This window comes from Carex rostrata, chromosome 2 (genome assembly GCF_964058835.1).
Source record: "Carex rostrata chromosome 2, lpCarRost1.2, whole genome shotgun sequence".
Taxonomy (NCBI): Eukaryota; Viridiplantae; Streptophyta; class Magnoliopsida; order Poales; family Cyperaceae; genus Carex; species Carex rostrata.
Window position 1 is genome coordinate 5205305 of NC_135919.1, and position 119327 is coordinate 5324631.

General features: G+C 34.0%; 11 protein-coding genes, 2 long non-coding RNA genes and 3 pseudogenes across 18 annotated transcripts; 9 read left to right on the forward strand and 7 right to left on the reverse strand.

Moving 5' to 3' along the window:
* The first annotated feature begins 28794 nt into the window (after positions 1 to 28794).
* Positions 28795 to 34346, forward strand: LOC144570582 (pyruvate kinase, cytosolic isozyme). The gene is made up of 5 exons (XM_078320441.1): positions 28795 to 29176; positions 30245 to 30422; positions 31651 to 31937; positions 32862 to 33250; positions 33736 to 34346. Exons 1-5 carry the CDS (start codon positions 28916 to 28918, stop codon positions 34157 to 34159), a joined length of 1539 nt encoding a protein of 512 aa, XP_078176567.1. The 5' UTR covers positions 28795 to 28915; the 3' UTR covers positions 34160 to 34346.
* LOC144570598 (uncharacterized) lies at positions 30436 to 31079 on the reverse strand. Its single transcript, XR_013516863.1, has 3 exons — positions 30851 to 31079; positions 30648 to 30763; positions 30436 to 30606 (listed from the first exon to the last, which is right to left on the reverse strand). It is a non-coding gene; the product is annotated as an uncharacterized LOC144570598 (long non-coding RNA).
* A 1578-nt stretch (positions 34347 to 35924) lies between the features above and the next one.
* Positions 35925 to 39450, reverse strand: LOC144570289 (rust resistance kinase Lr10 pseudogene; annotated as a pseudogene). Its single transcript, XR_013516566.1, has 3 exons — positions 38744 to 39450; positions 37249 to 37440; positions 35925 to 37052 (listed from the first exon to the last, which is right to left on the reverse strand). The product of XR_013516566.1 is annotated as a rust resistance kinase Lr10 pseudogene (transcript).
* LOC144567410 (wall-associated receptor kinase carboxy-terminal protein) lies at positions 38740 to 39420 on the reverse strand. Its single transcript, XM_078317547.1, has one exon. The coding sequence runs from the start codon at positions 39418 to 39420 to the stop codon at positions 38740 to 38742; it is 681 nt and encodes a 226-aa protein (XP_078173673.1).
* A 1085-nt stretch (positions 39451 to 40535) lies between the features above and the next one.
* Positions 40536 to 43211, reverse strand: LOC144570609 (rust resistance kinase Lr10-like). Of its 2 annotated transcripts, XM_078320442.1 has the most exons (3): positions 42356 to 43211; positions 41811 to 41834; positions 40536 to 41715 (listed from the first exon to the last, which is right to left on the reverse strand). In XM_078320442.1, the coding sequence occupies exons 1-3, from the start codon at positions 43128 to 43130 to the stop codon at positions 40634 to 40636; spliced, it is 1881 nt and encodes a 626-aa protein (XP_078176568.1). In that variant the 5' UTR covers positions 43131 to 43211; the 3' UTR covers positions 40536 to 40633. The 2 variants fall into 2 exon arrangements, with proteins under 2 accessions (XP_078176568.1, XP_078176569.1); XM_078320443.1 differs by lacking the exon at positions 41811 to 41834.
* Positions 43212 to 47444: 4233 nt separating this feature from the next.
* On the reverse strand, positions 47445 to 51898 carry LOC144570305 (factor of DNA methylation 5-like). The gene is made up of 7 exons (XM_078320418.1): positions 51762 to 51898; positions 49996 to 50910; positions 49719 to 49900; positions 49386 to 49469; positions 48955 to 49242; positions 48432 to 48644; positions 47445 to 47790 (listed from the first exon to the last, which is right to left on the reverse strand). The coding sequence occupies exons 2-7, from the start codon at positions 50888 to 50890 to the stop codon at positions 47554 to 47556; spliced, it is 1899 nt and encodes a 632-aa protein (XP_078176544.1). The 5' UTR covers positions 50891 to 50910; positions 51762 to 51898; the 3' UTR covers positions 47445 to 47553.
* On the forward strand, positions 48502 to 49349 carry LOC144570321 (uncharacterized). Its single transcript, XR_013516597.1, has 2 exons — positions 48502 to 48637; positions 49018 to 49349. It is a non-coding gene; the product is annotated as an uncharacterized LOC144570321 (long non-coding RNA).
* Positions 51899 to 54006: 2108 nt separating the features above from the next.
* Positions 54007 to 55332, forward strand: LOC144549077 (putative pectate lyase 17). Of its 2 annotated transcripts, XM_078297831.1 has the most exons (4): positions 54007 to 54348; positions 54446 to 54801; positions 54883 to 55018; positions 55117 to 55332. In XM_078297831.1, the coding sequence occupies exons 1-4, from the start codon at positions 54007 to 54009 to the stop codon at positions 55327 to 55329; spliced, it is 1047 nt and encodes a 348-aa protein (XP_078153957.1). In that variant the 3' UTR covers positions 55330 to 55332. The 2 variants fall into 2 exon arrangements, 1 of the variants encoding a protein (XP_078153957.1); XR_013509567.1 differs by lacking the exons at positions 54007 to 54348; positions 55117 to 55332 and having other exon boundaries at positions 54663 to 54801; positions 54889 to 55028.
* Positions 55333 to 57853: 2521 nt separating this feature from the next.
* Positions 57854 to 63560, forward strand: LOC144549090 (uncharacterized). Its single transcript, XM_078297840.1, has 10 exons — positions 57854 to 58114; positions 58869 to 59103; positions 59294 to 59380; positions 59674 to 59843; positions 60416 to 60552; positions 60802 to 60982; positions 61303 to 61873; positions 62247 to 62359; positions 62522 to 62765; positions 63124 to 63560. The coding sequence occupies exons 1-10, from the start codon at positions 57984 to 57986 to the stop codon at positions 63343 to 63345; spliced, it is 2091 nt and encodes a 696-aa protein (XP_078153966.1). The 5' UTR covers positions 57854 to 57983; the 3' UTR covers positions 63346 to 63560.
* An 11123-nt stretch (positions 63561 to 74683) lies between these two features.
* LOC144567422 (NDR1/HIN1-like protein 6 pseudogene) lies at positions 74684 to 75439 on the forward strand (annotated as a pseudogene).
* A 1088-nt stretch (positions 75440 to 76527) lies between these two features.
* On the forward strand, positions 76528 to 80181 carry HMGB6 (high-mobility group box 6). Of its 2 annotated transcripts, none has more exons than XM_078320420.1 (8): positions 76528 to 76745; positions 76833 to 76915; positions 77017 to 77062; positions 77153 to 77263; positions 77343 to 77400; positions 77501 to 77545; positions 77642 to 77773; positions 77982 to 80181. In XM_078320420.1, exons 1-8 carry the CDS (start codon positions 76651 to 76653, stop codon positions 78066 to 78068), a joined length of 657 nt encoding a protein of 218 aa, XP_078176546.1. In that variant the 5' UTR covers positions 76528 to 76650; the 3' UTR covers positions 78069 to 80181. The 2 variants fall into 2 exon arrangements, with proteins under 2 accessions (XP_078176546.1, XP_078176547.1); XM_078320421.1 differs by having other exon boundaries at positions 77985 to 80181.
* LOC144570332 (uncharacterized) lies at positions 78408 to 80123 on the reverse strand. The gene has a single exon (XM_078320419.1). The coding sequence runs from the start codon at positions 80121 to 80123 to the stop codon at positions 78546 to 78548; it is 1578 nt and encodes a 525-aa protein (XP_078176545.1). The 3' UTR covers positions 78408 to 78545.
* An 8278-nt stretch (positions 80182 to 88459) lies between the features above and the next one.
* On the forward strand, positions 88460 to 91755 carry LOC144567440 (uncharacterized). Its single transcript, XM_078317579.1, has 12 exons — positions 88460 to 88601; positions 88717 to 88791; positions 88879 to 88958; positions 89148 to 89309; positions 89433 to 89648; positions 89749 to 89820; positions 89923 to 90087; positions 90509 to 90651; positions 90736 to 90887; positions 91056 to 91147; positions 91248 to 91384; positions 91647 to 91755. The coding sequence occupies exons 1-12, from the start codon at positions 88460 to 88462 to the stop codon at positions 91753 to 91755; spliced, it is 1545 nt and encodes a 514-aa protein (XP_078173705.1).
* Positions 91756 to 93125: 1370 nt separating this feature from the next.
* LOC144570635 (las1-like family protein) lies at positions 93126 to 98464 on the reverse strand. Of its 2 annotated transcripts, none has more exons than XM_078320445.1 (10): positions 98388 to 98464; positions 97960 to 98105; positions 97772 to 97863; positions 97610 to 97681; positions 97127 to 97233; positions 96985 to 97040; positions 96567 to 96717; positions 96073 to 96135; positions 95481 to 95783; positions 93126 to 94097 (listed from the first exon to the last, which is right to left on the reverse strand). In XM_078320445.1, the coding sequence occupies exons 2-10, from the start codon at positions 98098 to 98100 to the stop codon at positions 93244 to 93246; spliced, it is 1839 nt and encodes a 612-aa protein (XP_078176571.1). In that variant the 5' UTR covers positions 98101 to 98105; positions 98388 to 98464; the 3' UTR covers positions 93126 to 93243. The 2 variants fall into 2 exon arrangements, with proteins under 2 accessions (XP_078176571.1, XP_078176570.1); XM_078320444.1 differs by lacking the exon at positions 98388 to 98464 and adding an exon at positions 98244 to 98378.
* Positions 98465 to 105478: 7014 nt separating this feature from the next.
* Positions 105479 to 107093, forward strand: LOC144547236 (UDP-glycosyltransferase 76C2 pseudogene; annotated as a pseudogene).
* Positions 107094 to 116928: 9835 nt separating this feature from the next.
* LOC144570661 (protein ASPARTIC PROTEASE IN GUARD CELL 2-like) lies at positions 116929 to 118713 on the forward strand. Its single transcript, XM_078320446.1, has 2 exons — positions 116929 to 117622; positions 117712 to 118713. Exons 1-2 carry the CDS (start codon positions 117054 to 117056, stop codon positions 118514 to 118516), a joined length of 1374 nt encoding a protein of 457 aa, XP_078176572.1. The 5' UTR covers positions 116929 to 117053; the 3' UTR covers positions 118517 to 118713.
* Positions 118714 to 119327: the final 614 nt, after the last annotated feature.

The window sequence follows — 119327 nt, forward strand, 5'->3', positions numbered from 1 at the left end:
CGCCTAACTTGAGGGGGAGTGTTAAGAACTAATTAGGATTAGGGACTAATAATAGCCTCAGATTATACCATTACGGTATTTTATTCATCATAAGCTAGTATGAGCATTAAAGGGAGCAACTAAAGTCAATAAAGTTACTCAACCTTTATACCTCATTTTTTCCAAAAAGTTACCGTTATGTTCCAACCGCTCTTTGTACATCACAGCTATAAAAGCTCACTGTAAAAATCAACGACATACAGTTGTTCATTTCTCAATTCATTGTCTCATTTATTTCCATCATTGTTCCGCAAAACCAACATCATATTTTAATTATGACTGTCCAGATCTGAACAGATGAACCAATGGACTCAATGAACAAGATTTTTTTATCAACAGGTGGACAGGAGTTTCGGTTTCAATAAAATTAATGTGTCTAATTAATATCAAATGCTGTTGGACAAATTAATGTTTTTATCTAATTTTAATATCTCGAAGTCAGAAAGAGTAACGGAATTGAATAGTTAACGAATTAAATTTTTTAATATACCTGTCTAATTTGAAAATATTACAAATAAAGAATTTAGACAAATATGTTGAAATGAAAATTTTGAGTTTTCAAATCTAAGTTTCAACACAAGAATCCGTGAATATTTTTATTGGAGTTAAAAATTTCAGAAGATTACAAGAGTACGTAAATAAAAAAACAAAAATAATATAGACATGAAAATTCAATTTGAGCACAAGTTAGGGCCGCTAATGATTAAGATTCAGCTCAAACTCGGCTCAGCTCAAGGAGAGAAGTAAAATAATTCCGCTCTAACTCGACTCGCTTTTGAAAGAAAAAGCTCGATTCAACTTGTCGCAGGTGGTGGGGCCCACGCCCCTGCTTTGAATTAGATGTTCCTAAAGTAACTTTAAATTTTGTGTTTGGCTTCATACCGTCTGATCTGCTCTTACACAATTGTTATATAGACTCCGTGTATTTTACCTCGAACCGTATTAATTCGGATTCTGATCGGACGGTCCAGATCTAAACACAAAATTTGCTGTCCTCACGAAGAACAATAGCCACATCTGACGAATGGGATGAGTCGTCTGATCAGCTAATGAGCCACAATAGGCAACACAGCATGCCTTTTGTGCCATTCGATCTACCCAAATAAAAACTGGAAGGTAAAATAAATTGTTTGATCTGGTAATTTATTTCTGGATCATTTTTTTTTACTTTTTAAATTAATTCTGTTGCGAGAAACATAAGAAAATAAGTAAAAATAGTTAACAATCTGAACACAAAAATATGAACCTAGGAAAATAAACCAAGTAAAAATATGACTCGCGAGCTGAGCTTTTTTTTCCCCAAAATCGAGCCGAATCAAGTTTGGATCTTTTTTTTTTATTTTCGAGTCCGATTCGTTATAAAATATTGAGCTGCTCAATTCATTGATTCGCGACCCGGCTCGATTCATTAGCAGCCCTAGAACAAGTATAGAACTAGAAGGAGATCCCATTTCATGATTTCTTGATGATGCTTCATTTAATTTCTACAAAAAATATTTAGTAACATTTCTTATAAAGAAATCATCACCTCAAAATATATATATAAAGAAAAAAGAAACAATTCTCTTTTATTTTTAAAGATCGCTATACCTTGTAGTTCTCCAGAGCATAGTCACAAGATTCGCGAATAAAACTCGAATAATTTATTTTTTTGGTGATGCCGAACCGAACACTAAATTATTCGGTTGACCGAACTTTGACCGTATTAAACCCGAATAATTCGCTAATTTTACAAAAAATTTCCAAATTTTATGAATTATTCGCGAATTTTTCCCATAATATTTTTTTTTTGCTCTCTTGTGGGACTGAGATCTCTGGTCTGGATAACTCCTAATCATTCCTGAATTATATCCGAATTATTCTCAAATCACGAATTTTTGATTTTGTCGAACTGAAGCCGAATAATTCATTTGTCACTATGCTCCAGACCATTCCTATAGAACTCTTGAGCTGATGCTTTTATAGTCTCCTTTAGTATCTTTGTTGTTTCCTCTTCCAGTCCTTTGATTAATCTCCAATGAAAAAGAAAACAAAAAAAAAACAATAAAAAATTCAGCTCTTGACTGAAACAAAAAATCCCCATATTTGATCCTTTGATTAACTCTGACATAAAATCCTCAATTTTAACATTTTAACCCTAATTGAAATCAATGTAATCAGTAAACATAATTATTTTCGCTCATCAAGAAAATCTTAATGTCCAGCAACAATTTCATCTTTTATTATATTTGCGACAGCTAAATCAAAGAGAAAAAGAGAAATGAAAGAAAATAAACTTTTAGAGGGATGAAAAGATGAATTCACACGAATAGTTTTTCCAAAAATTTTGTTAATTTTATCAAAAAAATTTGAATCCATCATTGAACTATGGGTCAATTTGAAAACCCAACCGTGTTGTTTGGCAAGGGCCTCCTTAAGCCTCCTTAAGGTTAAAGGAGTCTCCTTTAACTTCCTTAGCTGTTTAATATTGCCACTGGTTCCTTGGCATGGATTGAGACAACATTATTTAGCCTCATTTTGCTCGAATCTAAATTATCCTCTGTCTCTTTTTTAAGGCACCCCCCATTCCTTTAGCTTCATTTAGCTATCTTAATTCCTTATTCCTTTCTTTAGCTTACTGAACAATCTCTCCTTAGTGCGGATTAATATTTAATCTCCATATGTCGCCGAACACCCCCTTGCAGCTAGAAAAAAATAGTACTAATAGATTAATGGATCTAGTCTAATTACGGGCCCAAACTTTTTCAGCCACTACATGATGGAGTCCCCATCGTCTGCATTAACTCAAAAGAGCATCTTTTGAGTTAACGCATCTCGACCGTCTCATTTTAAACAGAGTTAATCTGACTACAGATTATAATTCAAGGGTCCATTAATATTTGTGTGAATTTAGTCCGCACGGATCTTAAAGCGGATGACGGTTGTGATTCATTAACTCAAAATATTATCTTTTGAGTTAATGCAGAGGATATGAATTTCTACATGATGGGTCCGGTACACATTAACGGATATTTACTGGTACCGATGTAGGTAAAAGTACTTTCATTCTTATTCCATTTTAGGTCAATTTGTAATTTAGAAATATGTTGTTTACTCTTTAGTCTTTATTCTTTTAAATAATAAGATTTGTGGAATTTTTTTTTTAAATTTAAATTAAAATTACCACCAAAGAGATACTAGTGCTTTCACAATACATCAGGAAAGAAAAAACATATAACAAGATCCTATAACAAGATCCTTAAACATAAAATGGAATTCTTTATTCAAAAGTTCAAACCCACATATATACTATTACATTTTAACAAGCACCAATGCATAACTACAGCAATAACACTTATTTATTGTATCAAAAAATTACAAAGTTCAAATTTTAACATACGGTGCATTTGGAATTACCAGCAAATTCCAAACTTAGTAATGCCCGTTTCCACCCCCACTACCGGATCCTGAACCATATCCAGAGCCGGATCCGTATCCTGATCCGGATCCACTGCCACCACCTCCACCGCCACCGCCACCGCCACCACCGCCACTTCCATACCCACCACCATGAGCACCACCTTCGCCGTATCCAGACCCAGAACCATAACCGGATCCATACCCAGACCCATTACCAGAGCCTCCACCTCCACCACTCCCTCCACCACCACCTCCACCGGTTCCATAACCGCCACCATGTGCACCACCTACACCTCCACCATATCCTGATCCGGAACCAGAGCCATAACCAGACCCAGATCCTACACCAGTACCACCGCCTTCCCCACCGCCTCCTCCGCCACCACCACCCTGGCCATATCCCCCACCAACTCCGGAACCGGCACCCTCGCCGTAGCCAGACCCGTAACCAGAGCCAGAACCAGAGCCACCGTTAGAACCACCCCCGCCTCCACTGCCCCCACCTCCGCCGCCACCTGATCCAGCACCATATGCTGTGAGTGATCTGGCAGCGAATGATACATGGCTAATGCTGAGGAGCAGAAGGAAGGCAAGTGCAAATGTCTTAGTGCTAGTAGCCATAATGGCTAAGTGAGTGTGAGAAGAAAAGAGAATGTGATGAGATGGTCGTAGGAGAGAAGTGGCAAGGGGTATATATAGGGATTAGAGGTGCTTTGCATGGATAGCTAAATAGTAAACAGATGATTACACGTAGATTTTAATTAGTGGTGGCCTGGTGGGTTCTTATATGGTTCGATCCTATGTGACCATCTGGGTTGCTATTTAGTTGGTATGGATCTATTTCATTTTCAGCATAGAGTGAACAGCTAGTACCAATGATTGTGGTATACAAAATATCTCGGTCATTTTTATCCTTCTTGGTTATTATATATTGAATTTGGACCCAGATTATATATATAATGGGTCACTAGCATATCGTTGCATTTTTATAAGAAAATTACTCTCTTTTTTTTCAGGAGAAGAAAATTGCTCAATTAAAATATCTTTCTGCCATGTAAATTATTAATATAGTGTGATAGAATTATAAGGCATTTCTTCCATGTAAATATTTGTAAACACTTTTTTCATTATTAATGGAAATCGTAAGTGAGCCATCTCTATCTGGTCACTAACGTCCTTCAAAAAATGGTAATATATAAATATAGTAAACCGGAACATCAGTGGTGAGGTTGAATTATTTCATGATACGATAAAAGCAACTTGCAATTGAGAAGTCACTTTAATGCCACTAGAGGACCAAGTTAATTATATACCAAGCTCACACAGTCACAGTCTGTGTGTGAAATGGGAGAATTAAAATTAAGAGTGGAGACTGGAGACGGTTGTTTTTTTGACACTTGTTGCTCGGTGGAAGATGTCATTGGCTACCTTTTATTTCCTTTAATCTGCCTTTCATTTTTGAAGTAAAATATTCAACTCTATTTGCTTTGATAATGGATTCTGTCCATACCCAATTCTGGGGATCGATTATTCTTTTCAAGAAAATTGAGAAAAGGCTTTCAAACTCGCTAGCTATGAATTTTGACTAGTGTGTTCAAGTAAGAACTCTCTTTTGAAAATTTAGGTACTTGTCCACATTCAGATTCACGCCTAATTAGTGTACCAGATTAGCTGTTATGCATGGTTTGCTTTGTTTGGTGTGTCGATTGAGCAGCTGGTATACTATCATCTTCGGCTCATCTTCCGTTTTGTGCGTGTTAATTTTGTGTGCGCAATGGCTAATGCCTTGTTTGGTGAAATTGTTGATAATGCACAAAAAAGAAAAAGAAAAACATCTAGTTATACTGTGAAATAATTACAAAAATAGATAGCTACATCATTCTTTTTGGCCAAAATTTAGAATTGTTTTGTTTGGCCAATAAACACCGAGTAAATATAAAGAGTAAGCTGGGTTGGGTGCTATGAATAGCTTAATATTCTCTCAAATATTACCTTTATTGGCATCTAAATATTCCCTCAAATATTGACATCAAAATTAGAAGGTTAATAAATTAATTTTAATGCATTTATTTTTTGAATTTTTTTGACCGTTTGACTTTATACTAAATTAATTTAAATGTTTAAAAATTTTATATGTAGACACATCACTCGGTATTTTCAAAGTTTTCAAAGTCCAAACAGATCGTTGAATGCCTACCGTTGAAACGAAAACTTAAACTGAATTTTTGAGACACTAAACGAGGGTTCCAATACCTCATATTTTTTATACCTCATCATACGTCATATTTTATATCTTCATTTTCATATATATTATATTATATATACATATACATATATTATATTATATATACATATACATATATTATATTATATATACATATACATATACATATACATATACATATACATATACATATACATATACATATACATATACATATACATATACATATACATATACATATACATATACATATACATATACATATACATATACATATACATATACATATATTATATTATATTATTTTTTTTTACGGGCGTAAAAAATCCGGCATGAAAAATGTTGATCCGGATTATTTGTAGCAGTCTTTCGAATAAATCAAATTATATAGTATTCCATCTATTTTTTTAAAAATATATTAAATATTTGTAATACTTCAATACAAAAAATAAATAAATTATAAATAAAAACTGAAAAAAAAAATTTCGGGAAAAAACAATTCCTAAAAAAAAAATATATCCTAAGTCCGGAAAATTTTTTTCCGGATTTAGCAAAAAAAAAAAAGAAATCTTAAATCCGGAAAAAAAATTTCCGGAGTTAGAACCGAGTTTCCGGAAATTTTTTTCCGGATTTAGAGTTTAATTCCGGAAAAAAATTTTCCGGAATGGGTAGATTTCGAAAAAACCAACTGATTCGGATATTTTTTTAAATTTAATATAAAATTTGAATATTAATAAAAAATTCGGGTCTAATTTAGATAAGCTCAAATGAGCACAACCTTACACGTCCAATTGACTTAACAGCTTCTTCTGTTATCGGAACCCAACTTTGTACTCATCAAATTTAGATAAGCTCTTACGGATTTAATAGAGTACATCATGATTTTGTTAGTTAATAAAAAAATACTATTTTTTTCCTGATGGAAGCATGTGCTCTACTATTATAAATACCAAATTCCTCTATTTTTTTTCGTGGAAATCTGATGATATCAGACTATCAGTGCTTGCTGTTTTATGCATTCAACTTAAACCAAGAGTTCCTTTTTGTTTAAAATAATCAAATTACTAGTACACGGAAAGAGGATGCCGAGGAGCCAAAATGTTTCGATTGATTGCAACTTATTGACATTTGCAAGTCAAATTGTAGGTACACAATTAAAGCGTTGTTATCCGGCTTAGGAGAGATATTGGTATCCTCAAGTTCCCAGATTTCTATGATCTATCGATTTTGACTTTCTCAATACAATTTGGGTGGCCTTGTAACTATCACAGGCTAGTTGACTTGGAGAACATTTTTCAATATTTGTGATATACATTATTTATTAAGAAGATGTAAATTTCATGATACATTTTCTTCATTATCACCAACACTATTTTCTTATCGAAAATCTTGGTATTTATTGAAATCAACGCAAAGAATTGATAGTAAGAGAGTAACTTTTTGAAAAAAAAAATAAAAAAAAAATTGACAGTCACTGCCAATATCTGAAGAAAAAAAGAGAGTTTTTTTTTTATACTATATGTACTAAATGAACTCCAGATATTAGAATTTACTGATGCAGTTGTTTATGACATAAGAAAGTATTAGCAATTCGGTTCGGTTTAGGGGTGGCAACAAATCAAACCGAATCAAATTTATCTTAGTTTGAGTTTGAGTTTGAGTTTGATTAAGATTCGAATCGAACTGGGTTTGATTGTTTTGAATCGATCTAATTTCAAATCGAATTAATTGCGAACTACATATTTTTCGAATCGAAGTCAATCGAATTATGAACTACAAATTTCTTTGGCAGCCCTAGCTAGTTATACCGGTAGTTTATGCATTAGTTTTCTTCTCGCGAAACAAAATTAACACATTTTCCTTTTACCTTTTATGAATTCACACAAATGGATTATGGACCAGTTCAAGATTTTCTTACCTTTTATGCTGCTAGATTGATTAAATCACGGTATGGACCTAGTCAAATGGAACTTATTCCATTGTTAATTTGTTACGTTGCTGAAACATTTTCCTATAAGTTACGATTATATTAACAATTTTAAGCTATGATATAAGTTTGGTTCTTGCATTATTAAAGATTAATGGTTGAATCCATTAGTTGTAATATTTGAAATTCGAACCTAAATAGTTTGAGAATCAATTTCAAACCAATTATACCCAGTTTGAGTTTGATTTGAATAAGATTCGAACCGAACTAATTTCAAATGAAATAAACTCAAATCAAACTCAAATCGAATCACGAACTATGAATTTTTTTTACCACCTATCTAAAATTTCAAGCTAGATTTATAATTGCATCAAATAATATCACCATGATACAGCACTAAAACCATTATATTTAGATCCTTGTGAAATTAAATAGAACATCAAATTTATTCTATATATCACCTATTAGATCTGCACTCATGATAGAGTTAGACTTTCAAATTAATTTAGTATAAAGTCAAGTGGTCAAAAATTAGAAATTTTATAAATTAATTTTAATGTATTTATTTTTTGCACGTCTTTTGACCACTTCACTCTCTACAAAATTAATTTAAAATTTTAAAATTTTTGCCTATAGACGCATTACTCATAAAGTAGAAGAATTTCAATAGTTTGAATTCGTTATTTAAAATCAATACGATAGATTTTAAAGTTAAGTTTAAAAGAAACCTTGATAAACTTAGGAACACCTTAGTTCTACTCTTTGACTTTTTTATGTCCAAATAATATTGAAATACTTTTGGTGCTTATATCCTATTTACTAAATGATATTATTGTGGTACTTATGTGATCATCAGTTATTGTCTTAGATGGTCTACTGTTGTATTGCTTATAGCCAATCCACATTTTTCTACCTTTCGTTTGGTACCGGTTCTTATTTCTATAAGAGCAATTCCGAAAACAAAAAATCTGTTGCCCGAAATAAAAAAAATGGTGCAGTTATATATATATATAGTTGATATCATATTTCGAATTGATAGTTATTAATGTCTTGTAATTAATTAGACTATCTTGCACGTAAAATTACCTCTGCCTACATACACTTCATTCTTAACAGAAGTTAGGTAGTACGTAGATAGCCGTTTAAAAGCAGTCGCTTTTGAGCACAGCCTTACACGTCCAGTTGACTTAACACCTTCTTCTGTTATCCGGACCCAACTTGTACCCATCATACATGCATGATTCCGTGTAGTAATAATCAAATTATTAGTACACGGAAAGAGGAAGCTCATGATTCCGTGTAGTAAGAATCAAATATTTTGACTGATTACAACTTATTGTCATTTGCAAGTCAAATTGCAACTACCATTAAATCGTCTTTATCCAGCTTGGGAGAGATATCGTTATCCTCAAGTCCTCATATTTCTATGGTAGGTCCTCATATTTCTATGGTACGTCTATCGATTTTGACTTTCTTATAAATTGTCATTTTGACTTTCCATACCAATTAAACTTGTGAGTAGCACAAGCCAGCTGATTTGGGTGACTTTTTTTTTATCTTTGTGATTTATAATTTTACATATTTTGTTTAGAAGAGGGCTTGAATTAATTGCAAATTGCATGATATATTATGACAATAATATTTTTGTTTTGTGTCAAAAATTCAGATAATTTAAATTACGAACAGACTAAAACTTATATTTCAAATTATAGATTTAAAACTTTAAGGTTGTTCTATATCACCACCACTATATAAATTTGAGGAATGTGACTGAGAAGCGTATATATGAATATGCATTATTAATAATTTCAAGACTTTAAAGTTCCTTGGTTGCTTTAGCATGGCCGGTTTTTAGTCAAGGTGTTGGTGTAAACTTTCAGAAAATTTGAAGAGTTAAAAAAAATTAAAATAAACCAAGTTGAAACAATATTATTCGGATAGTGTGAATTGCATTATTTTTAAATATATTTTGTTTTCATTGTACAAGATTTGAAATCGTCGTCAATATAATATGAGATCTCACTCCTTAAAACAATACTAGTAATCGTGCCTGTGCACAGTAACGGAAGCAAATTATGTAGTAGAAAACATTAAGCTCCTCAATAAGGAGGAGAGATAATTTAAATCAAATTTGTAGAGAAAAATAGTTAAATACTATATTTATCTACAAGATAACACATGTGAACTCTAGTGTAGTGGTAAGAATTTTGGTACCAACAGAACCCAACTGGGTTCGAATCCCGCCTTCAGCAGAAAAAAAGAAAAAGGGTGCGCGGTGCACAGGCTCGGTCCGCAGGTGCCGTACGTGATTCAGAGGCGCGATACACGGGTGCGGCGCGCGGTCTACGGGCACTGGGATCATATGCGGTGCAGCACTGGAATCATATGCGGCGCGACCAATGTATACTTAAGTGTTGAAGCTCATAATTTGAAAAATTCATCTATGTGCGATCTGGGAATTCAACGGCTGAGCATCAATCCGAAAAAAAAAAACAGTAAATAAGGATCCTTGCAGGATCTAAACATTAAGCTCCTTAATAAGAAGGAGAGATATAAAAGTAACTCACGATAACTCTTTTAATATCCAGTAAAGTATCAATTAGAGGATTATTAAAAGATGGAAGAGAGAATGAAATCAAAGTATATATATTCTTTATTTTTCTCGTATGGTAAAATATGAGGGATTTATAGGAAATGTTTATTTCTTTTTTCAGATACAAAACTGAGATGTAGAAAAGGAAATGATGCGATGAGTTTTTTTATTTTCTGAAAAAAAAAAGAGTAATTATTACTCAATACTTCAATTTCTACAAGGAGGGATCCAGTTACACCCTCTTTTGATGACACCGAATTACACTCTACATTTTCAAAGTTTTCAAAGTCTAAATAGTTGATCCAAAATATTCAACATGATGTGATATCTCCATATTATATCTAAATTGCAGCCCTGATTTACACTAAAACCTGTGTTTTAAAGCCTATAAAAGTGGACTTTGTACTTGTATTTCGATGAAATGTGGTACTGTTTGGTATTTTGCAGGAAAAAGGGCGAAAAACTGGATCTGACAATTTTTCATACGGCCCGTATGATATTCCCTACGGGCCGTACAAGATCTGCCCAACCACACAGAAGGTTCCACAACAGAGGCACAAAGTCTCCAAGACAAAGCATAGGCATACGACCCGTACGGGGCCCCCTACGGCCCGTAGGGCGCTAATTCGGAAAATCCAGCTGGAATCTAAAATGAGCATAATTTAAGGAGGCCGAAAAGGAAGCCTCTGGGGGCGCGATCTGGGGCATTAAATGAGATATTTCCTCACCAAAAAGGGGGATTCACCACTGGAACTTGGACAAACTTTCTTGGAGCAAAAGACAAGAGGAGAAGAAGAGGAAGAGAAGTGAAAAACGCAAGTTTGCAACGGATCTTCGGATTTTCCACTGTTTTGGCATGAACTCTTTCATCTCTTGTTATTTGTGTTATCTTATGAACATGAGTAGCTAATTTACTTTGTTTCTAGGGTTAAGATGTAGTTTCTAGTTTGGTTTTGTTTGCATGCTACTTGGATTTTGTGGTGAATGCTTTGTTTTTGTTAGTTTGTAATAATCTAGAAGTCAATAATACGATAAGTTAATCATAAAGCTTTGTTCATGAATTGAATGTTTATTTATATATCATTTTGTTGCCTTGAGTATTATTGAAATTATGGATCATTTCGAGTTCATGACTGAAATTGTGAAACTCCATAATATAGATAATATATACTCTTAAAAGTCACTGACCAAGGTAATTAGCAGGAACACTAATTACCGCGATAAGGTTAGCATATGGATTAAAAGATGGTTAAGTTTTACAAACCACCTGACACGAGATGTCATTTTAATCACATGGATACATGTTCTAGGAACATGGTATTTGACAGACCCCGAATGAAACATTAAATAGAATTGTGTTCGTGTCATTTATGTTTTCATTCAGTGTCAAAGTTCTACAGTATGAGGTATTTATCGTTCCCACTAAGAAATATATATGAGTGAGTGTTATCTAACGCTGTCCGTAAAAAGCAGCCATAACGGTAGCATTTCCATATATATAACTTAGCTGAGGAAGTGATAGTCTGCCAAGAATACTATTTGTCCCTCGTATCTCTATACGAGCTATAGCATCACTGGGCCCCTTGATAGAGTTAGATTATCTGCATGCGGTATAATTACAAGAGTAATTATATTTGATAATCTACTCAAGATCAAGAAAAGATACAGTTAACAAGGATGACACATATCTACCTTAAAACTGATCTGATAGCTATGAGACAGAAGAACTGACACAAGTAAATTGTTTACTGGATCGTGATATTGTACAGTACAGCATCATCTGTGTAATTGGATGGTCATGATGTGTTGCCAGATGCCACCCATGACTAACAGAAGTTAAAACAGTTTTAACTCTGTTTACCAACATAACACAGATCCTATTGGGTCACACCATATAGGAGCTACTCGGAGAATCTTACTGATTAATTATAAATTTATTATAATTAATATTAAGATGGTTATAATTAATTATACGTGATATAATTAAATTATAAATGTCATTTAGAATGACAAGCAGAAACAACGGTTAATTTATAAACGTACACGTTACGTTGTATAAAAGTTACCGAACAATAACCGAAAAGAAATATAATTGTACATGACAATTATATATATATGATTTGGAATTTTAATTGTTAATTATGGATTTGAATTATGGGTTTAAAAGCCCAAAATAATCAAAGCCTTAATTAAAATTAAAGGCCCAAAGTCAAAGCCCAAAATCAAAGCCTTTTACTATTCATGCCTTAATGGGCCAAGGGCAAAATGGTCATTTCACACCTATGCCACCTTGCATGACACCTTAGGGGTGTAGAAACATGGAGAAGAGTGTGGAAGGGTGTGGAAGGGGTATTTTGGTCTTTTCACATATTAAAGGATGAGGTGTCAAGGGCTTTTGGTAAATAGATTTGTTTTGAGGGGTATTTTGGTCTTTTGCGAACCTCCTCAAAACACTATAAATAGAGGGGTGAGGGTAGAGAGAAAACTCACTAATTCACATGTTAATCTGATTACTTTGTTAATCGGTTTTTCTCTCTTCCTTGATTTCGGTTATTTCGAGATTAGGAAATAATATATTTTGTGTAATCCTGCGGTTTAGCTTTTAAGCAAAACCGAGTTACTTCGGGACACAAATATATTTATTTCATTATTTTCTCGGTGAATAGTGTTTCTGCAGAATTCCGCGGTTTACGGTATTTCTGGCAGAAGAAGTAAATCGCTCTCCGGTTAGTCCTGGTGGATAACCAATAGAGGTATCACACGTGTGATACTGCGAGTCGATTCCATCCCTGGTGAGGCTCTACTCGCTCGGTCTGCATTCCAACTGAGATTTGGAATCAAGGTATAAATTGTTATATTAATCTATTTAATTTGTAAATAGATTTAATGCTTTAGGAAATCAATTATGGAGTAGATCTGTAAATAGGATTAAACGAATCTTCTTGATTCATTTAATCCGTAGCTTAAGTTAGATGTAAAAATTTTTGTTTTACTCTTTCCGCAGCTTAAGCTAATTAAATGGGTTTGAACCGTTCACGAAAACCCAACAGTTTTTACCTTGTTGAGTAGTATTTTGATTGCTTTATTTGTGTTTGCTTGAATTGATTAGTCATCCCGTTAGATGAATGCGCACATCTAAGTGTTAGCAGCCAAGTCTATGACATTTAATCCAACCGAATAAAGTATATGAAGTAGGGTGAAACCAAGGAGTACCCGAAAGGTGAAACTTTCCTTGAGGCGAAAGTCCTTGGATACTTTTAGTAAACCAACAAGTAACTTAGATAAATTAGGCCAAAATGCGAAAGTTGAGGTTTAACGCATCTAAGAGGAAAGTATTTGAGTCCGGTAATCGGGTACTAGGCCAAAATGCGAAAGTTGAGGTTAGGTATCTAGATCTGGTCGATAGAAACCCTAAACATTAGCATCAGCGCAGAAAATAGTAGCTGCAGCATTAACTCGGGGTCCAATACAGGTCGTACGGGAATCCGTACGGGCCGTATGCCTCGGGGCTGAACAGAAATGAAGTATGAACCCTGGAAACGTCTTTCTATCAATTAAAAACAACTTTAATTTTCTTTTATTGTCTTTTAAACTTGTCATAAATCATTATAATTGTTAGAACCAAACCAAACCAATTTCTCTCACTTCTAGAATCTCAAGTAATTTTAAGACGAGTCCGGTTATTTTCTTCCGTCCCTGTGGATTGATACCTGAGCATACTCATCGATAGGATAGTACACTTGCTATCTGATTTGACAGAGTATAACAAAGGTTTAAAAGGTATAGCTTGCTATACTGAAACTTTGTAGCATATATTCTGTGCGAACATGATGCATATATTAAAATGTGCTTGCATATCAAATTTTACATTTTTATGATTTTTTTTTTACTATTTATTAAGTATTTTACAAAATCGTTATTTTCAGACCATTGAATTTTTGTACCCAACTTAATAAATAATAAAAAAATTCAAGAAAATGTAAAATTTTATCTGCAAGCACAATTTAATATATCCATTATATTGAACGGTTTGGATTGACTGTTTTGACTTTGAAAGTGTAATCAGTGTCACTAAAAAAGGTATAAGTGGATCCCTCTTCTATTTATATAAAACTAAATTTCTTTCTCATATATGGACAGAAAATTCTACTTACGAGTCCATCCATCCATCTGTTTAGATCTGAATAGTCATTATTAAAGTATAGAGAATATTTGAGTTTTGAAAATATACAATTAATTCATATTTTAATTATGATTTAATTGTCTAGGTCTGAACAGATGAACCAATGGACTCAATGGACAAGATTTTTTATCCACAGGTGCACAGGAGTTTCGGTTTCAATAAAATTAATGTGTCTAATTAATATCAAGTGCTGTTGGACAAATTAATGTTTTTATCTAATTTTAATATCTCGAAACCAGAAAGAGTAACGGAATTGAATAGTTAACGAATCTAAATCCTTTGTCCCTTTTTTAGGGCACTCCCAATTCCTTTAACTTCATTTAGCTATCTTAATCCTTTGTTCATTTCTTTCGCTTACCGAACAATCTCTCTTTAGCGCAGATTAATATTTAATCCCCATATGTTGCCGAATAACCCCTTGAAACTAGAAAAAAAATAGTCCTAATATATTAATGGATCTAGTCTAATTACGGGCCCAAATTTTTTTAGCCACTACATGATGGAGTCCCCATCGTCTGCATTAACTCAAAAGAGCATCTTTTGAGTTAACGCATCTCGGCCATCTGATTTTAAACGGAGTCAATCTAACTACAGATTATAATTCAGGGGTCCTTTGATATTTGTATAAATTTAGTCCGCACGGATCTTAAAGCGGATGACGGTCGTGATTCATTAACTCAAAATATTATATTTTGAGTTAATTCAGAGGATATGAATTTCTACATGATGGGTCCGGTACACATTAACGGATATTTACCGGTACCGATGTAGGTAAAAGTACTTGCATTTTTATTCGTTCACGCTTTCACTTACGTGTCTAAAAAGATTTGACTCATTTTTTTGTTTGAAAGAAAGAAAAATCATTATATACTTTATGACTTGAGTTAATTTTTAGGTCAATTTGTAATTTAGAAATATGCTGTTTACTCTTTAGTCTTTATTCTTTTAAATAATAAGATTTGTAGAATTTTTTTTTAAATTTAAATTACCACCAAAGAGATACTAGTGCTTTCACAATACACCAGAGAGAAAAAACAGATGACAAGATCCTTAAACATAACATGGAATTCTTTATTCAAAAGTTCAAACCCACATATATCCTATTACATTTTAACAAGCACCAATGCATAACTACAGCAATAACACTTATTTATTGTATCAAAAAATTACAAAGTTCAAATTTTAACATACGGTGCATTTGGAATTACCAGCAAATTCAAAACTTAGTAATGCCCGTTTCCACCCCCACTACCGGATCCTGAACCATATCCAGAGCCGGATCCGTATCCTGATCCGGATCCACTGCCACCACCTCCACCTCCACCGCCACCGCCACCACCGCCACTTCCATACCCACCACCATGAGCACCACCTTCGCCGTATCCAGACCCAGAACCATAACCGGATCCATACCCAGACCCATTACCAGAGCCTCCACCTCCACCACTCCCTCCACCACCACCTCCACCGGTTCCATAACCGCCACCATGTGCACCACCTACACCTCCACCATATCCTGATCCGGAACCAGAGCCATAACCAGACCCAGATCCTACACCAGTACCACCGCCTTCCCCACCGCCTCCTCCGCCACCACCACCCTGGCCATATCCCCCACCAACTCCGGAACCGGCACCCTCGCCGTAGCCAGACCCGTAACCAGAGCCAGAACCAGAGCCACCGTTAGAACCACCCCCGCCTCCACTGCCCCCACCTCCGCCACCACCTGATCCAGCACCATATGCTGTGAGTGATCTGGCAGCGAATGATACATGGCTAATGCTGAGGAGCAGAAGGAAGGCAAGTGCAAATGTCTTAGTGCTAGTAGCCATAATGGCTAAGTGAGTGTGAGAAGAAAAGAGAATGTGATGAGATGGTCGTAGGAGAGAAGTGGCAAGGGGTATATATAGGGATTAGAGGTGCTTTGCATGGATAGCTAAATAGTAAACAGATGATTACACGTAGATTTTAATTAGTGGTGGCCTGGTGGGTTCTTATATGGTTCGATCCTATGTGACCATCTGAGTTGCTATTTAGTTGGTATGGATCTATTTCATTTTCAGCATAGAGTGAACAGCTAGTACCAATGATTGTGGTATACAAAATATCTCGGTCATTTTTATCCTTCTTGGTTATTATATATTGAATTTGGACCCATATTATATAATGGGTCACTAGCATACATAGCAAGATTGAATATCGTTGCATTTTTATAAGAAAATTACTCTTTTTTTTTTTAGGAGAAGAAAATTGCTTAATTAAAATATCTTTCTGCCATGTAAATTATTAATATAGTGTGATAGAATTATAAGGCATTTCTTCCATGTAAATATTTGTAAACACTTTTTTCATTATTAATGGAAATCGTAAGTGAGCTATCTCTATCTGGTCACTAACGTCCTTCAAATAATGGTAATATATAAATATAGTAAACCGGAACATCAGTGGTGAGGTTGAATTATTTCATGCTACGATCAAAGCAACTTGCAATTGAGAAGTCACTTTAATGCCAAGTATGTCACTTTAAGTCACTTTAAGTCACTTTAATTATATACCAAGCTCACAGTCACAGTCTGTGTGTGAAATGGGAGAATTAAAATTAAGAGGAGTGGAGACTGGAAACGGTTGGTTTTTTGACACTTGTTGCTCGGTGGAAGATGCCATTGGCTACCTTTTTATTACCTTTAATCTGCCTTTCAGTTTTGAAGCAAAATATTCGCCTCTATTTGCTTTGATAATGGATTCTGTCCATAACCAATTGTGGGGATCGATTATTTTTATTAAGAAAATTGAGAAAAGCTTTTCAAACTCGCTAGCTAGCTATGAATTTTGACTAGCGTGTTCAAGTAAGAACTCTCTTTTTGAAAATTTAGGTACTTGTCCACATTCTGGTTCACGCCTAATTAGTGTACATGCTAGCTGTTTTGCACGGTTTGCTTTGTTTGGTGTGTCGATTGAGCAGCTGGTATAGTCTAATTTAGATAAGCTCAAATGAGCACAGCCTTACACGTCCAGTTGACTTAACAGCTTCTTCTGTTATCGGAACCCAAGTTGTACCCATCAAATTTAGATAAGCTCTTACGGATTGAATTAACAAAGTACATCATGATTTTGTTAGTTAATAGAAAAATACTATTTTTTCCTGGTGGAAGTAGGAGTTTCAATGGCACCCTTTTATCTGTTTACCCGATCCGTTTCGTATCCGAAAACACGGGTAAGGATAAGATTTTTTTTTTCCACTAGCTAATTGGATACGGGTAAATGTAATGATTTTTTCCGTTATCTTACCTGTTTTTGTATAAGATAATTTTTAAAAATAAAATTATATATATATATATATATATATATATATTTGTATGAAGATAATACATGATACAATAAAATTTTGTATTTTATTAAATTTTCATAATACAAATTAGTTGTATTCATTATTTTTTTTTTCTTATTTTGAAAAATATTTCATCGAAAGCACAAATCAAAATGTTAATGACATTTTTTATCCATTTACCCGACCCATACAGTGTTTGAAATTAAGGACGAATACGGATAAAGATTTTTTTTCGTTAGCATAACGGGTACGGGTATGAAAATATCTTCATCCGATCCATATCGTACCCGTTGACACCCCTAGGTGGAAGCATGTGCTCTACGATTATAAATATCAAATTTCTCTATTTTCTTCCTAGAAATCTGATGATATTAGACTGTCGGTGCTTCCTGTTTTAGTGTTGTTTTAGTGAGAGGCTAGTAGCTTAATTAAAGTCCACAATGTTATACAGTATTTTACATTATCTATATGCATTTAACTTCCACTTCGGAGTAGGTCCGATGCTCATTGGACCTACTTTGGTTCGATGGGTGATCTGGCCATTCAATTGCATCAAAAATTGTGCACTCTGTATTAAAATCCATATGAGTTTTTATCAATTTCTGTGCACACAGATCTTAATGCTAATCGTACGGTGATAGAGCTAATTGAACCTAAAAGTAGGTCCAATGCCCATCGGAACTACTCCTATCTCTTCAACATCAACTAAGAGTTTCTTTTTGTTTAAAATAATCAAATTATCAGTACATGGAAAGAGGAAGCTGAGGAGCCAAAAATATTTTGATTGATTGCAACTTATTGTCATTTGAAAATCAAATCAGGTACACATTAATTAAAGCATTGTTATCCAGCTTAGGAGAAATGTAGGTATCCTCAAGCCCCCAGATTTCTACGGTCTCTCGATTTTGACTTTCTCAATACAATTTGGGTGGCCTTGTAATAACTAGCACAAGCTAGTTGACTTGGAGGACATTTTTCAATATTTGTGATATATATTATTTTTTAAGAAAAGGTAAATTTCATGATACATTTTCTTAATTATTACCAACACTATTTTCTTATCGAAAATCTTGAAATTTATTTTGTTATGCAACGAAATCAACGCAAAGAATTGATAGTAATTAAGAGAGTAACTTTTTGAAAATAAAAAATAAAAAAAATTGACGTTCACTGCCAATATCTAAAAGAAAAAAAGAAAGTATTTTTTTTAGCTTTATACTATCTGTACTAAATGAACTCTAGATGTTAGAATTTATTGATGCAGTTGTTTATGACATAAGAAAGTATCAGAAATTTGGTTCGGTTATCTAGTATCAGAAATTTGGTTCGGTTATCTGGAATTTCAAGCTAGATTCATAATTGCAGATACAACATTAAAATAGTTATATTTAGATCCTTGTAAAATTAAATAGAGCATCAAATTTATTCTATATATCACTTATTCGATCTACTCTCATGATAGAGCTAGACTTTCAAACTATAGAGGTCAAACGCACATTAGAGGTCCAATAATATAAAATTTTCATAGAAATATGAAGATTAATTTTATAATATTTATAGCATTTTTTTAGGAATAGTATTTATAGAATTTTAAACTCTAAACTATATAGAAAATCATATATAAATAACGAAATTTTGAAAATAACTCCTAGCTAAACTTCTAGCCTCTGAACATTTTATCTCCTTCTTTCTTGTTTTATTTTTATTTTGTTTTATTAAATTTTAATTGTTTTTTAGTGGTTTTCAACTCTCATTCATAGAAATTTCTACAAATTTTGCACAAACGGCGACACCAAGCTCCATAATTTATGCACTAGTCTCATTCAGAAAAAAAAAAAAAAAAAAAAAAACAGACCTTCTTCTTTGCTTTCACATCAGATGATGGAGGAGGATATATGCAGTTGCTGTAGAATTTCCCTTCTCAATAAGTTCTGAGTTAAACATTAATGTCACTTGTTTCTTCTTCTCAACCATTGTATCAGTAGTCTAAAATTATGAAAAACAATTTACATTTTAAAATCATACCAGAAAACAGGGGCGGACCCACCTGGATTTTGAATTTTAGTAGTGATTTATTGGTACTGATCGACTTTGTCTGCTCTGAAAATATTTTTGCTCCTCTTCTAGAGGATTGATTTGTAATTCGGGTTAAATTAAGTGTTAAAATCAAAATAATTTTTTTGAATTGTAATTGGTAATTAGAATTATAAGTTAAAACATCAGAAATTACAAGTCAGAGCATTATAAAATATAAATCAAAATATTATTTTTTATCGAGTACTCAATTAGTTTTTTTTTTTTTTTTATATCTAGATAGAGACTATCCAGTGTACAAAAGGAGATTTGTTTACAACTTCAAAAAAACTAAATCCCCACACCCTCCCGCTATCAGCCACTCAAACCACAACAGATAGCATTCTTATTTTTACAACACTTAAGCCACATCTCCGTCTCCTCAATTAGTTAATGGGTTGAAATCTGATTCGATATTTTTTTTGTCCCCTGACGAAAATCCTGTGGATCCGCCCCTGCCGGAAAAACAATTTAACATTAATGCAACAATCCACAAGTTGTCACAAAAGCAAGTGCTAATCAAGTAAAACTCACAGTTTAGACTTTAGACAAGCACTAAGGCGAGTAAACAAGCAAAACACCATTTAATTAATATTCTAATAGCTATTAACAACAAAACGAGACAGAGAGAAAGGGGAAAAAGGATTACCACAGATAAACCGAGGTAGTGTCACCCCTAGCCACCACCTCCTCCGCCCAACCCTGCTCAGCCCGGCCCCCCACACACAAATATGTATTCGAACCGGAATAACTCAATTGACCCGGCCGATTATATCTAAAAAAAGGGACCAATATTTGATCATAAACCGGTTCATTAATGAATATACGTAATTAGTGACATTTCACACAAGTTATGGGTACCTCACTAATCAATCTCTTAGTTTAAATTCGTATTACTAGAGTTATCATCTTATTTCATGTTCGCTAAAAAAAACTATGGAATAATATTTTAATAATTCATAACTTAAATATTAATGAATCAAAGACTCACCTTACCGGATTGATGTGCGATTCTGATATTATTGATTCCGGCAATACTTGCACCAAATTTTTTATTAATATCCAAAAAACTTATTTAATTTCAAAATATACAATTTTGATGAGGAAATGTATCGGGAAGCTGACTTGCTTTCTGTAATGATAGGGAGCGGCAGGAATAGTAGTTTTGTTGGGTGCTTAATTTTAAAAACTACTCAAATCGGCAGCAACGAATTAAAGAGTGGGCAAGGGAGCAAACTGGGACAATCAAAACACAGATATCTACCTGTAGAGATTTTTTATCTTGGATAGACAAGGTCAAGGAATTGAGGACCACTACACAATTAGAGAGATGGTTAACAGCAGTAATAAAGCAAAGGCATACAAAACTGGCTGTACTAGAGGAAGATATGTGGAGGCAGCGTGCGAGAGCAAGATGGGAGATTCATGGAGATCGCAACACAAAATATTTTCATGCGCTCGCTTCTAACTCAAAGAGATCAAACACGATCACCCAAATCGAACAGAACGGTGTCTTGTTTTCAGATCAGACTACAAAATCAAAGGTCTTTTTTGACTTTTTTGTCAAACTAATGGGAACACCATCGCAGCCAATGCCAACAGTATACTGGCATAATCTATACCCAATGGAACAAAATCTCCAACAAATCTCAGTACCCATAACACCACATGAGATACATCAAGCAATAGCGCAATGGCCAAATAACAAGACTTCGGGGCCGGATGGCTTTTCAGGAGAGTTTTACAAATTTTTCGCATCAATGCTTGTGCCCGACCTTCATGAGGTATTTAAAAGGGTAATGGAAACAGGAGGCAGCCTCGAACCATTAAATTCCTCTTACATAGTGTTAATACCAAAAAAAGACTCACCAACCAAACCGTCAGACTTTCGGCCGATTAGCTTGCTTCACGGAGTTCAGAAAATTTTTTCAAAAATCCTTGCAAATCGACTTCAGCCGAAAATGGACCAGCTGATAATGGATGTACAAACCGGATTCCAAAAGGATCGTCAGATATCCGACAGTTACATATATGCGCAACACTTGCTTCACACTGCACGGAAGAATAATATGCAATTTGCAATGCTGAAGCTCGATATCAAAAAGGCTTTTGATACCATCAATTGGGATTTTGTTCTGAGAGTAATGGAGAAACTGGGGTTCCAACGTAATTGGATAGATTGGATCAAGAATGCAGTATTCCAGGGATCATCACAAGTGTTAATCAACGGTTTACTTGGGAAAAAAATTGTGCTCAAACGGGGGGTACGCCAAGGTGATCCGTTGTCACCTGCACTATTCATCATGGCCATGGATTTCTTTGCAAGATACTTGCAAAAGCTTACAGACCTAGGGGCAATTAGATTGCCATTCACGGGCATGAGGCCATGTTTGTTGTACGCAGATGATGCATTGCTATTCTTTAAACCAGACCCTAATCAGGCACAGGCCATCAGATTGACACTCTTAGTGTTTCGGCATGTCTCAGGACTAGCAACAAACTTGGAAAAATCAGAGCTATTAACCATGAACACTACTCAACAAAACAAAATAGCGACTGCAACAGTGCTAAATTGTAGGCTGACAGAACTGCCAGTGATATATTTAGGGATACCTTTGTCAGACAAAAGGTTGCCAAAATCAGCTTATGCGGACTTATTGCACAGACTGAGCAAAAGATTGGGGGGTTGGGCGGCAAGGTTCTTATCAATTGCAGGAAGGCTAACACTACTGAATTCAATCCTATCATCTCTGCCAATACACTTCATGTCAGTTCTCAAGTTGCCGGAGTGGGTACTACTTAAGATAGACAAAATTAGGCGCAAATTTCTATGGCATGGAGTCACAGATCAAAAGAAAGGGTTAAATTTAGTAAACTGGGAAGTGGTCTGCATGCCGAAAAAATTAGGGGGTTTAGGAGTATTGGACTTAAGAGCATTCAACAAAGCAATGTTACTGAAATGGTTTTGGTGGTGGTTCAAACCGGAACAAAAACTTTGGAAGCCGCTGCTAGCGGCCACAGCAGGCCGAGTAACCTTTTTACCAGAGGCAGCAGTATTTATACAGCTCAAAAGGGATATGGAAGATTTCTTTTATGTGCATACCAAATTTGAACCAGGAAAGGGAACAACAATTTCATTATGGGACCACGATTGGGGAAAAGGAATCCTTAAAGACCAATTACTGGCTCTGTACTCATTCTCCAAGACACCAGAAATTTCACTTCAACAAGGGGCCTTGTTGAGTCAGCAGTTGACTGATTCATTTCGCCCAAACCTATCTCAACAAGCGCATCAGGAGCTACATGAGCTAAGGAACCATTTAGAACAATTACACCTAAACTATTCCGAAGTGGATGACATTAGTTGGAAGCCAACTGGTACAGGGGCATTTTCGGTACAATCTGCTTACAAGGCAATAAAAGGGGGACCAATGTTGGCATCAGAACTTGGGCATATTTGGAAGTTAAAGGCACCACCAAGAATGATCATCTTTGGATGGTTGGCAATAAGAAATCGCATTTTAACGCATGATAATTTGAGAAAGAGAGGATGCATCATAATAACAAGGTGCCCAATGTGCAAGGCTGCTGCAGAATCGGTACGGCATTTATTTCATACTTGTGTGTACACTCAGGAAGTTTACAAAAGGCTAACCTTGGCAAAACCATCACTAAATTGGCCAGCAAGACCAATTCTAAATGTTACTGACAGTGAGCAGGTCGGCTCGCTGACCGCTGAACAAAGAGCATTACTATTGATCATGCATTTCATACTTTGGAGAGAGAGGTGTGCAAGGTCGTTTGGGGAATTACAAAAAGAGCCAGAGGAATTGATCGGTGAGATTAGTCGGCAAGCAGAGTTTTACCAGTAAAAGGAAAGGCATGGGCTGCTAGGGGAAGAAAAGAAAAGAGATAAAGCATCAAAAAGGGGAACACAGTGGGAGGTACAACAGAACTGGTACCGGTTTCAAGATGGAGGCTGGAAACAATGTTTAAATGTTACACTTTGATTTTATCTTCTTGTTCTATTGGTTTCTATTTGATAATTTTCTACTCTAGACTTTTCTTAAGCTCAACTGTTTTGAGCAATCGCTTTTTATTCTTATTTCTAAATTTCCTATGTAATATGTTACAAAACTTTTGTAACCATCTTAATGAAATCAAATGTGGACTTGATCCACGTTTTTTCTCAAAAAAAAAAACTACTCAAATCGGAAAAAAAGTTTCCGATTCTGGACCTTCTGTCCTGAAATTAATTGTCCGGTTTTGAAGATTAAGTTTTAGTTCAACCTTAGATTCTCTCACAAGCCTGACGTCTCCTAGAAGAATCATATCCGTTAATTTGCGATACAATGGGGGTAAGTATGAATCTTGATGTAATAGAATGGTGCAAATTTGTTAGAATGATAAAGTGTCTGGTAGGAAAATGATTGAAGTGGATAAGGACTCGCATTAGATTATATCAGATTGAAGTGGATATAAGGACCTCTGACAACGATTCTGACAAAGTTATTAAAATAATTTGAAGTTTGTATTCTTTTTTAAAATAGAAGAATCACGGTATTTTCTGTATTTACTTAGAAATAACTTTTAAATCAGAATTAATAACTCAAATTGAATATATTTTTATTTTTTTTATTAACACAAAAAAATATTTTAAATTTTTCTTATAGTCGTAAAAAATTCAGCCTGAAAAATATTGATCCATAATATTTGTCGCAGTCTTTTTAATAAATCAAATTATATAGTATTCCATCTATTTTCAATGAAATACATAAAATATTTATAATATTTTAATACAAAAATAAATAAATTATAATCTTTTTGTTGAAAAAAAAAGAAAAATAAACTTAGAACCGGCAACTAAAGTCTCGGTTTTGGAATTCTAAAACCAAAATTGCAAAAAAAAATTCTGATTTCAAAATTCCCAAACCAAAAAATAAATATACGGTTATTGGGTCTAAGATCAGAAAATAAATCTGCAGTTTGAGTAGTTTTCAAAATTTTGTCAAATAAGATGTAGATTTTGAAATTTAATATTTTTATTTGAATATTAATAAAAATTTCGGTAACTTCTTGTATGAGAAAGAAAACAATCGATAACATTTGATGCTTAGTTTGTCAAGTTCCTCGAGGATTGTATGGTTAAACTTTAAAGCGAACAAAACTTGTGTTATTATAGAAATCTGTTGTGAAGAGGTCTTTACTTTTTGGGCCGGGCAGGTGATGCTCACCTCAAAATGCAACTAGGCCCAATGGCCTCAAGGAATTAGTAACCCAAGTATAAATATTTACAAAGTTGTTTGCCAATACAATTAAGATTATATCTTAATTCACGTTAATTAAGAAGTTGATGTTCGATTGTTTTAATCTGTGGATAAAAACTAAAGAAGCTAAAGAAAGAGATAGAAACACCTCAAGTTACGGACATGGAATTAAAATAAAAGCAAAAGGAAGTCAAAGAAGGTGATCTTAATCCGCATTAAAGAATTATTATTTGATAGAATTAAGCTGTTAAAGAAAGTAAAGGAGGTTTAATCCTTCCTTGCCGAACAACATCAACGGCTTTCAGATTTTAGTTAAACAAAGCTAAGATATGTTGTACTCATAAAAAAAAAAAGATTTCATGAGCATAATTTCAAAATAGAAAAATTTCTGATGTACCCATCTAAGCTTTTGAAATAGCCAATTTACTCATGAAATCACCATAATGACCAATATCCCAATCAAAATTTATTTTTCTTTCTTCTATCCCCTTTTATTTATTTTACTTTTTATTTAATTATTTTAAATTTTATATTGACCATTATACCCCTTTATTTTTAAACAGAGATGTCCATTACTTTTTAAGTTTTAACTTTTTCTTCTAGTTACGTTCTTCGTACACCAGCGAGGCAGCGATGTCAGAATCTCAGTTTCACTCCCTACTGCAAATAACCAAAAGTTATGCCCGTTAGTTCACATAATCCCACTGAATGTGTGATTTGCGATTTAGGGAGTAAGATTGCAAGTAATTGAATAGATTTTGAGTTACGTTAAGGCCTAAACTTTATGTTTTCTTGTAATAGTATTTTTCTTTAGAGCTGGAACGTTGTACCAGTATTTTTTCTCTTCAATTGGAACTCTGTGATATTACTGATTAAGCTGGACAGGTTCTTCAAATGAATTAATATTGATAGCAATAAAAGATAACAAAAAAAGTAGCGCAGTGAATTATCTTGCTTCTCCTCATGGATATCTTTCTTGTCAGTGTGCAGTAAACTATTATCCTTCTCCTTTCGGTCCCTAAAATCAAATATCATGGACTGAGGAGCAGGGGTAGAACCAGCATTTAAATTTGGGGGGGCCGAGTCGCTGAAAAACGAAAAAACAACCTAGAATTTGAATTTGGGAGGTGCCAATCGGTATGCATCTGTAAAAAATCATATAAAAATGTGCGCTTAGACTATATATATAAGCAACATCCTGATTTTATTGGGGGTGCCTGACCCCCCTCTCACCCCCTTGGTTCCGCCCCTGCTGAGGAGTCCCTTCTCTTCACTTTCAAATTTATCCAGTTGTGGTATTTGAAGAAACTTGGGAGTCCCCTTCATGCTGATCTTGTCATTTGAAGCTTTCCTTCATGCCAGCAATGGAATTCATATTGGAATTATAAAATATACAGAGTGTGGACCTGGCCGATCTTGTCATTTCATATAGAGAAGGAACTTGGAGTCCCCTTCATGCCACAACTTGAAGTAATTATTTTCTTCTTTGGTCCGCTTGTACTCTCTGTGTGGTTTCCATGTGCCAATGGAAGCATGAATAAAGTTAAAGCATGTATAGATAAGTTTCACAGGAAAGAAAGAAGATTAGAAGTAAGGGCAGATTTGTCAATTTAATTTTTAAAATAATTAAATAAAAAGTTAAATAAATAAATGGGGATAGAGAAAAAAAATGTCCAATTTTAATAGAGATATTGAATATTATGTGATTTCTATGAGTAAATTGACTATTTCAAAAATTTATATGAGTACACTGGAAATTCTCTCTTTCAAAATTTATCATATTGATTTTAAACAAGACAAATTTAAATATTGAAATTGACTTACTTGATTATACATGTAAACTTTTAAAAAATTTAAATTCATTTATTTTAAAATCAAATAGTAAAAAAATATAATTCTGTACATGTAAAAAAAAATTACAAGTTATTTTAATATATTAATCTTCAGCTTTCTCTTTCTAAGCCGCTCAGAGAAAAAAAAAAAAAAAAAAGGAGTTGGGTTTCAATATGGTGATGATCATATGTGGCCAAACTGTATATAACCACATGAAAAGAAGTGGGTGTAAGTGTAACAAAATCAAACCCAGTGACAGTATACAAGATCACATCATCTGAGCCATATAAAATCAGAGACGTAAAGTACAAAATTAATAGATTATTTTCGCCTAGATAGACATATTTGTCAGTTCTCTTTCTTGACCAGCCCAGAAAGGAATTCGGATCATGTAAAGTAACTCAAATTTTGATTTTGAATCTGAACCGTTCGATCGGAATCTGCACGAATATTGAAACGACCCGTGATAGAAAACCAAATGCGCCAGGCTGCAAACCTACGCCGCCTACAGATTTGTCAGCATTCCACGTTTTCTACTTTTTTGAAGCACGTGTCTCGCACGATAAGATATCCCCTAGAATAATGCCGTTGTGACTTTTACTTCGAATTTCATTTTTTTTTTTTTTAAACGGGCTGATAACTGTCTCTCTCATAAATTCACTCTATAAATATATCTTGTGAATTCTCACTCACCTGAAAATATATTTGACTATTAAGTAATGTATATATATTTATCGTAATATACATCTCAATATTGCATATTGTATGCTTGCATTTTGTTTAAATACAATTGTTGATAACTCTCATGTGTTTTCATCAAAGTAAAAATGTGTTTTGATAGTTGTGGATATATATCTTGTACTTTGGAGAAATTAGTTGTTATTCTTTTGGAATAATAAGAACTTGTATTTTCTCATCCAACTGTTGATTTTAATTGAAATTTATGTATGAAAAAATTTGAACGGTTGAATGAGAAAAAATAAATTTCTATTATTCTAAAAGAATAGTAGCAGATTCGTACTCTTGTTCTGCACTTATTTTCTTAACATCATAAAATACACACTTAATTATTATAAGTACACATCTTAATCTTTGTTGAACACGCACTTACCGATTGTATAATGCATATAATTTATTGTTTAGAATTTTTATACTCATTTTTTTAAACCACCCATAAACTATATATTTGATGTACATAATACAAGCTTGATTATTTCTCAATGCACAATTGACTGTTTAATATTTTTTAAATATTTCTAGTATTTTTTTTTTAAAATACTCTCTAACCGTAGTGCTGGTTAAAAGAAATTCTATGCGTAGAAATCGTACTGAATAAATAGAGAATATCATTGACATCCTTAAGCCATAAAATTATTATTTTTAAATGAATATTGAAAATAAGCCAATTTAGTACAGACTAGAATTCTATAGATCAAGACAATACTTTCAAAAAATTTAACGTCTGAATAATTTGATGTTTCAGAAATCATTTCATTTTTACGCAATTCACTCCTAAAATATTTGTACAGCACTTATTACCTACCTCGCTCAAGGAGACGTCTTGTATTTCTCGACTCATTCCCAAGACCATTGGAATTTTGGTATTTTTAATTCCCCACCTCTATACAATCTCACCGTCCACGTGTCCCCTATTCTCCGCTTTGCCACGGACTTCATATCACCAAAGGTAACATAATATTTATGTTTTGATCTGGACCGTCAAATAAGAATCCGCACGAATATTAAAGGAACTCCGTGCATTCCACCCGGATTAGCCCGGATTCTAATTGGACCGTGAAGATTTAAACATAAATATTCTGTTCCCTCAGAGGATATGGACTCTTCTCACGCGCCCACCGAAACATACAAACAGCGGCAGCACAGTGCAGTAGTAACTTTTTTTTTTTTTGAGAAAAACCCGTAGGTAACTCACACACACTAAAAAGCAAGGCACAAAGCAAAAAAAATATAATTTACTCTTGGAAAGCACCTCTTCTCTCATCAGTCTTGTTCCAGGTTTTAGCTAGGGTTTCTGGCGAGGCATCTCCAATGGCAACAATCGACGTACAAGGAATCCTCGATGACATCCGACCGGAGGAGAAACAAGTACCAAAGACGAAAATCGTCTGCACACTGGGCCCCGCTTCTCGGTCGGTGGAGATGATTGAGAAATTGCTCAAGGCAGGGATGAATGTTGCAAGGTTCAATTTCTCGCATGGAAGCCACGAGTATCACCAGGAGACTTTGGATAATCTCAAAATTGCGATGCAAAATACTGGGATTCTGTGTGCTGTCATGCTTGATACTAAGGTCCTTTTGTGTGATTTTTACTCCCTTTTTGTGGTTTCTCTTGATAAATTAAGCTGACGGTCTATGCTGGTGCTAGATTTGTTAGCTGAGATGGAAATTTGAAAATTGAAATTACCAATTTAATATAATCCCAATTATTTTAAAATTGCTATTTTTAATTATTTAAAGGACATACAGTTACTGGCAAATGCTCTTTTAAAAAGGAAATGTAGTGCCAATCTGTTTCAGAATTTACTAAAAAAAACTTTCCACTAATTTGGTTAATTCACACGCCTTTCTACCAGTTTTGTCAATATTTATCCTCAAATTTTGGTGGAATACCAATTTTCTTTGATAACAGGATAATCTGGCAAAGTCGACCTTATCTTATCAATTTATCATTCTTTTGGATAGAAATAATTTTGAACCACAATAATTGAGAGAACATTTTTCTTTAAACTAGAAAGAGGTCTTTAAAGGGACCAGGGACCTTGCTTTGACCATAATTTTGGCATTTTGTATGTGGGTTTCCTATGTTATAATATATATTAGTTGATATTATGGGTCTATATTATTGTTGGTCATATGCACAATCCTTCTCTTAAATTTAACCTACCTATTATAATATTTTTCTCCATTTATTTCATCAGTGTAGCAGCCACTATTTTTATGATATTTACAATTAGCACCAGCATTTATCTTAGGCATGAATGTTTTAGTATTTACTTCTATCTTAACCTATATTATCATGAGCTTGTTATTCTAAAATGAACTGCTGATCTAACATGAGTGGTATGAGTTGTGGCACCTCCATTTATCCAGGGATAGGTTTTAGCCTGATCTGTCCGTTGAATACATCCTAACCTCCAATCAAATCAGATGGACCAAAGTAACCCACTATCTCATTGTTGATTGTATTGCAGTATAAACCAGCCATCACAGGAACTACTGACAGCATTTCTTGTAACTCTGATCAAAAGATTTTTACCAGTGAAAATCTTAGGTTTTGGTACTTTTTTTTTTTTAATCTGGTTTAGTAAGATATGTCAATGTATGCCTAATGAGAATTTGGTAACATCTTTGGTGCAGGGACCTGAGATCCGTACTGGCTTTCTGAAAGACAGCAAACCGATCAAGCTAACAAAGGGTCAAGAAATTACTGTTACCACTGATTACTCGATCAAGGGAGATGAGAATACCATTTCTATGAGTTACAAGAAGCTCCCAGTTGACCTCAAACCTGGCAATGTCATTCTCTGCTCTGATGGTAAGCACTAAAAGATTTTAAGTAGAGTGAGGCTATGGTACTATGCATAGCGCATAGTGGTCCATACTATGGATCGATATCTTAATTTTCAAAGTTCAACCCAATCAATCTGAACTGTTCAATATGATCTCAATTTAAAAATGTACATGTAGATCAAATTTTACATTTTTTTGGATTTTGTTTACTATTTTAAAGGCTTGGTTGTTGTTGTTGGATTTTGTTTACTATTTTATTTAAATAGATAAAAAATCACTTGATCTAAAAATTCTAGCCATTCAAAAGTATTGATTTTCTACTTATCTAAAAAAATAGTAAAAAATTTCAAAAAATTTAAATTTAGTCTGCAAGTACCATTTCATACGAAGATCACGTTGAATGGTTGAATGGTTCAGATCAACCATTTGGACTATGGGAATGAAAATGTTAACCCGTAGTACGGACCGATCTGTGCTATGCATAGTACCATAGCCTCACTCTTTTAAGTATGGTATCAAAGGCTATGGTGCTATGCATAGCACTCAACAACTGGTATTGCAGCCCCAACTCTTGATTTTTGAGTTCCAATTGGCTAATTCAAGCTGCTCAATGTGATGATCTACACACCACATCTCATGGCAAATCAATTTTTAATTTCTTTTTACTATTTTTTTTTCTTGGATAGCAGAAAATGGATTGATTTTGAAAATTTTACCATCCAAAGACACTGCATGCTTCTGATCTCTGAAGGACAGAATAAGAAATCTAAAAAATGTCAAAATGCACAATTCAATCGCATGAAGCAGCTTGGATTGGACTTTTGGATCTCAAAAATTGAATATAAAGTTGTAGCATCAGCTGTGCTGTTCTTATCATTCTTAAAACTCCGCTCCATTTAGTGTGTTTTGACTCAATTATCTAAAGCACTGGGTTAATCAACCAATTTATTATTGAGAAAAACCAACCAGTTTATCGAAAGCTTAAGTTGATTGGGAGTGTAGTCCGAGATCTCTTGATTGGGTTTTAAACCTGTGAGCTGGTATTTGCACAAAAATAGTTATTTAATCATACATAGAGCTTGTTATATGCTTCAGAAGCTTTCAATTCGCCTCTGACCATCAAATGAAATGTGAATAACCCATCCTCTCTTGGATAGAAAAATGAAGACTATTAGAAAAAATTCTAGTTACACTCAAAGAAAATACCGAAAGCATTTCTGATCTTATCCATTAATTCCCTTTACTCTGAACAGGGACCATATCTCTGACGGTTATGTCGTGCGACCCGGAGGCCGGGACAGTGAGATGCCGGTGTGAGAACAATGCAACATTGGGGGAAAGAAAGAATGTCAACTTGCCAGGGATAGTTGTTGATTTGCCGACGCTCACTGAGAAGGACAAAGAGGATATACTTGGGTGGGGCGTGCCGAATGATATCGATATGATTGCACTGTCATTTGTGCGCAAGGGTTCTGATCTTGTAAATGTTCGTCGGGTGCTTGGGCCCCACCATGCTAAGCGTATCAAGCTGATGTCAAAGGTATGCAAGCCCTGTCAGTTCAAATCCGTATCCTCCGAGGTACCTGACCGATTACAATTAGCTCAGATTAACTCCCAGCCGAGTGATTGGAATTCAGTGTCTATTTAGACATAGGGGGTCTGTTTTGAGATTCGTGCAAGTTAAAACTGACGACTCAGATCTAATTGTAGTCAGTCAGGTATTGCATTGGATATGAAGTCCATTAATTCTGTTTTTGCAGCCTTTATAGAGTGAGGCTATGGTACTATGCATAGCGCCTTTACTATGGATCAATATCTTTGTTTTCAAAGTCCAAACAGTCGATCCGAATCGTTCAACATGATCTCCATATGAAATGTACTTGCAGACTAAATTTTACATTTTTTTTAGAATTTTTTTATTATTTTTTAGATAGGTAGAAAATCACTACTTTTGAACTGTCTAGCATCTTTAGATCAAGTAAGCTTCTACCTATCTAAAAAAATTGTGAAAATATTCTAAACAATGCAAAATGTGATCTACAAACACATTTTTTATATGGAGATCATATTGAACTGTTCAGATTGACTGTTTGAACTTAAAAAAAGAAGATATTGATCCACAGTACGGACCAATCTGCGCTATGCATAGCACCATAGCCTCACTCGCCATTATTTGTTTGTGGTATTTTGAGATACAGAGAAGGGGTTTATTTGGGCATCATAATTCATTGGACCTTTATTTGGATTATGAAATGAATGCTTTCTGCTTAAGCCATATCTGTTAAGTTTGGTTTGCCAGTTTATTGAAGAAAGAAAAAGACCAAACGATAGGTTTTACTTGTTTATGTAGTACATATGATTATTATTATTTATCAGATTGCCTGAAATTTTAACTTTCTAGGACACTTTAATTTTTTTTTCTTCCTTACACTCAGATTATTCTTTGAATTTTTGTGTGCAAAAGGTTGAGAACCAAGAAGGAGTTATAAACTTTGACGACATTCTTCGCGAAACGGATGCCTTCATGGTTGCCCGAGGTGACCTTGGGATGGAGATTCCAGTTGAGAAAATCTTCTTGGCCCAAAAGATGATGATCTACAAGTGTAACCTGGTAGGCAAGCCAGTTGTAACTGCAACCCAGATGCTTGAGTCGATGATCAAGTCACCTCGGCCGACCCGTGCCGAGGCAACTGACGTGGCAAATGCAGTGCTGGATGGGACCGACTGTGTCATGCTCAGTGGAGAGAGTGCCGCAGGTGCTTACCCTGAGCTGGCGGTGAGAATCATGGCTAGGATTTGTATTGAGGCTGAGTCTTCTCTTGATTATGATGCAATTTTCAAGGCGATGATTAGGTATGTGTTTGATACTTGGTGTTTTTCTCTGTGTATGTTGCCTACTTAATTTGTTAATTAGATATTTAGAGCGAGGCTATGGTACTATGCATAGCGCATATTGGTCCGTACTTTGCATAAATATCTTCATGTTCAAAAACTAAACTGTCGATCTCAACTGTGATTTCCATATAAAATGTATTGACATACTAAATTTTACATTTTTTAGATGGTATAAAATCACTACTTTTGAATGGTCTAGAATCTTTAGCTCAAGTGATTTTCTATCTATCTAAAAAAGAGTAAAAAAATTAAAATAATATATAAATTTTGATATTCAACTACATTTTCACATGGAGAGCATGTTGAATGGTTCAGATCGACTCTTTGGACTTTAAAAATGGAGATATTGGTATGTGCTATGCATAGTACCATAGCCTCATTGGGTATTTATATAAGCACCTACTTTGCACATATATTTTTGTGACCTTTCCTCAATTTACCAGGTCTGCCCCTCTGCCCATGAGCCCTCTAGAGAGCCTTGCTTCGTCAGCAGTACGCACTGCCAATAAGGCGAAAGCCTCGCTAATTGTCGTGCTCACACGTGGCGGAACTACAGCACGTCTAGTTGCTAAGTACCGCCCCCGGGTCCCGATCATGTCAGTGGTGGTCCCACTTCTGTCAACTGATTCTTTTGACTGGACTATTAGTGATGAGACACCAGCACGGCACAGCCTGATTTACAGGGGTCTCATACCCATTCTGTCCGAGGGATCCGCTAAGGCAACTGACTCTGAGTCTACTGAAGTAATCTTAAATGCTGCTCTCAAAGCTGCGGTGAAGAAGCAGCTCTGTAAGCCTGGGGACGCAGTTGTAGCTATGCATCGTATTGGTATTGCCTCAGTTATTAAGATCTGCATGGTCAAGTAGTTGATATGTTTTTGCTTACTTGTTCACATGCTAATGATATGAGTAAGTACCATAATGCTACTTTGGGGTATAGCAAAACCCCCAGTTTATTACTTAGAACACCGTTTGTTGATGTTTCTGTGATTTTATAATTTAGTCTCAACTCATAATGCCTTAGGAGTTGCCTAATTAATAAATGCAGGACTGTGATGCACTGTTTTAAGATTTGCACAAGTGGCAAAAAGTTGCACAGTGAGAAAATAGTATAGTGGCCTAATTTTTTTTTTAAGGTGATTAAAGCGATAAAAAAATAAGCTCCCTGGCAAATGAGAAAAAAAATAAAAAGTAGGAGAGACGGTTGATAATAGGGTTGAGATGTCATTTTTTGTTGGCTCTCTGATTAAGAAATTTTTTTTTTCCTTGTCAACTATTTGATGTGAAGTGTATTTAACCACCGTACTAATTAACCATTGTTAAGGCATTGAAGTGTGATATAATTCGACTGGTTAGGGTTGCCGACTATAATTAGGTGTATCCGCACGTGTACCCTCATGTTACACTGGTAAATGAGAGAATCTGGGCACAATTAACCGTGTAGAATGAGATCTGAGACACCTTTGCACATCATCAATTGAGCGTCAGGGGTTCTTTGAAAAACCATGCGTGTTGATTGGCAAAAGGATCTCCAGTTATTCTTCTTCATTCTCCATTGGTGTTCAACCAAATGCTACAGTGCGTAAGTCTGGATTTTGTGACTACAACTCAACCTGAGATGCAATCTACGACAGTTTTATCTTTCTTAACTTTCATTTCTCTGTATATCTTATGTATATTGGGAGGATGTCATTTTTTTTTTTGAAAGAACTGATAGAGGCTGTCATTTTTGCAGGGCTCTTCCAGCTGTTTTCAAGAGAGATAGTTAACAGTGTGTTAAAGGGACACTTTAATTTTCTAATTAAGAGTTAACGATTAATTAAATAAAATAATTTCAGTTAAACTAAGAAGCGGGGAAATATGAAAGAATTTCAGATTTAGATGGGGAAATTGGAAATAAGAAAAGCTTTTATGGATACATGAGCAATTCACCCATCTTTATTTATCAAAAGTTCTTGCTTCCATTTCTCATTATGTCATTTCAAGAACAGAGCCAAAAATGAAGTTTCGAGGTGTCACTGTCATTATATTGATGTTCTTGTTTTTATTTTTAAAAAACCAAAGCAGGTGTGATAAAATATTCCATGCTATACAATGGAAAGAAAATTTTATAGTTGGAAATATTTTTTTTCAGCTCTTCATATTTTTAGCTACATGGGAACTAATTTTATAGTACAGTCTAAGCTACATAGGAAATAATTTTTTTCAGCATAAGCCCCTTATATTTTTAAATATATATACACTACCACAAAACATAGTATACACTATTAAAAGATGGGGTTATACACGGTTTTGCAACCATGTCCGTGGGCATTGTTTATGAAAGGATCAGTACATTGTTCTGAAACCATGTGCACTATTCCAAAAACATCGCCGACATTTTTTGCCAAAACACATCATGCATGGTTTTTTAGAGTAAACAATGTATGAAAACACCAATCATACATGGTTTTAATTAAAAAACCGTATATAATTTTTTTTTTTTAAATCCAATGAAACTCTATATCTAAATTCAAATTATACACTACATTATTTCTAATAAAGTACTCTTTAAGTCGGCAATCGTTAATCCAGTTACATTAGGTACACAGAAATTTGAGATACAACACATCATGTTCTTTTTTTGGGGGGGGGTTTAATCAGAGCAAACTAATTTCCTCAGAAATAGATGACAACTCTATGCTACATGAATCAATTTGAGATGAGCATCTCACAGGGACCTCGTCTGATGAACTTGTCGTGAAAGGTCTCGGCGGCATCTCCAAGCTATCTGCATCACTCTGCAGCATCTCTATCACTCTGCTCATGGAAGGGCGATTAGATGCCCTCATTTGAATGCACCGCAAGGCAACCTTATATAGAATTCCTTCTGTTTCTCCAAATTGTACAACACAATTGTTCGAGTTATAATTATGTGTCTCATCTGCAAGGACGAGGTTGTCATAGATCCATGACGGATAATAGACTTGGTTCGAGCTCTCTGCATGATTATCGACGTTTCTTCTTCCGCTCGCCATCTCCATTAAGAGCATCCCAAAACTATAAACATCTGCTTTGTATGATATCATACCAAAGGCCCTAGATATTAGCTCAGGAGCTATATATCCTATTGTACCCCGTGCCGTGTTGAGTGTCACCAAATTGTATTCTCTAGAGTATAATTTCGCAAGTCCAAAGTCGGAAATTTTCGGGGTTAAGTCATGATCCAATAGGATATTGTGAGGCTTTATGTCGAAGTGCAATATTTGCATCTGACACCCACGATGAAGGTAGTCTATACCTCGTGCAATGCCTAGGGCTATCTCTCTTTTTTTCTCTATGGAAAAAGAATTGTTTCTTGAAGAGAAGATATACTTGTCAAGTGAGCCCTTCGGCATATAAGGATAAACGAGTGCCCGCTTTGAGCCCTCTGAGCAAAACCCAATAAGACGCACTATGTTTGCATGGTGAATCCTACCGATCGTTGCCACTTCGCTCATGAAATCATCACCGTCACTCGATGAATTGGTTAATATTTTGACAGCAACCTGATAGCCACTAAAAAGTTTACCTTTGTAAACTGATCCAAAGCCACCTTGCCCAAGCTTTTCTTTGAAGTGGTTCGTCATTATAGCGATCTCTATGAAATCATACCGCCTAATAGCAAGCATCTCATGTTTTCGTAAAAACTTTTCGACATAGTTGATTGATAGAGAAACTTGATTGTACTTGTGGAGAAGGAACACAAGTATTGTGCATGGAACTAATGTAAGCCGTATTCCTGCAAAAAATTTAAAATCAGATAATGTATAATGCAAATTAAATGGACTCAAAAGGGAGATGAATGAAATCGAAAGCCTCGCAAAATCCTATTTAAACCGTAGTCCTTGGCTTTAATATTTTGTAAAGTATGTGTCTAAAAAAATACTTCTAAATACCAAAAAAAACTTTGAAAGTATGGTTGAAAGTTTACTTACCTAATAAAACGAGAAAAATGTCGAAAAGAACAACCAATATGACCACGAAAGAAAAAACCACCTGGGAATTAGGATACGCATATCCTGGCGGTTCTCGAAAGCATTCCACAAATGATGTCTGAATGGAAAAAAATGTAATGGAGCTTGGTGCCAGCACTTGAATAATTGTGTTTCATGACATACTTGAAGTTACTGCATCGATAACAAAAAGAAATTTGGAAAGGTTATATGCTAATTTATTTAATTTCTTAGTTTATTGTATTTTTTGATGTAATTTCTTAGGTGATTGTCAAGCAAGTGTTTAATTGTGACAGTTCAAGAGGGTGTCTCTCAAGTTTACAGCAGTTGATATATAGACGTTGACAAACAATGAAGCTAGAAACTTCTTTCAGAAAGATTATTAAATTAAAATTAATCTAATTGGTGTGATGGAGAAGATTTATATTTTATATTAAATGGATAAGGCTCTAATCATACATTAATATAGATATATATATATTTGGCTTTTGTAAATTCTTGAAAAACTTGGAATCGGCATGTTAATTATCTATAAAAAAAGGAATCAGGTGACTCGGATTTTTTTTCAAAATGATTTGTTTTTGTGCTAAAAATATAAGAAAAAAGTACAAAAAAGATTTTGTTTAAGGAAAAAGGATTTTTTAGCCGTTTACCCGACCTGTATCGTATTCGATAAGGCGCGTATGTGTAAAGTTGTTTTTTCGTTAACTTATTGGGTATGGATATGGATAAGAATTTTTTTTTCCGTTAACCAAATGGGTAAGGGTATGGATAATTACTATTTCGTACCCATTACCATACATGGTGATTATAAAATCTAAATATATATTCAATTTAATTTTCAACCCACCTAAAATTATATTTGTGTTTTTTAAAATTTTCTTCCTTTATAACAAATAATTTAGTTGGAATTGATTGCACATTTATTTTTATATTTTATTAGACATGTATGTGAAATGAAAGAATTTTTTATGTTTAATTTGTAAAATATAATAAAACTAATTATTACATTAGTATTATTCATTATTCACCCGCTACCGTTTCGTTATTCGATAATATTAACGGGTAAAGGTAGTGTAAGATCAATTTTTAATAGGTATGGATAGAGTATGAGTAAAGTCAATTTTAATGGATATGAGCATGAAAATGCCTCCACCCAACCCGTACCGTATCGATTGACACCCCTAGTCCCAATTAGTCAGAATCGCCTTCTATGATTCTATCTTTGTTCTATTTACTTCTCAAATCTCTGAAATCATTGATCTACTAAAATTTTTGACAAAACTTGACCAGCTAATCCGATTCTAAAGCTTTGATTGGACCAAATTTCAGCTCAAAAAATCGTCTAGTGGTGTAAATCGGTTAGAAATTCATACTGGACCAATTATCCAAACCATGTTTGAAACCAGGACCAATTAATATCGGACCATAATAACCGCAACACAATTTTGGAGAAAAGATAGATACTTTTGTTTACCTTTTGGCAGAAGCCCAACAATGCTTCAAAAGAGAGCACACCTTTTTGTCGTATTCAGGACCATAAAAAAAGCTCACTACTGTCTGGCTCCAACTTACCAAAAATCCCTGTCTCAGCATCCGCATCAGTTCAACACCATTAGTATCGTTCCAACGCATTTGAACCTGATAATCAGTTATTGTCGATGCTACATACGCACATGACTTGGGGATAGAGCCAGCAATATCATAGCCAAATCCTGCATAAATTCTTGAACGAGGCTCATCCATACAATGAATTAACTTGTACATTGAGTCTTCCAACTGTTTCGTACAATTGAAGAAGATGATATCACTATAAACACTATATTCAGGAATGCTGAACCAAGTAAATACACTACTAGGGTTTGGATAAAGAAAATCCTGCTTTGGAAAGCGGCAGCGCCCTTCAGCCAAGTCTGGATCAACAAGCCTAAGTGTCTTGTTTTCGATTGACATATCTTTTACAAGATATGGGGGTGCTCCAATGGATAACACTGTGTTGTGGCCATTACACTGCAACTCATAGGCCTTCCAATTGCATGTTCCAGGAAGATGATAAGGATAAGTGATGTTACCAAGCTCTCCACATGAAGAAGAGCGGTAACATCCAAAATTGTAAAAGAGGAAGAGAACAATTAGTAAATTTAAGAATTTCATGCTTCAACTTCCTTTTGTTATTGATTATTAGCATATGGTTTATATAGATGATGCATGTCTATGATGATGAAGAAGAATCAATGAAAATGAGGTCAAATAATTATCAATATGAGAATTTTCCATGATGTTGATGTGCATATTATTTTAGACTAAAAAAGATATTTTGGATGATCAAAGTCATTTACTAAAAGCTTGATGTGACCTCTAGGGAATAGTTCTAGAGAACTTTCATTTACGTTTATCTGTTAAATTTCCATTAACACAAAGAAAACCAATGCAACCCAACAATAAAAAAACATCAAATTATTACAGAGCGAAGAACTATATTACAGTAATAATTAACTATTACTAAGAAGTACTAATATGCCTAATCAACAAAAAGTGTCTAAAAATCTAATAGAAACAAAAGCAAAGAAGCATCCAACAATCAAACTATTGAGTAATAACCAAGGCTTTTAAAATCGACATTGAAATTGGAACCGGTAAGCTGACCATATAATTGGAATCGGGTGAATCGGTAAGAATCAGCCGAATCAGATCAGAAACTTGGATTTTATTTTGTCAGAAGCTTGTATTTTACTAAAAAAATTAGGAAATTTGAGAAAACAATAATTTGTCCAAAATGAAGGTGCTGGCAAAAAAATATATCGGTGTATTGGACTGCTATGCTTAATGTTGATTCAGAGATAAAAAAAAAAAAGGAAAAAAAAAACAACAAAAAGAAAAGAAACTAAGAAAAGAAAATTAAGAAATACAAATCGAAAAACTAAAAAAAGAAGAGTAAAATGAAACGCCCAAAGAACATAGAAATAGACACAGAGAAGAGAAGAGAAGAGAAGAGCAGACATGATATGAGGAACGGAATTAAAAAAGAAACAAAACTTGATGTATAGTTATGAACGGAATTAAAAAAGAAACAAAACTTGATATATAGTTATGAACAAGCATTATAAGCTTGTTCAACAGTGCGATTATTAGTGAATGAGTCAACCTCACACTTGACCACATATTAATTCACCAGCAAAACCAATACAATTTAATTTATTGGGTTCAGATATAAAATGGTGAAGGTTCACCATGAATCACTAGAAACTTCAAATTTACTATAGTAAAACCTAAACCCTAAACCCTAAACCCTAAGAACCCTCCTTTTCAAAAGAAAAGAAAAAAAAAAAAAAAAAGATAATACAAAGCATGCATGTATGACTAATATCTAGATATCTTGGCCAGAAGTAGAAACACAATAAGAAGACATTACAGGGTTTGGGGGCAATTGCAAATTTTGCAAATTCTCCCCTAACATTTGAACAATTCTTGTCATGGAAGGTCGATCTTCCGGGCTCCATTGGATGCACCATAATGCCACAATAGCCAGCTTTTTTGCAATTTCTTCATTGCCTCCCACATCAAGAACTACACACAAGTCTTTTCCTTGAGCTACTTGTTCTAAAATCCACTCCGGAAAGTATACATCTTCACTCCGAACTCCTCCCTCTCTTAATGGGTCAATATTCTTTCTTCCACTTATCATCTCCAAAATCAACATACCAAAACTATAAACATCTGATTTGTAAGAGACTGCTCCGAAGTTTCTGGAGTACATTTCTGGAGCAAGATAACCCATTGTACCCCGAGCAGCACTTATGGTCAAGTAGCTCTGATCCTTGGGACAGAGCTTGGAGAGACCAAAATCAGAGATCTTAGGAACCAAATTATGGTCAAGCAAAATATTGTGAGGCTTGATATCAAAGTGAAGAATGCGCTGGTCACAGCCCTGGTGTAAATATTCAATACCCTCTGCAATGCCCGTAGCAACTACAATCATCTCTTCCATACTAAATTGGCGACTTCTCCAACTTGAGGTGAATATGTACTTATCTAGTGACCCATTCTCCATGAATTCATAAACAAGTGCTTGATTTGTTCCTTCAGAGCAAAACCCCAAAAGGCGAACAACATGTACATGGTGAATTCTTCCAATGGTGGCTACTTCATTTACAAATTGTTCTCCGCCCCAAGCAGATCTATGTAGCATCTTAACGGCTACTGGAATTCCGTTAGGCAATTCCCCTTTATAGACAGTCCCAAATGCCCCAGCACCTATTCTTTTCTTGAACCTATTCGTTATCTTTTTTAGGTCGTCGTATGTGTACCGTGTTGAATTCATCACTCTGTAGCTTCTCAGGAAGTTTTCGATCTTCTGACGAACGGTTTTCTTTTGCTTTGACCGACGACGTACGTAAAAGACAGCAAAGACTCCCAAAAGAAGAAGGGATATCGCGCCAACGGATATACCTAATTAATAAAAAAAAAGATTAGGATCATAAGTTAATAAAATGTTGTTAACTCTTATCCATGAGCATGATAGCAAAGTTGTTGAGGAATCATACTTGCTTTCAGCACCATATGTGAATCTGAAAAAAGAAAAAGAAAAAGGCTTATATGTTAGTATCCAGAGCAAGTTAATTTTCTTTCTTTTTATAAACTAATTTAATATTGAATGAAGAAATTAGTTAGACTTGTAGCTAGCTAGCAGACATATATATTATGATTATAAAACCTTAAAAAAACAAAGTAAAATTGAGATTTCCTTCCAACTGTTCGCTTGAAGTTGAAAGAAACGACTGAAAGGCACAGTATGGACACTTTAATGTCAAACGGAAGTATTAAAAATTTTGAACTTAAGATTGAAGCAAGAGGGCACACATTTCACAAATACTTGGTGTCATATAATTTGCACTCCAAAATATATACATGGTCCAGATTTCCATATATAATAAATAAGATATATATATGCCAAGTGCCAATAACGGTCATAGGCTCATAGCCAAAATGGTCAATTTTCTTCAATTCGAGATAGATGATAAAACTCTCATATATAGTCATCGGCAGTAAAGAATCAAAGTATTAAAAGAAGGTCAACTTATAAGGTCACCTCGACAGAATGATTTTTTTGTTTCGATGTCGAATTCACAGCGATGCCACCTTTTCTTTTCACACATGCTGCAGTTGATCATCTCATCGTGCCAATACAGAGCAATGACTGGTCTTGCTGCAAAATCTCCAATCATGTGTTGAAATTCAGATAATGATGAAGGGTAGTAGTGCCCATTATTTGTGGAAGTGTCGAGATATACTGGTACTTTGGGTCCAGTAAAAAAGGTGCTGTTTATAGTCTTAAAACAGGTTGAAGGAATCACTTCACTGTAGGTTTCAGCCAAGGCCACATAGATGAAGTGGCCTTGAGACCCGAGGCATAAGATAGGACCGGCTAAATACTCTTCTTCTGAGAAAGAGGTTAGCATGTCTGAGCAATTAAACCAACTGAGATCTACTGACGAAGGACTAAAGAAGAGAGAGCCGGTTACGTTGGGCTCGGCAATTTGAGACCATGAACAATTAAGGGTCCACGAGTGTCTTGTTATCGCAAGCATTGAGTTTTTGTAATCTATTGATGTCACGTTGTAGTCACCAGAATAGGGGAGGCTTAGCACCGTGCTGCCGCCTGAGCAAGAGAGGACGAGGGTGTCATGGCCACAGTGAGGTGCATGGGAGTCGAGGCGGAATGGGTACCTGACTATGGGTCCGTGTTTGCTGCATCTTAATGGGCGACAATCTTTCAAATTAGTTTGTTTTCCAAGCACCAGAATTGTACAACTGTAATAGGAGATTAAGAGTGCAATTGCAAGAATATGGGTGAGTGGAGCCATGTGAAGGGAGAAAAACCTAGCTAGAGAACCAAATGGGAGACGAGAAATAGAGAATGGAGAGAACAGAGAATTGAGCAAGATCCAATACGGGGTCAAATGAGGTATTTTTCTATATGTGCTCTTTATTAGTAGTTTTAATTTACGTAATATGCATTATTTGTATGTTCTAGATATGGTTCTTAACATGAATTTATGGATCGATCTGCCAAAAAAACTATTATACATATATCAATTGATGTAGCAACTTAAATTACAACAAAAAAATTAATTATAGAGAAAAATATTGAAAGTTAAATAGGGTTAAACTGCACCATTAGTTTTGTGCCCCAACCATACCTCATCTCTTTATCTCTATTCTCAAAGTTCAAATAGTCAATCCAAGCAGCTCAACATGATCTCCATAATAAAATGTGCTTAGAAACCAAATTTTATATTTTTTTGAATTTTTTACTAAGTTTTTAGATAGGTACAAAATCACTGCATCTGGACCATCCAAAAACAGTGATTTTGTACCTATCTAAAAAAATAGTAAAAAAATTTCAAAAAATATAAAATTTGGTCTCTAAGCACATTTTAATATGTATATCGTGTTGAGAGGTTCGGATCGACTGTTTGAACTTTGTAAATGGAGATAGAGACGTGGAGTATGGTTGGGGCACAAAACCAATGGTGAATTCTAACCCTACTCAAATTAAAATTAGTGACATTTTTTTACATTTTTATCCAACATTTCTCCAACAAAAAGTTGTTGGTCCCAAAGGCACTTAGAGGGGGTGAATAGGGCATTTTTAAAATTTTAATCTAAGTAATAAAGGTCTAGCGTGTCTATAAATTATTCTTAGTAGAAACTAAAATAACTTTGTCCTAAACTAAAATATAAAATAAATAAAGTAAATAGTAGAGTTTAAAGACACTTGACACGAGAGTTGTTTACGGAGTTCGGCACTAACGCCTACGTCTCTGGGGCCCACGACCTTCGAGATGGCGCGCTTTTCTTTCACACGGCCTGAACACGAGCACTAAAGGCTCAAAGGAAGACAATTCGGTTCGCGAGGATTCAAGGATTGCAAAGTGAGCACAAGGCTCGAAGTAGTAATTGATTTGATCACACAGGATCACTCTAGGAGTTGTTGAATTGATTGAATAAGTTTGAGATTAATTGTTCGTATTGAAGTTTAAGTGCACAAGCAACAACAGCTTTCTCTAGATCTGTAAATACGAAATATTAAAGTTGGGGGAGGCTAGAGTGATAATCCAAACCTTGATATAGCTTCTATTTATAGAAAGCTAAGAAAAAGAAAGTAACTGGCGCTGACCATTGTGACGGTACAGGGACCGTTATAATAGTAGAGTAATTCGAACTGGTTTGGAGTGCAACGGTAAAGGACCGTTGTAACGGTCCTCACAACGAAAGTCTCTGACTCATCGACCGTTGGGTGCCGGTTCTTATCAATTTAAATCAACATAGCACATTCTGGGAATTTATTTATTTCGTTGCAACGGTTCCTGGACCGTTGCAACTGTAGGCCTCACTTAGGTCAGTCTCAAGCTTATTTTACTAATTTTGCATATTAATAGTCCTTAATCTTGAGTTAATGCTTTTGCTATCCAATATCTTGTTCTTCGTGACTATATCCTCGATGTTATATTGCAGTTCATTAATTCATCCTCGATGTGTATTTATTGAGTCTTCGGTTGTCATGAACCTGCACAATGTCTCAAGAATGAAAACTGTAAAATGCAATTTATGTATGATTTGCAAATCTAGTCAAACAGACAAGTCGAGGGCTCCAAAAGCCAACAAAGGTAGCTTATAATTGTCAAATGAATGGGTGTGTTCAGTCATAAATTGGGAGCCCACAGGCCACAGAGGTCTTTGTTAAACTTAATATACGATGCAATAATTCAAAGGTACTAGTTAGAGTGCAAAAAATGTACCATTCTGTGCCGTGCTGTGACTAACAAGCCGTGACTTTGGTATGGTGCCGTGCCGTGACCATGTAAACAGTGACACGTGTCGTGCTGTGCCGTGACCAAAATGTTGAGGGGTGGTCACAGCACGCCTTGACTCGAGTGTCGTGACGATTTGCGTACCGTGTCCAAACATAACTGATTATGTTTCTCACGTTTAACTATTTTTTTCATAATTTTAGTTAGTTTATTCTAACGATCTTAGTGTGATTACGTGACATGTCGTGCCGTGATCGGTTCTTTCTCGTGACGTGTCATACCAAATTTTCAAAAGCTGGTCACGACATGCGAATGGTCACGGTACAGAACACGCGAATCACAACACGGAACAGTCACACGTACTGTGCCATTCCGTGACGGAGTCGGCTCTGTCGTGCCATTTTTCCCACTCTAGTACTAGTGGCGCACTAACAAACACAAACTTTTTTCCCACTCTAGTACTAGTGGCGCACTAACAAATACAAACTTATTTGATAGCTGTGCTAAAAGTGCTGTTCAGTCATAAATTTGGAGCCCACATGCCACAGAAGTCTTTGTTAAACTTAATATACGGTGCAATAATTCAAAGGTACTAGTGGCGCACTACAAATACAACCTCAGCCTTTAATCGGTATAACGAAGACTCAGACTGAGACTCAAGTCGTCACGTACATTAATTGAGAGCGAAATGTAAAGACTCAGACTGAGACTCAAGTCATCACGTACTTTGAGAGCGAAATGTAAAGACTCCTTCGGTCTTCAGAAATAATTTCTTTAGAAGCAAACTCGTATTAATTGTGATGTGACGACAAATTCTTCATCAGAAATTTCACCTTAGTCCATACATTTTAAGCTTGTTTTGAGTTCTGTTTTGTTTTTCTTATACAGAGTTTGATTTTACCACTTATAGTGATGTGACGACAATTCTTCATATATATAATATGTTGCAAAGACTGCTGATAATTCTTTCCAAAACTTTCAATAAAATATCTTTCTATTTTGACAGAAATATTAATTTGCGGGGATAGCTTTCGACCCTGCTTGATTTGTAGCAAAAAAACAAAGATAAAATTTAAGGATCGTGATAATGATTCCTGCACTTCAATTTCCGTACTATCCCTACATCATAACTACCATAATTATTTGGGAATCACAAAAACTCCAACATTAATTTTTTTTTTCTAAAATATTAATGCATATGCACGGAAGTATTTATACCTATGAACAAAAATATTTGTATATACCTATAAAGTAAACCATTTTTACATAAATAATTGTTTTTCCAACTATATGAGGGGGTCACTCAAACTACATGGGGATACCATATACGTTTTTAGAGTTTGTTTTTTTTTTGTTCAATCTCATCAACATTTCTAACAATCTACGAGGAATTTTACAAATCTAAAATCACGAACGTCTTTTACATAATTTTATCTTTCAAATACATCTATGATAATGTACTTTTGAACTCATCACACAAGTATTTATACCTCGTTATGCAAGTATTTATACCTATACTTACAAGTATTTTTTACATATGACACTGACTGACATCTAAAAGTATTAATATCAAGTATTACAAGTATTTATGCATATGCACTGAAGTATTTATATCTATTTGGTCGACTTTTTTTGTTAGAGAATAGTTAACGCAAGGACGATTGGGAAAGGTTGATATTGGGATGTGGGGTCCCAATCGTCCTGCTTGATTTGTAGCAAGAAACAAAGATAAAATTTAAATACTAAAGCACGATATTGATCTCTTTTTTTTATTAGTAAAATGTAAGAGTCTAACCCCTAGATTTCATTGAAAAAAGACACCAATAGTGTCAAGAGTACACAATACAAAAGGAAAAAAATAATGACAGAGAAAATTTAAAACTAAGAGAGATATAAAAGTAAAAGGACTAAATAAGCTAAAATAACTAAAAACAACAAAGAAAAAACACCATCTTCCAAACTGAAGATAATCAGAAAGTGTGGGTGACAAATAAAAACATCGGCCTATACGAGCAAAGACAACACGTGTGCTTCTCCCAGCCACTGGTGGAATTCAGGCAAATATCAAGCACTAATTACCCAGTTACCCCAGCTCAAAGTGCAGCTTATGAGAATGTGAAGAAAATTACATAACCTATGACTACTGTACCGACAAAGCAAGGTTCCCTATCCTGCCACCTGAATGCACTCTGCATTAATTCAATGCTTGAAAACTATTGTAGTTCATTTGTATCTTTATTATGCGTGAGAACTATTTGAGTAAATCAAGAGCAAAATACATCACTAGTGTTGCAAACAAGTTCTAGAAAATAATTGAGAACAAGTCGATATTGCAATTAAGGTTATTTCAATAAGAACTCAACTAGCACCATCCAGCAATTTGTTAACACATTTCTAGAAGTCAGCAAGTAATTACATACACTAAATGCTAAAGCAAATCCGTGATCAACTCATCAACGATGAACATCAAAGGTTAAGAGGAGCTCCTCTTCCTCTTGAGAGCCTTCCATTGCTTGAGGATGTACTGAATGACCTCCTTGAGAGATGCCTTGCGTCCCTCCTTGTAGTTCCACAGCTCTGGGATGGTGTAACGACCACTTGGATTATACTCATTCATCTCCAGAAGAGCAGTCGTCACTGTTTTGTACACCTCCTCCCCGAACTCCTCCTTTAGTGCCCTTAGTTTCTCGTCATCCTCTTGAATCACCTCCTACAAATCAAACCAGTTAGATACAGTTTGCAAATATAAATGCTTGCCAGCAACAAATGGTGTTAGTGACATGGTACCACTCGTACCAGTAATTTAATGAATGGTTTTTGTAATAATTTGAAGGGTTGAAGTTGCAAGATACAGATACTGTGAAATTGAATTTGAGGGACACTGCTATCAATGATGCAACAAAACTTGATAAAAACCTAGCTACTACATATCTACTCAGCCAGATGTGTTCAGTAGCTGAGGTTATGCATGGATGGTGTCCTATTGGTTTTTATCAGCTGGGTTTAATTTTCAGTAAATTAGTTGTTAATGTAATACTTTACAAATTCATATCCTCGGCACTAACGCACAGTTTGAGTTTAGATCTGATCCGTTTGTTACAAACTAGCACAAATTTTAATGGGGCCCCGTGCATTACAGACATGGGCCGGATAGGCCAGGATTCTGATCGGACGGACTGGAGCTAAAACTTTACTGGTCATGAAATTGGGCCTGTGCCTTCTCTACAACAACAATCCAGCCTTTAGTCCCAAACAAGTTGGGGTAGACTATCATTTCATGAGAGAATGGTTGTTCAAACCATTGGTCTATTGTTGCCTTTTCTTACAAAAAAAATAAAAAATAAAAATAACCTGTGCTTTGTCACCGACAGTGACAATCTTGAAAGGGTGCCACTCTGGGTTCTTCAGCTCATCCTGCCACTTGGAGCTTATCATGGCAGCTTGGATCTCAGCATCTCTCTTCGGAAACTTGCGCTTGAACGCCTCACGAATAGGCTTATCATCAATCTCGCCCATTCTTTTGATACCAATAAATGCCCGACCAATCAGCATGTCAGGTAATCCCTGCATCAGCAAAAAAATTCCATTACAAAAGGTGAATAACTAAAGCATTTATGGAAGAAAATAAAATTGAGCCTGTCACAAAAAAAACTTCTCTGTATGGTTTGGATGTATGGTGCTTTGATAACTGTCTGTTTCATGGTATTGTGGATGTTTTGCTTGGGTTACTTTTAATGATACTCTATATTAAGGTAAAGCAGTTAGGAGTAACATTTTTAGCTTTAATGATCCTTCTTCTCAGTTTTATTCTATTTTTTTTCACTATTATAAAAAAAAAAAAAAAAAAAAAAAAAAAAAAAAAAAGTGATCTTACAGAGATAAGCTCCTTCTTGGCTTCCTGTAACTCGTCGTTGCTTTTCCTCTCTTTCACGACAAGGGTTTGGTTCAAGGCCTCCATGTCTTCCATCTCGTCGATTTTCTCATTCAACTCGGTAGTGAGTTCATCCATTTTTGCCTGGACTGACGAATCCTCATCGCCTCCCATGTGCTTCATGACTTGAAGTTGCCCCTTCAGTTGCTGGATCTCTAACTCCAGTTTTTGCTTTGCATCTAGTTGCTTCTCCAGCTGAAGAATCTTCTTAAGTGCATCCTCCTTCTCCCTCTGCAAATTAATCAATAGACAGATTTTAATTTAAGGGCAAAATATATTTTGTTCTGGCCTTGCCACCCGTGAAATTGCATGAAATAATTAGTGATTGCAATCAACTACTATTCTGTCATTCAATAATCCAAACACTACCGTACCTTATGCTCCTCAACCAGCCTGAGCACATTTTCATCAGATTTCTTTTGCTCCTTCTCTGCCATATCAAGGGAACACATGGCTTTCTACAAAAAAAATAAAAATAATAATAGCAAAGTAAGAGACATTTACAAATTTGTTGTTAACCAATGAATACAAACAGCTTCATTTTAAAAAATCGGAACACATGGCTTTTGCTAAGAAAAAGAGTGCTACTGGAGTTTCCAGTTTCCACCAATGATAATAAGAGGCGTCAAAAAGCCAGACATGTTTTAATAATTACACTCAATAATTTAACCTGACCAAGATAATGCTTGAATAAATTTAACTCGTACCCTGTTTTTCTCTTCCTCCAGCCTTTTCTTGTCAATGCTATTTTGGTTGGCCATTTTGTTGATCTGCTGAGACCTCTCATCTAACTCCTTTCTCTTGTGTTCCAGCTCTAATGCCAACGACTTGTTCTCCTCAATTATTTTTCTTGAATGGTCCCGAGCCAGCTGCTGCATCTTCTTTATCTCTACACATTGCAAAACAATAGAATGTGATTATAGTATAAATTGACAAAAATAAATACATTGCGCATAATAAAGGATAAATAAACAAGTTGCTGACCAGCATTGTAAGTAACAAACAGCTGCTCTCTCTGCTCCATCATATTACCGAGGGACAAGGTGGTCTCATTGTACTTGCACTCCAACTCAAGCAAGTGCTGGTTCTTCGCATCAATCTGTTTTGCTAGGTCGGTAACCAGCTGATTGGTCTTGCGGGACTCCGCTACTGACAGATCATTGACCGTTCTCAGGTCACCATTTTTCCTCAAGTGATCGGCAATGGGGCCCACACCACTATAATCATCCTCCCTTGCAACCCATGCATAAAGCTCATCTGTACTGGACTTCCTCTGCTTCCAGTCCCTCTTGCCGAGCCTCTCCGCCTCAAAATGATTCTCAAAGGACATGGCATCTTTAAAACCATTCCAGTCCTTTGAAAACTCGACAATACAATTACCAGTATGCCCTTTGTAATTCCAAAGGGAGTGAACTCTGAGAGGGTTAAACCGGGAAAGTTGCTCCTTGAGCCGGTTTCCACTCTCGCCAACATGCCTACCGTCTTTGAATTCTGTTGGCACGTTGACAACTACACCTTTCCAGGGCCAAACAAATTTCTCATCCCTGTCTCGCGAAGGAGGAGCGCGCGGTTCAAACACCACCATTTGAAGAGATAGTGAGGGGTCTGCAAGGTCAATCTTCATGTATTTGGCAAGGGCTCGGTGTGTGGCCTTCTCTTTTGCTTTCCTGTTGGATGCACCAATCCCAGTGGCATGTTGAAGGAGATCCTTGAAGTTGTAGGCCTGCTTCTTCTTGCCAGTGCAGAAGGGGCACTTGTAAGCACTGTCCCCGCACTTCACTTTAAACCCTCCTTCCTTCAGTTTAGAATATGCTTTCTCAGCATAGTCGTCAATCTCAGATTCACTGACCTCAGATTCTTCCGAGTCACTATGCGCCATCTTACCAGAGAGAATGAGACCTAACAATGACAAAGAGATGAGGGGGGATTAGATTCTCATCAGAAGCTAACCCTGTTAGAATTGAATTGATTTCAGTAAAATAAAATAAAAATGTAGTTTATGGGTGTGCTAAAAAATGTGTATACCGACCTATACTCATATGCAATACGCGATACACAGACACTGATAGAGGCACAGATGGAGATATTTGAATTTGGGGGATTGGGATTCAGACAACCGATGTATGATTCGGCTCAACAACAGCTTCTGAATATAACAGAAAATATAGCGCAGATTACTTCCTCAGAAGAAAAGGATCAGATATCTAGGAAATGGAACAACAAGGGCAGTTTCACAGTATGGTCAGCATATGGCAATGAAATACACACCCACAATAGCAACCGATGTGCCAATGGTGTGGTCATTAAAGGCACCCCCGAGATTTTGGTTTTTGCTTGGCTAATGTTGCTAAACCGAATTCTAACAATTGATAACCTGGTAACAAAAGGGCTGGAGTTAAACAGATGTGTCATGTGTAAGAAGAATAGTGAAACGGTCAAACATCTGATCCTAAATTGCCAAGTAACAAAGCAGATACACCATAGGGTGGCTGCACTGTACCAAATCAGGAAAATGATCAACACAACAACAGTGCACCCATTGCTCAACAGATCCTTTGACAAGAAAACCAGGTCCATATTTCTCATCACCTCCTTCATCATATGGAGAGAGCAATTTATTTTTGTGCAATTTCCTCTTCTTCTTTTTTTTCCCTTTTTTTGTGCTTTGTTTTCTATTCTTAGGATAGATTGCAGAAATGCTCTAGACCTCCTTTTTCTTCAAAAAAAACAAAAACAAAAATGTAGTTTACCTTTTCCGCTCAATTGAACCTCCTCTCCACCTTGCTCTGGCCTTCCGATCACCTTCGTTTTGGCGCGATTTTGAGGGAAAAGGTCGCGCCGACTGCAATCGTCTCTCGCGGTTCGCTTCCGATCAGGCGATAAGGGTTTAAGCCTGGGAGAAGGGGGTTGATCAGGCGATTAGAATGGAGGGGTTTTAGCTCAATCACGTCCGGTTCCTCTGAAGTACCTCCAATATGAATTTCATACGATCAGAATCTGGACCAATCAGGCCCGAGGTAGAATGCTTTAATATTCGTGGTAAAACAGATCGGACGGTTCAAATCCAAAATCAAAATTTCAGCTACTTTAGGGGATCCGAATTCTTTTAGCTTCGCGCCTTCGCCGAGGAAGCTGTGAGCTGGTACATGTCAGGGGAATGTACGGTTCTTTGAGGTAACAGAATATTTCTGTTTAGATAAAAACCGTCCAATCAGAATCCTGGCCAAATGTAAACAGAAATATTCTGATCAAACGGTCCAAATGTAAACAGAAATATTATTTTACCTTAGGTGATAAAAATGAGTCCGTATTCTCTGACATGACTGAATATTTCCAATTCAGATGCTCCCCGGTACTGTAATAGAGAATCTTTTAGAATTAGTATATCTAGACCGTTCTTTCCAGACGAAACCAATCTCAAAGCCCATTAATGCCGCCTCCTGCGCTAGCCCGAATCTCAAGGCTTCTGGGATTTAATCACAAACCGTAAAGTGAGGGAAATCTTTTACGGTACCTGGGTGGATATTTTCCAAATTTTCTGTTTAGAGCCTGATTTTCCTCTTTACACAAGGTATTCCAGATGGTGCGCCGTTATACCTTCTGATAAGTGGGTCCTAAATGTTTGGTGGACACGGTATATACATAACTAAACTTGATGGTGCATTCAATGACTCCGGACTAACTGGAATTCTAAAATAAATTATTCTATAATTTTATTTTTAGAATACACTTTCTTTATTTTCATTTCAAGATTTTTAATAAAATCTCTAAGAGAATGTTTAATTTTTCAAATTCGATAAATATAACAACAAAAATTTTAAGCAATCATTTCTTCCAGTAAAAAAAAAATCAAGCTTTCTTTTAGTAATTTTAGTCAACTTAATCGGATTTGTAACATTAAATACTTCATTTCTTACATTACGCATGGTTTTGTTTTTCTCACTTTTATTGATTATGTATTAGGTGGTTCGTACTGATTTTATATTATTGAGTTTTGGAAAGAAAAAAAAGTACAAACTACATTCATAATATATTATCATAATTCGTAAAACGATATGAGTAACATAATGCTATTATATATTTAGAACACATTTTGTTGATGTTGTCGTGATTTTATAATTTAGTTTTAACTCGTAATACCTTGGGAGGTGCCTAATCAATGCAGCATTGTGATACATTGTTTCAAACTTGTAGAGCATTCTTGCTTACGGGTGTTAATGATATTTTTTTAACTGTTTATCTGATTTGTTCCGTATTTGATAAAACGGGTATGGGTAAGGATCTTTTCTCATTAATTTATCGGATAAAAATATGAGTAAAAAAAATTATGTTAGCTTATTAAGTAAGGATGTGGATAAACTATCCCGTACCCATTATCATATAAAGTAATTAATAAAATATATAATAAAATTATGACAAAATTAATTTATTTAACATTTATTTATTTATTAATTAATAATTTATGACAATTTATGCAATATTTTACTATTTCATTTAATTAATAATTTATACCTTCTACAATAATGCGATAAAAAATTATAAATGAGATAAAAAAAAATAGAATTGTTTATATCCTGTGATATTAAATACATGATGTGTTTAAATTGCACGGACAAATGTTAAATTCCCCCAGACCCAGTTGCCCCCCAAAAAAATAGGAAGGAAAAGGAATAAAATTAAAGCAGCACCGTGGAAATAGCTCCTTAAAAAGGCAAATTTTAGTTTTTTTTTTTTTATCAGTAATTTTAGTTACACTCATTTCTCAAGTGCAAACTACAAATTAACCTCTACCAAACCCCGTGTCTCTATTTCCAGCAAACTCCTCTAACAAATGCTTCCCCCATAACTCATATATATATACACTCAATGTATAATTAAATACAAGAGCTCACATACTAGTTAAGCTATCCATCTCCAAAGATGAATTCTACCATGAACTCCAAGCTTACATTTTCTCTCCTCGCTCTCTTATTACTCCTCACAAATGTTTCTAGCATGAACATAATCGACCGATGCTGGCGTCGTCATCCGAACTGGGCAACCAACAGGCAACGACTGGCAGTTTGCTCAGTCGGCTTTGCTGGAAAAATGAGAGGCAACCGAGGTGCTGATGTCAGATTCTACTCGGTAACGGATCCACGTGATGACCCGGTACGTCCGTGGCCCGGTACGCTCAGGTATGGTGCTACACTGCTTCAAGGAAAAGTTTGGATAACTTTTCGAAAAGACATGGTAATCACGCTCAAAAGACCGCTTTTTGTCAAGAGTTTTACTACGATCGATGGTCGTGGCGCAAATGTGCAAATTGCTTATGGCTCTGGTATTGTTCTTCAAAGGGTATGTTCTTTGCATTTTTAGTGTGTTCCATGTAAATATATACAAAAATTTTAGCATATTCATAAATAAAACTAAATATTTCATTTATTTAATTAAGGTAAGCAATGTAATCATCCATGGTCTCCAAATTCACAACTGTCGAGCTCAACCAGACGGTCCGGTAGTGACCCCAGGTGGCAGAGTAGAGCAAATCGGGGGTGCAGACGGGGATGCGATTCGGCTTGTGAGCGCATCCAAGGTGTGGATTGACCACAACACACTGTACAACAGCATGGATGGCCTCCTAGATGTGACACGTGGCTCAACTGCGATAACCATCTCTAACAACTGGTTCCGAGATCATGACAAGGTAATGTTACTCGGACATGATGACGGCTACGTACGCGACAGAAAAATGCGGGTCACACTCGCATTCAACCGGTTCGGGCCTAACTGCAAGCAAAGGATGCCCAGGTGACATTCTTTTTTCATATCAAAAATTGAGTATTAAACATAGTAATGAAAATATAAATTAAATGATGATATCTTATGCAGAATAAGGCATGGATATGCTCATATTGTAAACAATTTCTATGATGGATGGATAGATTATGCCATTGGTGGAAGCATGGGTCCCAGTGTCAAAAGCCAGTCCAATCTATTTGTTGCTTCAAGTTCCACCAATAAAAAGGTTCAAAATTCAAATTTATTAATTTGGGTCACAACAATTAGTCTCCTTATATTGATCTTATAATTAGCAAGAGGGTTTAACACTGGTGGTTTTTGCAGGTAACATCACGAATTTCCGGTGCCGGTAATTCATGGAATTGGCGATCGGTCGGCGATGCGTTCGTAAATGGCGCAAGTTTCAAGCAATCGGGAAGATGGATCCGGCCTCGTTACAGCAGAGAGCAGAGCTTCAGAGCAGAAAGTGTCACTAGAGTCAGAGCTTTAACAAGGAATGCAGGTGCAATTATCTGCTCTGCTCGAAGCAGATGCTAAAGTGTCAATAATGGAAGGATGATGTATAGTTCAGTGTAATTTATTTTTTTATGTTTAGTTTATGGACACTGGATTTTTTTAGGTAAAATTTGTTAAGAGCCTTGTACATATTTTTCTTTGTTTAATAAAATTTTAGTAGGCATTTCCCCTGCTACTTAAAAAAAAATGGTTGCGAGTAGAATTGAATGGTGTTTTGTGGGTTGCTAGAGTTAAGGCCGATTGATTTAGTGATTAAAAATATATATTATTTTAAAGACAAGATTTCCGAATAAAATAAACTATTTATGAATATTTAAAGTTAAAGAATTTGTTTTTCATTTTTATCTTAGAAATTTTAAATAGTTCAATATAACCAAGCACGAATCTCTATCTTAGAAACGAAGATTTTTTGAGAAAAAAAAAATACATTCACACTCACAATTATTTTTATCTACAAATTGATATATTAAGTATATGTGTGAAGTTTAATTATTTTTTAATAGGACAATTTCAGTGTAAATTTAATTTTTCTGATAAATCATGTTTTATCATGTATTTCATGGTTAAAATATAAACTTTACAATGTTTTACTTTTTTGAGAAATTTAGATATATACCCATCATAACTTCATCAATTAGATATTTATCCATCAAAACTTTAAAATTAGTTATTTCCCCATCTTAACTCACTAAATTTATAAATATCCCCATTTTTTAATTCAATCAATTAAAAACACAAATCAATATTAATAAGAAAATAAAATGACAATTCTACCCCTTTCCTTCTCCCTCTTCTCTTGCACCTCCCTTTTGTGTCCAGTTTTCTTCCTCTACCCCACATATCGTATAGCTTGAAGAAGAACAAAAGAAAAAAAAAATGGAACATAAATTAGAACTAAGAAGTTGAACTGCAAGAGATAAGTATGGAATTGCCTAGTGGAATATGTGACACCGCCAGATCTCATTTTTTTTAAATCTTTGATTAAGTTTTGGTGCATGTAAACATTATGTATTTCATTTTTTAAATAGAAAGTAATGTTTGGAGAAGAAACAATTACTATCAGAATTTTGAAGATTCAAATAATCAAGCAAGCAAAATAACTTATAACACATATGAATCAATATCAAATTTCTCCCCATTTAGCATTTTCCTAATGCCTGCTTCTCTATATATTATCTGATTTCTAAACAAAAAATTCCCAAATTTCATGCTCGATGAAACTGTATGATATGATGGGCATATATCTAAGCTTGAACTAGTCATCAATTAAACACTAATTCGAGATAATTAGAACAATTGAGATGGAATTGATGAGAGTAACAATGGGAGAGATGAGAAAAAATATCAATATGCAACTCTGTGTCTCATTCTCTGATTTTTCAATATATTCGAGAATAAGAACAGCATGAATTTAGTCAATAGTATATATCTCCTGAACTACAACTTTTAGTTCTGATTTATGTCTATTTTATTTCCTTCAATTCTTATTCAAGCAGTACAATATGTGGTGTAGGGAAAGAAAATTGGATACGGAATGGGGGTGCAGGGGAAGAGGGAGAAGGAAAGGGGTAGAATTGCCATTTTACTTTTTAGTTAATATTGATTTGTTTTTTTTTAATTGATTGAATTAAGAAATGAGGATATTTATAAATTGAGTGAGTTGAGATGGAGAAATAATTAATTTTGAAGTTTTGATGGGTAAATATCTAATTGATGAAGTTTTGATGGGTATATATATCTAAATTTCTCTACTTTTTTTTTAGAAAAAAAAAGTATTTATGTTAGTTTATTTTTTAGAAAATGGAAACAATTCTAGATTGAATGTGACCGTATTTGAATATGAGTTGAGCGTTATATTTATGTGATGAGATTAAACATTTTGGAGATCAAGGATTCTAGACTATTTAATGAAATTGCAATACAAACTTTTTTAATGTAAAATATACTCAATTTGATATATAATTGAAATGAGTTTTTAAAACATTATGTACTTTGAAACTTGATTGTACGCTAGAATTACCTTTTTTTTAATTTATTTATCGAACTAGTTCTCACATTATAATGAAAAACGAATAGTTCGGGTTCAGTTTAGTGTAGTCTAAAATTTGTGATTCGGGTATAATTCGGAAATAATTCGATATAACAAGAAAGCAAAAAAAAATCCATTTTTTTTAAATTAAAAAAATTAAAAAAAAAATCACGTTTTTTTCACGAATAATTCATGAATCACATTTTATTTGCGTTTTATTCACGAATAAAATATATTATACGTTTTTTTTAGTTTTATTCAGATTTCGGTCCAGAAACATCAAAAAAACAAATAAAACACGAATTATTCATATATATTGTTACTATGGTTCAGATTACATATTTAACAAAAAAAACAAGAATGAAACTGTATACAAAAAAAAATTAGCAAGGCTAATTTTGGGGCGGATCCGTTTAGAACTCGTTACCCGACATGAACCCGACCCGAACGATGGCGCTCGCTCGCTGGTAAATAAATGATCGCCTGTTGTCTCGCTGACCGTTAAACCCCAACGAAAAGAAACGCAAAAATAGGCACAAAACTAAAGGAAAACAAAACCGAACAGAGGAATCTTGCAAAGGGGCAAAAATCGAGCACCAAATTCGTGAAATTCGGTTGAATTGAATAATGGTTGGTCGGATTGAAAATGGGGTTCTTTGACGGCCTCTTTGGTTTTATAGTGGGGACGAAAGGGAGAGAAATGGAGGCTGAAGCGGCTTGCGAACCCATCTCTGGCCTTTCCTCCATTGCCACCTCTGTTGTTCATCGATGCGCCAGGTTTCCATTTCCTTATTGTCTCTTCCTTTCTTGATTGTTCTTGGATTTTAGCAGTGTTGTAAAAAACATCTGTTTAGGCCGATTTATCAGCCAATTAGTCGTTGATGTTAATCAAACCGTCATGGATTTTCCAGATAAATCGGCCAATTATTTCCGATTATAGCCGATTATTCCCGACTAATCGCTTGGCGGTACCCTGTCTGTCTGATAACCACATACCGTTATTTACAACACTAGTTTTTAGTCTTTCTGAGAACAGTGTTTTTTTTTTTTTTCAATAGCAAAAATGATGGGTAAATTCGAGAAAACCTGTTAAGTTTCATGCAATTCTTCCCTCAGGAAACCTCAAATTAACAAGGCGTCTATATAGTTTCTTTAATTCTTATTAAGTTTTAAACTTTATTTAGGCATCATATAATTGTAGTTCTGGACTTGTTATAATTTAGGGAATTCTTTTCAACTTCAGTCTAAAAATTTCAAAGGGTAGGCCTAAAAAATTAAAGGACAATGTATTTGACTTATGTTCTAAGAAATTTAGGGAATATTCCACTAATGTTGGGTTTTTATGCAAATACCGAAATGATACGGCATCAAGTGCAACATTCCCATTTTAGGACAATGTATTTGACTTATGTTCTAAAATATATAGGGAATATCCCACTAATGTTGGGTTTTTATTCAAATACCAAAATGGTACCGCGGCAAGTGCAAAATTCCCTTTGTCTATTCTAATTATTTTTTTATTACATTACAGGATTCTAGGAATGCAAACAGAGAAGCTGGTGCAACTATTTGAAATTGAGTTGCCTGACAATGCAAACGAGCCTGAGAAATATGCGAGAAATCTTCTTGTATACTCCTCCTACAAGGCTTTACATGAGGAGACCAAACGCATCGACTACTTGTCGGAAAAGGAATTTCGTATTCTGACTTATGATATAATGCTTGCTTGGGAAACCCCCAATGCCGAGGCTGACTCCTCGAACAAGGTCAATTTTTTTAAAACATTAGTGTCTTTTTTTTTATTCCGATATATAGTTTCTTTAGGATCAATAAATAAAAAGGGAAATTTTATAAATTGTCCAACTTTTTAACATTTTTAAGAAAAATGCCCCTCTTCTACAATTGATTTTATAATTTGTTTCATTCTGAGGGTATTTTGTGCATTTTCCACAACAGGAAAGAAATGATAACATTAAGAGAGAAGTTGAGGAGGAAGAGGCAGACTCGTTATTCATTTCGAGTGCTACCAAAAATGCGATTCAGGTTATAAAATCACCACCTTCTCTCCGTTCCTCACTCTTTCTTTCTTTACTTAATGATTTGTTTCGGCAATTTTGAATGCAAGGCCACGTTTCTAAATATTCCTTGTTGCATACGATAGTCATATCCAACAGATTTTTAAGCATTGGATCATAAATTGATAAACATAATTCACAGAGAAACCACAGAAAAGTTAAAATATTAAACTAAGAACTGGAGGTGATGTGGTGATTAAATATTTCATATCATGGTAGAACAAGAGTTTGATCTCTACAGATTTGTATTCTTTTGTTTAGGTCGATGGAAAGCAGACTGTTTCATCAGAAGCTTTTGCCAGAATTGCGCCCGCTTGCCCCATTTTAGCAGATCCAATCACAATAAATAATTTATTTGAGTCACTGACAAGCTATTGTGGTGGTCGTCTCCATTTTCTCATATATGACAAGTACATCAAATACCTAGACAAGTATGGAATTTCCCTCTAACTTTCTTAAAGAAGCTTATATTATATGACCATCATATAAATATGAGTAGAACTAGGGTGTTCTCAAGCTCACCAAAGTGTTTGGTGAGCTTGACTCCAAAACCCGTCAAATCGGTTTCAAATGACGAATCTGAACCGTTGGAACCCGTCTATTTTATGTGTGATGCGTCTACATGTGAAATTTTTAAACTTTCGAATTAGTTTAGTATAAAGTCAAGCGGTCAAAACATGTTCAAAAAATGAATGCACTAAAATTAATTTATTAACCTTCTAATTTTGACCAATTGACTTTATACTAAACTAATTCGAAAGTTAAAAAATTTCACATGTAGACGCATCACACATAAAATAGACGGGTTCCAACGGTTCAGATTCGTCATTTGAAACCGATTTGACGGGTTTTGGAGTCAAGCTCACCAAACACTTTGGTGAGCTTAAGAACACCCTAGTTCTACTCTATAAATATGACATCTCTTTTATAAATAAACCAATAAATTTCACATTTTGGAATTAAGCACAAACTTACAAGGCCAATTTTTTTTTAATTTGTACAGGGTGGTGAAGGCAGTAAAAACTACAGCGCCTCATGCAGCATCACTTAATCTTTCCAAAGGAGAGATAATATTAGATGTTGACGGTGTTTCAGCAACTAACTCTGTTTTTCAACATATCGGCACTTCTACTCGGCCCGGTTAAAATCCATTTCTCATTTTTGGTAATTTTGTTTTGATAAAACGTAGCTAAAACTCCACCAAGTATCATGCGAATGAAGCAATAAGAAAAAGATACAAGAAGAGGGTGGAATTTTTTTTGGTTAAAAGAGAACAATACTTAAGGAACAGTTTATACTTGGTGCTTTCACAAATTTAGTACGAAATTTCTTTTCCGTGACTTGAAAAAAAAAAAAAAAATTCATCTGTGGAGTAATGTTAAATTTCAGGACGGTTGACACTTACCAACCGGGCAATATATTTTGAGCCATTAGGTGTTGGTTTCTCTTATGGAAAACCTATGTGTTATGATTTGGAAAAGGATCTAAAGCAAGTTGTGAAGCGTGAGTGTACTGGACCATGGGGTGCACGCCTCTTTGACAAGGCCGTCATGTATAAGTCGAGCTTCTTGTAAGTCTTGGAATTCTGATTTTTTATACAAATTAATGTACATATTTTACTACCTCAAAATTTCTCCGTCGATCCCTCACATTTTAATAACACTTCAATTTGTACCGATCCAGACTTCTTGTGTTGTATTTTTGCAATTCTTCTTTTGTATGCATTATGCATATCTTAAATGAAAAACTAGGATTTAATATGGGTTTATATATTTATTCGTTGAAGTTACAATTTTGGCCATATGCGACTCTATGAAACTTTACGTAAATCCAGATTAGTTCAAGTAATTGTACTTCAATCATCAAATACCTTTTTATTTACATAAACAGGGCTGAACCAGTATTCATCGAGTTTCCACAATTCAAAGGCCAAACACGCCGAGACTACTGGTTTGCCATCATAAAAGAAATTCTTCACGCACACAAATTCATACGCAAATTCAATCTATCAGGTCTCAAAAAAGCCGAGATACTCTCTCAGGCCACACTCGGAGTGTTTCGATATCGTGCTTTAAAAGAGGGGTTTCACATAATGCCTTCCCAAGTTAAATCCACTCTTTCCTTTTATTTGGCTGAAAAGCTCCCAAAGGGTGATAAAATATTGGATGCTTTGTACAATCACCTGGAGACATTGTTTACTGGATCCGAATCAAAACCACAACCGGGTCTGGGTTCAGGCCCCTTCCCTCCTGCTATTTGTGCGATTCAGAGACTTGGGTTTGGTTTGTCAGATAAGGATGTGGAGTTCAGTTTTTATGGTTTAAATATTGATGGTGGACCTAGTTCATTGGAGCTAGCAGTGAGGAGGTCTGCTTCTTACTCCGGCAGGGCTGAGGCTGCTCGTGCCACGCTTGAACAGGTTAAGATGGAGGATATAGATACCAATGTAGCAGTACTGAAGGTATGTTTTTAGCATAGTTTTGCAAATACATTTTAATATTTTTCTTGTTTTTGCAAATAAAATATTAACTAGGGGTGGAACTAGAAAATTTTGATTGGGAGCCTGAAACGTAAAATATATAAGTATTATGTTAGATAAACACCAAAAAGTTTAATTTTATTGTCAAATATATAATTTGCACCAAAAATAGTTGATAATATGAAAAAGGCCAGGTAATATTATGTATTTTGCTAGATTATTTGGTAAATTTTGTGATTATCCATGTTTGCATTGGGTATCAATACCGATGATTACTCCCGTTGATCTGTATCTCTTCACTAATTATATATATATATATATATATCCCTCTCTCTCTCTACTCTCTCTGGTGCAGGAATTGCTGTTTCCTTTGATGCAAATTGGGGAGCTTATGCTGTCTTTAGTCGAGTGGGAAGATCCGTTCAAATCTCATGTGTTTCTCTTTTTATTTCTGTTCCTTATCAATAGGTAATGAATTTTTTTCCTTGTACAGTTGTACCCTTTCAAATCTCACGTGTTTCATGAAAAGGGAGAAATGAGGATTGTCAACTTATTTTGAACATCATGCAATGCCTATATTTGATATTTCCCTTTAAATTTGTTATTTACAGCATAATTTATTTTTTGCAGGGGTTGGTTAAGGTTTGTAATTCCTTTTATATTCCTCTTTTGCGCGGTTTTCATGCTGTGGAATAAACACCACCGAAAAGGACAGCCAATAGAAGCGTTCCAGGTGTCACCTCCACGACACAAGAGCACTGTCGAGCAGCTCTTGACTTTGCAAGAGACTATTTCTAAGCTTGAAATGGGTATCCAGGAGGGAAACATAACTCTTCTCAAACTCAGAGCCATTTTATTTGCTGCATTTCCACAGGTTTGTATACATTATTTTCTATATAATTTGAAATAAAATGCTATGGGTACTATAAAGTTGACCCCCATAATCAGCATGAAAATTTTAAATAATTGACCCCTAAAAGTGTGGCTTCATCTCTGGTACCAGTAGCAGGTTGCATGGACCAATACCTGGCCAACATGGCCACTACTAATAGGCAGTGCACTAATAAACCACACACCACTCACTATCACTAACACACACATAAACACAATGACCGGTGCTTGACTGTACCAGTTGTAGCCTCTACCAAGCTTTCAAAAAGAAAAACTGTACCAGTTGCTTGTTCATAGTAATTATGTTACAGTAATGAATTTTACTGAATTTGCTTGTTCAGACGACGAACAAGGTCGCAATTACGCTAGTTGTAGTGGCAGTTTTGTTCGTGCTGTTACCATTCAAGGATATACTGCTATTGATTCTACTTGAGGAATACACGAGAAAAATGCCACTAAGGAGAGAGAGCAGCGAGAAGTTGGTACGGAGGTTGAGGGAATGGTGGGGCCGGATACCAGCTGCACCGGTACAGCTCATGAAGCGTCAGGATAGCAGAAGATAAAAATTGTGATTGAAGCAATATCAATTTTTTTTTCTTGGGCATAGAGTTTTACTTTTCCTTGTAATTGCATTAATTAATCATATAATTGCTATACAATGTGAATTGAAAGTAGAAACAAGAAAGGGTAAATAAAGCAAAAATATACTCATGTGCTTATGGGTAAATATTTTTTTGGCAATGGTAAATTTCTGTAAATTAAATTCTTATTGAAGAAAAAGTAATTGTTAATAGAGGAGGGTTCAAATGCCTCCATTTTTTGTACCTTCATCATGCCTCCATTTTTAAAAACTTTAATAACTCAAAATTTAAATCTTAAAATTCAAAATAAAACCGTTGGATATGAACTATATCATTTTATCTATGCACATGTAAAAAATTATGGCATTTCAACTTTGTTTTGATTGTCATCTTGAGCTTGTAAAAATGTATACAAATATGAATAATTTCTAGACGTTGATTTTTCAACTTATTGATTCATATAAAAGCAAAATCAAAATGTGATAATTTTTTATGGGCACATAGAGAAAATAACATAGATTACATCTAACGGTTTTATTTTGACGTTTGAGTTTTAAATTTTGAGTTATTTAAGTTTTTAAAAATGGAGGCATGATGGAGGCACAAAAAATGGAGGCATTTGAACCCTCCTCTTGTTAATATGATCTTCCTTTACTTTTATTATTGCTCACAATTTGCTTCTATTAATATAAAAGCTTGTCAAAAATGGTTCGACTACTTATTTTTGTTGGGGAATCATAAAAGGCCAAACAATTATGCCTTATCTAGAGATCAAACAATTACATCTCATCTAGGTGTCAAATACTTACACCCTGGAGAAGGAGAAACAGTTTCCCACCTTAACCTAAGGACTGTCATATGCCAAAGAGATCCAAAACATAAATCATAAGTGCGGAACATAATACCTGATTCCATGTCGTTTGTCATGGAATAACTAAAGTCTTGTAGAGCAAGTCGTCTCCGTGAGCACAAGACAAGTCTTCAATGGCAAGAAGTCTTTCTCGCCTTTTGATGTCGGGTCGAGGAATAAGTCTTCCAAGACAGCAAGGTGTGGCCCTTGAGAAATCCTCTCCAAATTTTCCTAATGGATTTCTCTTCTCTATTCTTTGATGGTGAAAAAAAAAAAAAAAGCACACAGAACTGTATTTTTCTTAAGAGAAAAACATATGTTCAGTTTCTGTGCTTTTCTTGGTTACCTTGTGCCTTGGAGACCAATCCTTATATATAGAGATGTAGAATCGACATATTGCCAAACCCTAACCCTAAATCGATTTTCTGGCCACATGCCAACTTTAAAAAACGTGCATCAAAAAGCGTGCAACTGCATCAAAATCCGTGCAGCAGCTAGAGAATCGGTTTCCTTAATTGCAAATTTCAGAATCAGTCCATCAATGATTTGATCTTTGCCTAAATTGTTCTGCACATTTATGGACCACATCCTAATGAATATATTAATTGTCTATTACCTTATTTGATCACTTTAATTGACAATCATATATGACAGTAAATAATGCATAATTAGATTACATATATGCTCAATGTTGGCATTAAATCCAACGAGATTGGTAATAAATCCAACAATTTTTACTAAGAATATGTCCATAATTCCATAATTTATCCTTTAGTGTCCTTACAAATAAATGGTGATCATATTTATATTTAATTATTTATGTATATGCTATTGTACGAGGAGAGCTTAATTCTTAGGTTTTAAATCAACAATAAAAAAAAATTGAAAATTAAAATAACCAAAAAAACACTAGATATTGTTTATATTACCATAAAAATATACATTGTTTTAATGATGGTAACTAATTAATGACTTCAAAAAAGTAATGTCCTTCATCAAAAAAAAAAAAAAGTAATTTCCAAAAAAATATCCGTGGGTATATTTTTTAACATGGAGTAAATCAAATTAAATTTAAGTTGGTCAAAATCGGGCCAATTAATTCAATTTGGATCAATTTGGAAATTTACGGTACAGTATCACTCTGAACTGACTGCTTTAAAATTCGTACTTAGTCCTGACGATCCGAATTGTTTACGGTCAAACTCAAATTTTTGAGTTAGATGTCAACTCTCGATAGGTTTGATGCATTCATGGTTTATGTTGGTTGAAAATTTAAAGTCACTATTATTTGATAGTACAGTAAAACTTTTATTAAAGTTTATTATTTTTATATGTACGGTTTATATAATATTTAGATTATATTCCAACTATTAAATGCAAAAATAATATTTTTTTTATTATCCTCGAAATTATAAAATTAAAGTATAGCAATGACCATATCAAAGAGAACAGGCGAGCGGTTTTTTTTTTTTTTTTTAACTGTGTTTTACTTTTCCTTTCTGTCTCCGTGTATGTGTTGTTGGTAATATCCCCGAAATTTGTTTTAATACCATAATCGAAAAAAGAAAGAAAACCAAAACACCTCTGTTATGGAGGAATTCAAATTTTACTCAGACTGCAGAGCCAATCCGCAGCTCCATTTAATGAAGACCACACAGCTAATCTGCAGCTCCAAAACATTTTAATACGACTTTTTCTTTTCATATTTTCAATATTAGTGTTTTTTGGTACTTAATTAAATTTAATGGCTATATATTTTGAAAAGAGGAAAAAGCCCAATTACACAAGTGTAAAAATACACTGAGATTAATTATTAGTCGTATACTTGTGTAAAAAAAATATATATAAATTTATCCTGTAACACAGAGGTTACACGGATATAAATCTGCTGTTATTATATTCCAAAGAGATCACAGGACAATCGTTACACGGATATAAATTTATCATGTAATTCGAATGACAATCGTTCAAAAAATTTCATTCATGGATTTCAATGTAAAAAGTTATTTTACCCGATAAAGGTCAACGAATGGGATCGAAGTAACATGATCCCTTTGGAATAACATCATATTTATTTCCGAGATTACACACGAATAGAAATTTTAACCACTTGGTTAAAAAATTATAACAAATGAATGCATTAAATGAATTCATTTTTTTACCACTTTATTTTGTACTAAATAAATTTTAAAATTTTACATATACGGACATCACTCATGAAATATATGGTTTTCAAGTTTCAACAATTTGGATTCGTCGTTTGAAATTAATCTGACATATTTTTTGAGTTATGTTTACTAAACTTTCTTGGTGAGCACATCACACCATAGATTTGTTATTAATTAATTAATTTCTCCTAATTTATTTCCACCATTTATTTAATCCAATTAAATAAATCCTAACAATAATTAATTGATTTATTATTTATATATCTCTTTTGCACAACATTCATATTTAGCAACATAATATAGACTATAACTGATTAGTGTCTTATAGTAGTCAAATTCTAAAGATCAAATTAATAACCAAGCACTAACAAAATATGGCACAAACTCAGACTAGGTCACAATAAAGAGCAAAATCTAGATATAAATAAATTCAAATCACAAATTAAAGAATTGTTGACATTCAAACCTTATTTTCTAAACTTGCAACTTTGCAAGTATATCAAAATATTATTATTTAAATAATTTTCACTTTTCTCCATCATCACACAGTCAAATATCATATCCATTGATGCAAAATATAATAATTGATACTTTAATTAGTTCTCATGGCATTAAAAATTGTAAGTGATTATACACTCATATCTTTGTTACAGATGATTTCGACATAAGTTTACTTATTTTACAATAAATTAACTATTTATTAGATATCAAACTTCAAATGCATGATTTTACAGTGCAAAAAGCATGACTTGAACAAATGATGTGACTCACATGCAACATTAAGGGGGGCATATTGTAAATCACCAAAAATAGTGGTCCATTGAATTAGTGGTTTAATTATACCCGATCCGGGCAGCCCTTACCCTGCCCGTCTGTGCCCGTTGCCCAAGGTATCCGTACCCGTGCCCGGGTATAGACGGGTAAACGGGTATGGCGGGTACGGGTATAAAACGGGCCGGACGCCGGTTTTGGGGCAAAAACCCGAGTATACCCGGACCGCCTTGAACCCGTGCTCGTGCCTGTACCCCTATACCCGTGTACCTTTTTTAAAAAAAAAAAAAATTCAAAATTCAAAAAAATTTCCCTCCAACCCCTACATGGCTACATTATATATATTGTATATGTATATGTAGAGTTAGGCTGGGGTGCTATGGATAGCATAGTGGCCTCTATGCTACGGCTCAATATTCGAGTTTTCAAAATCCAAACAGTCGATCCGAACCGTTCATCTTATTCTCCATATTAATATCTGATTGGAGACCAAATTTTATAATTTTATGAATTTTTTTACTATTTATTAAGCCACTTTGAAAATCGCTAATCCAACGGTTTTACTGTTTTGTGCAGCCACCGTTGGATCAATAATTTTGTAAAATACTTAATAAATAGTAAAAAAATTCAGAAAAATGTAAAATTTGGTCTCCAAGCAGATATTAATATGGAGAATAAGATGAACGGTTCGGATCGACCGTTTGGATTTTGAAAACTCGAATATTGAGCCGTAGCATAGAGGCCACTATGCTATCCATAGCACCCCAGCCTAACTCTGTATATGTATATGTATATGTATATGTATATCAAATTTTAAAACACTTAATATATTGTACAAAAACCTAAGTTATATATAATTATATGTAAATATATTATATATACATATATTATATTATACATATATTAATTAAATTTATGCAATTTAAAGTAGTTGATTTAAGCAACATTGTTTTAAAATAATTAGTAATTGATTTAACCTATTAAAATAAAATGAACGTTTAGAAAATATATTATCAATTTAAAATGTAAACTAAAAATTTCGAGATATAAATTAATTATGAAACTATATAATTAGAAGGAGAATTTGAAAATAAAATAAAATGACTCGTGTAAAGAAATAAATAAATACATTTGTACTTAGCCGAATAAATATACAAATTTCCGCACGAATAATTTTTATATATAAGTTACAAATTTTATTTATTTAGAAATTATAAAGATGTGACTTGATAATTTTATGTATATATATTTACACTATTTGATATTGAACCATTATGTCTATTCAGATTTTAAAAGTCGAATTATAAACACGTATTAATATTCGTACGACACCGTAAAAAAAAAAAAAAAAAAAAAACAGAAAAAAAAAACCGGACCGGACCGGTCCCTACCCGGACCGCCCTGCCCCCCGCGGGTACTGCGGGCAAGGGTATAGGACGGGCAGGGCACGGTTTTTGGGAAAAAAACCTGAGGATGCCCGGTCCGTCCGGCCCGGCCCGAGTATTAAACCACTACATTGAATCATAGTTCTATTTAACATTTTTTTTCTAGCCAGTAAATATATCACAAGTCACAACTCATTCAAACCTTGATCAAATTACAAGTTTGTCACTCCCACTATATGGCCGAAACTCTCATGGGCTATAGGCCCAAATTCCCAATTCAATTTGTGCTCCATTTAATTAATTAATAGCCTTTGTACATCTCATGCATGATGCAACAAATAATTTGCTAAATTAATTAATTCCTCCTCATTTATTTAATCCAATTAAATAAATTCTAAAAAAAATTAATTATTAGGATAAAAAATTAATAAACCATGATCTAAAATTTATCCTTCATGGATTTACTTAAAATTTGCAACGGTTGATAAATAACCTCCTTTTATATAATACCAATTGATATTTTATCTGAGTCGATTAATATATTCATATGTATTTTTTAATTTATATAGCGTACTCTCTAAAGTCTAAACGCTAATAAAGTCAGTGTGGAAAAATAACAAAAAACTTTACAAGCTTTGAGTTCATTTGACACGTTCATGGCAAGAAAAAAAAGGCATTGACACCGCATTGGATATGTAGCGTGTGCTCACAAATAAGAAAAAAAAGATCTTGACATGTATATAATTTGAACCACACATTCCATTAATATTTCAAGTCTAGGCTAACATTTGAATTTTTTTTTTGTTCTATTTTATCAATTTTAATGTAGAAATTTCCTCTTTTTTCAAAATAAAATATGTTGATCTATATTGAAAATATTAATTAACAATATGGTGCCTATTGTTATTCACACGTGTCTCTTTGTGCGCCTTTCATCTCAAACAATTTTAATATGTAACCAATCCGAATAATTCACAACATATAAAAAGGTATAAATCATAAAAAAAAAATCAAAAAATCTTTTTAATGTTTACCAAGAGATGCATCTTAGGAGCCGAAGACATAATTTTCCATAGTAGTAAAATAATAATAATAATAATAATAATAATAATAATAATAATAATAATAAAAAAAAAAAAAATAATAATAATAATAATAACAACAACAATAATAAATTAAATAAAAAATCACCAAAAGGAGTTTGGTGCTGAAGTAGGTATTAAAGAACTACATTCTAGAAACATTACTCTTTAAATATTTTATTTTTATTTGTTTCTTCAGCAAAAAAAATTGATGGCGCCATAACGGTCTGAATTTCTGATTGAGGTAAGAAATATTTGTGCGCATCTCAGATTTTCATCTTTCCTTCGTTATTAAAATAGAAAAAAAAAATGGATCATTTGGTGTTTTTCTCCATTTCCGTCTGATGTGAAGGCCTGAAGGAAGAAGAAGAAACTAATTACGTCTGCCCGTGGGACCCACATAATCAGAAAATTGACCAAATTTGCGGTAAAGAATTCAACAAAAATTTGTTTGAATTCCTCTGACATCACTGATGAAGTGTTCTTTTTCTTCTTCTAGTTTAATAGTTTAATAAAAATTTCATGGTTGGAGAAAAAATCTTCTTAAATTCTTCCAATAAATATTATTTGTTTCATCCAAACGTACCCTAAATATCTCTTGTTTTCTTTTTGAGAAAGAAAAATCTTCAACAAATTTGTATGATATTTTTTTTATAAATATATTTCGGTTTATTATGTATTTTTCATTTAATGTTCGATACTTTCTTTTATCTTCCTCTGTTCTGACAGAAAGTAATAAATTTTAAGCATACTCTAAATTAATTTGGAGAATTTCTAGTGTGTCCATACAAACTTTTAAAATAATCAATTTGTCTGTGAATAAATTCAAAACTTTGTAATATCTAATATCTCCACAAAAATTTAACATTATTTCTTCTATCCTTTTTTTATTTATTAAAGCGATTAATTCTTGAGGAATAACATAAACCTACTATTCCGATCTCAGGTGTTGATATTGGTTGAGATTCGTGCATGAATTTTTTTTTGTTAAATTTTGCGCATAAAAAATGAGAATAATTAGAATCGGAATAACAGGTCCTGTTATAGTGTTATTCTTTCAAAATAACAGCAGATTTATTTCCTGGCAATTCACATGGACTAGTCAACCTTGCTTTTTATAGCTTTTAGAGCTCCACCTTTGACTTTAGTGATTTGTTGTGTATTGATGTCATGTCATCAATGGTACCAAAAGCAATCAAACAAATTTCAGAATCCGTATCACCCCAGGTACCTGAGTCCAGATCCCCTAAAGTAACTCAACTTTTAGATTTTGGATCAGAACCGTCTGATTCGAATCTGTTGCTTGAGATCATTTCGGAATTCGAATTCGTTACTTGGGATGTGTGCGCTCAACTTCAGATGGATTATCACGGATTAGAATCGGACGGTCCGGATCCAAAACCCAAAAGTTGGGTTACTTCACCGGATCTCACGTCCAAGTACCTGAGGTGCTAGTTATAAATCTGAACTGTTTTTTTCATGTGGCACGAATCTCGAAGCATGTCTCCTACAATCTCAACTGGACTCATGTGGCTTCAGATTGAGTCTAGTCTAACTGAAATTAATCTGGACCGTCCATCTTTATAAATTGTACCTTAGGTACCTGAGGTGACACGGACTCAAGATTTCACGGCCTTGGCATGAAATGGAATGGCACCTGAATTGAGGAAATTTGAATTAGTAGACATCTATTACAAGAGGTGGATATTTTGTTACCTTCGTTAAATTGCATTGAAATTTGTAGAGAATTTGTCTCCATTTTTATTTTTCTTATGTAGAATTCCGTGTGAATAACAACATATTTATTTCCAAAAAAGAAGAACAGAAGCTCAATTAATTACTTTTCGGTCAAATTAAAGCTACCAATTTTAATTTCTAGATTGAATTAAAGACTAAAGTACTATTCAACTTCACATTGGATGTTATGATGTTTTGACTTTTGATAGAAAAAATTTGAATTTCACTTCGATTTTTAAAATAACTAAATAGAAAGTTAAATAAATTAAGAGGATAGAATAAATAATGTTATGTTTTTTTATGAGAATATTAGATATTATAATGTTTTGATAGGAAAATTAGTTATTTTAAAAGTTTGTATGGACATTAAAACTTTTTCATATTAAAAGTTTGTATGGTCTGATGTTCAGTAGAAGATGTTCGATCTGTATTAAAATTCGTGCATACTTGATTAACAAGAATTTAATATTATTTTGCACAAAACTTGATACAAGTTGGATGGTTCTTACTTGACATCAGACTGAATTTAGTTTGATGCCTTTATAGTATACAATTCATAGGGATTTTTTTTTTTCAAAAGACCAAATTCTTTTTTCTAATTAAAAATATCAAAAACCTTTTTCCATGGAGGAAAATTCTCTAGACTTGAATTAGGATATAATATAATCACATTTTATAATAAAACAAACACACGGAATACAATATAACGGTATAAGCAACCATTACATTTGATTGTACCACACATAATTGATAAGTCTGACATCAAGCAATCAAACTTGGAGCCAATAATCTCTCTGCAATTAAAGCTTAAACTTGCAAGGCATGAAAGAGAGCAACACTAGTATTATAAAATGCTTGCTTTTTCTAATTTTTTAACTAGCGTTTGTGTTAATTAACGGATATAACTTACAAAATACTCCGTTAATCTTCGTGCGGAAGCGGATCTTGCGAGCGTAGCAGTATCACTGGTTCTGCAAGGAATCACAAGCCGAAGCCGGAAGCCCTGCGTTTTCCACGACCTAAAACCTTCAATCCTTAATAGAGTGATTCTTGGTGCTCTCTATCTTTTCTCTCTAATTTTGGCTGTTACTATTCACACGTTTTTTTTTATTATTATTTCTGTTAAGTAACAGAGAGAGAGAGAGGGATTGGGTTTATATAAAAACCAATGCATCTCTTCATTATGGATAAGCACATTTTCATAACGGGTCAGGTTTTGGATTCGGGTTTCCCATAACGGGGCGTATTATTTAATTAATCCAACAGTTTGTATTAAATTTGTGTTAATTTGAAAGATATTTATCTATCAAATAATTTTAAAAAATCAATGGTGAAATTTTATTAATTTTATTATGATCAGTCAATTAAATTTAAATTGACCCAAATTTAATACATGTTTTATCTAAATTTAATTTTAACTCTATCTAAACCATGAAAACTGAATTAACCTATTATATTTTATCCACCATGATTATTTATCTGATGCAAATAAATGCACAATATATAAGTAAATATCATCGATTTAACAACTTTTTAAGTACGCAAATATCAATTGCAGTTACTTGCAAGCCTCTTATAACAAGCAAATAAACCAACACTTACAAGTTTCCTATAACAAGTAAAAAAAAAGAGATAATTATTTCATATATACCACTAAAAATGGTGAAATTACGTATTTACCATCCAAATTTTTATATTACGTATTTACCATATAAAAATCTAATAACTTATATATACATATCAGTGGAGGTTTTGTTGGAAATTCGTGAAGCAACAACAACAGGCGTTTACTGATGGTAAATACGTAATTATAGAAATTTGAATGACAAATACGTAATTTTACAGTTTTTGAGTGTTATATATGAAATTCTCACAAACAAATAAAAATTAGTTCTTTCACCGTTACACCTTTAACTTACCAAAAAAGATATCTCTGCTAGCGACTGCAATAGCAACAGGCGTTTACTTATTTTTCATCATAGGAGATAATTAATTGTGTATAAACATTCTCCTGGCCCTGGGAAGCCGCCAACATTTAATTTGATTGTTATCTCTTACTAAAAATTGGTCAAACAAGGCATGTGATTTATGTGAAGACAAACCGCGCATGCAAGAAATTTTCAAGGAGAAAATCACTTTTTCTTTCTCATCTCTCCTCAAAGTACCGTACATTATGTACCTACCCTTGCCTGGATGGCTGGATCTGAACCTTACATCTCAATTGAGGTCTGATCTTCACGAATCTTAATGCATATTAACGGTCAGCTATTTATTTCGGCCTCTCTTAAAAAAAATGAAGAAAATAGTATTTACTTTTTAGGAAAGTTAAAATGCCTTTATTTATTATTTTAATTTATGTGTTAAAATAAATCTATTATATGTAATCTATATTATTTTTTCTACATGACATACAAATTATTACTTTCTGGTTTTGTTTTTGTATGAATTGATAAGTTGAAAAATTTACGTCCAAAAATTATTCACATTAATATATTTTGATATATTGTTCTTGATGATGATTAAAATAAAATTAAAACATTATAAATTATATTTAATCATTTTATTATGACACTTAAATTTTATATTTTAAGTTATAAAATTTTTAAAAATAAAGACATTATAAAAACAAAAAATAAATACATTTGAACCTCCACTCTATTTCTAGGTTCGTTTTGGGTTTTAAAAAGTTCACTGTTCTACCACGTGTGGTTTGGTAGCAGTATATTTTATTTTACTAAAAAAATAAACAATAAAATTATTGAATTTAAACAAAATCAATCAACAGAAAAAAAAAACAAAAATACTTTTTCAGGTCAGGCAGTCTAAACGGGATGAATTCAACGCTTTCAATAAACCGGGTAGATATTTTAACAAAACAGTTTTTGCTTCATACAACGCATTAACTATAGAATCTAAAGCGCTGAATATGGTTGGTGCTCTGCATGAAGCCAATCTTTACCCTTCTAGATAAAGACAACAAGACTAGAACCAATGTATGATATCAGTGCAAAGACTAATTAATTAATCAACCTTCTCAAAACACAACCGAGTTTCTCCACATTTTTCTAATTTCTAGAAATATTCAAACGATGCCTCTTTTCATTCACACATCAACAAATTAAAGTCAAGAATTTGAAATCGTCATGGATAGATTTCTTTACTTTTTGTATTAAACGTGTCTAAACAAAACTCAGCAGCCTTAGAACCTTCATCATAAACCATATATATATATATATATATTCAAACAAATTAATTTGCAAACCTCTTCTCACATCAAACACCTCCCTTCTTCCCCACCCATATTTTTGTATTGATCAAATTATCACCATGGAATATCAGAAGGTTTATCCGGAAGCTTCATCGGCTCCTGTGGCGGCCGAAAATCTTGCTAGCAGGTCGAAGAGAGCCCCGCAAATCGACACATTACCGCTTTACACGGCACCTGATTCAGAGCCAGTGCCGCCACCAACAAACCCGCGAAAAAAGCGAAGCCGCTGGTGCAGATGCTTGTGCTGGACTTTGCTCTCAATAATAATTTTCATTGTTGTTATAGCTGCTATAGTCGGTATCTTGTACCTCGTTTTTCGACCAAAAATCCCGCATTACTCAGTCGACTATTTAACAGTCAATACTTTATCTCTTGACAATAATCTGACGGCTAATGCGAGTTTCAACATAAGAGTAACAGCACGAAACACTAACAAAAGAATCGGGATATATTATCTAGACGGGAGCGACATCACTGCCTGGTACAACACGACGCAACTATGTAACGGCACTTTTCCCGTGTTTTATCAAGGCCACAAGAACACAACTGTGATTCATTTGTTGCTAAGTGGCCAGCCTCAGTTAACAAATGAGCTCATATCGGGTATACAATCACAGCTTTCAAGCGGCTCGATTCCGATAATAGTTAAGGGAAAGGTACCAGTTAAGGTGAAATTTGGTGCTCTGAAACTTTTCAAGATGACTGGTAAGGTTAACTGCAAACTTACGCTGGATATTTCGAGTTCGGGCAATTCGAGTTCAAGCTCGCAATTCAAGTTCCGGTCGAGCAGTTGCAACTTCAAGTTGAAGCTCTAAATCGAATCGCGTCGACAGTTTAGAGATTCAAAATTTCAAATTTTATAAGGCCTAGAACATGGTTCCATCACTGCAATATATAGAGTTCGTATTGCAGATTAGCTATATTATTCAATTCTTATGATTTTTTTTTTTGTATTTTTTTTTGTTGGTAATAAAGACAGTAGAGCATTACTTGTCAGAGGCACCCTGTACATAAACTATTTTTCTGTACATAATTATTTTGTTTTGCCTAGTGGCAATTATATTAATACATTTGAGTATTCTGATTTATTTATTTATTTTGTATTGCTTGATTTCTGGATGACCAACAAGATTTAATTTTGTTTCATATTTTTTATAATTGCTTGATTCTGTTTACACCAGCAACAAAAAAAATAAATTCAGAATACTAGAATAAAAAATAGCCACGCGTGCGTGCTACCTCTTTGAATTGAATTAAATTAACAAAGGAAGAGAATGATAAACCAAATATAAGGTATCTTCTTCATTTAATAAATGGGAAGAAGAATTCATCTTAAAATAATAACTAATTGGGAAAAAATATTATATTTGAGAAAATGTTTCTAGATATGTATTTGGGCTACCATCGCAAAAGAGAAATGTAATACAGGCTTTAAATTATTGTTAGCCCAGCCCAGAATAAGAAAAGACATATATGAGCATATGACCCTCAATTTTGAGAAAATATTTAGTGGGGCCTTTTCCCGTTTTGTATCTCAACGCAAAAAACCATCCCAAAGAGAGCCTAAATTCCGCGCGCTTCTCTTTTCATTTCCCGCTCCCTCTGTTTCCTTTCCGGAAATCCTCAACATCCATTCACACCAGATCAACGATCAGAATTTCCCGACCTCTCCGCTCCGGATCGCTCTCTTAACATTTCGCAAAAGATAATTCCTCATTATATACAGACTCTGTAGCAGTCCTATCGATAAGTGGGACCCACAAGATTCTCAGAAACAATTGCCTTGAAATTAACCCGCTATATCTAAATATACAGAAAAAGAGTTACAGAGTAATAAGATTGAAAAAAGCAAGCGGTGAAGCGCCAGATAGAAATTTTCATCGAAAAATTTGAGCGCCGCTCTTTGTTCCCAAATTCTATTAAAACCCACCGCTTTGCAATTCAAGGTTTTTACTTGTATACCTTCTTCTTCGAAAAATTTCAGAACCAGCTTCTTTTGAACCTCTTTCATTCTTTGGTTGAATCCATGGCTGGGGCTAAGTCGAATCCACCCAAGCCTCGCAAGAGAGTTGAGGCGGAGACGCTTAAGCGCGCGAGAGACGGCAGTGCCTTTACTAAATGGTTCTTTTCTTTTTCAATTTTGTTCCCCTAATCAGATTATACTGGTTCTTAGTGATTGATTATAAGGCGTTTGTGTTAATGTCACAGTGAAGCGTGCAATAAAGATGTGCCTGTGGTTTTGATCGACATGCACAGTTGCAGTCTGGATTCCAAGATTAGGCAGAGTTTGGGTAATTTTCTCAATTTTAGCTTTGGATATTTTCGCATTTCATCTGATTTATGCTAGATCTGATGCTAAGTTTATATTGCTTCTTGATTTTCTTGAATTTAGAGTCGCAAGTTGTGGAGAAGGTGGTCGAGGCCAAGAAACCAGAAAAGTAACAACATTTTACTTGATTTGTTTTCTTTATATTGTTCTTCACAATTACTTGAGTTTTTTTATTGAATTTTTTTGTTTCTTTTTGTAGGAAAAGGTCTTCTCCATCCAGTGAGAAAAAGGAAAGCAGTGGCAAGAAAGCAAAGAAATCCAAAGATTCCAGCAAGAGAAAACGTCCCCCAACTGCTTTCTTTGTATTCATGTAATAACTTCAGATCTGAAGAAATAATTAAGTAATATTAAATAATTTTTCTTTGCTAATGACATATTTTGCTATACAGGGATGATTTTAGAAAGGAATTCAAGGAAGCTAATCCTGATAACAAAAAGGTTGCTTTGGTAAGAGATTTTTTTTCCAGATTGCCCCTTTATCTTTTTCTTAATAAACAAATAAATTAAGAGGATTTTGTAATATTAACACTTGTATTTTCCACTGAAGGTTGCAAAGGAAGGTGGTGAGAAGTGGAAATCAATGACTGAAGAAGTGAGTTTACAACATTACATAATTTTAAAGTAACTTTTGCATACTTGTGAAAAATTATAAAATTGATTTAATTTTGGTCTTTTCTGCACTAAACAGGAAAAGAAGCCTTATATTGAAAAGGCAGCAGAACTGAAAGCAGAGTATGAGAAGGCAGCGGAGGAAGAAAATGATGTAGAAAATGAAGGGGAAGATGCAAATGATGAGCAAAATGGAGAAGATGCAGAGGATGTATGTAACATTCTTCAATATATACCCTCAAAAAAACAGTCTTGAATATAATTAAACTGTTTAATATGCATAGTACTCTTGAGATAGCATACCACTGGTATTGTACCAGTACTGGATCTGTACTAGTATTAATGCTAGCTTTAGAGGCTGTACTGATGATTATTTATTTTCTTGTCAACTTTTAATAATTATGTGTTTGTTATTTTAGGAGAAGGTGGCATCTGACAAAGAAGATGAGGCTGTATCTGACAAAGAAGAGGCTGCTCCTGACAAGGAACAAGAGAATGAAGATTGATTGATAAGTTTTATTACTAACTAGGTGTTTTCTTGTCATAGTGGAGACTTTTATTTGTAATTGTAAATTGTGGTAGTTGTTAGGGTTGGTGGTATTTGGGCTTGAATTGAAATTTAAAGCCTTGTTTGTGTTTGAATTTGGAGTAGCGTTACTGTTAATCTGGAACCATGAATGTACCATGGTATTTTTGTTTGATATCATGATAAAATTTATCAGTTTTATGGATCTTGCGTGTTAGCCTGAAAGCTTATAATTTTGAGTTGGTCATGTGACCAGGTTTGAGAAAAATCAGAAGAATGAATGCCAGACAATTTAAGATTTAAACAATAGCAAATTCTATTTCATGATAAATTTAAATCAAGATAAATAGTACTTCCATAAAAAACCATTACAAATAACACGTTACATTTTTGTAGTACTATTCTTCTATTTTTCAGTCAGCCCCTTGTTGACTTTTTGGTCTTTCAAACTAGCCCTTTAAAACCTCTTACAAGGTGGCAAAGGTTTTCCACACAAACACAAATTATGTGCATAAGCAACTGCCTTGAATACATTAAATGGTCTCTTTTGAGGTATCTCCCCACAAAGCTTATTACCTCTAAAATCAACATGCCTTAATTTTGATAGCCCTCCAAATGTTACTGGTATTCTGCCAATTAGCTGGTTATGGGCCAAATCAAGCCAACCCAGGCTTGTCATCTGGCCCATGCTAGCTGGTATGGCCCCTTTGATTTGATTCCTTGAAAGTGCCAACATTTTTAGGGTTGCCAGATTTGTAATTGAGCTTGGTATTTGCCCTTTGATACCATTGTTAGATAAATCAAGCCATTTTAAATTCAAACTCGGTTGTTTGCCAAACTCAGGGATGACACCCGTGATCTTATTCTTTGAAAGATCAAGAGAGACCAAATATGTCATGTTTGTCAAAAACCAATTGATATCTCCAGTTAACAAATTACTGGAGAGGTTCAGTGAATTTAATGTTTCTGGCTTTGAGAAAGCTGGAAGTGTGCCCTTGATTCCACAACTGGCTAAATGTACATCTCTCATCTCTCTGTTTGTAATCCAACTTGGTATATTTCCCAATTGAAATTTGTTATATGATAAATCAATGGATAAAAGAGAAGGTAACCCATTTTCAATGCCATTGGGGAGACCCATGAATGCATTGTTTGAGAGATTCAAATACCAGAGCTTCTGTAATTTGACAATAGAATCAGGAATCGTACCAGCGAGCAAATTACCACTTAAAGAGAGGGAACTGAGAGACCTAAGATTTCCAATTTCTGATGGCACCCGACCGACAAGCTTATTATTACAAAGAGATAAATCCAAAAGATTGGACAAGCCCCAAATAGAAACTGGTATTTCTCCAGTGAACTGGTTCCTTGAGAGGTCTAACAAAGTGAGATTCTGAAGTTTCCCCAAAAATGAAGGTATACCACCCGAAAATTGATTATTACTTAGATCAAGAGCTTGCAAATTAGTAAGGTTTCTATATGTTGCAGGTACTGTACCGACCAACCGATTGCTTCCAAGGTTGATCTGTACCAGTTCAGAAATAAACCCAATTTCAGATGGCAATTGTCCAGTGAAATAATTTCCATTTAGTGAAAATGCCTTCAGAGACCTTAATTGACCCAAATTTGAAGGAATCATACCTTCTAACATGTTATCTTCGAGGTACAATTGTGTGAGGTGTACCAAATTTGAGAAGCTATCTGGTACGGTACCAGTAATTTGTTTCGTGCCACTTATGACGAGCACTTGCAAGAATCTCAGGTTGCCCAAGGAAGCCGAAAGTGTTCCTTTCATGACGCCACGCCTTTCTAGCTGTAAACTTGTAACCCTACCGGTTTCAGGGTTACAGTCGACACCTTCCCACCCATCACAGCAGTTGGTACCGACCCATGAAGAGAGAATGCCGGTGGTGTCTCTGACAATGTTGGCTTTGAAGCCTAAAAGTGCTGCTCTGTCAGTGGCAGAACACTCTGCCATTGCTCCTGAGAGCAGAGAGAGAAGAAGCATAGAGAGAGAAAGTGTATTGATATTCATTCTTGGATGGTTTTAGGGAAGAAAGGATGAGAGAGAGAGAGAAGGTTGTTGCTTTTTTGAAACTATGATGGTTTGACGTAGTGGATTGAGGCTATTTATAGGGTTCTTGTTCAAACTTTTTACATTTTGTAAGAAAGGTTATTTATTTGTTCAAGGCTCCTGCTTCACGAGAATTGTAAAAAAGTGTTTATATGTGGGAGCGTCTATGTTGTTTGAATCAAAACAATTTAATGTTTTTCGTTTGAAAATCAAATGCTTTGATGCTGCATGTTTACATGACCAAAAATGAAAAATATCGTTAGAAAAAAATGTCTAAAATGAATATTAATGTGCACTGTAATATTTGCACATTCAAATTTTAATATGTCGTAAAAGATGTATTTGCATGGGTTTTTCTTGAAATTTCTTGTAGGATTGCTTCTACACTTTCTTTTTTTATTTTTTATTTTTTTTATTTATGATTTTGTTGTGCTAGATTTGAAAAAGCGAAAGAAGAGAATACAATACAATACAAGCCGCAAGTTCAGAATTAGTGTGTGTATTAAAAGGCATGACAGCTTTTCGCTTTTTGGCCCCCTTACGCTCGCTCTTTCATCTTTTTTTTTTTTTTAAGAACGACAGAGATAAAGATAGGAAATTTAATCAGGAGCATCAGATTCCTTAGGTGTAAAGTACATGTATAATCATCAAATTTTGGTAATTTTATATTATCCGAATGCCCAATTATGGACACCTTAGCGGGATTTTTTTTTTAAAATAGAACCAATTTTAAATATTTTAATAGAACAAGTAATATTGATTTGATTTTTATAAAAAACAGCTCTACTGATCCACATAATCAATGGAGACAAAAACGCATTTGCTATTGATTTTTGTAATCAGATTGTATAGGTCATAAAATGACTCCACTAATCTACCGGATCGGTGGAGCAATAGAGATAATTATTTAAAGAAAAATTAATGATACTTGTTTCATTAAAAATATTAAATTTGGTTCTATTAAAGAAAAAAATCCCTTAGCTGTCACAAAATTGTGCTGCTAGCTTGGAGACAATTATTTAAAGAACTCCATATTTCAATATGAATGTAAGATTATATTTACCATAGTAACAAAATGCGAAGATTATATTTATCTAAGATATCCGAATAAATATGAATCTAGATTCTACAAGATTTAAATGCGAATTTAATAAATTATGTAAATCCTCTTTTAGGATCAACATGCGGATTCAATATATATATATATATAGAGGAGGGTTAAAATGTACCCTCCTTTTGTGTTCCTAACGTGCACCCTCCCCTCATATCTTCATTTTCAAAGTTTAAATAGTTGATTCGAACATGTTCTTCATATTAAAATGTGCTTGGAGATCAAATTTTACATTTTTTGGAATTTTTTTACTATTTTTTCAGAATTTTTTTAAATCATCACTTTGCTAAATTTTTTATTATTGTTTAGTTCAATCAAAATTTTTTGAAAAATAGTAAAAATTTTCTAAAAAATGTAAAATTTGGTCTCTAAGCACATTTTAATATGAAAAACACGTTGGAAGGATTGAATTGACTATTTAAACTTTAAAAATAAAGATACGAGGGGAGGGTGCACCTTAGGAGCACAAAAGGGAGGGTGCATTTTATATATATATAGAGAGAGAGAGAGAGATGAGCTATGGTGCATCGCAATGCATGGAGGGGTTTGTGCATTGGACCATAAATCTAAAATTCAAAATCCAACTGACAAATCCAAATCATTCATCTTGTTCTCCATATTAATATGTGCTTGGAGACCAAATTTTAAATTTTTCTGAATTTTTTTACTATTTATTAAGTATTTTACAAAATTGTTGATCCAACGGTAGCTGCTGATTTTACTATTTTGTTAAGCCACCGTTGGATCAACAATTTTGTAAAATACTTAATAAATAGTAAACAAATTCAGAAAAATGTAAAATTTGGTCTCCAATCACATATTAATATGGAGAATAAGATGAACGGTTTGGATCGGCCATTTGGATTTTGAATTTTATATTTATGGTCCAATGCACAAACCCCTCCATGCATTGCAATGCACCATAGCCCATCTCTCTCTCTCTCTCTCTCTCTCTCTCTCTATATATATATATATATATATATATATAGAGGTAGGCTAATAAACAATCGATTGTTCCTAGCCTCCCGTGCAACCAAGTCGTTTTTCAATTTTTAAAGTCCAAATGATCGATCCAAACCGTTAGATGTGATCTCCATATTAAAATGTGCTAGGAGACCAAATTTTACATTTTTTAGAATTTTTTTACTATTTATTAAGCCACTTTGAAAATCGCTGATCCAACGGTAGCTTCTGATTTTACTGTTTGGTTAAGCCACCGTTGGATCAGCGATTTTCAAAGTGGCTTAATAAATAGTAAAAAAATTCCAAAAAATGTAAAATTTGGTCTCCTAGCACATTTTAATATAGAGATCACATCTAACGGCTTGGATCGATCATTTGGACTTTAAAAATCGGAAAATGACTTGGTTGCACGGGAGGCTAGGAACAATCGATTGTTTATTAGCCTACCCCTCTCTCTCTCTCTCTCTCTCTCTCTATATATATATATATATATAGGCTGTGGCTAATTTGCTGCCGGCAGCATTTCTGCCGGCGGTGCTGCCACTGTTTTTTCTATTTTTTGTTGTTCAAACAACAAATCTAAACCGTTAGATGTTTAATCTATATTATAATCTACTTGGAGACAAAATTTTACATTTTTTGGAATTTTTTTACTATATATTAAGCTGGTTTGAAAACCGCTGATTTCAATGCTGCAGAAATTTACTGAAATCAGCGGTTTTCAAACCAGCTTAATATATAGTAAAAAAATTCCAAAAAATGTAAAATTTGGTCTCCAAGTAGGTTATAATATAGATTAAACATCTAACGGTTTGGATTTGTTGTTTGGACATCACACGGCTAAATATAGCCCCGGCAGCACCTCTGCTGAAATGCTGCCAGCAGCAATTTAGACAGACCCTATATATATATATATATTTAAAAGTAAAGGATCAAGCTCTTAGTTATATATATTGATATTTACAAGAGATTGTATCTGAATTTCGAACATGCAACCATTTATACAGAAAGTATTACCTTGGTCACTAAATTAAATGCTAGTTTTTTATGTGGATTCAATAATTATTTAATAAACAAAATTAGATTGATAATTCCATATACATATCCATGAATCCATCCATGTGAATCTTTTTGTTTTTTTGAAGATAATATTATGGATATTCATTAAAAATCCTAAGTTTAATATATCTAGAACGGATAGATGAAATCTATATATAACACCAGTACACCAACTATTAATGCAATTAATGGCATAAATAACAGCGAAAAAAATACATTATAAACAAGCTTATTATTTGAAATGTAAGGTTGAAAACACGGTATATTTGATGATTGCGAATTCACAAGCACCTTGTGAGCTGGTGCCAACGAAATGATAGTCTACGCCTCTACGGTTACATTCATCAGCCAAGTGTGGTAACGGGGAGTTACACAGATTGATAATAAGTTTTGTAACAGCCTATAAAACTCAGCCAGGTCAGATCCAGTAGATAGTCGTAGAAAAATGTACGTGAATGGAGACATTACTTGGGTTTCTTAGTGGTGGTTACGCGCTAAATCAACTACAGCGTAGCTGCGTAGGTCCCCTTCAATTCCGAACCCTTTTGTTCCGTGCATTGTGGAAATAAGGCACGCTCTGCTTTCTCCTTTCCTCATATAATCATATTATTTTATTTTATTTCTTATTTTCAATGAACATTGTTAAATCTAAGAAAAAAATAGCATGTTCCGAACCCTTCTTTTTCTGTTGTTTTTCAGTGCCGTGATTTGCCATAAATTTTTGGCATATTTTTTTTGTAAATTTAAATCAAGCACTATTATTGTTGCTTTGAGATTTGTGCAGAAAGGAATTGAACGGCCTGGATTTTCCCAACTCAAAATTTGAGATATCTCAGGAGATGCGAATTTTGCATACCTTTTGCCTTTTGGTTTCCTTCATTGCTCAACTTTACATTCTTTTTTATCCCGTAATTTTTATTCATAAGAAATAAAAATATATATTAAAAATAAGAAAGGTCACTATGAAATTTTAAAAATAATAAGGCAACTTCATGATTCGGAGTCTCTGTGGGAAGCCAAATAATAACGCAACTCACGTCAAAAATTAAAAAAATACAAGTGGGACTTCAAATGAGAACAAAATCCAAAAAATATGAAAAAAAAAATTCAAAAGTGAAACTCCAAATTAGACAAAAATACAAATGTGAGAATCATATCACTGAAATATTTATTCACAGAAAAATGAAAAAAAATAATAATTAAAAATAGTAACTATTGTGTGAACAATTTAAAAATGAGAAGACAGTAACGACTCACGGTGTCCCGCGTCATGAAAAAAAATGAAAAAAATGAAAAAAAAATACTATCGATCTGGGACGCCTTCGACCATCCCAATCGGAAAATTTTTAGAAATGCGAAGGAAAAAATGAGATGAGAGACGATGTCTTTGCATCTTTTATGAGCTACGTACGTTAGTGGTCATTGTATACCATGGCGTCCCACTTTTTTTTTTTTTTTTTTTTTTTTTTTTTTTTTTTTTTTCTTTCTGTTGGTCAGGATGGCTTATGGCGTTCCATTTATAATATTTTTTATGGCTTTTTTTTTTTTTATGTTTCTTGGTTGAGATGGGTAATGGCGGTCCACATATTTTTTTTCGGTTTTCAGGTTAGAATGACTTACAACGTTTCACTATATATATATATTTTTAAATTTTTTATTTCTTCTAATTTGAAAATATGACATGGTGTTTCTGCGGGACGCCATAAAACCTAGCTGCCTTCCCATTTTTTAATTTTACCTACATCATTTCTTATTTTAATTTGTTTTATTCCATTTTCTTATGAATAAAAATTTCGGCTCATATCATACCCCTGAACTATACTTTTTTTATCTTTATCTGCTTCTTAAAGATGATATGTGATCAAATTTTTAATCTCGATCGCCAATTAGAGAAATATTCCGATCTTATAATTAGTTATTAGTGATTATTTGTGCTGTTGCTTTTTTGCTTCCCTATGCATGAAATTTCGTACATCTCCCTCTATTTTGGATTCCTCTCCATATACTTTCTCTAGCCTTAATTAGAACCATTTTAACAAAACTCAAAATTAGAAACATAAATCGCCTTGGAGTATAATTATACCCCTATAGTCCTAGAGATCTTCTTTGATTAATATATATATATAGAGGAGGGTTCAAATGCCTCCATTTTTAAAAACTTTAATAACTCAAAATTTAAATCTTAAAATTCAAAATAAAACCGTTAGATGTGATCTACATCATTTTATCTATGCACGTGTAAAAAATTATGGCATTTCAACTTTTTTTTGCTTGTAAAAATGTATACTAATGTGGATAATTTTTAGGCGTTGATTTTTTAACTTATTGATTCACATAAAAGAAAAATCAAATTGTGATAATTTTTTATGGACACATAGAGAAAATAACATAGATCACATCTAATGGTTTTATTTTGACGTTTAAGTTTTAAACTTTGAGTTATTTAAGTTTTTAAAAATAGAGACATGATGGAGGTACAAAAAAATGGAGGCATTTGAACCCTCATATATATATATATATATATATATATATATATATATATTCTTTCCAAATATATCTTGTGGCTCTTATAAGCACAAATAACACTTCTATTTTTCTTCATACACGTTGATGTCTATATTATTTCTACTTTTTTTTCATACATATAGTCGGATAAAGTCATAAATAAACAATTCTAAAATACAAGTCTAATAGTTTGAAGTACATATAAAAATAACATAAACATATATAGAAGCAACAGTAGAAGTCTGATTATATCCATAAATATATAGAAGCCATCAGGTGCCGAATAAAAGCTTGAATTGACATCACACAAACATATAACAAGTCCAAACCTAATTTGGTGAATATTTGTCTGGTTTCTTAACCTTTCTAATAGGACGTCTTTTGTAGACTTTGTTCACGGTTGTACTACTCGGAAGTCGGATCCGTAACGGGCACCTGATCCTCAACATCCGCATCCGCCAGGGGCATAATTTCAATATCGGAGGGCTGCTGGTACGACATCTCAAACAGATGTGAGAATGATTGTGAGTCATCAAATTGGGTAGGCATTGGTGGTGGTGTGACCACATCAACGGTGTTAATTGGCACATCCCAGTGAGGCCTTACAGGTGACTCCAATCCCTACATAAAAAAAAATATAATTTAATGCAAATATACCTTCAAGATGTTTCAAATATACCTGACTAATTAACAAAACTGTTAAACGCATTCTGTGAGTGGAGTATTAAACGCATTTTGTGAAAAATGAACATACAATTTAAGTCAACACATATATGCAGTTCCTAAACCCTAACATAGGCCCTTCATGTAAACCATTTCAACATGTAGGCCTTCAATTAATATTCTGTCAAGTAATTATTTCCAAAATACCTGATTGACATAACTCGGTCCTGCGTGCGGTAATGAGCCACTCAAATAAGGGCCTACAAAAATATGTAATTGAAGTCGACATAAACGTTTATTCACAAGAGTAAAAAGTGATTATTCGCGACGGTATACCGACATAAATGTGTTTTTTCTATTCGTAACGGTAGTTTTCACGACGGTCTACCGTCATAAATACGTTTTTTTCCTCACGAATAATGCCTACTTTGTTGTTGTGAACCCTAAACCATAACTAGTTTCAAATATACCTTCATTTAAAATTATGTCAAGTTATTACAAATATACCCCATTGATATAACTAGAAATTTTATTTGACGTGCTGGAGGAAGATAGTAGATAGCGACGGAACTTAAAAATAAAAAAAAAAAAGTTGCGTTAGTCATCGTAGGATTTGAAGTTTCACTTTAGATTTATTTTTATCTTTTCCGATTACTTGTCTTATTTGGAGTTCCATATTTAGAAATTTTGTTTTCCACTTATATATATATTTTAGCTTAAGTTGCATGATTATTTGACGTCTCACATGGACTTCAAATTATGAGGTTGTCTTCTTACTTTAAAATTCTGGAGTGACCTTTCTTATTTTTAATATATATATTTTTTTATTTCTTGTGAATATAAATTACGGTTTTTTTGTCCTTTCTCTGTCCCTAGAAGGTAAACAAAATTCTGTACTTAGTAACAGAGAACAATGCTCTATGTCTTATTAGAAAGCTCGAATGTACCGGAATAACTAAGCATGTTGATCATCCCTATTTACCTTACTTTCCTTTCAAACACTAACCTACCAAAAAATGACACAAGTAAAGATTTTAGCAGAGCAGTTTTGGTTTTATGCAGCACATGAACCATATACAATGCCTGTTTCATTCTACAATCCGTGCGCTACATGAAGCTAAAAATGCTCTGTTTTAATCCTTGGTTCCTTACCGAAATAACACAATGCAGAACAACATTTTAACAACTGTATTGAATTAGGATTAGTCAAAAGCAGTAAACAAGTAAATATATACCCGGCATTTGATGTGCTAATTATGTATCAAGTGCTATGGTACTATGCATAGTGCATATTGGTCCATATGACGCGATATGAACCATTTCAATATCTCTATTTTCAAAACCCAAACAATCGATATAAAACGTTTAACACAATTTTTATATGAAAATGTAAAATGATTTTTTTTACCTATCTAAAAAATAGTAAATTTTTTTCTAAAAAATGTAAAATTTGATCTACAAGTACATTTTCATATAGATGTTAAACGGTTCATATTGAAAATAGAGATATTGATTCATAGTGTAGACCAATATGCGTTATGCATAGAGTACCGTAGCCTCACTCTTACTTTCCTATTCCAACTCCATCTTCCACCACCCTATAAATATGATTTTGGCAGTTGAAGTGGCTGGATTGTGGTAAAATTGAGAATGTCTCATCATATATTTTAATTAGGCTTAATTTAGAATAATTTAGTATTTAGTATAATGTATTTTAGGAAGTATCATATATAGGTTTCTCTTTTTAAATATTTATGTTGTTATAAATATATCTCATTTGTACTTGTGTAATTTTGAAGTCAAAATACACATTCATATTATAAAATTTTGGTTTCTAATTAATTTTTTGGTAGATACGTAAAGGGCTTTTAATTTGAAGCCCCATATTGGTGCAAGTCGCTGCAAGGCATCAACTACTATTAGCATTGACAAAAGAAGGTGAAGGATCTTCAAACTTACATCTCACCTGAAGGTCCTTCTTTGGAGAAGCGTGCAAATGAAGCTTTGCTTTGGCATTCCCAAACTGAACGGAGAGAATGCGAAAGAAATGGCAGCGGAAAGCCCCAAGAAGCGCAAGGGAAGGCGCAATTCCAAAGCAGAAGTTTCTACACCAAGCAAAGATGATGCAGTTCCACTAGGTTTGTTTATCTTATATCCCTCTAAATTAGTGAATTTATTATGCTTTGTTTACTAGGACATGAAGCAAGTTCTTAGATTTCATGCACTTAAATAATACTTCTCTTTCATGCACAGCGAAAAGACAAAGAAGATGTACTGTTAAGGAAGTTCCAAGTAGAAAGCGATGTAAGGTGCTAGTCTCTAAATCTGGTAAGGATATACCAGCTGCAAAAAGAAGTCAATATAGATGTGACACTATTCAAATAGGTTGAAATATGTTTTTCATTTGTTGTACAGAAGGTATTGAAGGACCAAGTTTAGATAGCCAGAAAGAAGTGACCATTGACCTTAGGTCAGAAGCAAAGAGGGCTGCTGAGGCAAGTGAACCCCATTCTTTTGCAATCAGTTATATTTTTTTATGCTTAGTATTTTGCATGGAAACATATTCTTTCTAGGTTACATATATATGTGATCTTGAAGCAAGGAGTACCATATCAACCCATACCAAATTCTGCCTCCTAATATGATCAGGAAATTAAAATCCTTTCTTTTGTTATTTGTATCAGGAAAACTCCAAGTTGTCAGCAGGAAAGCAGATGCATCCATTTTTTGCAAACCGTATGCGAAACAAAATAGCAGCTGAGGCTACTCCAGAATATTTGAAACCCAAGGATAAGAGTTCTATTTCTTGTTGTCCCCCTATTCATGTTCATGATTCTCCTCCTAAGGTACATTTCCATTTTCTTTTATTGTTTTCAGGTGAACAATTTCCTTCAAGGAAATTATGTACTATCAATGTATTGTAGTTATGGCCATACATGTGATATATATATTGCACAATGTTTTCGCAGTGTGATGATCTACTGAATTGGGGCCGTTGGACCTTCAAAGAGGCACCTTCTCTTGATAAGAGTCATCTTCCTCTAGAAACCTCATGCTCATTTTTTGAGGGTACAGTGAAACCTTTGACTTTGGAATCTGGTCTATCTAAAGAAACGCGTCTTGCTCGGTTTTCAGTTGATGCAATAGCAACTCCTAACATTCAGTTATCTTCAGAATTAGATGCAGTAAGTTTCAATAATTTATCTCTTATTAACTTGGCAGAAATCAAAGCAAATTGGCCCGTTTTAAGTTACACTGATATGCCATATACTTCCTAATTAATAGATTTGCAGCTTTAAGGGAGATTCTGATTCTTCGTTGTGGACTGACAAATACCGCCCTGAGAATGCATCTCAGGTTTTAAGTTACAACCCTTTATTTTGGTTATCCTATTTTATTTTTCTACTATTCTTGCAAATGTTTAATTCTGATTTTCCAACCTTCAATATATATATATAGGTATGTGGGAACAGTGAGGCTGTGATCTTCCTCAGCGAATGGCTCAAGGGCTGGAATGAGAGCGGCCGTAAAAGCATCAAAAACTGTAAAACCACTGAAGAAATCTCAGAGGATAGTTGCAGTAGTTGGTCAAATAATGCACTTTTAATTACTGGACCAGTTGGGGTACATTTTCTTTCCTTTTTTGTGTTTAACTAGGATTTACATGGAATGGATTTCAAATTTTCAATTCGTGCTTACAGAAAACATGGTTAAATAATGCTTATAGTTTGCAGTAAGCTAACAGATTACTGTGTCAGTATCATAGTTACTCAATTTTTTGTCACAATAGAAATAGGATTTCTGGATTATACAATAATGTCATGTCAGATAGTTGAAGTGGCTGGATTGTGATATTGACAACAATACCCTTGTTTCATACCGTTTCAGTTTAGTTATATACAACAAATTTTTAAATCTAAGATTCTTACCTTTTATAGGGGCAATTTCTTAATGTTCATTTTTGCAGCATTTTCCTTTTTAATTTTTACAATGTTATATTTCAGGTTCCTTTATAGTGTTACTTACTGTTTCCTCTTTTATACAGAGTGGCAAATCAGCTGCAATTTATGCTTGTGCAAAAGAGCAGGGCTTCAATATTGTTGAGGTAAATTCATCTGACTTGAGAAATGGGACGCATATAAAGCAAAAGTTTGGGGAGGCGACTGAATCACATGGTCTTGGCAAATGGTAAATTTGGACACTCTTTTAAATTAAATGAAGGAAATTAATGTTAGTCTTAATTATGCAATCATGTCCCTACTGACTATTCAGGAATAATGGAACAGTTAAGCAAGTTGCTGTGAATAAAACATTAGTCCTTTTTGAGGATGTCGACACAGTATTTAAGGAAGATCGCGGTTTCATTTCCGCTATATGTCAACTGGCTGTTTCCACCAAATGGCCCATTGTACTAACCAGCAACAGTAAGTTCTTCAAACGCGCGTGTTATCCTTTTTATTACCCTTTTTTGCTTTGGGGGTGGGGGTGGGGGTGGGGGGTCTAAAATATATACCATCAATGCCCTTCCCATTAGTTATTTTGTTATTGATGTAATATTCTGTTTGTTGGATGTTGACAACTTATGATTGAAGACAAGAAGCCTGTATTGCCACGTTGTTTGAGTCGATTGGATTTGGAGTTCAACCGACCATCATCTGAGGAGCTCCTACTACATGTGCAGAAAGTATTAATTTATGCTTCTTTGTTTCATTGAAAGAGATCTATCAAGATTCTGCAGAATATTTTTAAGATGAATCTAACTGTTTGTTCTTTTTTTGCTACAGATATGTGCATTGGAGAAAGTTGGAATTCCCGTACCTTTATTGAAGCATGCAATCGATTATTGTTCAAGTGATATTCGCAGAACGATCATGCTTCTCCAGTTTTGGTGCCAAAAGGGTTCTTCTTCAATGCCAATGAGGTCAGTTGAGAAAACTTGGAACAGCCTGAGAAATAGGGATGAAGAATTAAAGGACTGCATGGCAAGTGATAGTAAGATGGCAGATCTAATTTCTGAGATGGATCTTTTGGTCACAGGTTGCAGCCCTTTAATATATGTAAGTTCAATGAGTCGGTCAATTTGTGCCATCTTTATATGACATTTTTGAACTAGAAAGTATAAATTAGGTTTGAATGTTGAAAATGGTTTCCATGTGAAAACTAAATTTAGTTATATCTTACAGGACATGTTGTATCAATCACTTGCACCGAGCGATGAACCAGATGACTTTTCGAGTTATGATATGCAGCTTAGCAGTTTTTCAAGAGAAGAAATTTTGCATGGAGGTTTAGCTCCAAACAAGCTGAGGAGTAGGCAGCAACAACAAGAGTCCTCCTTGTACAATGCTGTTTTGCCTATAGTCCCTCGAAATCTGTCTTTATCACTAAGAGGCCCCTCATTTCACGAATATATCTCTTCGACAAGCCAGATCTCTAAGTTAGAGTTCTCTCGGCTGTCTCAGAATGAATTATGGGGCTCATCTCGAACTCGAAGGTAAAATTGTTGTTATCATCTTTTTATTTGTTAAAACATTTCTGCCTCTAAGTTTACTTTAGTACAGGGATAATTTTTTGCTGCCAGACCAACCATTTACAAGCTTGTATTTACAGTACCTTTTTACTGAAATGCAGATCTCGTCAGTCAAGGCGCCACTACTTGACAACCGGCAAACTCAAGCTGTCTCCTGAAGAAGCTGAGTTGTTAGCTCGATGCAATTCATACGACGGGAATATAAACCAATAACTAATTGGGTCATATATAACACTTGTATCCCATTTTGATGGATGAATATACTAAAATTTTATCTTTTCTTTTAACATGTACAAAGCTTGTATAACCAAATACTTTTTGGGTGATCAAAAGTAATTTTTTTTTGATAAAAAATTTCTAGTGGACTTTTGTGTAAATCTGAAATAGAATTTGCTATTGTTTAAATCTGAAATTGTATGGCATTCATTCTTCTGATTTGATTTGATATGCAAAAAAAGCACACGTCAAATAAATGATTTTTCTCAAAACTTGGTCACATTACCATCTCAAAATTATAAGGTTTCAGGCTACACACACGATCCTTAAAACTCATAATTTTTATCATGATATCAAACAAAAATACCATGGTACATTCATTTAAATCTTATTGTATTGTACATATCAAACATAAAGCTGTCATGCCTTCAATATACACACTAATTCTGAACTTATTGCTTGTATTGTATTGTAATATGCTCTTTCACTTTTTCAAGTCTAGCACAACAAAATCACAAATTAAACAAAAAAAGCACAAGAATAGATGGAAAGAAATCCTACAATCCGACTAACTCAATTTGAAAAAATAACTAATTTCAATCTTATTTAATTAAGTATGGATTAGATTTTAAAAACCCATGCACTAAATACACAATTAACACCTAAGTTTGAAAACAACACAGTTTTATATTCACAATTAACCACCAAGTTGCGGTAGTTGAAGCAGTTCTTGTTCCGTAAATATTTGACTTAAGACTATTGCTCTAATTTGCCTTTTTCTTAATGCATAAATGAATTTAAACCCATTTTAAGGTCTTTATTACAAGTATGAGAACTGTGGTGTCTTTTTGCAAAACGTCCCCAAAACTGCTGATACAAATAATATACTATCATTGTCACAAATAATACCCGGAGGTACGAATGGTAATAAAATACAAAGTAAAAAGATAATTAACTACTATCCAAAACTGCTGATACAGCCTTCAAAAACACTATTTCATCAATAAATATGGCAACACTAATTTTTTTTTTTATTATTGTACAGCATCTGATCTTTCGAAAGTTCTAATACCAGACTGTAACAAACTCAACTCATCTTCCCTGACATTCTTCCATGTGCCATCAATAAGCAACATACCTTTCATCGGATGTTTCACTTCCAGTAACTCCACTTCCCAGCAATTCAATGATTGTCTAGGTTTTTTCAGAGACATCCCATGCTCCACAGGCTCATCAGCACACTGAGTTTTATTCCTCTTATTGTTCTCATTATTCAAAGAAACCACATTTCCTTTTGTAGTCTCTTTAACATCTAATACTGCAGTGACAGGACCTGAATAAAGTGAAGGAAGTACAGCAGTTGAACTAAACGAACAAGGAATCATACCGATCGGACACGGGGTCCATGACTTGGCAACACTCCATGCATTGTAATCACCTTGATCACTATTTTTCTTAAGTTTTAAATACTCAAATTTCTCAGTTGCCTTTTTTATTGAATTATCATGTTTTGAAGGCATGGTTTTGTGGCTAGAGAGAGCAATATCTCCTGTGAACCCAGTTTGTGAGCCTAGAAAGAGAAGCTTGTTCAACTTATCTTTCACAGTGTGAACTCCTACCATATCAACTAGTAAAAGTGCTGAGTTAACAATGTTTTTATCACCGAAAATTGTTAAACTCAAACATTTCTCAAGCAGCTTTGAAACGGAGAATACAGGTACTGAGTTTTTGTCTGAAGAGGCAAGCGCGGCATCACTTGCAATACTCATGTTCCCAGTCTCTTGAAGCAACTTGAGAGTAGTCACGAGCCATAGAAAGAGGGAACTCAATTTACTGGTAAGTGACGACTCACATAGAGGCTTGGATTTCTCAGTGTGGCTGCATTCAACTACAAAATTAGAGTCAGTGCAACTTGCAAGATTGAAAAATATATTTCGAGTAAAGATGGGGTGAGCTTAAAATCACCAATGGAGGAGAATCAGGAGCTTAGTGTAAAAAAAGAAAAAAAAAAAAAAAATTCGACCTCTTGATCAACAAAAAGGAAATTACAATGTTGTACAATGGGAACATAAATGTATGGTTTGTGAAGTAGATCAAGATCAACGACTAGAATTGATAATCTGAAGCCAATCCAACAGTTTTTGTGGTTAAGCACACTAACTTCCATAGTGAGCTGAAGCTCACCCCAGCTTTACTAAAAAAAAAAATACTCAAAAGATCTTTCTAGGTCTGGTTTGCTAAGAACTTCAGAGAATAATTTAAAAGGATGTGCAGATATGTCACTGCTGATTGAATTGTAATAATGTCTGAAGTCAGAATTCAAATTGAAAACAAGAGAGTGAGGCTGTGATAATATGCATATTATGGATTGACCGGTGCTATGGATCCATATCTCTATTTTTAAAGTTCAAACAGCCGATCTAAACCGTTAAACATAATCTTCATATCAAAATGTACTCGTAGACAAAATTTTATATTTTTAGAATTTTTTTACTATTTTTTAGGTAGAAAATCGATGCTTTTGGATGGTCCAGAATTTTAAAATCAAGTGATTTTTCTACCTATCTAAAAAAATTCTAAAAAATATTAAATTTAGTCTTCAAGTACATTCCCATATGAAGATCATGTTGAACGGTTGAGATTGATTGTTTGAACTTTGAAAACGGAAATATGAGTTCATAGCACAGGCCGTTGTGTAATATGCATATTACCATAGCCTCACTCTGCAAACAATGCCAGCCAAAAAAAAAAAGTTGTTCTTTTTATTAAATAAAAAGAAATGCATTTCAATTTTCAATAATATCCTAAAAATTGCTTTAACAATAAATTTACACATAAAGGACTAATGAATTGACAACAGAGTGAGGCTATGGTAATATGCATATTATGGAACCCGTGCTATGGATACATATTTCTATTTTCATAGTTCAAACAAACAATCCAAACCATTAAACATGATCTACCCATGAAAATGCCCTTCAAGACCAAATTTTACATTTTTTAGATTTTTTTTTATTATTTTTTTAGATAGGTAGAAAGCCACTGCTTTTGGATGGTCCAGAATTTTCAAATCAAGTGATTTTCTACCCATCTAAAAAAGTAGTAAAAATATTCTAAAAAAATGTAAAATTTGATCCGCAAGTACATTTTAATATGAAGATCATTTGAAATTGTATAAATACTAGACACTACCTAGCAAGGTTCAAAGGGTTTGCAGAGAAACAAATTAATCAGACAGCTAGCTATTGAAACTTCACAGGAAAGACAGTACCTTTCAAACTTTGCCTGGCCTCGATCATTTCAACTATGGCTTTAATCATGCTAAGTACTAATCTTGGCTCCTTATTTGAGAGCTTAGTAATGATAGTCTTCATGTCATTAAATGAGATAAAGAGGGTTTTCAACCCATCACTATCGTAATTTTCCAAGTGTTCCTCGTCAGGTGAGTGAGAGAAATCAGGATCATCCAATTGTAAAAACTCTAGCAACACAGAGACGACTTCTGACGGATATTCCAAGTAGAGTTTAGAGATAGCTTTCACTGCTTTAGAGATTAACCTCTCAAAACCTGCATCTGAATTTGCTAATTGTAGTTACTATTGTGAATATAAGCTCTTATCATGAACACTTTTTCAATATCACGTCTCATGTGAAATTTGATGATTTAAAAATAAGGTTTCTGTTTAGAACCACCCCAGAAATAAATACATTGGAACTCGATCACAACCTTATCTAATGGGTATGACTCAGTACCGCACCTGATGGTGGGCTTCACACCATATTAAAATACTATGAAGTAAAAACTACTAGTTGATAGCACCGAAAGAATCAATGAGTAAAATTATAGAATAGATAAGACTGACTTGATTTTCCAACTATCTGCTGAGAAAGTTTGTTGCATCCAAGCAGAACAGGCTTCCTTACACCTGAAAAGGTTGGAAATCTTTACAAAATAATTTTATGCTACTAGGGTCAAAAGTAAAAAATTTAGCTTAGATGCCACAAAAGGTAAGATCAGTGATATTTTATTTCAATTGAGTTGAGCTTCGGGTTAATGCCGGATTATATAGCTTCCAGTCAGGTTGTAGCAGGTTTACAGTTGCTTTTTATCTAGAGAAATTTTAGGATAACATATATAACTATATAAATAAATTAATTCTAATGGCTATTACTTTTCCCTTGAAAAAAAGTTGGGTCCAGTTCGGGTTTAGCGCAAGTTGGTTTTGCTGCTTATGGTTTCTCATAGCAAAGGTCTGTTCAATTTTATAATTCATTATCCAAGAAATTTCCTGTCTACTTAGGAATCACTATCCAACTTCATAATTCAATTTTATATAAAAGGAATCATGACACTTACGTTTCACTTTGGTTTCTTTATGTGTTGCCTTTGTTTCCTCAGTCTTGATATAATACAACATTGCACGCACTTTAGACCTTATTTCCACAAAAACATCAGGTATTGCATTTTTCTGGGGCTCCCAGTAATTAGCCTTCAACCAATCAATAGCCTGAAATACAAACCAGTAAAAAAAATGATATTAGTAACATACGGTTTCTTTACCAGTCGCACTAGAATTAACTTCAACTTTAACCAAGTCAAAAATTTGTGCAGCGTTTTCCATAGAACACCCTGTAGTATTTGCAAATAACATATCTTTTTATTTCATGATAGCCACCAAAATGCACGAGTTATACTAAATTGACGACAAAGGAACGTTGAATTAAGCCTATTATTCTAATATTGAGTTCAAGTGAAGCCAAGGAAAAGAAAAAACCTTGACACTTGCAGCACGAACAAGCTGCAGTGAAGGGAGGTCTCTGTGAGAACTTTCTACAACAAAACACATGTTGAAATGAATATTAAGATATCATGAAAGAGAATCAAAAATATATTAGAGAGCTCTACTAAATACTAACCATGACGTATATCAACAAGTACTCTTGGTATATGAACAGCTTCAGCTAGTTCTGATATTGAACGGCCTGTTTTCTTATGAGCATTCTCCATAAAACCATTCACAAGCCTTATAAAGTGACAAGAAAAGGAGTAACAAGCTTACAATCATTAGTTGTTGTAAATAGGTGTTCTGCAATTTTTCATTTTATGAGGGGACCCAATAGTATAATTTTTGGTAATAATAAAAAAATTAAAGGAAAAAACTGAAATCTTTCATCTTGCGTGTATGTTACATAAAGAAATACACTTTATGATAATAGCTTTCACATGATCTCTAACCACCAATCATTTCATTAAAAAATTGTTCTTATAAATTATTTCTTCAAATTAATATAACACTCGTTACACTCCATATAAATAAATATCTGTTGAACCCGTCACGCATCCAAATAAAAATAGAAAGAAAATTTTAATTATTGATGCAATTAAATTACTGTTCTCACCTCATTATTGCCATGCTATATAGCATTGACAGCATCTCTTCAGAGACTGAGACACTATCTGCTGTTTCCTTCCTAAATAACCAAAGAATTTAAAAGATAAATTCAACTAATTTAACATTTCAAGTACACAAAGACACCAAATTAAATCAAATTGATTGATACCTAAAGAAAGGGTCTTGTTGTTGGATCTCAACAAATGCCGCAGTGACATCAATTGGAATAGGTAAACAGCCCCGACTCCGCCATGCCGATATCTGAAACAAAATTAACAGAATTAAACTCATATATATTACAATACCATTGTATTATACCGAGAGAGAGAGAGAGAGAGATTAAAAAATATATATTGCCCGTTGGAGTGTGGCTGAAACAGATTCAGAGGAAGAAGAGAAGATGTTCTCTCTGACAAAATTCCACTGGTCCCAGCTCGACCATGGTACCAGTTTGTGCCCCGCTGAGAGCTCCCTCTCAGCTCCTATCACTTCCTCCATTGAAACTAAATTTTTGACAACAGTTGAAATGATTTCAATAGAGTTGAATTTCAATTGAATTTTATGATCAAATTGTTTAAATGAATCAGAATAATTCATTGACCAGTAATAAATTAAGTTCCCTCAATCTTCCCCTGGCTTACTTTAGATGCCATCAAATTCTAACTTCTAGGGTTCCCTTGGGAGAGATGGGCAGCTAATTCTTGTGATTTACCACCCATGCCATCGACTAGGGTTTATAGCTTGAGCATAAAAAAAAACAAATTATAAGAGGAAAGAGAGATCACCTTGAAGGAGGAGTAGTAGTCCAGTCGGAGAAGACGAAAAGGAGAAGAATTCTAAAGAGAACCACCGAATCGGAAACAAAAACCCTAAACCCTTACCTTACAAGCACGAACCGATCGAATTCGAACCCGGTTCATTCGAGAAAAGAGGAACCAACCAAAGTCGTCTCTTTTTTAGCTTCGGGTCAAGATATTAACAGAGTGTTTTTAGCTTCATGAAGCGCACCAACCATATGCAGTGCTGCTTATTTCTATACCTCTTGCGCTGTATGATGCTAAAACTTCTCTGTTAAACTATTTACCAAAAAGTTTGTTCCGATCTTATAATTTAACACAGTTCTCAAATCACATTACTCGATTTTTTTTTAATCATGGAAACAATTTTTTTTAAGCAAAACAAAATAAATAAATAGCAAAATCTGTTTTAGGGCGCTGAACTTTCACAAGTCGTTGGCGGTGTTCAAACCGTCATGGATATTTATGATTAATCTGTCAATTATTTTTTATTATGTCCAATTATTTCCGATTATTTATAATTAATCGCTTGACAGTGTCATATTCGTCCGACGACCGCATACCGTTATATCATAACAAAATAAAAATGAGATTTGCTCCAATACCCCTTATTGGGTGGTGGACCTTACCGTCAGTCTCGAGAAGGCTGCTACCTATGACGAAATAAAGGTTGCCATCAAGTAAGACATGATATTTATCATGTTAACCTTGCTTGATTTGTCACATTTTTATTAATATTTAATAAAATCAAATAGTACATTAATTATATTTTGATTGTTATAGGGTTGAATCTGAGGGAAATGAAAGGAATCTAGGGATACTTTAATGCAACCAAAAACATATTTTTTGAGCCGTCAACAACTTTTTGTTTTTGGTTTAAGAACAGTAATTAAGTTCATAATTTGTTTATCATTGTTTTATTTTTTTTCTGGTCAAGCATTATTTATGCAAAGGCTGGAATTAATCTTATTAAATGGTAATTTTGTCAAGTTTGTCTTCTGATATGACAATGAATGAGGCTATAGGTATCAATCTCTCTCTTTGCCCCCATAAAATTTTATTTCATTTTAATTTTGAATTTTCTTAATTTTCTCATCTATCTTTTTTTCCTAATTTCATTAATTATCTTTTTTCACACTATAACCGTGTCATTGACCTGATACATCATATGCACAATGTCGCTCAGAAGAACTTCATTTGCCTCATGGTGTTTTTCCAAGTTTTGGTTTGAATTTTTTTTTTATGAATAAACCTTTTATTTTCATGTGTAATTTTTTTTGAGGAAATTTTTTTTCATTTGTAATTATAAAGTGCTGCATTTGATTTTCTTTCCTTCTATTATTTTGTACACTCTGTTGCAATCTTTGTCTAATTTTAATGAGTTGGGAATAATAACTACATTTTGTTGATTGTTATCAACTGGTAATTAGTGTCAGTTCTGGTACTTTGCTTGGAAATTCTACAGACTTGTGCCTTGGAAATTCTACAAACTTTGTGCTGTGTTGATATATTCGACATGTTGATATTTGCAAATTCATTGGAATTGGGAATAGTCATTTGAAGTTTTCCCTATCGCAAAATTCCGAATTTTTTATTAATATCCAAATTTAATTTTAAATTTCAAAAACTAACCGCCTTAGCAATGCAATTCGAAAAATACCCTTTCCGGGAAAAATTATAACGGAAACAGGCCCCATTTCCGTAAAAAAAATTTCCGGAAACAGGTGAAATCCGGAAATATTTTATTCGGAAAACGTTTGTTTCCGGAAAATTTTTTTACGGAAACAGGCCGAATTTCCGGAATTTTTTTTCACGGAAATGCATTAAATTTTGTTATAAATTCGCAGTGTGTTTACGGTTCGCTTTCATATCATCCGCTCTCTCTCTCACAGTAAGTTTAAATTTAATTAATTTATTATTTATAATTTAATTTATTTATATTTTAAATTTAAGTAATTTATAATTTTAATTTCATTAATTTTTAATTTCATTAATTTATAATTTCAATTTCATTTATTTCTAATTTAAATTTCATTTATTTGTAATTTAAATTTAGAAGTATTTAATTTGTAATTATTTAAATATGTAACTATTTAATTTGAAATTATTTAAATTATGAATATTGTCATATTAATTGAAAAAAATAAAAAATGGTGCTGAATAAATTTAAAAGTTTTTTTAATTCTAAAATAATTTTATTAATTCTGAAATAATTTTGATTAAATCTGAAATGATTTAGAATTGTTTTAGGAACTTTTTGCTTTTCGGATTCCTTACGGAGCTCTGACAGTCAGATCGACCGGTTTTCGATTGAGGTAATTTTATTTTCTTTATGCTATTTTTAATTTAATTTATATTTAATTACTTCATTCCATTTTTTTTTTTTTTCATAATATTGTCCAGAAAATTTAGAATTGTTTACAACCTTCCAAAATGGTTTATAATAATTTAAAAAATTCCAATATAGTTTAGAATGTTGCCCTATTAATTTATGAAATTCCAAAATAGTGTAGAATAATTATTGAAAATTGTCTAGAATATTTTTACTAATGGCAACACAATTTTTAATTAATTATATGTTGTTATTTTTGAAATTGCCAGACCAATCGAAATTAAAAATGACAACTATTTGTGCGAAAATTTATACTGGAGGGGAAATCCAATATAATGATGACAGGGTCTATTACAGTACCCGAGCTAAATACTCATTACCGCTAACCGTGAACCACAATTTTGATTATCTTCAGAATGAGATTTATAAATTTGTTGGGTACAATGCTAGTCAAGCAAATCTGGAAATTCAAGCCAGGTTTAATATGTCCACCGATGGACAACGTGACTATCAATTAGTACCGGTAATGGACCAACAATCATTCGAAATGATTTTAGGAATTGTGTCGTCTTTTTCACAAAGGTTCAAGATTATGGAGTTATATGTAGAATTGGAACCGAACTGTACTAGTCAGATTCCTGAACCTCGATCCCGACCCAGTACCAGTCAGAATCCTGTGGAACCGGACCCAATACCAGTTAGATCTCGACCTAGCACCGGTCGGTACTCTGTGGATGTAAGAATGAGACCCGGACCCAGTACCGGTAGCAACTCTGTGGATCAACCAGTTATATCCCGACCCAGTAGCAGTCAGAATCATGTGGATCAAGACCCAATACCAGTTAGATCCCGACCTAATACCGGTCGGCACTCTGTGGATATACCAATGAGATCCCGACCCAGTTCCAGTGCGGTCCGCAGACATGTACGCGATTATTCGCACGTACCTGTGGATGCAATTGATTCTGATAGTTTGGCGAGTGGAGATGAGATGCTCTCCGGTGAGTCGTCGGGTTCCGATGATGATATCGGACAGCCCAATCAGTCACAACCACAGTCCCGTCAATCACAGTACCCGATTACTGGTCGGGAAAATATGACACATCCGGTTGACAGTTTCAATGACATATCCGGTTGACAGTTTCAAATCTATAAATGAAAAATATACGACGAGTCCTACAAGATAATAAAAAATAACAAGATATAACGCAAATAACAAGATAAAATCCATAAATCCTACTGGCGACGCTGTGCATGTACATGGTGGTCCGGATACTGCGAATGTGAGAAGCGAGAAGTGTCAACCCTAGCACGCTGTGAACGTCGCGGCTCGTCAGTGGGATCCACTGCATGTGGTGTCTGAGACGGATCCTCTGCCGGAGGTGGATAAGAAGACGACGCCCCAGGATCACCTGCATCATAAGAAGACGACGCCCTAGGATCACCGAATGCGTGGCCGGAGAATGGAGTCGGTTGAGATCCCGGTAACGGCCGGTGAATTTGAAATCGGGTCCACGACCAGTGTTGCAGAAGCATGGTGGGACCATGCATGCTTTTGCATGAAGGACTGGATGCGAGGCATAGATTTCTATATAAATAAGCGAGAACAGCTCCGCCCCAGTTGCACTTTCTCGGCTCGTCCAAGTTTTCAATCATGCCGAGATACCACAGCGGTATTCCGTCCCCGCTACTGTCAGCAAACATGGTATTCCCTAGCATGTCGAGGAGAAATCCACGAACATACCTAACCGTCAATTTTAAAATGTGAGTACATTATTAAAAATATCAAATACGAATAAGGTTGTAAATAAAAAAATACTAACCATTTCAATTGTTCGTCGTTCGCATCTGTTGGTAATGTTTTGAAGCGCTCACGGACAGCTTTTTTGGCGATAAGCATGTCGTACGTATTAGTTCCCCTCTTCTTCATGAACCCCTTCACTTCATCATCTTTCACCCCCAGCAACTCATACAGTCGGCCTTGAAAACTCGCCGAGTCTGTAAATCCCGTTATCGGCTCCCCCGTAATAGGCAAACCCCAGAGACAACTCACATCCTCTAGAGAAACTGTAATATATTTGACTTGTCAGTAACGAATAAAAAAAAAATTATTTAAATTAGTTAATACCTGTTATCTCTCCGAATGGAAGATGAAAAGTGTGCGTCTCTGGACGCCACCGCTCGACAAGTCCATGAATGAGGGCCGCATCGAGGGCGATATCGGGCAATGTCGCGAGCTGATATAAGCCCATTCGAATTAAAAACGGTGCGTACCTCTCATTATACTCGCATTTGTGCCGATAATGTCTCACGGATAAAATTTCTGTACTCTACAATAAGGAAAAAATTAATTACAATATTTATTTGATTACTTACAGAGTTATGAAAAAAAAAAAAGTAAATGTTTACCTCCTTAGACGCCTCAGATATCCTGTGATTACCGTGAACTATCCACAACAGGGGGCTAAATCTATGCTTAAGTACTGGGTCTGCCATACTACAAAATTCGAACAATATTGTAAATCACCTTAAATTTTTTCAAATTATTCTACACTATTTTGGTATTTTTCTAAATTATTGTACATCATTTTGGCATTTTCTAAATTAATCAGACAATATTCTAAACCATTCAAAATTAAATAAATTAAATAAATTAAATAAATTAAATAAATTAAATAAATTAAATAAATTAAATAAATTAAATAAATTAAATAAATTAAATAAATTAAATAAATTAAATAAATTAAATAAATTAAATAAATTAAATAAAAAAAAATTACCTTGAAATACGGAGGAGAGCTGGGTTGTGATGGGGAATTGGGGATGGGAGGACCAGCGGGACCAATGCATTTGTAGTGAGGCCTCCTTCCGTAAAAATTTTTCACGGAAACAGGCTGGTTCCGTAAAAAATTTTCCCGGAAATAGCATGGTTCCGGAAAAATTTTTCCCGGAAATAACCTCTGTTTCCGTTATAATTTTTCCCGGAAAGGGTATTTTTCGAATTGCAACGCTAAGGCGGTTAGTTTTTGAAATTTAAAATTAAATTTGGATATTAATAAAAAATAGTCCGCAAAATTGGTTTTTGAATTTTTATCTATATTGAAGTTATTGAACTTTGGATTTATTCTAAACAGAATAATAGAAACTAATAGAATATCAGTATCATGCTCAAATTAGCAACAAAAATAGGTTACATTTCCAAAAATAAAAAACAAAACAAGTTAATATCAATAAAAATATCTCTTTCTATTTTATTCAAACACAAGTTAATATCAATAAAAATGTCTCTTCTTATTTTATTCAAACTTATAATGTTTCCGTTGCATTACACACGAGTATAAATATATATGAATCCGCAATTTGCGTCTCTTGTCAGTTGTCAGTCTCGGGGCTCACCTATGTGTCTGGGTTTAGTTGGGCCGGAAATTTTGGGCTGACATTTGAGCCTTTTCAGTTATCCTCGTTTCTTTGTGAAATTATTTCTCAAAGAAACACCCTCCGGAATTCAGATCCAGTGCAATAGCTGACGTCAGTGTAGAATGAGATCTGAGTCGTCCGTTTTAATTTGGTACAAATCTTAAAGTGGAACCTCTATGACAGATGGGGCCCATTGGAAATAACTTTTTAATTTCACTCCCTCCCTTTTCTTCCTCTTCGAGGCAGATCTGCCTAGTACAAACCCTTCGCCTTTCTTAAACCTCCGGCTTCATCCTCTTCTCCGCCTCTTCCTGTTCTCTTCCGTTGCCCAACCTTCTTTCCTCTGGCAACAAGATTTTCACCCACAGCCAGGCCGAGGTAACATTTAAAACCTATTTCATTCACATTTTTCGCTGCTCTAGATTTCTTCTCTGGCAATGAGGTACATTTTGGAATTTAGGGTTTAAGTTGAAGTTTTTAGCTGTACAATTTTGACAAGAGATGGCCAATTTTAGATTTCATGGTTTAGGGTTTTACAAAATTGTAGCTTTAGGCAACTTGAGGTGTTGTTTGACTGTTGATTCGAGCTTTAAGCAATTTTTAATAACAAAAAAGTTAATATTTATATATCAAAATAAAACCGTTGTATGTGATCTATATTATTTTTTCTACATACATATAAAAAATTATTACTTTTTGATTTTATGTTTGTAAGAATAAATTAGTTTTAATATAATCATAATGAGGAGGGTTCAAATGCCTCCATTTTTTGTGCCTCCACCATGCCTCCATTTTTTAAAACTTTAATAATTCAAAATTTAAAACTTAAAAGTTAAAATAAAACCGTTGGATATGATTTACATCATTTTATTTATGCACATGCAAAAAATTATGGCATTTCAATTTTATTTTGATTGTCATCAAGAGCTTGTAAAAAATGCACTAATGTGGATGATTTCTAGACGTTGATTTTTGAACTTATTGATTTACATAAAAACAAAATTGAAATGTGATAATTTTTTATGAACACAGAGAGAAAATAATATAGATCACATCTAACGATTTTATTTTGACTTTTAAGTTTTAAATTTTGAGTTATTAAAGTTTTAAAAAATGGAGGCATGATGGAGGCACAAAAAATGAAGGCATTTGAACCCTCCTCTAATATAGTTGTTATTGCTATCAAGTTGAATGTCCCAACACCCAACAGCTAATATTTCTTTTAAAGTATGTATAACATGTTCAAAGCAAGGTATATAATCATATATGTAGTCTCTTTTTGGCTTTGCAGCCTCCATTCTCAGATCAAGGATCACACGCCACAGAAGTCATGGGAAAAAGAGTGCTATTGTTTCCAATTCCTTATCAAGGCCACATTAATCCCATGCTAGAACTTGCTGCAGTTCTCCATTCTCACGGCTTCTCCATCACCATTTTTCACACCACCTACAACTCCATCAATTCCACCAAGTATCCTTTGTACCGCTTCATCTTGGTTGATGATGGAGAAATAACAAACCGGTTCAGACCCTTGGTTAATGACGCAATGTTTCGAATGATAGCTTGGAACAATAGTTGTGAGCGGCTATTTTATGATTCTTTGACAAGCATTCTTTCTGACAAAAATGAAGAGCCCGTTGCATGCTTGATCCGAGACACACACTGGTACAACTTGCAACCTCTTGCGAATAGGCTTGGAGTTTCAACTCTAGTACTTAGGACCGGTAATGCAGCCACTCTAAATTGGTTCACATTTCCTCAGTCGGTCGAGAAAGACTGCATGCCAGTGCAAGGTTAGTACTCAACAAGGGTGGATCTATTCAATGTGAGTAAGGGTCAATTGACCCCCATATTTTTCTTTTCAAATTTTTGTATTTAAGTATAATTTTTGTATATATCTTAGAGTGAAATGTCGTGGGTACTGTAAAATCGACCCCCATTAGCATAGAAATTTTATATGATCGACTCCCATAGTTTGAAATTCCGACTCCGCCCCTGGTACTCATATATATTTCCTGCTCAATAATAACAACATGTCCATTATTGTAACTAATTTATCTTCTTCACTTTAAATTTCAACAGAATCACAAGTGATCGAACTTGCCCCTCTCCAAACGAGGGACTTGGAACTTACTGGTCATTGGAGCAATGAAGAGTTATGTGACTTCTTTAAACATATTATAGATGCTATAAGAGAATCCTCAGGGATAATTGTAAACACTTTCGATTCCATTGAAAATACAGAGGTAGAGAAGTTCCAAAGAGCAATACCGGTTCCGGTATTTTGTATCGGTCCTCTCCATAAGTTCACTCCCCCTTCCAGAAGCAGATTGTTGGATAAAGATCGTAGTTGCTTAGAGTGGTTAGACACACAAGCTGTTGGATCTGTGCTTTATGTGAGTCTTGGTACCATTGCTTGCATGAACTACAAGGAATTCATCGAGACTGCTTGGGGCTTGGCTAACAGTGGCCAACCTTTTGTTTGGGTGGTTCGACCAGGTTCAATCCTCGGAACAAATGAGGTTGATTTACCTGATGAGTTCATAGCGGTGACAAGTGGTCATGGGAAGATAATCAGTTGGGCTCCACAAAAGGAGGTCTTGGCACATGCCTCAGTTGGCGCCTTCTGGACTCATAACGGTTGGAATTCGACACTAGAGGCTATAAGTGAAGGGGTCCCCATGATCTGTTGGCCTCAATTTGGCGATCAAATTGGAAATGCTATATCTACCACACATGTTTGGAAGGTTGGTATCAGGTTAGAAGGGAAACTAGAGAGAGGGAAAATTGAAAAGGCGATCAAACAGTTGATGAAAGAGGATGAAGGTGCTGAAATTAGAGAAAGAATGAGAGCTATGAAACATGAAGCATCTCTTTGCATCAAGAGTGACGGATCTTCTTCTATCAATATTGACAAGCTCGTTAATTTGATATCATCCTTCTGAGATACTTTAATGCTTCTCATGGAAATTGTTTTCTCTTTGAGGCATGTGGTTGTAAATATTTTTACTTAACACAATCTTTCTAGTTAATTTTGATCCGGCTATTTGTATTCTACGTGGTCAGGGCTGCTCACACCAATACACAATCTGAGGCACCAGCTTTCATCTTTACCAGTAGCCGAAATAGTATTTTTGTCTTTAGTCGAAATATATTTACTGTTAGTATTAGTAGTGTTTTGGTGGTAGTGTTTCATATCATCGAAAACAATAAAGATTGGTTGGAATTGGACTAATTATTATGAGGAGAAATTTGCGTCCGACGTTCATCGGATTCAAATTGAGTCTGATGGGTACCTCGAGTTCGTATCGTCTTAGGTACTGCATAAGTGGGGCCCATAAATTAACGGTCCATATTTACTTCCAGTCGGTACCCATTTATACATATAGGATCCGCTTTAAGATTTGTGTCAGGTTAAAAGAACGTTCTTCCACTGTTCAATCTGCTTTAAGATTCGTGTGCACTAAAATGGTATGAATCTTGAGACAAATACACAGATATTGAAGCGATGCATAAATTTTAAAATAAATTTTAAAACAGATCTTGAGAAAAATGCTTAGATTCCGAGTTATTGATCCCGGTTCAAAAGTCACTTCTAAGTAATCTAGAAAATATTATGATCTTTCTAATAGATTTAATTTATTAAAAGCTGTATCTATTTTGAAAAAAAAATAAAAACTTTAATTTATTTAATGATTGTTATTCAAAAATAATTCTCAAAATAGATACAACTTTTAATAAATTAAATGTACTAGAGAGATCATAATATTTTCTAGATTACTTAGAAGTGACTTTTGAATCGGGATCAATAACTCGGAATCTAAGCATTTTTATTTTTTTCCAATAATACATAAATAAATATATTAATTTTTCTTACAGCCGCGAAAAATCCGATCTGAAAAATATTGATCCGGGTTATTTGTTGCAGTCTTTCTAATAAATCAAATTATATTGTATTTCATCTATTTTCAAAGAAATATATCCAACATTTCTAATATTTCAATACAAAAAAAAAAAAATACAAATTTCTGATTTGTAAAAAAAAAAAAAAAATGTTGGAACCGTGGAATTTTTCCACGGGCTGAATTAGAATTCCAAGCCGTGGAAAAATTCCACGGTTTGACTATTTTTAAAATTTCTTCTAAATCTTGGTTATTATTATTAAAATAATTTTTTAAGTGGGTAAAAATAAAAATGTCGGTACTAGGCATGATCAAATTAACCAATTTAAATTACATAGTTGTTTCTCTTCTGCCTAAATTCATTATTTAATTTGACTCAGATTATAATGCGGTCTTTCATTTCTTCCTTTATTGCGTAATTGCATACATCATTTTTATACAATTGCTTGATCTATAAAGGAAATATATACGGTAGGTGGATGTTGATTCATATGTTCTTGGCACACGTAAGATGTTCAACAAACTTTGAACAAATGTAGAGATATATTAACTAATTAGCTGAAAAGTGTGGTGATTCTAATTTTAAAAAATATATATATGTTTGGCTTGACACTTATGGTTTAATACATAATCAATATATAATTGGAAATATTGCGCATTCCACAAGGGATACAGTTTCATATATTTAGAAATAGAGGATCCGCTTTAAGATTTGTGCCAGGTTAAAAGAACGTTTTCTCACTGTTCAATCCGCTTTAAGATTCATGTGCACTAGATCGGTACGAATCTTGAGATGAATAGCACGGATATATTAAAGCGATGTGCATTAATTTTAAAGCGGATTGGATCAATAGTGGAGAAATCATTATAAAAGAAAAGCGAATAATAGTATTTTAGTTTTTGAGGTCTGAAAAAGCTATAGTGCAGCTATAGTTAGCTATTTAGAACTCTGATTTGGCTTGACACATGGTTTAGCACATAATCAATATATAATTGGACTATATATTGCGCATTCCATAAGGTGTACAGTTTCATATATTTTGGTGTGGTGACATCTCCACTAGTATTTAAATTAGCCGCCTTCTTTACCTAAGATATCAGATTTTGATTGTCGTATTCCTATAATTTAGCACTAATCCAACTCACCACACATTATATGGCTTATGGGGCCCCAATTTAAAGATTTGATAAAGATTTCAGTGCTAAACTGCTAATTGAGAAGGTAGAATGGAACTTTTTTTAAAACACATTATGAAATATATTTTAAGCAAATTTATAAACTGCTAATGTTTACACTAAATATATATCAATTGACAAGTATGATTGGTACAGGTACATATTAGGACCATGGGGATACTTTGTAAAAAAGAGAAAAAATCATCTAGGGAAAGTATAAGTTTAAAATATCTTCCAATTTTTCTGAGCACTGGAACAATAAGTTTTTTAAGGAGAGTTCAAATGCACCAATGCTCTAATATACTCCACATTTTTTATCCTCTTTTTCAAAGTCCGATCCGATCAACATGATCTTCATAATAAAATATGCTTGGAGATTAAATTTTATATTTATTGGAATTTTTATACTATTTTTTTTAGATATGTACAAAATCATTGTTTTAAAGATATTCTGGATCATCCGAAAAAGTGATATTGTACTTATGTAAAAAAAATAGTAAAAAAAATTCTAAAAAATATAAAATTTGGTATGTAAAAATATTTTATTATGAAAATCATGTTGAGCGGTTTGGATCGACTGCTCGGACTTTGAAAAGAGAGATAAAGGATGTAAAGCATATTAGAGCACAAAATTATGATGCATTTGAACTATCCTCTTATAAAATATACTACTGTACCACTATAACACTAGAGAATTTCTAAACTATCTATGACAGAAAGGAACTAAAAAAATGTTTGTTCCCCAAAAACAGATAAAATCATCACTTAAACATTTTATTATGCATCTTGTGTGCAATTGAATTAAATGTTCCCAAATACCTTTTATCCCCCAAAAAATTCAATCAATTTTCCTTTAATCCTTCTTTAACAGCAACATGCATGTTAGCAAACAGAAAACTATATTTAGCCAGTTGGCTAATTCATCGTTCACTATGTGAAAGAAAAAATTAAGGAACTTAGCCTCAGATCCTAATTTCATCATTAATTGGCTAAAAGAAGAAAAAAAAATTCCATTTTTTGAGAAAAAAAATAGTACAATAAAAACGTTCACTATATCATTTCTCAAGATCAGAACAGTAATACATCATTTCTTTCTCTCAAATTCCATAAAATTCAACGTAAAGATTACAGATTCGAAATCCGGTGTCTATAGTAAGAGTGATTCAGAAACATTAATCTTCATGTCATAGTTCATACTATTGTAAAAAATAGTTTCGTGTTAGCAAATTTGCCTATATAAACACAACATAGGTTTAATAGAATCCAAATCTACTACTATTTTAAGAAGAATAACATGGTGCTGCTGTCCACTTTTCTCTCTATTTCTCTATTGAAAAAAGGAGAGAGAAATAGAAGAAAGAGGAGAGATAAAGAAGAGAGTAGGGGTGTTCAAATGGTCGGTTCGGTTGAAACCGAAGTAAAATAGTCAAACCGAACTTTATTTCGGTTTTCCAAAATAGAACCGAACCGAACCGATCAAACCTATCAACTGATTAAGAACAGAACCGAATAAACCAAACTAAATTTCAATTTGTTCGATTTAAACCAAAGTACGGCCCATAATTTCGGGAATCATCTCAAGATTGATAAAATATAAAAGATAAAACCATTGTTGATAGCATTATTGTTGAATAATATACATTTTATACACAATAACTAAAATTCTATGCAAGAAAACCAGGCTTCTAAATAGTTAGCTATAGCTACGCTATAGCTTTTTCGGACCATAAACACTAAGCTATGAGATAAAATTGCGCTAACTCAGCTACGACCGCTATAGCTATAATAGCTGACCGCTATTACCGCTATATGAGACCCGCTATAGCTACCGCTATGCTACATGGTTTTTTTTTTGCAATTTATATGGACTTCTGTACTTCTATTCTTATTTCTAATGCTACATGGTCTTCTACGATAAGTATACTAAACCAAACTATATGCTTCTATTTTTATTTGTGATTTATTCTATCATTATATATCGAGAAATATTCAAATACTAATTATTCATTTTGATTACTCTTTTCATAGTATTCGTTTGTAAAATTATTATCGTTCGTTTCAATTGAAAGCTGATTTTGATTATTATTATAATTATAAAATGTTTAAATATGTATATTGATTTCATTTACCTTATAAAATTAATTGTTCTTTGTCATTATAATATGTAATACCATGAAGTATAAACTATTAAATAATGTTACTTTTTAGATTTTTTTCATTCTTATTTGCGTAATTGATAAAAAGTATAGACTTAGATTAGTTGTCATTTAGTTGTTACATCAATTTTCTAATATTGATTATGTTGATATTGTTGTTCGTACAATAATCTTTTACGTCTATTTGACTAATTTGCAAAAACATACAATTATTGAATTTTACGATTTCTTCTATTTTGAGAATATGTAGGTCCAAGAAGAGTAAGAACTGCAGTATAATATGCTTGGACTGAAGAAATCACGAAGACTTTTATCAAGAATACAAACTGTAAAATCAGAAACTTGGTAAAGTATGTGTGAGGTTGATTAAAATGGGATAAAACGTTGGTAACGTTTTCAAAACGTTGTAATGTTTTAGCAACAAACTGATCAAAAGAAGAATCAAGTTATAACGTTATACAACCGTTGTGACGTTTTACAAACGTCATAACGTTTGACAAACGTTTTAACGTTTAATAGCTTTAGAACTGCTGAAGCACAGCTGAACTGTACCAACATGAAACGTTGTAACGTTTTAGGAATATTTAAGCTTCAAATAAATTCTGTTTTGATCAAGTTTTTACAGGTTAAAACGTTGTAACGTTTTACTAAGCTGTCAGAGAATTAAAACCCTAAAATCGCATTTGAATAAAACGTTGGTAACGTTTTATGTCAAACAGCTCATTTTTGAGCTGACACTATAAATAGAGTGATGGGATCTCTTTCTCATTATCTCAGCCGACCCTAATCAATTCAAAAGCGATTTTCTGAGAGCTTAGCCTACTCCATTGTTGTGAGAGCTTAAAACTTCAACATCTCTCAAGCAACCTCAAACCTACTTCACTAATCTTGATATAGATTAGATTAGAGTGATCTATTGAGTGTTCCTCTTGTGTTTCTAGACAAATTGAGACCTTGTTCTCATCTCCTTGAGTTGGCCGTTTGACTTCCCGCTTGGTGTGTAAGGGCTCAACGGTTCACAAGTTGTAATCCTTTCGTATTGGGTAATAGAAAGGCGCACCTCACAAGGTTGCGAAGCCCCGGAGACGTAGGCATTTGTTTTGCCGAACTCCGTTATCACCCCGCGTGTCAAATTTCTCTAAACTCATCTCTTTACTTTCAATTGCAATTTAATTTCAGTTTTTGAGCAATTAGAGGTGCCCCTAAGTTCAACAGATAATTAGTAGAAATATAGAATATAAAGTTTGAAAAGGGAAAATCGCTATGTGTGATAGCTTCCGCTATAGCTACGCTATTCGCAATAGTTTTTTTTTTTGTCTCCCCGCTGTGCCGCTATAATCGCTATTTAGAACCTTGAAGAAAACACAGATCAAAATCGAACCGATTCATTTTCAAAGTCGAATCATTATAAATCGGTCAGTTCGATTTCATCGGTTTTGAGAAATCTAAACTGAATTGATCCATTTAAACTGAAATAATTTACAAATTTAATCGAACCGATCCATTTAAACCAAAAAAATTTAGTTCGGTTAAAAATCAAATAAATCGAACCGTTTGAACACCCCTAAAAGAGAGAGATAAAGAGGAGAGCAGAGATAGCTTGATTTTAAAGAGCAGCAGATCTTGTTCCGGTTTAACATGCACAGGTCCATCTGTACCAGTACTACTACTTATTTGTGCTATAATGACTATGAAGCAATTACTTCATCATTTAATACTTAAAAATGTTAAAAACCGACTAATTTTTTTATTAATCACTAGCTGAAAACGAATGCATAATTGGGGCTAGTCAATAATTGGTTGATTATATATTGAAAGTGCCAGAAAACTAACGATATCCTAATCATAATTTAAGAAGCAAAACACAGGGAAAGGACACGCCCTTTTTACCAACAAAGCATTAAAAATGCTATATTATATACAAGGAGGGTTCAAATGCCTCCATGTTTTTGTGCCTCCATCTTTCTCTATTATTTTCAAAGTTCAAACAGTTGATTCGAACCGCTCAACCTAACCTCCATACTAAAATATGTTTGGAGACCAAATTTTATATTTTTAGGAATTTTTTACTATTTTTTTAGATAGGTAAAAAAATACTGTTTTTAAATGGTTCAGATTTACTTATTTTGTACCTATCTAAGAAAATAGTAAAAAAATTTCTAAAAATATAAAATTTGGTCTCCAAACATATTTTAGTATGGAGGTTAGGTTGAGCGGTTCGGATCGACTGTTTGAACTTTGAAAATAATGGAGAGAAATGGAGGCATGATGGAGGCACAAAAACATGGAGGCATTTGAACCCTCCTCATTATATACTCCTCTTCTTAGAGGTGTTAATGGCACTCTTTTATTCGTTTATCCGACCCGTATCGTATCTGAAAACACGGATAATGATAAGATTTTTTTCTCATTAGTTTATTGAGTACGGGTAAGTGTATCAAATTTTTTTTCGTTATCTTACTCGTTTTTGTATAAGATAATTTTTTAAAATAAAAAAATATATATAGATTTATATTTGTATGAAGATGATACATAATACAATAAAGTTTTGTATTTTTATTAAATTTTCATAATACAAATTAGTTGTATTCATTATTATTATTATTATTATTTTTTAAATAATTTTATCGAAAGCACAAATCGAAATATCAATGACACTTTTTTATCTGTTTATCCGATCCGTACTGTATTAAAAAAACAAATAAGAGTAACGATTTTTTTTTGTTATCATACGGATATGAAAATACCTCCAATCAGTGGCGAGGCTAGCACTTCACAGAGGTAGGCACTTGTCTATCTCTAGATTTTTTTTTTTTTTTTCTAATTTCGGTACTAACAAAGTACTGTAGATAAAATTAATATTATAAATTTTAAATCCTTTGACCACAGGTCAACTGGACCTTGTGTTTGAGTTGAATCTGGATTGTTCCATTGATCTTTTCTACAACAATTGAAAAATCAAGGCATAATTAGCCTATAAAGCAAAATTTATTAATTAAGAGATTGACTTAAGTAAATAAGTCAGGTTTGTCAACTTAATTTATTTATTGAATTAAGTAATTTATACATATTTACTTAATTTTATTTATATAATTTTATATTATAAATTTATGTTAATTATTTAATCCCTTGTTAATAAATTATCGGAGAATATTCCAATATTTATCAGTCTTAATCAATTTATATGAAAAAAAAATTCGAACAACAAAAAGTCTTACAACTCAGTTTTAATAGATATTAAATTTTGAACATAACACTTCTTGTGAGAACAATATTTTAATTATTAGGCTAGATGCAAATCCAAAATTCGTAAGAAGAGATAAAATATTCCCCTTTAGAATTTAAGATTATGAAAATTCAGAGATTTGTATTACAATTATGTTATACACATATTTCTGTTTTATTACTCGGAAAGAAACAATTTGATTGCTTGCATTTGATGATATATATAATAGATAGTGGCATAGTGCTAGTCTGATTTTCACAAAACTAAACAAGATTGTAGTAATAATACCAGTGAATATTTTTTACTGTACCACCACATCATCTTGATTTTATTGTTAATTCCTTTGAGATCAGATTTCTCTCACTATTATTAAATTTGTCATATATATATTATGCAACCCATAAGTCTCATGTGTCCGCCTCGTCTGTATCAGCCGCCACTGTGCGTCTGTCAGTCTGTGCTCACCTGTTACCAGCCTGCCCAGATTGATTGAAACTTCGATAAATTGATTGAGACTTGAAACTTTGGAGAACTTCGGTAAATTGATTGAATAGCCAAATAGGTTTGAATTGCTTGCATTAATATATTTCTTGCTATTTTTTTGAATCGTGTCTTGAATTCAAACCCGAACCCGAATCCATTAATTTATTCGAATCCGAATTCAATTTTTACCTATTCCTAGCTCAAATCCTAGCTCGCCACTGCCTCCAACTGATCTGTATCGGAACCTTTGACACCCTACCTCTTCTCATGCGCTTTAAAATATGATAAAATTTCCTTCCACCTCATGCTTTGCACAAATTGCCTGTAAATGAAGAAGAAAAGAACTATAGTTAGAAATTTTAAAATTGTGTGCACTTCATCTTAATATCTACAAATCGGCATTAATGAAATACTTTCTGAAAACTATTGAGTAAAATTGAATTGCTTTTTTTTTTGGGTCTTGTCGTTATGGTATTATACATAGCGTACATTGGTCTATGCTTATTTTTAAAATCTAGACAGTTTGATGTGAATTGTTCAATATAATATTCATATTAAAATGTCTTACAAACTAAATTTTACTTCTTTTTTTACTATTTTTTTAAATAGATAAAAAAATTAATACTTTCAAATGGTCTAGAATTTTTAGATCGTCTTTTTTTTTACCTTCCTAAAAAAATAGTAATAAAAATTTTTAAATATAAAATTTGATCTTCAAATACATTTTTTTATGGTGATCATGTTAAACGGTTCTGATCGACTATTTAGAATTTGTAAATAAAAATATTGATCCAATGTACGGACTATTGTGCGCTATCCATTAATTGTAACATATCCTCACTATTGATTTTTTGTAATTTGATTTTATTTTGTCGGTTACAATTTGGTATTGAATGACTAGACACAAATCCGACGTGATCAGTCTTCTTGATTAAATTTTGAGTCAAAAAGGTAGCTGTTATAAAGAAATCGAGTTCAAAAAGTAAAGAAAAGACCTACTTCAAAAAAAAAGTAAAGAAAAGATACATAATATTTAAAACTTAACCCACTAGGAGTGGTTAATGTAGGGCACAAAATAACAAGAAAATAATGCAAAAAATGTTACTGTCATTGGCACATATGTAATTTAGAAGTAAATTTGTAATTTATAAAGTTCAAGCACTGAGGAGTTGAATTTTATAAAAAAACAGCTCCACCGAAATAAGTGATCGGTGAAAGGAAAAACATGTTTGCTCCATCGATTATGTAGATCAGTGGAGCCATTTTACATAAAATTTATTTAGTACCATTTAACATAAAATAGTGGAGCAAATATGTTTCTACCTTTACTGAGACATGGGATCGATCGGTGGAGCTATTTTTTATAAAATTCAACTTCTCTGTGCTTATTCCGTTAAAATCATTAAAATTAGTTCTAATTTTAAAAAAAAATCAGAAACATATTGGTTGTCAACAAATTGGGGAGAAAAAAGAAGAAGAAAGACTCAATTAACCTTGAAGAAACTTAAAGAACTAAGAGAAATAATAAATTTAGTAGTAAAATTAGTTCATCATTTCTGAATAAAAATTAGAATGAAAGCAATTATTACAAAGATGTCAAACTAAGTTTGGTCAATTAATTACATGTGTATATATGGAAGGAACCAAAATTTATTGGTTTCACAAATTTGTTACATATAAAACAGATAAACTTGCAATAACTACAACTGAAAAAGGAGGCATTTTTGTACAAGTAAAAAAGAGCAAAAACAAATATATTGTGTACACTTTATACACTTTCAGCACATTTTTTGTCGCGCTTACCAAGTCTTTCACTCGTTCACACCTGTCCATATCCATAACAATCACTGTCGATTTCATCTACAGTGCTAACACTTCAAACAAATAAATTCACCTTCTCTCATGATTAGATTCAAAATCCTTGCATGAAAAATAAACAGATAGTTAGTTAAAAATCAAACTATGTACAAGCTGATTTCATTTCTCTTCCCTTTCTTCTTCCTCCTCACCTCTTCTCTCCAATTGCAACCAAAATTCACCCTCCTTACTCTAACCACACAAACTACTCATAAAAAAAATCAGATCACAAACAAAAGCAACTTTTCACTACCCATCTACCACCTTAGTTCAATCTTAAATCATAATCATACCAACAATGCCTCCGCCTTTACCGACCGCATAAACCGTGATTCAACCCGAGCAGCCTCGTTGGCACGCGATATCTCTTTACGGTCAGGGAGATACAGACTAGACGATTTTGGGTCTGATGTGGTTTCGGGTTTATCCCAGGGAAGTGGTGAATACTTCATTCGTGTAGGTGTCGGTACGCCGGCAAGAGATCAGTACCTGGTCATTGACTCTGGCAGTGATGTAATCTGGTTACAATGCATGCCATGTGATCAGTGCTACTCTCAGTCTGACCCTATATTTGATCCATCAACTTCATCTTCTTTCTTGGCTGTGAATTGCGGGGGACGTGTTTGCCACCTAGTCTCCGGTACCAGTTGTAGCAACCCGGATGAAAGTTGCCGGTACGTATATGCATATTGTCATGTCATATTATATTTTTATATTTTGAAAATTTCTTATTACTTCATCCACATATGCTAATTACATGCAGATATGATGTGTCTTACCGAGATGGTTCCTACAGCAAAGGTGTCGTAGCCTTAGAGACGCTGACATTCGGTTCAACTACGGTAAGCGGGGTCGCCATTGGCTGTGGTCACCACAACCATGGTTTATTTACCGGTGCCGGTGGCCTATTGGGCCTTGGGTGGGGCCCAACCTCCTTCTTGGCCCAGCTTGGTGGCTCGGCTGGCGGGGTCTTTAGCTACTGCCTCGTGAGCCGTGGATCAAGCTCTGAAGCAGGCACACTAGTCTTTGGTCGTACCGAAGGGGTCCCAGTGGGAGCTGTGTGGGTCCCACTGTTGCGCAACCCGCGGGCTCCTAGTTTCTACTATGTAGGCCTCTTAGGACTTGGAGTGGCTGGGGTAAGGTTACCCCTTGAAGAGGATATGTTTCAACTATCCGAAGATGGCTACGGTGGTGTGGTTATGGACACCGGTACGGCGGTAACTCGTCTCCCTGAAGAAGCATATAATACACTCCGAGATGCTTTTGTTGGTGCTGCAGTGGGGCTTCCACGTACCACCGGTGTATCGATATTCGACACGTGTTATAACCTGAACGGGTACAGCAGCGTGAGGGTACCAACTGTGTCGTTTTATTTCACGGAGGGTACGATACTGACACTGCCAGCAAAAAACTTCCTGATCCCTGTGGACAACTTGGGGACATTTTGTTTTGCATTTGCTCCATCACAAACTGGTCTATCAATCATGGGGAATATACAGCAGGAAGGGATCCAAATCACGTTTGACGTCGCTAGCGGGTTTGTAGGATTTGGACCCAATAATTGCTAATCGTATAGACGATGTACAACTATACAGTATACTAATAATATTGTATGATAAGATATTTCTATAAATGTAAAGCTTAGAAGACAAAGGGAAATCCAATAAGGCAATAATATAAAGGTGACATGATGGGATAGTGTATAACACTGTTGAGATCCATTGGTCATACAAGCGGGATAAATAAGCAAAGCGGTTTGGCTTGATACGAAAAAGATCCTTTTTTGCTTTTGCTACTTTTGCTGTTGTAAAAGTATGTAAGGTTTCGCAACGAATTCATGCATGCTTTTGTTTGTACATTCTTTTGATTTCCAAGGAGATTCCGTTTAGCATGGATCTGGCAAAATCGAATCTGCCTAGAAATATCTACTTATCGTTCTACAAAGAAAAAGAAAAGTTTGTGTGCTACACGTAAATGAAGAAACCACCCACTCTTATGTTTGAATTGCCAAAGAATGGAGATTATTTTAGAATAGAGGCGATTCACAGCAGTAATTGTCAAAAAAAAAAAAAAAATTACAGACTATTCTAAAATAGAAGCTATTTAGAACAACAATAGTTAAAACAGCTACTATTCTTTGTTCTTTGTAAATATTGAAATAGTTACTATTTGAAAGTGTGAAAAGAGAAAAAAAAAAAAATTCTTCTTAAATTTTTGCTAACACAATTTCAAAATGACAAAATTAACACCACTTCTACTATCTCTGCATCATGACAATTTATTTGAAACCTCACTTCTCTATCTTTTCTCTTAATTAGCACCTTGTTAACACTAATATTTTTCGATTACAACTATTTATTATTCCAAATATACAATCCA

Bases quoted from the DNA above. Each gene is read 5' to 3' on its own strand.
- LOC144570582 (XM_078320441.1), top strand. From the start codon at position 28,916: ATGGCAACAATCGACGTACAAGGAATCCTCGATGACATCCGACCGGAG. The intron at 30,423-31,650 runs GTAAGCACTAAA...TACTCTGAACAG, and splicing joins TGTCATTCTCTGCTCTGATG to GGACCATATCTCTGACGGTT. The intron at 31,938-32,861 runs GTATGCAAGCCC...TGTGTGCAAAAG, and splicing joins GTATCAAGCTGATGTCAAAG to GTTGAGAACCAAGAAGGAGT.
- LOC144567410 (XM_078317547.1), bottom strand. From the start codon at position 39,420: ATGAAATTCTTAAATTTACTAATTGTTCTCTTCCTCTTTTACAATTTT.
- LOC144570609 (XM_078320442.1), bottom strand. From the start codon at position 43,130: ATGGCTCCACTCACCCATATTCTTGCAATTGCACTCTTAATCTCCTAT. The intron at 41,835-42,355 runs GTGACCTTATAA...TTCTTTTTTCAG, and splicing joins AAAAAAATCATTCTGTCGAG to ATTCACATATGGTGCTGAAA. The intron at 41,716-41,810 runs GTATGATTCCTC...TTTATTAATTAG, and splicing joins ACATATGGTGCTGAAAGCAA to GTATATCCGTTGGCGCGATA.
- LOC144570305 (XM_078320418.1), bottom strand. From the start codon at position 50,890: ATGGCGCATAGTGACTCGGAAGAATCTGAGGTCAGTGAATCTGAGATT. The intron at 49,243-49,385 runs GTACGGTAGTGT...ATTAATTTGCAG, and splicing joins GGCTGGTTGAGGAGCATAAG to AGGGAGAAGGAGGATGCACT. The intron at 47,791-48,431 runs GTTATTTTTATT...TTTGATTTGTAG, and splicing joins CTGTCGGTGACAAAGCACAG to GAGGTGATTCAAGAGGATGA.
- LOC144549077 (XM_078297831.1), top strand. From the start codon at position 54,007: ATGAACATAATCGACCGATGCTGGCGTCGTCATCCGAACTGGGCAACC. The intron at 54,349-54,445 runs GTATGTTCTTTG...TATTTAATTAAG, and splicing joins CTGGTATTGTTCTTCAAAGG to GTAAGCAATGTAATCATCCA. The intron at 55,019-55,116 runs GTTCAAAATTCA...TGGTTTTTGCAG, and splicing joins CAAGTTCCACCAATAAAAAG to GTAACATCACGAATTTCCGG.
- LOC144549090 (XM_078297840.1), top strand. From the start codon at position 57,984: ATGGGGTTCTTTGACGGCCTCTTTGGTTTTATAGTGGGGACGAAAGGG. The intron at 58,115-58,868 runs GTTTCCATTTCC...ATTACATTACAG, and splicing joins GTTGTTCATCGATGCGCCAG to GATTCTAGGAATGCAAACAG. The intron at 59,844-60,415 runs GTATGGAATTTC...TAATTTGTACAG, and splicing joins TACATCAAATACCTAGACAA to GGTGGTGAAGGCAGTAAAAA.
- HMGB6 (XM_078320420.1), top strand. From the start codon at position 76,651: ATGGCTGGGGCTAAGTCGAATCCACCCAAGCCTCGCAAGAGAGTTGAG. The intron at 76,916-77,016 runs GTAATTTTCTCA...TCTTGAATTTAG, and splicing joins CAAGATTAGGCAGAGTTTGG to AGTCGCAAGTTGTGGAGAAG. The intron at 77,546-77,641 runs GTGAGTTTACAA...TGCACTAAACAG, and splicing joins GGAAATCAATGACTGAAGAA to GAAAAGAAGCCTTATATTGA.
- LOC144570332 (XM_078320419.1), bottom strand. From the start codon at position 80,123: ATGAATATCAATACACTTTCTCTCTCTATGCTTCTTCTCTCTCTGCTC.
- LOC144567440 (XM_078317579.1), top strand. From the start codon at position 88,460: ATGAAGCTTTGCTTTGGCATTCCCAAACTGAACGGAGAGAATGCGAAA. The intron at 90,088-90,508 runs GTACATTTTCTT...TCTTTTATACAG, and splicing joins TAATTACTGGACCAGTTGGG to AGTGGCAAATCAGCTGCAAT. The intron at 91,385-91,646 runs GTCAGTTGAGAA...TATATCTTACAG, and splicing joins TCTTCTTCAATGCCAATGAG to GACATGTTGTATCAATCACT.
- LOC144570635 (XM_078320445.1), bottom strand. From the start codon at position 98,100: ATGGAGGAAGTGATAGGAGCTGAGAGGGAGCTCTCAGCGGGGCACAAA. The intron at 97,682-97,771 runs GTATCAATCAAT...TTGGTTATTTAG, and splicing joins CAACAAGACCCTTTCTTTAG to GAAGGAAACAGCAGATAGTG. The intron at 96,136-96,566 runs GTAAGTGTCATG...CAACCTTTTCAG, and splicing joins TAAAGAAACCAAAGTGAAAC to GTGTAAGGAAGCCTGTTCTG.
- LOC144570661 (XM_078320446.1), top strand. From the start codon at position 117,054: ATGTACAAGCTGATTTCATTTCTCTTCCCTTTCTTCTTCCTCCTCACC. The intron at 117,623-117,711 runs GTACGTATATGC...AATTACATGCAG, and splicing joins AACCCGGATGAAAGTTGCCG to ATATGATGTGTCTTACCGAG.